Genomic DNA, 144,179 nt, shown 5'->3' with positions numbered 1-144,179 from the left:
TAGCCCCACATCGTTCGCGAGAGTGTCCCGGCGAAAGTTTGGGGCGTGACATACCATGTTCGTAATGCAGTAATGTGCCTTCGGGCCTTGTCTCGATTCCGGCGGGCTTGGGCACAGGGATTTGTTAAGCACCGGGCCGAAGCCCGCCTCGTAGTCCCGGTGTGCAATTGGAGTCTCCACCCGCCCCGCCCGATGCAGATGGTGTACCCATGGACCACCTGCCCCGAGTCCATTTCCCGCCTCCTTGTCTCTCACTCGACGCGCGAGTAACCTGTAGGGTTTTAGGGTTTAAGTTGAAACGAAGTTCAAGGCTCTAGGGTTTATTCTTCTGCAACCTCCGTCCCTCTCTTCCCTGATTCAGGGGTTTTCTTCATCAACTCAATAATGAACTTCCGGTTTCAGAATCTACTCGGAGCTCCTTACAGAGGTGGAAATGCCATTATTTCCGGTAACTCTCATCTTATAACTCCAGTCGGAAACAGAATCGCCGTCACTGACTTAATTAAATCTGAAACTGTAACTCTTCCTTGCGAAAGTTCTTCAAATATTGCTAAAATCGCCGTTTCTCCCGACGGTAATTTCCTACTTACTGTCGATGATAACAATCGATGTCTTTTCATTAATCTTCGCCGCCGAGTCATTCTTCATCGTATTTCATTCAAAAAACCAATTTCTGCAATCAAGTTTAGTCCTGATGGTTCATTAATTGCTATCGGCGTTGGTAAATTACTTCAGATATGGCGGTCACCAGGTTTTCGTAAGGAGTTTTTCCCGTTTCAATTGATTCGAACTTTTTCTGATTGTAATGGAACTGTAACTGCGTTAGATTGGAGTCCTGATTCTAATTATGTACTTGCTGGATCAAAGGATCTTGCTGCTAGGGTTTTCTGTTTGAAAAAATTGAAAGGTTTGAATAAGCCTTTTATGTTTTTAGGGCACAGAGATAATATTCTAGGAGTGTTTTTCAGTACTGATAAAACAAATGGGGACATTTCTAGGGCTTATACAATCTCCCGTGATTGTTTGATTTGTAGCTGGGTATATAGTGGTAATGAAGGTGCACCTGACCATCTGGAAAAAGGGCAAATTTCGGATCCTCCTTCGCCTGGTACCCCAGAGCAGATGACTTTGGATGATGCTAATGAAAATTTAGATATCATTGTTAATCAAAGTAATAAGAAAAGGAAGAAACTTGAAGGTTATGAAGAAACTGAGTTCAATCTTCATAGAGGAAAATGGGAGTTGGTAAGGAAAGATAACTTCATGCAATCACCAGCTAAAGTAACTTCTTGTGATTACCATCGGGGGCTTGATTTAGTGGTCGTAGGGTTTTCTAGTGGTGTTTTTGGGTTATATCAAATGCCTGATTTTGTATGTCTTCATTTGCTTTCGATATCAAGGCAGAAGATTACAACTGCGGTTTTTAATGAGCTCGGAAACTGGTTGACGTTCGGGTGTGCGAAGCTTGGGCAGCTTCTTGTTTGGGAGTGGCGGACGGAGAGTTACATATTGAAACAGCAGGGGCATTATTTTGATGTGAACTGTGTCGCATATTCACCCGATTCACAGCTTTTGGCTACTGGAGCTGATGATAACAAAATCAAGGTGAAATTTATTCGACAATGTTAATTTCTAATTTTCGCATTTATCTTTATGGAAATGTATATGTTAGTGTTGCCCGTGCCAAATTTGTGGGAATTATAAGACTTGAGTTTTTAAGATTTCCATGGTAGACAACCCTTGTGGAGTTGACTAGAATACATTCCTTGCTATATAAGTAGAATGACAGTTCCCAAAGAGGTGAAAGATACTTTGATCTCTCTCGGGAGGGCTGATATCCGCGAAGGAGGCAAAAAGAATAGCAAATGTTATTCTTAGTGCCGTGATATGGAGCATTAAGATGCTAGAAGTAAAGATGGAACTTCCTTGCTATATAAGTAGAATGACAGTTCCCAAAGAGGTGAAAGATCTTTTGATCTCTCTGGGGAGGGCTTATATCCGAGGAGGCAAACAGAATAGCAAATGTTATTCTTTGTGCCGTGATACGGAGCATTAAGATGCTAGAAGTAACGATGTTTTCCGTTTCCAAAAAAAGAAATAAAGATGCTTTTGAGGGAGAAAGGGTTAACTGTGATTACATTGAGGTGGTGATTCTCACTCTTATGCTACTGTTGCGCAAAGAAGAAGAATTGGAGACATTCTCTTTAAGGATTTTACAATGGTTTAGAGGCTGTAATGCTTTAATTTTGTTTTCTGGGTGTGCTCCGGCCCTTGTAGGCTTGTACATTTTCTTATTATAATGTTAATATTTTCTCATGTTACAAACACTGAAACTTAATCCTGCAGAATCTAGAACGAGCCAGTGTTTAAACTTTGTTTATGTTTACTTTTCAACTAACGGTAAGCATGTGACTTGCTAGTGAAATGATAAGGCTGCAAATAGGCATCAATACCCGAAGTATTCTAAACTTGTCATAGGTTTAAGTTTTGGCCCGAGGCTCCTCAAATTCTGTATTATCTTCTCATTCAAGTTATTGTCTTAAGCAGAAGAGTTAATGTTTTTGCATTACAGGTATGGACAGTATCATCAGGGTTTTGCTATGTAACATTCTCCGAGCACACAAATGCGGTCACTGCGCTACATTTTATGGCTGGTAACAATTGTCTCCTAAGTGCATCTCTCGACGGTACTATCCGTGCATGGGACTTATTACGATATCGGAATTTTAGAACGTTTACCACTCCAACATCTAGGCAATTTGTATCTCTGGCAGCAGATCAAAGCGGTGAAGTAATCTGTGCTGGAACTGTAGATTCGTTTGAGGTAATTAATTTTCTCTCATGAGTTTGAGATTCTTTGATATGAATCATGTTTACTTAGTTTTCTGACTTTTGTTTTTGCATTTCTAGATTTTTGTTTGGTCTATGAAGACTGGCCGTTTGTTGGACATTCTGAGTGGTCACGAAGGGCCTGTTCATGCTCTGATGTTTTCTCCTACAAATGTAAGTTCTTGTATTCTTAAACCTCAGATCCATCTAGTCACAGATTTCTAGTTTCTGATGTATGACTTGTTCTTCCGCCTAGATTGTGAGTTTGTGACGAACATATTTGGGCTGAACATGACTTCTTATTTGTTGATGGAACACATGTTATCTGTTAGACTCTGAATTTAACCTCATGGTAAAGTTTAATTTAATATTCATTTACAACATGCAGGCGGTTTTAGCTTCATCCTCTTGGGACAAATCTGTTCGCCTGTGGGATGTATTTGAAGGAAAAGGTGCAACTGAAACATTCACACATACACATGATGTTCTTACTGTGGTCTATCGTCCCGATGGAAAGCAATTAGCTTGCAGCACGTTAGATGGCCAAATTCATTTCTGGGATCCTATTGATGGGGTTTTAATGTACACAATTGAGGGCAGTAGAGACATTGCTGGTGGCCGTCTTATGACCGATCGAAGATCAGCCGCTAACTCAAGCTCGGGGAAGTATTTCACAAGCTTATGTTATTCTGCCGATGGGAGTTATGTTTTAGCCGGTGGAAGTAGCAAATATATTTGTATGTACGATGTCGCAGATCAGGTTGGTTTTGCCTTCTATACTTTAGCATAAACTTCGTACTATATATAGTTTGCTTCTTTAGTAGTTATTATAAGGTTATGGTTGATCAAGAATATAACTGAGTGATGGTAGTGCAATGAACTAGTTTGTCCACATTATCTCTCTTGCTTGCTCCTTCATATAAAAATGGCTCGGTATATGATTGTGATCAAGTCAGCTAATGGATTGAATTTTCATACAACACCAGGTGTTGCTGCGCAGATTTCAGATAACCCACAATCTCTCTCTGGATGGAGTACTTGACTTCTTAAACTCGAAGAGAATGACAGATGCTGGACCATTGGATTTAATTGATGACGACGACAGTGATGTAGAAGAAGGCCTCGACAAACAAACTAGATCAAAGTTGTCATACGATTTACCAGGATCTATCCCCAATAAAGGAAGGGCTGTTATAAGAACGAAGTCCTTGAAAATAGCACCAACTGGACGATGTTGGGCAGCTGCAACAACAGAGGGAGTTTTGGTCTACTCTATCGATGATTCCTTTGTTTTCGATCCCACAGATCTTGATATGGATGTCACCCCAGAGGTACCCATTTCTTCAGACCATTTTCAGAGACTCTTGATTCCCTTCTACTTGTCAGTGCATGTAGTGATAATATTTGTTTTCTAACTTGTGGGATACTTACCTTGTAAAAACAGGCAGTTAATACAGCTCTTAGCGAGGATCAATACGAACGGGCTTTATTGCTCAGTCTTCGTCTAAATGAAGATTCCTTTATTAAAAAGTGCATAATGTCTGTGAAACCAGCGGACATACCAGCTGCAGCTTCGTCGATCCCCTTACGATATTTACATAGGCTGGTTGATGCATTTGCGGACCTTCTTGAGAAATGCCCACATCTGGAGTTCATTCTGCGGTGGTGTCAGGTCTGTGTGTTGGGGATACGATTTTAATTTCTTTAAAGAGGTTCAGCTCTAGAACTCTCAAGATCAGAACTTATCTGTTTGATATCAATGTGTTTGTTTGTACTGCAGGAGTTATGTAAAGCTCACGGTCACTCGATTCAGCAGAATTCTAGAAGTCTGCTTCCGTCTTTAAGATCGTTGCAGAAGGCAATTACGGTATTGCATCAGGACCTGGCCGATACTTGTTCTTCAAACGAGTATTTACTTCGATATTTATGCTCCAGTGGCATCAAGAATTGACTGAAAATAATGAGGATTGTCTCAGCCACCACCAATTAAGTTATCCATGTACGGAGCTTATCTTTCTCTCTACTGTAGGACTCTCCTTCGACCAATCTGAACTTGAAATTCATCTGGAGTTCGCTTCTACTTCATTGAGCACCTCCGAAAGTTTTATGACATTTCTTACTGGCATGCGAACTGATCTAAAGGACGTCTTTGTGTGACGAAATGTTGTGAAATACCTTGATGACTTCGAAGATGGGCGATATGGTAACTAGTAATTATGGTCGTTGGAACTACATGTTCGTCCATCAGGAACAAATGCAGATTTCAGTACATTTCAGTTGTAGGTTCCGGGATTTTCCATCCCTGTTTTTCACATTTTAATCGTCTCTTCTGATCTTTTTTGATTATTCAATTCGTGTTTTCTACATTTAATCTGATGTTATAATATGTTTGATGTTTACTATAAACATATAGTTGAGAAAATCTGAGATAGCTGCTATTTTGATATTGGATTTTGTCAGTTTTTTATGCTAAAAATGAACAATCATTTGAACACATCTGCTCTTTCTTGCACATTGTGTCAAACAGATACAGGAAAATGAGTGACTGTCCCATAGCTAGAGTACTGTTGTTTCAAAACCTTCAAGGGTATCACTCTCATTTAACCCTAGGTCTATCTTGAATTTGATTGGTCTTAAAGAATTTGCAGCAATTGATGTGAACAGAGTTGAAGAAGATTTTTCCTTTTCATCTAATTATCACTCACCATCTGGTTAGTAATGGAAGGCTAGATGTAATGAATGTTCCGATTTTGGTCTAACTACAACATTAGGTAAATTTGGCCGAAGTTTCTCATAATTTTTTTGCTTTGGTGAAAAATGATCACTCAAATTTTTTTTCCAGTCATCAATTTCTCAGATATTTTCTTAATTCACAATTGGTTGCAAAAGAGTCGTAAAATGGTTGTAACTGGTTGCAAAAACTATTTTCATTGGTTGTATCACATTTGTGTTTTCAACAAAGCGAAATACAAATATTTGAGTTTTTCACCAAACAAAATATATGTGAATTTTTAACCAAACAAAATATAAATGTGTAGGTTTTAACCAAACAATATATAACTTGTCTTTTAAACTAAAAAAAGACTTGAAGTTGGGTCTTGGGTTGTTGAAGCCAAAACACAACATATGTTTTCATGTTTCAAAGAAGCAGGTGTGGGGTCGTCAATCGTGAAAGTTTTAGAACAAGTTGGTTTTTGTCAAAGGATTTTCCTACACTTGCAAGTTAGAGGATAGTCGGTCAATCAAGATGGGAGAAATTGACCCAAAAAGAAGGTATAGTGCAAAGAAGGTATTTCTTGTCATAGCTTCGTCCCTTGAATTACCATGAAGAGAAGACTAGAGATGAAAGCTAGATTGAAAGCATAGGACCTTAATGTTGTTGCAGGATGTATTGAGTGTCTTAATCATATTGAGGAAGATACTCCTACAGTGGCACTTCTCGACTTCGGTGTGGAAGGATTACTTCAGCTGCTTGGTTTTCAAAAACTGTCGACTGGGATAGGGGATGAAGAAGTGTGGTGGTGGCGAGAATGAAACTATTGGGTCTTCCAGGGTGTTGTTCCATACGTTGATTGTGATCGGGTACATTATTAATGAGGTTAGAATTAGAGCACATTGAAGGCCAAATTCAAGTTCTCGGCAGAAGGAGAGTGATGGAAGCATGAATTTCAACATTCCATTAGTTTGACCAGCATCCAAAGCTTAAGCTTATAAATGAAAAGGCTCCAGATGATGGGTGGACCTTAATCACTTTTGATGGGGCATATGACAAGTAATTCCAGTGGTTATGGGGCTATATTACGAAATAGTAGAGGTTCAGTGGTGGTTTGCTTGCCGGTGCGAGAAAGGTGGACCAAGATCCTCCATTATCTATGAGTTTGAACGTCTCATTGGAGACGCTCTAAGAAGGGCTAGAGTAGAGGTGGAGTTGTAGGGACAACCATCCCACCAGACCTGAGGGATATTGTGGAAACTGATTGTCCAGGATTGATGTAGAACCTTTATAGCTTTGGTCCCTTTAACCAGTTTACCAATGCAAAGAAGAAGAAAATTGACCCACAACATTGTTTCAGAGAGAAGTTATTCAATTGAGGGAAGAAGCAAGAAGGGATGTTTCCACTTTCAGGAAGTTTGAATGTGTTATACAATTTCTATATGAAAAACTACTATATACTACTATCATTGTTTCAGAATGGCCCTTAAAACTCCTTGTTCAGCTCTCTGCCAAACAAACCCACTCCAGCAAACGGGCCGGAGGCGATAAATCTTGATAAATTTTGCTACCCATTTTCCCATTTCACCTGTAAAAACAAGATCACCGAACAGGATCAAAGACCGGACACTACACGGTGACAAACGTATAACTATATAAGTCCTAAAAACTAAAATTCCTGGAAGGAAATGGGAATGAGAAAATGAGATCCTCACCACTAAAAATAACAGATTCAACCCAAGCCAGTGAAAAAGATCGGTATATGCATAAGGTGCAGTATAAATATTTTTAGGACTCTTCATCCGAGGTCGACCATCTTCGATTCAATTCCGATAACTGCCATGTCCCAGCTATTGGTATACCTTCTGCTGCACCATTTTCCTCATCTCCGACCATAGTGGAGGTGGCAGTGGTGGTGGTGGTGGCGGTGGCAGTAGTGGTGGTGGTGGCTGTGGTGGTGACATTAGATTCACTCTCTGCTCCGAGATTTTCTCCCCAAAGAGTTGTCACCATTGTTCTCCTTCGACTTCTAGGTCTAGAGGCACCAGACCGGGTACTGCTGCCGTTACTGCCACCAGATTCGTTTGAAGGAGTTCTGGAGCTAGATACCCTGAAAAAGATAAGGACACTATACTGGCTTGCACCACCCGGGATCACGAGATTGTTGTTTGCCCTTTCCTCTCCAAATGCTGACTGAATTGTGCTAAGTACGTCACCGAAGTCCCTTTCTCTCTCTAACCTTGTCCAATCATTTTGTCGTTGTGGGTCTGCCTCTGACGGCCTAACAAGTGGATGCTTTAGCCTGGCATGCTTCCTGAGTTCTGCATAGTTTCCATCAAAATCACAAGTTTCGGATGCACAGCTTCTTGCCTTGGCATTCATAAACCTTCGAGCAGGCTCCTCAATAATCCACCGATTAACCTGTCCCCGGCATAGTGGGCACGGAAGTTTCAGCTCAACTTGGCTCTCACAGGGTAGAGTAGGTCCAGGTGGAGTCCTCTCGTTACTGACTTCTTCTTCGTCAATATTTGTTGCTCCAGATAATACCAAATCAGAATCCGTGTTTTCTTGAGGAACATCTTGAGATAAAGTTGCTGAGGTTTCTCCATATACCTTGCGGAACTGATCGAGGCAATTTGAATGACGATAGCTGGTATCGCACATGTAAGGGCGGCAACCCTTTTCATGGGAAGAACATAAAAGTAGAACAGCATTATGAGGATGTTCCATACACACAGGACACCTAGCTTCTTCCCATTCTTTCACATCCTCCAAGGGTTGGGCACGTCTAGAACTGCAAGGATAAGGAGACGTCCTGGAGGAGAGAGAACGGTCTTTTATGTCCTTCGGCATCTCGGACGTTCAGAATTCAACCCACTCTCTTCAAATAACAAGACGGCCTCAGGACCTAGCACATCACAATTAGACAGAAATAAGAAAATGGCTTGTAAAAAAGGCATTAGAAAGCAAAAAAATGTTGAAACCTTTCTGAGGACCTAGCACATCACAATTAGACAGAAATAAGAAAATGGCTTGTAGAAAAGGCATTAGAAAGCAAAAAAAAAAATGTGAAACAAGGCTTCAACATTCAGGAAGTTTAGCACACAGTGAGTATAACCTAACAACAATAAAAATTGAAGTCACTGGGTTTCCTTGGACCTTCAAAAGGCTGATTTCCTCCATACTTGAGCTTTCGAGCTTTCCCCCAGACTGCCTGCCCAGCTTTTTCACAACTTCTACAATGGTCTACACAATTGGCTGCTATCTATCAACAGCTAGGGCCACACACTAACGAAATACCAAGTTCAAATGAACACTAGTCCTACGGCTCCTAAAATATCAAAATAGTTTCATCATTGGTTGTTCTTTTCTATACTTCTTAATCTACCAATCAAAAGTCCGCGCAGTAATGACCAACTAGAAAGAAATAGCATTCATATGATAATAAAACACGAGTGAAGACAATATTGTGTTCGAGATGGAAGCACTCGCAGTCTAGTCGAGGGAAACTCGAAGGAGCCAATTACGTCATTGCCATTTGCATTTGTATAATTATGCACATTAGGACGAGTACAAGAGATTTTTATCCACTCCAGACGAGAACCTTCAATATATGAAAGACAGCAGTGACAGAAGGTACATCAACTTCCGAACAAGTTGGACCATGTTTCAGACTCTTTTTTTCTCCAAAATACTGTACTTAGTTACCCACACTCAATGGGAGAAGGATTTTACAGGTAATCTCTAGATTAAAAAGCTTCATGCATTTTACGATAACTCAATCTTCGTTCTACCAATAGAGTTTCACAGGGAGGATGATTCTAAATAGAGTAAGCAAACTAAATTATCAAGACTAACTTTGCCGAATCTCCATGAATATTAAGATGAACATTACTGATGCATTCATACTGAATTCTTCGTTATGACGGAAAAGTGAATGCTTATAGTCCAACAAAACAAAGAAAATGCATGTTTTGGAATCAAATCGAAGTAACCGACTAAAGAAATACCCATTTGAAATCACTAAAATTCCAAAGGTTTAGACAACCCATGTCCAAGAACTCAAAGAGAATAATTATGAATTTCATCCTTCATATAATTTCTAACTCTAGAAGTAAGCTAAATTGAACAGGAAAAAAAAAGGAGATTCATTTGTAATATGGACTGAACTCTAATATAATTTAAGACCTCAAGGAATAAATTCAACAAGACTTGACCCATGAAACTCCTTAAAGTTAACACCTTGATTTTTCAAGAAGAAAAAACAAAACAATCCCTAATTACCCCAATTTTAAGTAATTTCTCCACAGCCCATAACACAAAACCCTAAAACTAATTCAAAGTACCACAAAACACATCAAGAATCAATCAAGAACAATAAATTAAACCTAAAATTTGATAGATCTAAATCAAATTGATTATTGGGGGTTTTATTTCAAGAGAATTACCAAAACAAAATCTGATCGGTTTTTGATAATATCGGCTTCGATTCGAACCAGCTGAGTAGAGAGAGAGATCAAAGAATCTTTCAACTTTCAAGTCGGTATGCTAGAGAGAGAGAAAGAGAAGAGAGCAAGATGGAGAAACAATCCTCTTTTTCTAGGGTTCCTTCAGAGATAGAGAGAGAAGGTTAGGCATTTTATACTTTTTAGGCGCGGTGATTAAAAGCCACCTTGGCTGACGTGGACTTAAATTGCATTATTACATTTCGCGGCTATATTTTGGTGTTTCTCTAAGTAGGACGGCGAAATTACGAACGAAGAGATCATAGCATCATCTAACGGCTGCAAATGACTAGTATTTAGATCCACGGGTTATTGTTATTCTAGTCCAAACGAGTGATCTAGATACATTTGGGAGTACAGATTATAATACAATTTGAAGTAGGATAGTTATTCCCTGCATGATACCGACACCTGAACATGATATGTTGACATACCCTTAGATTGGGGCCACAACGTGGTGGGACCGCAACAAATAATTAGGTTATTATTAGCCGTTTAAACTTCAAATATAAGCTATTGGATCCAACGGTTAGGAAGAGAGTTATTGGAATTAGAGTAAAAGTCACGTGGGTAATATAAATTAGAGATTTGGTCTGAATTTTATAGTTTTTGTGTATTAGTCCAAGAAATATCAATCTTCTTTGATCAGTACTATTCTTTCACTCTGAAAAATTTGTTTAATGTCTATTTAGTTAGTGGAACGATTATTAGGGCATCTGTAGACTCGCAAAGTCATTGGATACATTAAGTCAGTGTCTTTTATATCGGGTCAGATTTAATTTACTCCAAATTTCAACTGATACTAGTTAGAATACAGTACTAGTGGTGGGTGGGTGCCTCTGATTTCTAAGTCTATTTTGATCCTAATATAAATTAAGTTTCAGTTAATAGCAAATTTTTCGTTATAGTTCTAAAATGATTATTGGCCAGACTAATACGAGTTAGATTCATACTTAGATAACTAAGAAAAAAAAACAGATATATACAACATTCTGCATTTTACCAAGTCACAAATCAGGATGTTAAAATAAAGCACATTTTAACCAAGGCAAAAGAGTACAACAACTGCTACCAAAAATTGTGAAGGCTCTCATATATGAGTCAAAATTTTCCATGAATATTTAGATTTGATGATTCTGAGAAATGATTTTCATTCAATTAATCACTCATATCATCATCACTTTCATCATCGAAGTCGCTGACACTTCCATCAATTACTCCCTCCTGTGGTTCTTCGTTATCATCATCGTCCATAACATCATCTTCAGATTCTTCATCACTTTCATCCTTATCTTCATAAATTGCTGGTGTAATCTTGCTTATCTCACCATCTTCATCCTCTGTTATCTGTTCATGAAGAAGCAAAGTTAAGTCAGTACTTAGAAGCCAAAAGATCTGCAAGGTTTTGTTTGAAGGAAAAGCTTCATCAACTCACATCTGTGAAGAGGTAGTCCAAGCAACTAGACAACTGAAGAGCCGGCCGAAAAGTTGAAACTCTAGATTCAATAAGCTGTAGAGGAAAAGGTAATAAACAATCTGAAGGTTTAGTCCATGATCTCGATTCAGTTTCAATTTCTTTTAGATAAGGGATGCGGGAAAAGTGGATAATTGCTTAAGTTGTTAATGGGTAGTCCTCTTTCGACAATCCAACAAACAAAATTGAAATCTTTTTCATTTCGATGTATAGACTTCAGAATCTGGATTGTCAACTAACAGAAATCCTTATTTTTATTTTCTATTTGCTTCTTTTAAAAGCATTGTTTCTAAATAATGAAGTAAATTAACCTAAAGATACTGACCTGATATATAGAGTTAAGAGCAAGTAAGGAAGACTCTTGCGATATTATACCACTTGCATGTTGGAGAAGTAAACTTCTTAGCCATGGAAGAGCACAGGCAAGTACAGCACCCCTGCGATAAAGCAAATCCACCAGATACACATCAAGCTGAACCTTCCCAAACAAAACGATAGAGACCATTTGATCCGCGATTTGTTGGTCTAAACCCACAAGAAACTTATAGGAAAAAAAGGTTGTATTTGAAGTATTTCTTTCAAAGTGGTCCATAACAAATCAACAACAATTCTAGCTCGCATACCCACTACATGTATCTGACCTTTCTAACATTATAATCTATTTTAGATTAAAAGAGTTTTTAGTTTTACCTTGACTGCATTATAGATACCAGGGAGTCCAAAAGTTTCAGAACATCTGATGGATTCAATAGCGAGGTTGTATTTGAAATAACCTGCAATCAAGAAAGCATAAAACTATCAAATAAATTTATGTGCCTACCCACGGATTACTGTAAACACAGATTGAACAGATTGGGGGATTTGTGTGTATATTATCAATTCACATTGCAAACCTTTTCATCTTGGGTATACAAGCAGGTCAATAATTGAGCACGATCATCAGCATGTAATGCTTGCTTGAGTAAAACATGAACTGAATCTGCACTTGGTGGCTTTGGGCCAGGTGCATAATCCTCTTCAAGACTCTTGGTTTTATCATCGTCAACTAAATTTAAACTTGCAAGTTTCTCTCCCATGGTTGGTTCATTCAAATCATCTTCCACATGCAGCTCATCTTTAGCCTCTACATGATCTAAGAGTAGTAAACATTAAACAACAAGGTTAGTTTTAAATTTCTGGTCTGAAACACAGACTAAACTAGCTATCTATAGATAAATCAGTCGTTAAACCAAACCAACTAAATCCTGAGTCAGATATCTGGTGCTACCGCCTACTGTGTTATGAAAATGTCGTCACATCCATATGGACCTCATAAGAGTAACAAATGTAAAATAGTGACCTGATTTCTGAAGCACCTTTCGTGGATTAAAATTGCTACTAAAATACTTAGCATCAAGTCAGTGACAACAACTATCTTGCAGATAGACTCTACAATTGATCTTGCATATTTGCCTGCCGACAAATTCTAGCCCATAATAATTTTATTATAACAACACGAATCATAAAGGTACTTGACCAACTTAAGATGGATAAAAGTGCCTAGCATAAGCTAATTCGTTGTTTAACTATAGAGCATCGATGCTTTACTTCATATTTTATTGTCATCAACTAAAACTTCTCACGTTATCAACCAAAATTTCAGTGTATTATTGACCAAAAGTTTTCCAATTCTCAAGGTGAGCATTGGAAAATAAAAAGTGTGGATTAACTGATCAATGTGATCATAGTTCTTAGCTTACTACCAATTCAGATTAAGTAAGAAGAAAAAGCATAAAATTCAGATACCAAAACTATCCATTACCTTTATCTTTTGTGGCCAAAGAAGCTGCGAGATCTAAATCAGATGCTGATCTCTTCTTCTTCATCTTTTTCTTTATACTCGAAGGGACTTCAGGTTCTATGTCTGACTTTTTTATACCCATCGGATAAAATTCACCTACGAACAAAATGAAAGTATTAGAAAAAAATGATAACGTACTATGTGTTTGTACAAATTTACATATCAAGAGAACAAAAATCCTGTAGAGTGTAGAGTGAAAACTGCTGAACATCTATGCTGTAGAAATTGGTATTCATGCTAGTCAGCCAATTCAATAGAAATTGGTATTCAAGCTAGTCCGCCAATTCGGTGGGTAGTAAAAAATGGACCGCCGTGTCAGTCGGCTACTAGCGTCTAGCTTGACTCGGTCATGTCGGCTGATTCGCTCCCTAGTTGCCGGCCAACACAATTATCAAACAACTAGGTCTCATGTCGCTAGGCGCATCACTCGAGTGACGCCTAGGCCAGCGATTTTTATTTCATAACTAGGGATTAAATCGGGAACCAGTCGGATTCCGTGATGTTGATAAGCTAAAAGTGGAACTTCCAACCAAATTGGTTCTGTGATATACTTTTTGTTCTTTATAAATCACTCTGTTTCAAACAATCTCTCTCTATCAATCTTATGGAACAAGTGCGAAAGACGAGGAATTCTATTTATGGAGAGAGAAACCCAATCTCTAAGAGAGAGAGAGAGATTGGCTGCTATCTGTCAACAACTATAGCCATACTCTAATGAAGTACCAAGTTCAAATGAACACTATTCCTAAGACCTATGTTGTATTAAGCAAGAGGTGAGACGACAAGGCTGTCGCCTCGCCTTAGCTCGCCTTGGCGCGCTTAGGCGAGCGCTTCAGGTTTGGTCCTACATTTGAGGGTTACCTAAAAAACATATATAAACAGAAAAAATAGTAGCTATTAGAAGAAATTTCGGTTGAAGAAGCAAAAAAAAAAAAGAGTTGAAGTAGAAGCAAAAAAGAAAAAGAAGAAGAAGAAGTAGAAGCAAAAAAGAAGAAGAAGAAGGATAAGATAGGAAAAATCAGTAGCTATAATCTATATTCATTAGAAAATACAAAGGAGTTTCAATTGAAGAAGAAGAACCAAAAAAAGAACAGAGTTAGAGAGAGAAACCCTCAAATATGTAGTGAAAAGAAGAACAAGAAAAAACAAAAGAGAGAGAGAGAGAGAGAGATCGAAACAGAAAGAGAGGAAGAGAAGAAGAAGATAGAATAAACAGAGAGAGAAAGACTGTACCTTAACTGCAAAAGAGCTTCAACAATGGTGGATGAAGAAGAGAGAAAGACTCTTCCCTCTTTTGGTCGACTAGGGCAGACTAAGCCAAGGTTTTGGGCCTAAACTTTGGGCTTCACCCAAAAAAAGAACAAAAATTCTGAGGGCAACCACTGGTCGCCTCAGCTCGACTTCCTACTTCCCCTAGTCGACCTGAAGCGATTGACTAAGCTAGTCGATACCAGGGGAAACAAGGGGAAGCAATATTGAGGCGAGCCGATGCCTCGATGGGTTCAAGAACCTTGCGCCTTGGTCGCCTAAGAGCGCGCCTTTAACAACATAGCCTAAGACTCCTAAAATATACAAATAGTTTCATCATTGATTGTTCTTTTCTATGCTTGTTAATCTGCCAATCAAGATGAAGTCCGCACAGTAATGAACAACTAGAAAGAAATAGCATTTGTATGATAATAAAACACTGAATGAAGACAATTTTGTTCAAGATGGAAATGCTCGCAGTCTAGTCTAGGGAAACTCGAAGGAGCCAATTACGTCATTCAAAATTATGTAGTAGTTTACCATCTGCATTGTATAATTATATACATTAGGACGAGTAAAAGAGATTTTTATCCAGTCCAGATGAGAATCTTCAATCTATGAATGGGATCAGCGAAAGAAGGTATATCAACTTCCTAACAAGTTGGACTACGTTTTAGACAATTTTTCCAATTATACTGTATTTAGTTACACACAATCAATGGGAGAAGGATTTTACAGGTAGTCTCTGGAGTAGACTCTAGATGAAAAAACTTCATGCATTTGATGATAACTCAATCTTTGTTTAATATAGTTTAACACGAGGGATGGCTCTAAATAGAGCAAGTAAATTAAATTATCAATACTAAATTTGCCGAATCTCAATGAATATTAAGATGAACATTACTGATGAATTCATACTAAAGTCTTTATTGTGAAGGAAAAGTGAATGATTGTAGTCCAACAAAACAAAGAAACTGCACGTTTTGGAATCAAATCGAAGTAACCAACTAAGGAAATACCCATTTGAAATCCCTCAAATTTCAAAGGTTTAGACAACCCATGTCCAAGAACTTAAAGAAAATAATTAAGAATTTCATTCTTCATGTAGTCTCCAACTCTAGAAGTAAGCTAAATTAAACAGGAAAAAAGGAGATTCATTTGGAATATAGACTGAACTGTAACATAATTTAAAACCTTAAGGAATAAATTCAACAAGACTTGCCCCATGAAACTCATTAAAATTAAGTTAACATCTTAATTTTTGAAGAAGAAAAAACAACCTACCCCTAATTACCTCAATTTAAGTAATTCCTCTACAATCCATAACACAAAACCCTAAAACTAAGTCAAAGTACCACAAAACACATCAAGAATGAACAATAACTTAAAACCTAAATTTTGACGTATCTAAATCAAAATGATTATTGGGGTTTTCATTTCAAGAGAATTACCAAAAAAAAAATGTGATAGGTTTTTGATATATCAGGTTCGGTTCGAACCAGCTGAGTAGGGAGAGAGAGAGAGAGATAAAAAATCTTTCAACTTTGAAGTCGGTATTCGACAGAGAGAGAGAGAGAGAGAGAAAGAGAAGAGAGCAAGAAGAGATTACCAGATTATTCGGCTGTGGAGAAGAGAGGCGTTGGCTGGAAGGGGGAGAATTCGTTAATGTAAGAGTAAAACCCTAAACCTCCTGGTGCTCTTAGAAGAGTGGGTAGTTGAAAAAAGAAAAAAAGGGGGAGAATGTCTTTTGACCAAAATTTCCAAATTTTACCCCTTTATAGAAGAGTGGGTAATTGAAAAAAAGGAAAAAAAAAAAAAAAAGATTTTTGAGTCAACAGTCCAAAATCTGAGGGGTAAACCCAAAAAAAATCCACTCTTGTCCAAAAATTAGTTGCAAGTCCAAATGTCAGTTTTTTTTTATTCCCCTCTTGCCCTTGGACGGGACATGCTGACGTTTCCTGAAAAAAAAACTGACTGGTAAATAAAATAATTTGCTGAAGTTTCCTGAAAAAAAAAATGACTGGTAAATAAAATAATTTACCAGTACACAAAAAATTCAAAGTTTCAAAATTTTTTGAAAATTTCAAATTTTCAAATTCCTGCCCAGCAAACCATCTCTTCCAGGTAAATAAAATAATTTCCCGTACTCAAAAAATTCTAATTTTCAAATTTTTTTGAAATTTTCAAACGAAATTTTTTTTTTGAAATTTTCAAACGAAATTTCAAATTCCCGGCCAAAATTTCAAATTTTTTTGAAAATTTTAAATTCCCGCCCAGCAAAAGTGTCTAGTACAGAAAAAAATTTACAGGAAATAAAATAATTTCCCGGTCACAAAATCTTTTTTTCTAAGTTTTGAAATTTTCAAACGAAATTTCAAATTCCCGCCCAAATTTTCAAATTTTTTTACGAAATTTCAAATTCCCGCCTAGCAAAAATGTCTAGTACAGAAAAAAATTTTCAGTAAATAAAATAATTTCCCGAAAAAAATTTCGTTTCCCGGGAATTTTTCGGTGGCAGTTTTGTAAATTTCTGAACAGTACAGATTTTGATGGACGGGTTGTCAGATTCTTTTTCAGAAAAAAAATCATTTCCCGAGAAATTTCGACGGCAATTTGGTAATTTTCAATGGCAATTTTGTAATTTTCGATGGCATGAACGGTAAATACTTTATTTTCTAAGTGGGCCCTTTACGTAATTTTGACCCCCACAATTAAACATTGGACCTCCCTTTCATTTTTAGGCAACTTTGGGTGGGATTTTCATTTTGGGCCCCTTTTTGGACCAATGGCCCAATCCATTAAAAAAAAAAAAGGGTTTATACCGCCTCGCCTTTTATTGAGCCACACCTCACTCCTGGTGCTTTTACGAGCTAGGCATGATTGAGGGTCTCAGAGTGAGCCTAATCAGAGTGAGCCTAATCTATGTTACTTTTGAACAACATGGACTCGGACTATTACGAGACCCACCATTAATGCCAATAGTGAAGGCGGGCATGAGAAAGAAAATATTGTGCCAGAATGGAGTGCCTACTTAAATTAAGGAGCAAGTGTGGTAGAAATAGTCAATGAGAGATCACCATATTGATTCAAACTAAAGAAACAATACTCCTGTTCAAAAAGGATTTTCCTTTGATCTCCAACCTAATTTCACATGCCAATTGTCAATAAAAGAAGGAATATATATGAACTATAAATACCCATCCAGTGTGACCAGTTAGGATCATCAAAACCTAAAACAAAATCAAATTGTTCAAGTCTCCTGTGGTGTAACTTTTGTGATCTTAGAGAGAGAGAAAGAAGAAAAAAAGAAATGGAAGGTGGTCATGGTCAGCAAATGAGACACAAGGCTGGGGAAGCTGTTGGTCAAGCTAAGGTGAGGGAATGTATAAGATTTTACTAAATATTATTCACTACTTATGCAAGAAATGAAACTTTTTATTTTATTTATTTAACATATAGATGAAGAAGAATGAGTTGGCCGACCAGGCTTCTCATGTTGCTCAGACAACTAAAGATAAAGCATCTCAAACTGCCAAATCTGCCAAAGAATCCTCCCAAGAGGCCAAAGATCAAGCTTCAGGTTTCCTTCAACAGGTAATACGACATTTCATTGAATCCGGAGGGAGTATATGGGCAGACAAAATGTCAAGTGAGATGATAAATCCACATATCCTCGAGGGGATTCAGTCGAGATAGTGACAGATATTTTATTTCATATTTCTAATTTTTAGACATATGACATTTGATGTAAAGAATACTATACATGTCAAACGACGTATGACATAAAATATATAAAAGAAGCAACCCCCTAAAAACAATTAGCAATCAAATGATAGTCTAGCTAATGATTTGTAGACTGGGGAGCAAGTGATGAACATGGCACAAGGAGCTGCAGATGCAGTGAAGAACACTCTGGGCATGAACAATGATAACAACAACAACAACAACAACAACACTAAGATGTGATCCATTTAATGTGTGTTTGTCTTTTATGTTTTTCACTTCAAGTTTTGTGCAACCTCCTAAGTCATAGATATGATTGTTTTGTAAGAAGAGAGATTGATGACTATTAGACATTCTTCTCTCATCTAAAGTGATCTGAGTTTCAAATCATCAATGATGTTTTTGTTTTGAATGTAACTTTCTTATATATATAATTGATAAACTTGATGAAAAGTCAAAAATTTCATAAAAATAGAGGGACTAAAATATAATTTATTCTTCTCCTTTTTGAATAAAACCAAATTTCTTCCAGTGGTAGGTAGAGAGGATTCTGTAGAATGATCTTTTGCCCACTTCTATTATCCCATGCTTCTCGATCTTTGAGTTATGAACACAGATTTTTTAAAACTACCAAGAAAATCAGAAATGGTTTAGTTTTGATAATTCAATAATAGACATTGAATCTAGATACAATGACAAACTGTTTTTTTTTTCTCTGAGGAAGATTTTGTACTGGGTTGGGGTATTTGATTGACAAATTTATGAATCGTCAGGAAAAACTATATCTGCAAAAACAGAAATTTCTTGAAATTTTGTTGTATCAATAGATTTTATTTTGAATATTGACGATCATTACAAAGGCATTGATACATTGATACAATGTGATAAGCACGATAACTGCCGAAATACTACTGGCGCAAAGCGCAACGAAATTAAATGACCTAAAGCGTACAAAAACTACTTTATTTATACCCAAGTTCAATATCTTGAGGACCCACTACACTTCTTTTTATGGGTGCGGCCCATGAGCCTTACCCGTCTTTTTTTTTTTTTTGTTGAAACGAGCCTTACTTGTCTTCGGGTTGGTCTTGGGCCGATGTCAAGAGGTGAAGCTTTTGGCTCACACTTATAAAGTGACACCTCTTCTTGCATTGGACTTGGAAGACTATCTTCTCCTCAACAATTGACCAGAAAGACTCCTACAAATTTGAGGGTCGATACCATTGATATGTGTAACATATGGGTTTTACCTCTCCCTGAGTAGTCTTTTGTTTGTTATTTTAGTTTCGTTTTGCTTATTTCTCTAAGTAGAAAGAAAAGACTTTTTGGAAATAGCGGGTTGCCTTGGTCCAACCAAGAAAGACATGGGATGGGAGGATTTTCAATTTGACACAGACCCCGATATGGTAATTTTAGTGTGGCCGATTTACCCTCTTTTACTATCAATTCACTATAGCACCTGCTTTTCTAGCTGGTTGTCTGCTATTTCCAATTGTGATTTCTATGTTATGTATGGTTGTGTAAGGGCATAGCAGTAGATTCTTCTTTTCGCTTAATCAAAATTCCCTCTAGAAAATGATGGCTCGTGAAATGAGGTTTTCCCTCTTACAACGAATGTGGGTCTTACGTTCCTACCCTTAAAATGACGAAAAAAATCATTATATTAAGAATTATATCAGTATTCAGATAGATATTTGACTGAGTGTTTTATATGTCTATATAAACCATAAATTCTTCTCGTTTTGAAATTTAAAATTTGTAAACAATACACATGAGTTGAAATTTGATTTTTGAACACGAAAGACCCATGATAGGAGGCAAGGGCGGATCTATGGGGGTGCGGCCGCACCCCCTCGATCCCCCTGAAAAAAAAAAATTAGTAGTAAATTTTTTTTTATCGGTAGGTATATATAGTTATATATCTAATGATGTACAAAGATAACATGAAGATGGTTTTGGCGTAGTGGTTAGGACATGGGTACATTTCATCTCGATAGTAAGGTCATGAGTACGAGACCATCGTTACGCATTTTAAAATTTCTTTATATATATATGGCTAGCGCTTTGGGGAAAGCGAAATAGTTTTCGGGGTGTGAAATTTTAAAAGGAATATGTGAAATTTTAGAAATTTTTCGGGGAAACAAATTTTAAGGGGAAATCGAACATTGCTTCTTCCTCTTCTTCTTCTTCATCATCTTCAACTCCGACCACCATTTCCGGCCACAACCACCACCATTTTCTTCCTCTTCCCATTATCCCTCTCTATCTCTGCCCCTCTCTCTCTCTCTGTAACACCTCAAATACAAACTCTAACCCTCAATACCAATCTCTCTCTCTCTTAGTTTAACCTAATAAAAAAAACAGTCAAATTCTGAAGAAGAATTTGAACTTTTTAGTTTTATGTTTAACCTAATAAAAAAACTGAATGATCATATGACAAACATTTACTTCTCCTCACTAAGGATATTGGAAGGAGCAACCCATAGAAATCTAAATCAAAGAACACTACAACTACATCAATGCTTTTGAAGAGAGAGATAGAGAGAAAGATGGAAAGCTCTAAGCTTGCTTCCCATGGGAGATCAACAGATTCCATGAAAAGCTCATTACCATCTGCAGAGAACTAACAGAAAAGAGAAGCAAAAGCCATAGCTAAGAAATATACCCATTTTCTTGTAAACCATTAAATCTCTCAAAACCCATTTTTATAAAAGTAAACATCTAATATCACATGAACAAAAAAAAAATCATGAAACAAAAGTTGAAGATAAAGTGGTTATAGACTATGTTCATACTAACCTTCTTTCCCTCACCTTCATCTTGTTTAAAACTAACACTATTATTTCAACTTAATCTCAAAATTAGAGATGGTGGTGGTCGGATTTTGGTGAAGACGGTGGTAGTCGGATTTTGGTGATGATGGTGGTGACCGGATTTTGGTGATGATGGTGGTGGCCGGATTTTGGTGATGATGGTGGTGGCCGGATTCCGACAACCCTTGCCCGAATGGAGAAGAAATGGTCAAAAAATTTGCTTTCCCCTTAACATTTAGAAAATATAATGTTGACCAGTTTTTGACAAAGTCTTCACACCCAAGGAATGAAACTTCGGTTTCGGTGGAAACTTCGGTGAGTCCAAAAGTAGAAACGTTTCGGTCTATGTAGAAACTTTACAAATTTGTGGAAATGTTAGTAGCCCTATTAACGTCTCTTTAATATGAAAGGTTAGTATCTTAGAAGCCTAATATGCATTAAAGTAGTTAATTTAGAGGCTAAATGTAATTATTCACCTCTGATAAACCTAAAACACTTATGTTAGGGGCTAATCTGCAATAAAGTAGTTAGTTTAGGGGGTAAATTGAGATAATTTAGGGGCTCAATTAAATTATTCACCTCTAAAAACACTTACTTTAGGGGCTAATTTGCAACAAAATAGTTAGTTTATGGGGCAAATCTAATTGTTTTTAACCTATTCTATTAGATTGGGGGGCTATATTCACTTAAGAAAATGTTTAGTGGTTAAGTAAAAAGATGATTTTAAGTATACATCAGGTTCTTTAAGGCACCCCTCAAAATAGTTTCTGGCACCCCTTCAAGACATTGGGACTGTGAAAGAACGGGTGCCAGATAACTTTTGAGGGGTGCTTTTAACTTTATAACTTTTTAAAACCCAAAACCCTAATTTTTTTTTTCCAACAGTCGCGCCTCTCTCTCCTTCTTCTTCTTCTACGAAACCCTAATCTCTTTCTTTTCTTCTTCACCCTGAACCCACCCATAAAATCTGAAACATGAAGCTATTAAGAAGAAATCAAGAAGATTTGATGAAGAAATAAAGAAGAAAACGATGAAGAAAGCGATATTTCGTGAGATTTCGGTCAAAATCTTACACGAAAAGTTTGTAAGTGTGTTTTTGTTTCCATGATCTGAAAAACCGAAAAATTTCGGTCATTTCGACCGAAATTTTTCGACATTTGATTCCTTGTTCACACCGGAAACTATTTTGATTTCCCCAAAGTGCTGGCCATATATATATATGTGTCCTTAACTGTATATCACACCGTGCGTGTATATAGATGACAAAAACTAGAGGATGGCCTAGTGGTACCATGGTGTGGTTTTGTGGATGCATGACCTTGACGTTGTGGGTTCAAATCCAACTTCACACATTTTTAGTTTTATTTTTGAAATTATTAAATTTAATCATCCTAAGATTTTCATTTCTGATATTTCTTTCATAGTCAGGGCCCCCACGCCCCGAATTAAGCTTTTACTTTAATTTAAGATTTTCTCTGGGATTTTTCTCGTTAAAATAAAATTACATGGGATCGAACCCCACCACCCTATCCTTCTACGATTTCTTGACCAAGTTTTTTCGGGATGTTTACAAACACTTCTCTTTAGTGTCAAAAACGTCTCATTCGTTCACAAGCTTCCTCTCAAAGGGAGGTGCCATCAATCACCACTACTAACTATCTCTTCACTCCTATTTCGTAGTTCTTTCTATTCCTCTATTCTTTCTCAGTGTTCTCTTCTTTCCCCCAAAGTCTTTATTTATTCCTAACCCGGGATACATACTACATAGGTCGACTATTTATTTTACTTCTTTCTTTTGTTGTTGCAAATATTTTATCTCTTTCTTAGATGTGCTTAGGGTTAATTTCTTTTTGACCCCTAAACATGATCAACTCATCAAACTGGTCGCCGAAAGATAGCCTTTTTTTTGTGAGATTTTATGGTGACGCGTAACTTGAATTCCAAATTTATCCTACTTTTATATTTTTTTCTTCGGATTTTGTGTTTTATCTTTATGTTAGAGAGAGAAAACCTCATATATTCATATTTTTTCATTTTCTTCTTACCAATATCTTCAGCATTTCAAAACACATCTCTATTTTGGGGAAACAATACTTTTTTTGTCCCCAAAACCAACTGGTTTGAGAAAATCGTATTCGAGGTAATCAATGCTTGTTCTGTAATCATGAGGAAGAAACAACATATTATCTTCTTCTATGTGATGTTAACTTTCTAATAAATGCATTGATTATACAAAAAGGGGTTTATTTGGGTGTTTAGCATAAACTAGGGGGCCACGCAGGAAATTAGTGACAAATAGGGACCCAAATGAGGGAATGATATTTTTTGGTTAATTTTATTTTGGCATTCTAAAGATGTCCAACTCACTGAAATAACCCCTTAAAGATGACCAATTTTCAATATGACCCCCTTTTTTTTATTTTTATTTTGTCAGTCAACTAATTGTCATCTTTAACCGTTGACTCTACTTTACATTTCTACCCTTATTTTCAAAATTATTTCCTTTGTTCTGACCTCACTGCACCGGAGATCGGTCACCAACAAATGGTCGGACGAACCCATGCCGTTGACCCTTTATAAAGAAAATGACTAATTCCATAATTTGCCTTCTTCTTCTATTATTCTCTCTTTCTATCCAACTAGATCTGGGATTCGCTCTTGGTGTCTGGAATTTGGTTGAACCAAATCTTCTTCCCTTTTTCTCTCTTTCTATCTGATCCAGATCTGGGATTCGCTCTTGGTGTCTGGAATTTGGTTGAACCAAATCTTCTTCTGGAATACGGTTCAACCGAATCTATAAAGACTTCAGACCAAAATCCAAATCTAGGAAAGTACCGATCTTCAACCTGAGCAAGAATGTTTCAAGGATATATCCACATTTTTTAATAAAATCCTGGAAAGTGACGACCTTCAATCTAGAATATTCAACCAAATCCTGTAGATTGACGATCTTCAACCTAATTTAGTTGATTTAGAATGTTTTATAGATATGCCGAGAAATTTTTCCTGAGCAAGAAACCAAAATAAGGTCAATAATGATCTTCGAAAGTTTCAAAATAGAATAACAAGTTTAGGCAAAAAGTTCCACTAATTCATTTGATTGTCATTTGCGTCAGGAGATCCAGGTAAGTAGAAGGTTGAAGAAGTCACAAATTGTTGGGTTTGTCATTAACAAGTTTTGGCAAAGTTCTAACAATTCGTTCAATTCAACCTAGAAGTGACAGATGTTAGCCAATATGAAAGAGAAAGAAATTGTTGGACACACATAATCTTACGAATATGGAGAATTTATGATTATCCTCCCAAACCAGATCATATGCATCTTTTCTATCTAGTACGGAGAATAACATAAAAAAATTAGAGAGGGAAATAGTTCGATCATTTATTTATAGGTTTTTACCGGTGAAGAATGAAGTTTTAGTTGAAATGCAAGTTAGGAAAAAATGTCGGCTCTCGATCTCGAAGACGATAGTAACACTATTTCTTCAACTCTTTCTTCTTTCTGCTTCTTGTTTGAATGATTTTTTCCTAGGATGTGGTTTGAATTTATGAGAGAGAGGAAGAGAGGGAGAGAGAGATCCCCAAAATTTTCGAAAAGAGAGAGAGAGAGAAAAAAAAGAAGACGAAAAAAATATTTGTGGTGATGGTTGCTGGCGAAGCGCCTTTCGTTCGTCATTGGCGACCGTTTTCCGACAGAGAAAAAAATGATAAATAGGGTTAAATATCCGAAAAGATGGTTAAATAGGTCAAGACTAGTCAGCTGTTAAAATTGACTGAAATTTACTAACGAAAAGTTCAAAAGGGGGGTTATATTAGAAGTTGGTCATCTTTATGGGTCAATTTTAGTGAATTGGTCATCTTTAGGAGGGGAAAATTGAACTAACTCTTTCCTTTTCATGTTATACCTATAATTGCTTCTCTTCGGGTTACCTAAAAAGAGGAAATCTCTTCGGTTTGTTTTGAGAGAGAATTACTGAAACCCCCGTATGTTTAAATGCTATTTACATAAATCCCCACCTTTATTTTATAATTACGAAAACCCCCATGTTCTGCTAGATTTAACGGGATTACGCCGTTAGTAAAGTGGATTTATGTAAAAGTCCATTGGTCAAACAACCCCATGTTTCTTAGGCCAAATAGTTGGGGCGCCTTCGAGCAAAAACGCATAGGCGCTTATAACCACGACCCTCTTCTCCATTCGACCAGCAGCTTCAAATCTATAGGAAACCAGGGAGTTCCAAATTGATTTTTCCCCAACCTCCATGTTGAACCCCCCAAATCAATGGTGAATGCAACTCTCTCTCTAACGATTTGGAGCTAGGGTTTCTGTCTGTCTCTCTCTCCAACGATAGAAAGTCAGGAAGTCAACAAGGTGTACTGTCTCTCTCTAAGGATTTTGAGCCAGGGTTTCTCCAGGTACTCTCTCTCTCTCGCTTGTACTCCATTCAAACTACTAGGTTATGTCTGAAATTGATGTAATTACGAGCTAGGGTTTATAGAACTTAAAAACCTTCTGTTGTCATCAAACCTTATAGTGGCAAAGGCGTTGGTAAATTTCATTCACTTCTTTTACTTCCTATTTTAATCTTATTATTCAATTGCTCAAATTCATAGTAATCTTGTTCTCTCTATGAGTCTCTATCTATACTTGCTTTAAACACTAGGAACACAATAGTCACTCGAAAATATAGACACATGTTATAAGGTAGCATAAGAAACCCAAAAATAGATGATAGGAAAAAAAGCAATATATCACACAGTAGCACAAGAGTTACTTGTTTCGGTTGTAAAACCTTACTCCAAGGTAAACAATGGTCAGATGAATGTATGAACCATAAGATTATATAGGATTCTCAAGAGCTTTTTTATCGAAATCCTAACACTCTGTGCCTCTAGTTTGTATCTCTAAAACCATAAAACTGAAGTTTCCCCTATATAGTACTGTTCTTAGTGTTCTAATTGGTTGTTGGTCTGTTTTTGTGCCACACTGATGACTACGTGCCCGATCGTATAAGCTATGTTGTCCCTGTTACGGGCTGTTAGTATGTTCATGGTCAGTTGTCTGTTCCTTTCTCCATGGGCTATATTGATTTCTTTGTAATTGAGCATTACGTTCCTTACGAATATGCTGGAATGTTTATGCTCCAGACAATAATAAAATGGAAGAAACTTATAGCTCTCTTTGCTTAACTTATATTTTAGAGAGTGTCATTTACTTAGATGAGTCAATAATGCTAATGCTTTAGGTTATAAGCAAGAACCATATTCTTTTTGAATAAGAACACACATAAACATAAGAACTAAAAGTACTAGAAACATAAAATGAAAATTACAAATACTAGAAACATAACAACTACAATAGACATGACACGTCATTAAGACCAAAATTTAAGTTTTTGTGCAACTCCTTCGCATATAGCATCTAACGTGATACTTAATTTTGATTTGCTTTTCTTTGCTATAACATGGGACAACCAAAGAAATTTTTCACATTCTAAACATTTCAAAAATGGGATGCCATCGTTGGGAACTTTTTGTGAAATCAACAACTTCATCTTACCTTCACATCCGTTTTTATTACATGGATAGAAATTTTTCACCAACAAAATTAGGTTTGCCGGATACCATCACTTTCCTAATTCCATTGCAATTGCGCTTGTGCATCTTGAATACATCCATGAACAATCAAGCACTGAATGTCCGTATTAATCGCGAAGTTGACAAATAACCTAAACATCGTGAAATTGAAAAATCATAATCATATACTAGAGTAAAAAAACTACCTCTTGTTGTGATCTTGCATTTTGATACACATTTGACGAACTTGAAGAAGCCATTAAGTAAATGCCAAGTTATAGTTGTTGATGGTATGGATGAAGTTTATAGGGTGGTTTCATGGGTTTAAGTAGGAAAAGTAAGGCTAAAAAAGGAGCAAAAAACGGTTAAAAAACGGCCATAATTTGCTGTTATCTTGACCCTTCATTTTGATCTTGTCCCTTCATTTCGAAAACCTAGTGTAAAATGTAAATCTGTTAGTAAAGGTGGTGTAAAATGTAAATCTCTTAGTAAAGGTGGTGTAAAACGTAGGGGGGGCAAGAAAGTAATATTTAAAATATTAAAGTTAAATCAGACGGACACATGGGGGTTTTAGTAATTATAAAATAAAAGTGGGGATTTATGTAAAGAGCATTTAAAAATCCGGGGGTTTCAGTAATTCTCCCTTGTTTTGATGATCAATTGCAGTATACGTGAAAGCTTAGTTGCAACTCATCAAAATTTTCATCTTGGATGAGTGATCATGGCATCATCAACTAGACACGTTTTGTTTTTATCTTCACTCGGCTGCTAATTCTGAAGAACTCGCCCAAACCCTAACAAGGTATTTTCTTATCTCATCAATCCACTTTGAAAGGTTGAATATTCAAATCCAATAATACAATATGGCCTAACCCTAGGAGGAACAATTGCTAAATACTATTGAACTAAAGTTGAAGACCTTAAATTAATGGGGAGGGAAAGAGAGAACTTTTTTTTTTCTTTTTAGGAAATGACGGGCCAATATTGAGGAGAGAGAAGCTCTGACACAGGCGACTTTTCCGGCGACCACCGGGCACACCCAAACCTAAAGATCGCAGCCAAACCGCTCCATCGCTAACGCCATTGCACTGAATACTCATTCAGGTATAGCGCCGACCGGTTTTGCTGAGTGCATCAATAGGATACTGTGTGTCGGGTTTCTAGTCGGAGAAGGGTGGGTTGTAGGTAAGTTCCGGTAGCAACTCCTACCCTCGAGATCGCAGGAAACCAAGTCACCGCTACTGCCATTGCACGGAACGTTGGTTCCGGTATAGCGCCGCTTGGTGACCTGAGTTGCATCAAGAGGGGGTACCGTCTCACCGGTCTTAGTTGCAGACCACCATGAACGGAAAAACTATTAAAATAGAACAGAAGCGTTATCTTCTCTCTCGCTCTAGGAATGGCAGGTGTAGTATTTCGGAGTTAGGTTTCTTTAGGGAATGGTGTATTGATCTTCCGTCCCCTGGGGTGGTAAGTTTATACACCTTCCTTTTGGGTTTGGCTAGAGACAGAGATATGAAGGTTCTTGATAGAAAGATGTCTCGGTTTAGAGATGGGTCGTCTCTGTGGCTGTGGGAGAGTATGGTGAACCAGAGAGGTGAATTCATCTGGGCTCATAAAGTAGGTGAGGGCAATAATAGTAAGAAATCGGTTTGTATCCCAAGAGGGACTGCAACCGGCGGGTGGAGGGCTATGGCGGCGGAACTAAAGTGGCTGGTGGAACCTAATACTCAGGCCAAGAGGGTAGATCAAATAGGCCTAGGGAAGAGGGTCTCTCCATCTATTCCATTCTCTAGGATTCACATGGGGAATAAGGAAATATCCAATCCAGTTGTCACAGGTAATAGATTTGAGGTATTAGGGACTACCGAGGCGGCAGCTCAACAGATGACGGCATCATCACTCGGTGAGGTCAGGCGTGCTCCAACGGGCAGGAATTTGAAAAGACCTGAGAGGTCAGATGTCTATAAAGCGCACAGCCTGAGGAGAGGTAAGTACCATATTCCTTCTACTACTGTTTCTCCTCCCTCTGAGCTTAAACCCTCATCTGCTTCTACTCTCCCTCCCTCCTCCTCTAATCCCCTTATGGCGTCGTCTGAAATACACCTGGTTGACTGGTCTAAGACTATGGTTTGCTCGGTTGAGTGCCCTGAAAGTTCGTGGAAAGATGTTCAAGTGGTGGTTAAGAACATCGTTGGGTCGTCGGACTTTGTCGTACGCCCGTTCTCTGATACAGACGCTATCATTTGGTCCAAATCCTCCTTGGAGGTTCTTAAGGAAGTGAGGTCGGTGTTACACCCATTTGCTAGGGGGTCTATCTATTTCCGACCATGGTCACCGGACTGCAACTCGGTTAAAATCACTCAACTTCTGGTGGAGGTCCGTATGTACGGAATTCCGTTCAATCTCTGGAATGGAAGTATCTTTTCGGACTTGGTGGCAGATCTAGGAGAAGTGGTGGAGATAGGGGAAGATACCCTGTTTCTCAAGAATCTCAAATACGCTTCAGTTAATGTGGAAGTCAAGAACGGGGGTAAACTGGCCGAACGGAAAGTATTACTGGTGGACGGAGTTGGTTACAACATTGACTTTAAGTCGATCACAATTGCTGAAAAGCACGAGAGTCTTAGATCCCATAGGGATACGGTGGCCCTAACGGAGGTTTTACCTCAGGCGACTGAAAGTCCGGTCATGGAGAAGGAGGTTGGTAGCGACAGGAACTGTCCTGAAGGACGGCTGGTTGGTGAAAGTGGCAGTGTTAGTGGGGGACTAGCAGACACGCAGGCGGGTACGGATGCAGAGGAGTTGTTTCCACCCCTCATCCGGGATCCTAGAAAAGGTAAGGGGGTAATTACCCGTTTGGACCCAGAAGAGATTTCAAATAAATTGGCGGGAATGAAGGAAATGATAGGAATTGAGATTCGTCAAGAGATGGTCAAGGCCATGACGGACTTGATAAATAGTGCCAATAAGTGGGCTAAGGGTATTACTTATGTCAGAAAAAGAAAGGGTGCGAACCGCTCGCCACCTAAGTTCAAGGAAGGTCCCAAAAAGAAGGTGGTGCGGAAACCTTCTGGCATCAAGATAGGCAGCAAGAGTGCGGAGGGTAATACTGAGAGCCCGGAAGGTATGTCGGCTAAGAAGTTTGTGAATATGAATGAGGATGAACGTATGGCACACCTTCTCCAAACAGGAGCTGGACTGGGTTTCTCAGGAGCTGAAGAGTATGAGAGGATGATTAACATCCTTAAGGCGGAAAAGATTGAGCTGGGTGGTACAAGTACAGAGGTTCTTGCAGGGGAGGAAGAAGCCATGATTATTGAACCACTATCGGTCATTGCTCCTCCACCGAGCCAGGTGCAAGAATGCAGAGAAATAGTGCCATATGTGGGGAAGATAGTACAGGTTGAAGCTGAGGGTTCGAAGGGTAAGAAAGGAAAAAAGAAGAAGGCTAGAAGTGAGGGGAAGAAGACACACAAGGGTCTGGAGGTTAAGAAAAAGAAGTTCAAGGTCAAGAAAAGTGCAGGGGCAGGGGATGATGTAGATAAATGCCCTTAAACATTCTTAGTTGGAATGTTAGGGGGCTTGGCAAGCCAGGAAAGAAGTTAGCTGTTCGTAACTTAGTTAGGAAATATAATATTTCAGTTTTATGTATTCAGGAGACGAAAGTTAGTGACTTTCCTCCTTCTTTGTTTCGTAGTTTATGGGGCTCTGATTCATGTGGGTGGGATGGGGTTCCTTCTGAGGGGGCCTCAGGAGGCATTTTGTGTCTCTGGGACTCACTTGCAGTTAATGTGTGTGATGTACTTAAAGGCAAATATAGCTTATCTATTTTGTTCAAGAACCTTAATGACAATTTTGAATGGGTATTTACTGGTGTGTATGGACCCTGTGTGAATTCCTTGAGGATAGATATGTGGAATGAGTTAGATCTAGTGGCAGCAAAGTGGGATAAACCCTGGTGCCTAGGGGGAGACTTTAACGTTATCAGATTCATTCATGAGAAAAGAGGTAACTGCACTGTCACACCTGCTATGAGGGATTTTGGGGAGTGGATTGATAGGAATAGCCTGTTGGATTTACCTAAGCAAGGAATAGAGTTCACTTGGTCGAATAATCAAGATGACCCAGTGATGTGTGTCTTAGATAGATTCCTTATAAATGGGTTGTGGGAGGACAAATTTCCTGAGGTAGAGCAGATTGTACTACCCAGGCCAACATCAGATCACAATCCAATTCTTCTTAGAACCGAGCCGGAGCATTCGAACCCCCCTCCCTTTCGGTTGGAAGAGATATGGATGCTAGACAAGGACTTTAAGAGTAACATTGCCACCTGGTGGGCGGAGGCCCCTGTAGGAAGCACAGCTGGGCACACTTTATGGGTAAAGTTTCAGTTCCTAAAGGAAAAGTTAAAGATTTGGTCGAGGGAGAAATTCAAATGCTTTTCCAAGAACTTCAACGATCTCCAGAAAGAAATTCAAGAGCTGGATGATCAGGAAGTTTCTCGGAATCTGTCCCAACAAGAATTAATATCCAAAAAATGCTTGAGAGCTGAAATGGATAAATTATTAAGTCTTGAGGAAATTAGCATGCGACAGAAGTCGAGAACTCAGTGGCTGGAGGCAGGAGATAGAAACACTGCTTATTTCCACAAAATCATTAAATGCAGAAGGAGGCAAAACCGGATTGGCGTTATCATGAAGGATGATGTGGTAATTTCTGATGAAGGTGAGATTAGCAAGGAGGCCATCTCATATTTCAGTAATTTGTATGAAGAACCTCGTCTGTGGAGACCAGGGATAAATAATATGCACCTTCCTTCCTTGTCTGGTATAGAGGCTGAGTCTCTAGAAGCTGATATAACAGAGGAGGAAGTGTCGAATGCTATTAAGGAGATGGCTAAAGATAAGGCACCAGGGCCGGATGGTTTTCCCATATCCTTTTTCGTCAGGGTATGGGATATCATCAAGCCTCTGTTTATGGATATGATTGCTGAATTCTCGGAAGGGGCCCAGTTCCATTGGAGGCTCAACCATACCTTCATAGTTCTGATTCCTAAGACTCAAAATAGCTCTAGATTCCAGGAGTTCAGACCCATTAGCCTAGTTGGGGGAGCATACAAGATTGTTGCTAAGGTATTGGCTATGAGGCTGGCAGGTGTTATAGGAAGTCTAATTTCTCCCTTCCAAGGGGCTTTTGTGAGTGGTAGACAGATCTTAGACGGAGTTCTTATAGCTAATGAACTAATTGATTCTAGGAGGAAAGGGAGGACTAAAGGTTTAGTTGTGAAAGCAGACTTAGAAAAGGCCTACGACAGGATCAGTTGGGACTTCTTGTATCAGGCTATGGAGAGGATGGGTTTCGGTTATAAATGGAGAAGCTGGATATACTCGTGCATATCTACAGCCTCATTTTCAGTTCTGATTAATGGAAGACCGTCGGAGGTGTTCCAAAGTTCCAGAGGCATCAGACAGGGGGACCCCCTCTCTCCACTAATATTCCTATTGGTTGCAGAAGTCTTGAGCAACTGTCTTCAAGAGGCAGGAAAAAGGAACTGGATTAAAGGATTCAGAGCGGATGAAAATGGCGATGAGATCAACCATCTTCAGTTTGCAGATGACACATTATTTTTCATTGAAGAGGATGCCAACCAGCTGAGGAGACTGAGGGACATACTAATTTGGTACGAGCTAGCGTCGGGCCTTAAGGTTAATATGCACAAGTCCTTCATCTATAGTGCTACCAAGGTAGATGAGGATAATATGAGCCAGGACATGATTAAGGAGTTTGGTTGTCAGGTGGGCTCCCTCCCCACCACCTACCTGGGACTCCCTTTGGGTGAAAGTTATAAATCCAAAAAGTTGTGGGATCCTATAATAGAGAGGATTAACAAAAGGCTAGCTGCCTGGAAGGGTCAATTATTATCTAAAGGGGGGAAAATAACTTTGTTGAAATCAATCCTCCAGGCTCTACCCACATACTACTTATCCCTCTTTTCTATACCAAAAGGAGTGCTGAAGATCATTGATAGCAAAATGTGCTCCTTTCTATGGAACAAAACTAATGGTGTTAAGAGTATGCACTGGATCAACTGGAACCAGGTTCGCACTAGCAGAAGTAAGGGAGGCATGGGAGTGAAAAATTTAAAATATATGAACCAAGCACTCCTCACTAAATGGCTTTGGAGGATGGACAAGGAGAGAAACCAGTTGTGGCAGAAGGTTATACATAGTAAGTATGGTGGGAGTTGTGACCTTTGGATTAGAAAATGCAAGAGCACATCCTTTGGATGTGGAGTTTGGAAAGGAATAGTGGCACACCTGAAGGACTATCATGCTATCACTAAATGGGTCCTGGGGGATGGAAGAAATATCAAATTTTGGACGGACAAATGGATTGGGTCGAATAGCTTAAGTATAAGCTTCCCGGATATCTTTCGAGTGGCAGTCAGGCCTATAGCTTCTGTGGCAGAGATGTATAATATTGAAAGCCAATCCTGGGACATTATACTCAGGAGAAACCTTAATGATTGGGAGCTGCAGCAATATGTCCACCTGTTGCAAATCCTTCAGGAAGCAAATTTCTCAGATGAGCCGGATTCTAGAGTTTGGAGCAATGGGGAGAGTGACCCTATGACAGTTGCTAATTGTTATAGAAGGTTGGACATAGATGGTAACATCCTAGAGCCTTGCGTATCCAAATCTGCCTGGATCAAGGCAATCCCACCAAGAGTGGGTTTTTTCATTTGGGCCATTTTAGTACAGAAAGTCCCAACTGTGGATGCGTTGAAAAGAAGGGGCTTCCAAGTTCCTAACAGATGCATCCTGTGCAAGGAAGAGGAGGAATCGGCTAACCACCTGTTCCTCCATTGTAGGGTGGCAGCTGGTATCTGGAACTATTTTGCTAGTTTGTTGAAAACTCATTGGTGTCACCCGAACTCCATTCATAAGATGATAACTCAGTGGGATGGTTTGGCTAAAAGGAAGCACAGAAAGGAGGTTTGGCAGCTTATCCCAGCTGCTATTGTTTGGAGTATTTGGCATGACAGGAATAGTAAAATCTTTAAGGAAAAGAATCTGAATTCTTTGGTTGACATTGAAGATGTCAAGGGTATCATCTATTCCTGGATTAGGAGAATTGATAAGTTTAAGAATGTTACATACTTGGATGTAGTAGTTAATTGGGAGGCTTGGATGTTGTGAAAGTTCACCTATAGTCTCCCTCCCCTATGTACATAGCTATTTTATTTTAATAATATATTCATTCTAACTTTTCAAAAAAAAGACCTTAAATTAATATGCAACCTTAGAAGAGAAAAGCAATGGAGGGTAAAAGTCAATTTCTTCAAAAAAGGAACAAGACTAAGATTCAAGGATATATTCCTGAGGAGCAAATTTTGAATTTTCTGTCAAGACTACCAGTGAAGGTTCTGATTAGATTCAGCTGTGTTTGTAAGCTGTGGTTCAGCCTCATTCACCATGACCATAAAACCCCAAACCACTACTTATCCTCTTCCCACTTCATTTTTCTCTAAACAATCCACTTCTCATCTTCAAGTTTTTCATAGAAAAACATTGTAGTAGGATATTTTTTCCTTGGGAACCCAATTTCTATCCCACTGTCTACTTAGATAAACACAGTAAATTATGTCACACTACCCATAAGAAACACACTCTCCAAAAATGATGTCAAAATATCACAAGTACTTATTCAAGGAAAAAAATTGGTTATTATAATGGTTTGTTTTGTTTCATTATGGTAAAACATGAAATCATTGAGGTTTGTAACCCTAGCAGACATCAAATACTAGATATCTCCACTCCACAAAAATGGTAGTAGTGTACTAGTGTCACAAGAGTATGTAAAACAAGAAGGAAATTTGATGGTTCAGTAACTACTATTTACTAACATGCTTTTAGCGCAAGGGAATACTCAAACCCTTGTATCCAACGCAAGGAAAAATTCAAATTATTATCTTGGTTATAAAATTCTGATTTAATGGCATCTATTTTTATTTAATATACTCTTGTTATCTTCTGTTTGAATGGGTTGTGGGTTGATTTACAAACTAGATCGTTTTAATGTATCAGATTGAACATCTAATTTTGTTTTAGTAATTCTGTTTCATTTGTTAATTTAGGACTGATTATGTTCTCTATGTTATAAATTCTACTACATATCTTGTCATGGGAGTGATTAGGTTAAGACTGTTTATGGTTGATTTTAGACCTCAACTGTATTACTTGGGTTGCATTGTTATCTATTGGTATAGATGATTCTTGTTTCCAGAAGATGGAAGTCTGAGTTAGATAACTTACTGAATTACAGTAAGCATCAAGTGTTAATTTGGGCCTGTTTTGTGTTTCGAGTTACATGTGGGTATGATTTCTTAAGTTCATGAAAGTGTGCATTATCTTATAATCTTATTAAGTTGAACCTAGTATCTATGTTCCTCTTAGGACTGAATTTCGGTAGAATTAATTTTGGACTAGGTGTTTCTTTACTATTTGGTGCATTATGCTGTAGTTCTTAAGCACCAAACTGCATGACCTGATTAATTTTTGGGCTTCACTGAACTATGCTTAGAACTTTAGTTATGATGGGTTCCAAGTTGCTGAATCACGTTCATGATTATAACAGCAATGATATGGCTAAACATAATTTGGTATTGTCGTTAATATATGATTCCATTATTCTATAGCTGGTTGCGGTATTTCAGTATTTCTAAGATGTTCTTACGAAGAAATTTTCTGCGAAGTTTATGGAGTGACACGAGTTCCTAAACCCATAGTACACACCACTGAGGCTGAAAAAATTAGTTTGAGAACCTGTTGACCAAGTTATTTGTGGTTGAGTGTTGGTTTCCTGTGTGTGAGATGAGTGAAAGGTCACAGTGTACCTAACTTGTGGGTTACCTACTGGCTATAAAAAGGGGATTTGTGTTACACATGAATGCCCATTACATGTTTGGCAACTTGAATAAGGCCCTTCCAGACTATAACATCTGATAGGCATAAATCTTGTAAATTACATGATCCGTTGGATACAAGGGTTTGAGTATTCCCTTGCGCTAAAAGTATGTTAGTTAATAGTAGTTAGTAGTTACTGAACCATCAAACTTCTTTCTTGTTTTACATACTCTTGTGACACTACTACCATTCTTTGAAGTAAGTCATTTATTTTATTAAAAAAAAAAAGAACTTAAGATTTTCTCCCGATAGCAAAATAATTGGAGAGAGAGTTATAAAGAGACCAAAATATATTAGAACACTAGTTTGTCACAGTTATCCATAGAACCATCTAAGATTATCCGGATCAAAGTAAGAGCTTTCTGTAGTACAGGAGTATGTCGCCGAGAAGTTTTATTGCTGACGATTCGTGGAAAAAAACAGTTCTTTACTGTTACCAAGCTTTAGAAACACCGCTTACACCTTTTCTGGTGGTCAATTTGATCATAATGGAGAAGTAATACGTTATGTAGTTATGTACTTATATTTGCATGAACATATGAGTTTTGTGTTCAAATACCTGAGGTAGTTTATTGAAACTCTACTAATTTATCATTGAATAGATGGTATTGTACATTTGTTTATGTTTATTGTTCTTCAATTTAATTACTGTCTTCTTTTCCTGTTCCGGTCTTTGTTAATAAGTACTGTGCGATTTATTAGCTTAGATGGCGCTGCAAGAAAGTCTAGCTAAATTCAAGCAGCAACAAGAAAAGTGTCAGTCAACCCTCACCAGTCTCTCATCACGACCAGGGTCATCAAAGGTCTCTCACTCTCATAAGGCTGTCCCAGCTGCAACTTCATCTTCCATTGCTGCCAGGGCTCCTGCAGTCAAATTTTCAAATGATACTGAGAGGCTTCAACACATAAATAGCATAAGGAAGTCTCCAGTTGGTGCTCAGATAAAGCGTGTTATTGCCCTCCTGCTAGAGGTACTAGTCCATTCTTTATATTAGTAGACATTAAATTGTTTCTGATTGCTAATTGTTGAGAATCATTCCTGCATTTCTATCATTCATTATGAGAAGTTTTAACTACTCAATCGAAGGCATTTTAGCTTTAACTTGTGCTTAGTGGTTGCAGAAACTCCGACACTTTCTTGAGAAACTTGTCTTGTAGCTTCAAATTATATATTGTGGTCTGGTTATATATTCTCACGTGCAGACTATAGACTTCAATATAAAATTTAATTTGTATGTTGAAATTTTTCTCCAGACAAGACAAGCCTTTACCGCAGAGCAAATAAACGAAGCTTGTTATGTGGATGCCAATGCCAACAAAGCCGTCTTTGACAGTTTGAGGAATAACCTCAAAGTGCATTATGATGGGAAGCGCTTCTCTTACAAGGTAAACGTTACTTTTTTTTCATTAGTGAATAAATTCTCTGACAAACCGAAAGAAGTAGGTTGTAATATTGCGGAAGACTAAAGGGGTTTTTCTGTGTGGGACAGAGGAAGAGTGTTTAATGCGAGTTTCTGTTTTAGAATTTGCCTTGCAGATGTGACTGACTACCAACTTTTTCGTTTTCTGCAGCCCAAACATGATTTGAAGGACAAGAATGAACTGCTTATCTTGATTCGAAAGTTTCCAGAAGGTATTGGGATCGTTGATCTTAAGGATGCATACCCAACTGTGATGGAAGATTTGCAGGTGTGTTTGCTTTGCTTTTCATCCATTCTAGCAGTTTCCTGTGTGTGCCTAGATACGAGTAGGCCCTCTAGGGGCGTTGCTTCCTTTATGTGCAAGGTAGATATAAGTCTACATCCTCCAGGAAGGTATTCATGAACTGTTCACACCTATCATTTAAGTTTAACTTATAAAGAAGAGAAAAGGGAAACAAAATAGCAACTCGGAAACCATACCTGTATCAATGTTCATATCACCGTAACTTGTGATACATTTGAATCTTCTGTACTGGATATGCCAAAAGTGAGAAACACTTGGATGTGAAAACTGAAGATATCTGCTAATGTCTTCTAGTTTTGGCATTGTATTGTCATCATATGTAGGCATTGAAAGCTGCTGGCCAAGTCTGGCTGCTGTCCAATTTTGACTCTCAAGAAGATGTCGCATATCCTAACGATCCGAGAGTACCAATGAAGGTAGATGATGATCTAAAGTTGTTGTTTCGAGGGATTGAGCTGGCCCGCGACATGATAGATATTGAGAGGGATCTACAGAAGAACGGCATGAAACCTGCAACCAACACCGCACAGAGGAGAGCCATGGCTCAGGTTCATGGCGTTAACCCAAAGCAGAAAGGCAAGAAGAAAACGCGGGAAATCAGCAAGAGGACCAAGCTTACAAATGCCCATCTTCCGGAGCTCTTCAGGAATCTCAACGTGCCCGATATGTAAAATTCTGTACTGTTCCTCGAAGGTGCATGGAGATCAGTAGAAGGATAACTGTGACATACTCATCCTTCTACTGTTCCACCTTAAAATTGATATAGAATATCAACAACTCTTCACAAATTTATCCATGTACTTCACTATTTGCTGTTTTGAAGCTTTAGCTTTGGTATCCTGAAGAACGAACCAGCTTTATGCTGTATCTGAACTCGCCCTCGTCAGAAATAACAACCCTATTTTAGTAATATACCATGTGATTCTTTTAAATGCCATCTTCTAGTCGTGATTTCTGTACATTGATCACTATTTTGTTTCGATGGAGTTGGTGTTTGTTCTTCTTCTCAATTTTGTTTTATCTGTACTTTGATAACTACTTTAATCTGAGTTCATATATGAATGTACTTCTCTAACAAAATCGGATCTTTAAACAGTTCTCTCGAATCCAGAAACAGTTTTTCTCAAATCCAGTTTGTTTTTTTAGTTGATAACATTTGCAGTAGAATTTTGATGAAGATTTCAGAACAATAAAAACACGCCGCTTTGAAGAACAAAGAACACAACCGAAAGCTGATAACTACATATAAATTGCACATAACTAATGCCCAAGTTCAACAATCTCTATTTCCCTTATTACATAAACAAATATACCAAGTTTGATAACCACAACAACAACAAATGTGATATTTAAGCAGAACTACTAATAAAGTTAGACCTGCAAAGATGCATTAAGCATTAGGCTTTGTGTCATTTTTAGTATCCGATGATAGAGAAACTACTGTCTGTCCTCAGTGTCTTCAGCTTTAACTTTCATTAGTATGGTGGTTTTCTTCGACGTTTTCTACTGGTGCTGGTGTTGGTGCAGTCTCTGATGGTGAAGTTTCGTAGGATTCACCTGTTGGTGGTGCATTAGTTATCTTGACGATTCCAACTTTAACATATTTGCTCATAAACTTGTATTCCCAATCTTGTAAGGCGTCAAGCTCAAATAGGCCAAGACCAGAGATATCGCCTGTTAAATCCTTTTCTTCGAAGGACATCTTAGCAAGAGCTCTACTTGCATCCTTACCTGTTAACACAGCGTATGGGCCACCGGGTCCGTAAAACATCCTGCAATAGATGATAACAACAAAAGAACTTCAGCATAACTCGATTAGAAACCTTTGAACATGATTTGAGAACAACCACTTTCCTGTAAATTTGATCCAAGTCTCTCTGTGACATGGTACTAACTCAAATATTATAAATGAGCAAGTAGATGTGTGAATATTGAAGAACACGGAAATATATTCTGATCAACGATTAATCCCTTGATAGAGATACAAAACTGAAACCCAAGTTAAACTTTAAGCTATGTTCGGCGCGCGGGAAAGGAATGCAATTACTAGCAATAACCGTAATGTGATTCACAATAATCACAATACTTTATTGTTTGGCTTGGTCAGGAACAACGGGATCTCTTCAGTTATTCCCCTTCTCAGGGAGAACCTATTGTGCTAGGAATATGATCCCTGATACATTCCTTCGTATCAGAAACAATTATGGAATGTGGCTTATGGTAATCGCGTTATATTCACGCGTCCCTAACATGGCTAAATGGCGGTTTGATAAGTAGTTCATGTTAGGGTGTAAAATAATTCTCCCACGATAATACTCTAATCACTTTTTCGACAATGATCCATTATAGACCGTTTTATTTAATATGTATATATAGCATGTACTAGTACCCCTGGCAGGAGGTATATACTTCATTAAGACATGCCCACTCAAAAACAACATTTATACTGCATAAACAAGTATTTCATTGCTTTAAGAGTAAAAAAAGAAACTGTTTAGAGTGGAGAAGCGAAAGAAGAAGAAACTCTAATCGAATTTTACAAAATTCACATAATTGAACGACTACTTTGGTGGGAGATCATTTTCGTGAAGCAGCGAAAGCCAGACCATAAGTCACGGTGAATCATCTTCTTCAAAATATTGAACTGGAATTTGTTTGGGAGACTGAAGAGTCGAAACGCGCTCGAACTCAAGATTTTGATATCTAATTTTCACTTGGTCCCAATTTCTCAATCTCTTTACCCAATTGCAATTCTTGAATGGACATGATCACATGACACACTCTTTTAGTTCCCAACGTTCATACCCTGACTTTTCCTGTAATTCTTCAGTCCACGGATTAATACTTTGGCTCAAAGTAAGGTTTGAAAGAAATACAATTGAAGCAGCAAGCACAGACGGCAAATATCGGAGACAGTCGTAATCCATCAACACAACTTCCCCAAATACTCGTATAATAATTTCAATTTCAAGTTGGAGTTTTTGGATTCCGACGAATTTCTATTGTCAACTTCGTGTAGGTGGTCAGATAACCCATTTCGAAATTGAGAAATTTTAGAATCAATATTTTCCATTTCTGATATTTCTTTCACAGTCAGGCTCCCACGGCCCCGAATTAAGCATCTACTTTAATCTGAGATTGTATGGGATTTTTCTCGTTAAAATAAAAGTACATGGGTTCGAACCCCACCGGCCACCACCCTATCCTTTTACGATTTTTTGACTAATTCTTTTTGGGAAGTTTACAAGCACTTCTCTTTAGTGTCAAAAGCGTCTCCTTCCTTCACAAACTTCCTCAAGGGGAGGTGCCACCAATCACCACTACTAAGGCCAAACGAATTTTAGATTGACATATTTTATCCTTCTTTGATTTTTTTTTTTTTGTTGAGAAATCCCTCTTTGATTTGGTGCAAAGAATTTGACCAAGTTTTGGTAAAGACATGGTTTTACAACGAGTGCTCTATGTTTCTGAACCCTCTGCAACTCTCTCTAACTTCCCCTCTAACTATTTTTCTCTCTGTTACTATCTCTCCTTTTTTTTTTGTTGAAATATTACTATCTCTCCTTAATTCTCAAAACTGAAAATACCATGGATAATATATTATAATTCTAAAATAGACACACTAAAACCCCTTCAAATGAACTCACTATGTTAAGTTTGTAACCATTTAACTCAAAACTAATCGACAATGAATGGAGAAGACCTAGACATTATATTATTAGTCGGTAAGTACTCCTTTATTCATGTGAGACTATTCTCACACGCCTCTACACGTGAAACGTTCTTCGAGTCTGCTACATGTTTTTTTTCTTTTTGAGTAATGTGTAGTACGTGTGGCTTTTAAGCTTATCATGTGTGGGCCTAACTCTGATATCATGTGAAGTTTGTGACCATCTAACTAAAAATCAATTGACAATGAGTGGAGATGACCTAGAAATTATATTCTTAGTTGCTAGATACCCCTTTTTCTCACACACTAAAACCCCCTAAAACGAATACACAGAAGTTTGTGTTCCTTGTAGTGCTGAATTGCAAAAAAAAGTAGAGAGAGAACGATCATTAGAGAAAAAGAGATTTCATATTGTCCGAGAGAGTTTTGTGATATCAACCAAAGAAATTTGGAAGAAATTGCTCTGACAAGATTTTCGGATAAAAGGTGAAGTGTGTGTACAAGTAATGTGCCAATTGTAAAACTAGTTTGGAGTGTGAACTGCGTCCCAGCTTAGCTTAAATGTAGTAGCGTGGCCGAGATTTTCGGGGCCCTTCTTATGATGTGAGAACTAAAAAAAATTTATGTGATATAATAGATGAATATTTAAATAATTTGTCTGAAGATTTTTTTTCATAAAATATCATGAAATACATATGTTTATGTAAAAAAATACTACTATCTCTATTGTAACATACCTTTCAAACTTTATAAACTAGATTATATAACTCGAAAACAAATGATCTCACTATTTGAAAGATGCGAGTTTTATAAATTAAAACAAATACTTACACAAATTAAGCATGACGCAAAATTAGATGCAACAAATAGAAAACAATATGAAAAAAAAATCATCATAAAAACATAGAAAGTATATATACTAGAGAAAGAAGATGTGAAAACCTATTACATATTAGAGTGAGAAAAAGAGAGGTAATAGTAAAAATTAGTGAGTGGAGCGGCCTCTAGAATATATATGAAGAGGGTTATGAAATCATAAAACTGGGCCTCTTATTTACTAAATGGAGGCGCCTAAACTTTATAGAGGTATGGCTGGCTATAGAATCTGAAATTTAATAAAACTCAAATGATATAAAAGTCAATTGTAAAACTAGTTTGGAGTGTGAACTGCGTCCCAGCTTAGCTTAAATGCAGTAGCGTGGCCGAGATTTTCGAGGCCCTTCTTATGATGTGAGAACTCAAAAAAATTTATGTGATATAATAGATGAATATTTAAATAATTTGTTAGAAGATTTTTTTCATAAAATATCATGAAATACATATGTTTATGTAAAAAAAATACTACTATCTCTATTGTAACATACCTTTCAAACTTTATAAACTAGATTATATAACTCGAAAACAAATTATCTCACTATTTGAAAGATGCGAGTTTTATAAATTAAAACAAATACTTACACAAATTAAGCATGACGCAAAATTAGATGCAACAAATAGAAAACAATATGAAAAAAAAATCATCATAAAAACATAGAAAGTATATATACTAGAGTAAGAAGATGTGAAAACCTATTACATATTAGAGTGAGAAAAAGAGAGGTAATAATAAAAAATTAGAGAGTGGAGCGGCCTCTAGAATATATATGAAGAGGGCTATGAAATCATAAAACTGTACCTCTCACGCATAGGATAAACAACGGACCAACTGAGCTACGAACAATATTGTAGAATAAATTGGCTCGTCACCTAAAAGTTGGTTCTTTAGCATAACAAAAAATGGGACCCTTGGATAGAAGGGGGCCCGGTGCCGCCGCACCAGTTGCACCCCCTCACCCACGCCTCTGCTTTAATGTCTATTAATATTGCGAGGTACAAAAGACTATGACCTTAGCCTAAAATTTACGAGAAACGCTAAAAAACAAGAAAAATTAGATAGTGAAAGAGAAATCTTATTATTGTTTGTCGTGATACGTACTTTATTAAATCAGATCCATTGAAAGTTTGAACTACCACAAACCGCATAAATTTCTATCTTTTTTTTGTTGCATAAATTTCTACCTAGAGCATGCATTTTTTTTAGAGTTACTTTTGATTTTTGAGAACTTATTAGCACTTAGCAAGGTGAGATACCAAACATGTTCTTTTGTGGAATTGTGGGATCCCTACCCTAGTATCCTTAGGATCGCACATATCTCGAGAAATCTTTTTTATTTCAATTTGTAATTCTTGGATTCTACATTATAATCTTGGGAGGACTAAATCCACCTGATCCACTCAATCTCACGTGCAAACATACAAAGTATCTGGGAATTCCATTTTTAGATTTAAATAAATAATTTTATATTTATAATTATTAAACTAAAAAGTACATAAATTAGTACTAATTAAATTGGTTTAATTTAATTAATTGAGTAAATGATGAAACTATTGGCTTCACATGAAAACCAGAAGCAAGAAATCCATCAAACTCTGTGTACTGTATTACCACTAGATACTGGTTACTGTTTTCCCACAGAATATTGTTCACTTTAAGCCGTTGATTTCAGATACTTCTACACGTGTTATCATACGGATAATCCATGTAGATTACCACAAAAAAGCACCTGACTGGTACCCATGGTTTTCTTGTAAACCACCTCTGTTCAAGTTTGTAAGCATTTGGCCCTCCAAATTTGTAAGTGGAGATGTATTTTTACAAAAATGCCCCTTTATTTATAGGCCCCCATAGAAGGGAGAAACCATATACTCTCCCTATTTTGGATATTGGACATAGGTTAAATTAGTACCCAAATTGGAAAATATAAGGTTACAATTTCTATTACATACCTAGATATAGATGATTAGTACTTGATACGCAAATGCTACCCACATTTTTAATATGTTTCCGTAATAATTCATTATAGTATAGAGCTGCAACCGCACAAGAATCAGAACTAAATTTTTTAATAGTATGTATAAATGTATAGGGTCTATGCTAAAGTGAGAAATGAAAAGGGTATTTTCGGTATATATTTAAAATATTTACATAGTGGGCAGGTTAAAACCAGTGGGGGCAAGTGAATGACAATACTCCAGGGGGTCCAACCGACCTCAACGGTTACCCAAAGATATAAAAAAACAACCAACTCCTCCCTGACGTTACAAATCCAAAACTAGCAAAAACCATCAAACTCATCACATCCAAACAACACTCACACACAGAATCTCTCTCTCTCTCTAAAAACCAAGTTTATAAATACACCACCCTATCCATCATATATTTCCATCAACCTTTCCTTGCTTTCCCAACTCAATTCAACTACAAATATCCCCATATTCCATAGCTCTACTTTCCAAGTCTCTAACTTCTCTCTATACATTGATATAGCAAAAAATGGCAAAAAATGTAGCTCAATCTCCACTTGAGATCAATTCTTTTGATCACAGACTTGCCATGGCCAAGAGATGCTCTCATGGTAATCACTCTCTCTAGATTTCTTTCATTCAATTTTACTTTCTTTATATAATAAAAAAATTTGTGCTACAATACCAACACTAGTGCAACAGATCCCATCAGAACTCCGAAATTGAGCGTATTTGGACGAGTGCAGTACTAGACTGAGTGATCTTTTGAGAAGTAGTCCTCTTATTACAGTACCCCTTCAATTAAAAAGTTGTATCACAAAAAAATTAATGGTGTTTTTGTTGTTTGTTGAACAGAGGGTGTTGTTGCAGGAGCTAAAGCTGCTGTTGTTGCTAGCATTGCTGCTGCTATTCCCACTGTAAGTTATTATTATTATTTTTTTGGCTCATCAACATTTTTGTTATCCAAAACGGGTTAATCCTGGAACCAATTAATAAAAGAACCGGAACCAAATCTAATTGATTGAATATTGAATTACAGTTTGCTAGTGTGAGGAAGTTTCGATGGGCTAAAGCTAATCTAAATCCAACTGCTCAAGCTCTGATTATCTCCACTGCTGCCGGAGCTGCCTACTTCATAGTAGCTGACAAGACTGTTTTGGCATCTGCAAGGAAGAATTCGTTCAAGTATGGTGGTGGTGAAGGCTCCATTAATGAAGCATGATTAATTATGAGATTAAGAAGTTTGATTATGCTCCTAAATGAGTTTAGGGTTCTTTTATGTTTTATTTGATGATTAAAAGAGAACTAGTAATGTTGTAGTATTAAAAGCCTTTTTTAAAGGTAAGCTTAGGCCTGTAAGCCCCATGAATGTACATAAATAAATAAAGTTGAAGTCTTTTGGTCATATAAAACTAATTTTGTGACTAGCTAGCCAGCTCTTTTGTTGAGAAGTAATTAGTAATTTATAGAAAAATAATTATCTATGTTTTAAGTATGTTTTTAATTACATAAGAATTATGTTACTCAAGGGTCAAGAGTTGTGTCAATCAAGACTTGAGAGTTTAGAAAATCAAAAGTTGGAAGTTTGCAAGTCTAAGAGTCTAGGAGTTATTGTAATAGTTATGTCTATCATCTATGATCTATATAAATAGATGTCTTTGTAATGAGAAGATATCAAGCAAAAATAAAAAACAACATTCAACAATAGCATCTATTTCAATACAATTTAAGTTTAGCAATTATCTTCTTGTTAATCTTCTTGTAAGAACAAGTAAAGCACCCAACAGTTTTCTCTTTTGGGGTATATATATATTGTTCAACTGTTACTGTACCACCACCCCCACCACCTGGAACCACCACTTTGTTCAAGTTTTAATCTACGACCACCTGAGACACCAATGGTGGCGTTGGGTAGTAATTAAGGGCAATAGTAATGAAGATGAAAACAAAAAATAAAACATAGGGTATTTGGTTGCGTCTATAGACACCCTCACTTTTAGCACCCCCACAGATTGGATCAGTCTTAAGTAGGGTTGGGAATTCGGTTTGAAAACCTCACTTTTAGCACCCCCACAGATTGGATCAGTCCTAAGTAGGGTTGCGAATTCGGTATGAAAACCCGAATTCGCCCACGTCCGCAAAGGACCGCGACCGCCCGTGACTGAATCAGGCATGACCTGTCCGACCGAGAAGGATCTAGCGGACGGTCACAGACAAAATGGCTGACAGACCGACCAACTGCCCGACCATATACCTGCCCGTTTATTACGAACCAAACGGTTTGCAGTGATAGGGGTGGGAATTGGGCGAGCTCAGTCGGGCTCGATCTCTTGTTTCTCGGGCACGGGCGGATCATACTCGAGAGTGAAATGTCCGATCGAGATATCAGGCATTTCGTGCCAGAAAAATATAGGCCCGCGGCCCGGTTCTGCCCGAGAGCCCGCTCGGGCTCTAACGGGCTCGGACAGACGAGTCGCGGGCCTTTTGAGCCGAACCAGGTGAGTGCAAAGATACCTCACTAGCTGAGTCATTGGGCTACGTCCAAAGATACCTTGACCTGTATTCCGAACTCCTCTCTTATATAACTCATTCTTCCTTCTCCCGCCTTCTCCTTCTTCAGTGTGGGACTAAAAAATCACACAACTCTCTCAGGGCCGTGGCTGATAATTTAGGGGCCCAGTGCCAAACTTTTACTTTGGCCCTTTTATACAAAAAAAAGAAGTAAGCGAAGTAAAAGAAATACGTTACACGTAAAGTAACAACCACAAATTTTAAAAGAATTTATCTGTAAAAAGTCATATTAAATCATTATGACATTGTTCTCTAATTGACCTAACATTCTTCGAAATTAAATTTCTCTCTTGGGAAGACATTTACATAAAATTTGGGTTTTAACGTTGCCATCTCATGCAATCCGAAATTAAAATCTAGAAAGATAAATGTGATAAAGAATAATGAGATTTGCAAATTAGGTGTGTGTGTGTATATATATGTATTTGAGTATTAAAATTAAAATACTTAAATAAAGCCAATAAATAAGATTAGAGCAGGAGGGTTGGCAGTTGGCTGTTAGGAAAAAAAGAGCAAAAAAGGACCCCAAGGCATCACGAACATATCTTGAAAATCTTACCAACGTGGCTGTCATGCTTTTTGCAATACCCCTAACTCGTTATGTTTTAGAGTAATTAAAGAAGCTCAATAGCTCATCAGTCATCACCAATGGGCCCCTTGCTGTGAGGGGCCCAGTGCGGGAGCACGACCCGCACTGGGCCTTCCACGGGGCTGAACTCTTTACTTAGTTCTTTATACTTCCTAGAATCCTAGTAATAGTAGTAGTAAACAATCTAGACAGAGAGAGGAAAAATGAGATCATGTGATGGAATTCTCGAAACAAAAAGCAGAGAAATCGAATATATGACTTTTAGTAGGATGTTTGAATTATTGGTCATTAAGAGATGCTGAAAGGGTTCATGGGCGGATTCTGAAATCTGGGTTTTATGAGGAATCCGTTTTATGTGGTAAGCTTATTAATTTTTATTTTAGTTTTGGCGATTAAATGACTTAATCAAGGTGTTTGATGATATGTCTTAAATAAGTTTATCTTCTCGGAATAATGTGATTTCCATGTTGCTTACTAGAAAATTGTATTCCAGGGTATTAGATTTATTTTCAAGAATGATATCGAAAAATGTAGGCCCCATTAACGCTACTTTCGCTAGTATTCTTAAAGCATGTGGTGGTGATAATTTTGATTTCCAATATGTGAAACAGATACACTCTAAGTTAATTCGTTATGGTTTCGCTAATGATTCAATGGTTTGTAAGCCTTTGATCGACTTGTATTCGAAAAACGGGTTCGTTAAGTCAACTAGATCAGTCTTCGAAGAATTTGGTTCACGGGATAGTGTTTCTTGAGTTGCTATGATGTCAGGGTTCTCTCAAAATGGCCATGAAGAAGAAGCTATATCAATCTTTTTTGTCAAATGCTGGAAACCAAACCCAGTTGAATTTGATTCAGTTTTTAATCGAAGTCGACATACATTTGCACATTTTCTTTTGGCAGTCCTGATATTATTCCTATCTTATTCCACTAAAAGAGTGTAGTTCCGTTCTCGTAGAATGCAATGAAAATGATATGTTTTAAGTATTGTAATTTTACTTGTACCATGTGATCAAAAAGAGTAGTTTGTCTTCGACTTTTAGACTTCGAGAAAAAAATTGCACTGTTTTAAGAATGGAAGATGTAAGAAAGTTCAGTACAAATCAAAGAATTTGCCTAAGTAACTTATCCATACCACATTTGGTACTAAAAAGATGGTAAGAAAGTTCTTTTTGAGTGGAAGATGTTAATTAATTCATTTCTAACCTCTTACTAATATTTACAGGAATGGATCTCCTATGGAAAGATTTAGACGAGAATATTACTAGCCTTTATGTTAGGATCCTATGGTTCATATGAAAAGCGAGATGCGAAAAATATTTTACTTCACAGGATCAAACACCTATGCAAATTATTAACCGTATCATAGGAGATGCAACTACCTCGGAGACCAAAAACACAATCAAAATCACAACAAGTTAGATACCATGGAAACCGCCAGTAACCCCGTTCATCAAAATTAATGTTGACGCCTCCTTCGCCTCTTTGACATAACCAGCAGGAATTGGATGTATTATGCACGATGACCAGACAGAATTCATTGCAACGTTAGCGGACACGATCAGAGGGCAGAATGCAGAAGAATGCGAATGTTGTGCAATTATTGGCGCAAAGAATTGGGCGAAAGATCTCAAGATTCAATACCTTCACATTGAGAGTAACAACCAAAACCTGATCCGTCATCTATTTCACAAGCAAACATCGATCCAATGGCAGTCTGAGAAACACATGGACACCATCGACAATCTCAAAATCAACTTCGACATCATCATGTTCTCCTACACCCCGAGACTGAGCAACAACCAGGCGGGCAAATTAGCAAAATGGGGAAGGCAAAACCAACAAAGGCGTACCTGGCACTCCGTCGAAGACCTCGCCAACTATTTTAGCTTGTAGTTCTTTTCTATTTTTCATCTCCTTCAACAAAAAAAAGAAAAAACTTCCTTCTTTTGTTCTCACCTATATGGGACTAAAAAAAGAAGCAAAATATTTTCTTGGCCGATCCCTCTTGAGTATTGACTGCCCATGTGGCATGGTCAATGACTATTGACCGTGTCACATGGTCTCTATGATCAAATTAGATACTTACATATTTTCTTTTTGAGGTAATTAAGCACAAAAAGTTTTAACTCTATACCCCGTGATATATATTTTTTTATTTTATTTTTGTGCTACAATCGCCGTGTCCCATGAGTCAACCAGCACTGTCACACCACCATATCCCGTAACACATTCAACACCACCATTATAACTCTATCACCATTGTCACTCTGATCGGACCCCATGACTTAACAACTACTATAACTAACACTATACCTCCACCAACATTACCACGACCATATGTCCAATGACTCAACCACCAAGACCACCACCATCATACCCCATACATCGACCACCACTACCTCCATACCCTCGTCGTCTCAACCACTACCACCACAACTATCCCCCATACCATATTATATATTCAACTATCACCACCTCCTATGTACGATCATAAGCTCCATATGTCAACCACTGCCGCCACAACTATTTGGCATGCCCTATTATTCAACAATCACTGCCACCATCACCACCACCTCCTTACCACCATCACCTCCATACCTCAACCACTACCACTAAAATCATTCTCCACACCGTATTATTCAAGGACCTCTACCGCCACCACCCCATCCTACTCCCCACTACCACCGCCACTACAAACCACTATCATACATGAATGCATGTTTGTATATTTGTATACATATATTTAAAGATAAGGGAGCAAGAGGAGATGTTTTTTTTGTTGAAACAAGAAGGGGAGATGTTATGTATGTGCAAAGGCGGAGCCAGAATTTAGAGTAGGGACGGGCTGAAAGATGGTGTCAAAGAAAGCTACCTATTATATTAAGAATAAAAGAGTGTAAATCGATTTCTTTTTTGTATTTAGTAAAAATCAACAAAATGGTCATAATTCTAATGAGATTGCGAAATCATTTAAACTAAACAAACTAAGACCTTAGACAGCTATAACTGTCAGGACTCTAGTAAACTTTGTAAATTCGATTTAAGAAAAGTTGATGTACAGAACAAGCTTTTCGAAAATGTCGTTTTAGCATAAATAAATTTGATGTAAATTGTGTTTGATGTGGGCAAAAAAGAAGAATCTGCTAAAAGAGGTTCAAGTTAGCTTAAGATTCCTTCAACAAAAAAAGAAGGTTAGCTTAAGATAAAATTTATAGTTAAAGAGAATGTATATAATATATAAATATTCAAAAACACCCTCAAATGAAATACACTAGTAAGTTTTTATTCAAAAAACAAAATGGGGAGGGGTGAAGTTAAACATTATAGACGCTCTGAAAGGAAGAAATTCAGAACACCATTGGACAACGTAGGTTCCAATAGACCAATTAATGAACAGTCGAAAACATTTTCACGAGTTGAATTTTAACCTCATAGGAAGAAATGCAAACAATAGAACGGATAGATTAGTTAAATTAACTAGGAAAACAGGTAAATCTATCCATGTGGATGAGAGACATCCTGATGATCATCAAGTTGTAATGAACATTAATGTTATTGAATAGATTGATGATTACCTCATAAAATAAAATAAAATAAAATTAAACTGGACACCACCACTTTGAGCAATCATCAGTGTACCACTTGGCCAAATCTAATCAAACTGCAGGTTTCCACTAATATCTCTACCTCTGGCCTCTTTGTATGTGTAACATTTTTGCTTTACAAAATAAGACTTTTGAATGCCAAAATACATAGTTTTCACCAACTCTTTAGTTCCACATTGATGGTGTCAAAGAGATAAAAAAGCAAGGGGAGATGTTATATATATATATACTAGGCATAACCCCCGCACTACGTGCGGGGGCAATGCCCCTTATGAAATTCAAATATTGGGGAAATGAAATTGAGATACGTAGAACTGGTTACAATTTTTATTTATCTAACACATTGTATGTAACTATGGATACAATACATTATATCATAAATGAGTTGAGAACTATTCGTTTTTGTGTTCCAACAATAAAAATATCATCTTGTCGAAACAAAGTTGTATATGTGATGTACATGATAAAACAAATACAAATTAGACAGTAAAGTAAGAATATCTATAGTTTATAATGAAATTCGAATCTCAAACGTAAACTCCAACCTCCGTATGCTTGAGAAATCCCCTAAATTTGTTTTTCTTCGATATATTTGAAACTACAAAGTTGAAAAAAGTAAATAATAAGAATAAAATACAAACATTTGCTTTACATTCACCTGTAGACATAATAAAATTGTGTTATAAGTTATGATCAGTCACAGTATTCTCCTTAGTTGTCTTCACACAAACAATTACTTGCAAGGAAAGTAAATAATTGTTAGGAGGTGCAGAAGGGTGGAAGAATGGAGAAGAAATTTAGCAGAATATACTTCAATGAAGAGGAAGGGCATACGTAACATGTTGTTAAGCAGCAATTAGTACAACCATGGGCGTTCCGAATTTGGAAAGATTACACGTTGCAGACTTAGGTACAACTTGAAACTCAAACACCACAATATTAACTTAAAGATATGCATCAATCTGCCATTAGCACGCCATAAATCGCCGAGGATGAGAGGCACACTTTCAAGTTATAGCAGCCATCCTGAAATTGTTCAACAAAGCTCATAATGATAGGTTTTAGAGTGAGAAACAATAAATCTGCGGAGATTTGTGCCCCCAATAGACATGTACAGGTATTTTCAAGCAAACTTGTCAACATCACCTCGTTCACAATAAGAACTAAAGACAGAAAAACCATTGAAAATAATTGGATTCACATTGCGTAATCCTGTTTACTTGGCCAACACCATCCTCACAAACTCCTCATAGTTTACTTGGCCATCCCCATCCACATATATTTCTCTGATCATCTCGCCCACTTCTTCATCAGTCAATTTCTCCCAGATTTGTCATCACATGCCTTAGCTGCTCCATGTTGGTATAAAAAACAAATACAATTTATTATGATAGGATATCTTCCAATGGTCGGAAAATATTTTGATAACTTAGTGTCTTCTGTAATACATATTATAAGTTTTGATGTAAGAGCTCTTTGCTCGATTGGTGCACTCTTTACACCATTGTCAATATATTATAGACCTTTAAGAAAAAAATGCAAAACCACAATGTACACAAAGTATGAAGAACCCAATTTTGTATTGTTTTTGTAATAATAAAATGAACAAATAACGATCATACAAATATATAAATGAATCAATAGGGCCTATCTCTGCAGCTGAAATGACACCATTACGATCCTTGTCAAAAACCTTGAAAGCTTCCTTGAGTTCTTCTTCGGAATCAGTATCCTTCAAGAGTAGAAATAGAAATTTTAACCATGTCAACATAATTATTCTGAAATTTTTAAATTTAATTGAAGAAAGAAAACGTGTATTACTTCTTCCAAACATTCATGATCTTAAATTTCAAATACACAAATAAATCAAGTGAAACAAATATAACAAAACATTAAGATATAATATTTTCATGAAGAAAGAAAAAGAGGCGAAATTTAATGGGTAACAACTATACCTATATGGGTTTAGAATCACTATTATGGTGTTCCGTGACAAAATGTTATAGATGAAATTTTTTTTTGGATTTGAATGAAAGAAACACCATTCGGACGCTAACCGATTAATATGTAGGGTTTGTAAAGACTTTGCGACCTTAAAAGTGGAGTCAAACTCCATATGGTTGAGATATTAGTTGGAAATATATTTTCTCCAATAATCAAAATTCAAAACTACAGAATTGGTAAATTAAATAATAATAATGAAATACATATCTATCCCTAGAAAAAGTTACATAAAATAAATTTTCAAGTGGATTTTGGAAGAAATCTATTCTAGCGACATGTAGACTGTAATGAGAACAAACAATCCAAGTGACGTTTCCATATCTAATGTTCTAGAAGAAGGTATTTAAAAAAAATCCATTACCAATTATAAAATGCATGGAGTAGTTCACTTAGCGTTAAAGTGACCTGTAGATATAAAGAAATTGCGTTATAAGTTATAGATTGCCCACAACACTCTGTTTAGTTGTGGTTCGTAACGTGAATAATTAGAGTATCAAGAAGGATAAATGTCAATGATTGTCAGATGATGCATAATTGTGGGAAAAGACGAAGAAATTTAGTAGACTACACTTTAACGGATAGAAGGTTATATGTAGCATCCCAATAAGGCGTAGCACCGGACGTGACCAGTTTCGAAAGATAGACATTACAGTTGAACATGTGTTATGTCTTGACGGAAACAATAAAAAATTTTAATTACAGTAATAGAGACCAAAAAAGTACTTAAATATACTAAAGATTCCATGTCTTGTGTAATAAAATACCTAATGACTTGTGTAGTTGAATAGTACTTTTGTTGTCCTATTGAGTTTGAAACGAAAACGCTTTAGTTATGTTCTTTACTTATGGTGATTGTAAACATCCATACAAATGCGTATGAAATTAAATTTAAGCGACAACCCAAAGAGACCAATGTGGCTATAAGACGACCTTGTTAACTATAGCTGAACTAAAATTAGGAGTTGCATTGATGGATTTATTGAGTAATTTGAAACTTGAACATAACAAGACTAAACTAAATATATGGATAAAAGAACCCTTTGCTGCACCAAATGTTTCAACTTGATTTTATGGCACCATGATAACCTACATTAAATTTAAGCGACAACTCAATCAGACCAATGTAGCTATAAGACGACCTTCTTAACTGTAACTGAACAAAAATAAGGAGTTGCATTGACGGAATTGTTGAATAATTTTAAACTTAAACATAACAAGACTAAACTAAATATATGGATAAAAGAACATTCACGATGTTCGTGGTAACCTACAATTTTTTTAAAATGAAAACAATTAAAGAGGTAAAAAAATAATATAACAGATAAGTAAAGTTAGTGTGTCGTACAGAAAATTAATGATTCAACCTTTGTGTGAAGCCAAGCAACTACAATAAGAACATTCACGATGTTCGTTAGTACGTTCCGATCAGGAGGAAGATATACATATCTAAAATGGGAAGGATGTTAATGAGGACTGAGGAGAACATGAAACTAACTTTTATGACAAACCAAATAATTTATTTCACTATTAGATGACTGGATCAAGAAATGAGGATGTCTTCACAATTTTACAATGAAAACTCATTACCAAAGAAAGGAGAAGGAAGTAACATACTCAAGATGAGGAAGAAATGTGTATTCCACGACAATCTTGTAGCTATAGGTTCACTAACAGGAAGAGACCCCATATTGACTCCCCTACTTTGGTTTCCAGTAAAGCCGACATCTTTGGTCAACTATGCAGGTAGACAACTCGAGTCCTTCACAACTTGTGCTTCATTTTGTTGATCCTTATTATCTGTTGATATTGGCTTAGTTGCTGAATAAAATTTGACTAATTTGCTTAATGTCAGGTTGGTACGTAATTTAGGGGGAAGACTTCTTTCCCTACTAAGTTACCAAAGAAATGGAAAACTAAAGAGAAATTTCTTCTCTTTTCCTAACCGTAAAAGTTAATCAAACAAAAATTAAAGGTAATAAGAGCAAAACATATATGTACTTGTTTAGTTGTCTTTTGCTTCATAAGTCAAGTTTTCATCTTTGAAATCCACAAATGCAATGTTCCTTAGCCTCAACATAACAATAAAGACCGGTCAAGCGGATGAATATTGAATGCAAAGTCCCACCTAAATAACCCAACCAGTAAATATATAATTTGCAGGCATGTATGGAAGGTTACCAATTTATAGTTCATGGATCTTATAGGAACAAAGGTAGGATTTCATTTTTTATTTATTTTTCATGCTCCTCTTTGCATTAATATGCTGGCGGTTTACTACAATAATCAGGACATCGGTATTCAGAATGACCACCAATATCAATTAGAAGCAAAATCGAACATCCATGTGAAAAATTAATATATTTGAACATGATTTACTCAAAACGGCTTACAAGAACAATCTAATTGATAAACAAAAATTTATAGACTAATTCGAACTATGAGGTTGTTATGGGAGGAGAGCGATACCTTCCTCCAGAGCAAAGACAGACAAAGGAAGCACCGTAGTGATCAGAAAAGAGTCGAGAGAGTTTCTCGTGATCAGGAGATACCGAAAAAAGGGTCCCTCCTAATAGTGAATCTTCTTCTTGTCCTCATGTCTACATTGGTGTTGTCTGCATCTGATGATGAAATTAATTCATTTGCTACCGCTGCAATGGAAGAAATACATCCAGGAGAGAAATCAATAATAAGCAGTTGATTAAAGTTAACAAAAGAAAGTCATACCAAATGAGAACGTGAAGAGATTGTTGTCCATTGCCATATATTATCCGAAATGAAATTTGATTGAAAACGTCGAAATTTTGTTCAAGTAGTTGTCCTGTTACACCATCAATGACTTCACATAAGAATAAATAATCTCGTAAGCAATTGATATAACTGGAACATAAGAAATTTAGGCAACAACAATCTGCGAGTATCAAACCTACAACCTCTTTTAGTTAGAATCGGTTGCACGCCCATTAGAGTACAACCCATTTGCTATATAAAGAAGCTTTGAATCGGTAACAATCAATTTTCTAATGTAGATCTGAGAGGATGAAGGATAAACTGTGTAAATTATAGCCAAGATACAGTTATAGAATAGTTCTATATTCAAACAAAGTTGTTCCATGGAGGAATTTGACCAGGTAGGTAGTTTGCACCTTATTGGAAATGTTGATTACGGTACATATCAAATAAAACACGGAACACTGTAGGAGCAAAGGTAACCAGGAAGCAAAATTTATGAAAATAAAATTCAATTGGTTGAGTCATTTCCCCAAACAAGTTGTGTCATAAATAAAAAAAACTATGGACAAGTGGAGGATGAAAGTATTCACTCAATCTCGTCCAATACTCGGTACTTCTTAACAAATAAAAAAAAAAGTAGATAAAGATGTCATAAAATCTAAGACAGTGAGAGAGTGAGACATTGAGAGAGGAAGGTGAGATATTGCGGAGAATTTTAAGTATGAAATAATTACAAAAAAATTGAGAGTGGGGGATGAAGAGGTAAGGAAGGAGGATTAGATGAAAGGGATAAATGGGAAAGTGAAAAAAATAGAGGATTTGAGAGACAGGGATGGACATTGACAGAGAGGAATGAGAGATATGACAAAGAATTTGAGAGTGCATATTCAATGAAGCGCTTGCACGAGAGGGGAGGGATTTTGGTGTTTGAGATTCACTGGGCGCGGTTAGGAGTTGATAAGGCGAGGAAGACAAACATGGAAGAATAGTTGTCTGTGTGGCTACCCAAGTTTTTGTTGTTGAGAGAGAAAAATGAATTTCTGAGAGAGAAGAAGGAAAATGTCATGTTTGGTATGCGAATGAGGTAATTGAAGGGACAACGAAGAGGTAATTGAAGGGACAATCAAGTGTAGATGGACAACAACAAAATGAATGGATTGTTTTGAATGAATAGTGTTTGTCCTAGTCACATGTATGTGTGGTCACCAAGTTACCCGGAGGAGCTTTCATTTTGTCCTAGAACTGGGTAGAGTTAATTCAACTGAACAGAGAGAAGTTCAAAAGATGAATCGACCCATAGGAGAGGAACATACCGTGAAAGATGGGCGAAAGCTTTTGGTTATTAATGTGCGATTCAATTAAAAGGTCTGGACTAAACGATAAATAAATCATATCAAATTTGACATCTGTTTGAACCATGAAAGAGGAAAGTTGCCTTTTTTTTTTAGGAAAGGAAAGTTGTCCTTTTAAAATGTCTATGTGGCTATCAAATTATGTCTTAAGCATGACCCCCCGTCCTACTGGCGGGGTAATGCCCTTTAAACAACGCGAAAAAGTAGACATGATATTCGATTATTTTTTTTAATTAGTATCCTGATACCCTCTAAAGATAGGTGTAGTTGTCTAGAGGTATAAGATTTGTCGTTAGTTATTTAAAAGTTTTGAAATTACAAAACTTTTTTGATTTTGATGTTTAAATCTATTTACAATTTTTTTTAAAAAATATTTCTAGTTTTCTTTTATAGATAGCTAACTGCCCCCATATTATAGGTTTAAGTCCAATTTAATACAATCAATCTAGACCCATTTAAAAAAAAAAATCAAACTCCAACTTAGGTGTAGTAGACATATGTTTAAGTTTTTTTAAAGTATGTCTTACAAAAGACATGAAAATTAGAATTGTACGATTCTAGCCACATAATATTCAGCAAACAAAAATTCGCTATGACATAGAAGGCATCTCCATCAATTCATAAAGGGGTGCTATTATAAAAATTGTAACTTCACTTTCCCTCTTTTCTTGTTTGTTGGATTATCAAACCAACTCCATATCACAACAATTCAAAGTGAGAACAAGAAAATATTAACAAAATTAAATTGTGAGATAAATTGATAAATACGTAACATGTTCTACCTTGTTATTAGAAACGGAACCAAAAATTTTGTTTGGAGTACAAACACGAAAAAATTTGTCAAAGTATAAGTTCTGGTATGAAATATAATTTTCATATATATTTTTCATTTTGATTTAAGAGGAAATGACTCAATATTAAAAGCAGAATACAAGAGTGAACATGAAGGTACGAGAAGATACGAAAATGAGTCTCCACCAAGGCAATAAACCTAATCTTTCAATTATATAATCAGTAAAAGGAAGAAGGCAACTGTTGCACCAATCAGTTATACCCGCTTACTTCTTTTTTTTGTTGAGATTATATCCGCTTACTTGATTATCAATCTTGTATGAGCGTACCAGTATATGATACCACAAAATCACTTATTGCTCTTACTGTTCATTTAGATATTTCATCATCCTAATAGAAAAAAATCCAATAAGAATACTAAAGAACAAATACCCATCATCATTATTGATAGTTTGAAACTTTTCATCACTGAATGAAACATATGAGCATAACATTAATAAAATACTTGATCTGTATCAATTCTCCTTCCATGAATATATCAACTGTTGCTTCGACGTATGGGGAAATGGTTCTTTCTTATATATGGGAAAAATAATTTGGTTCATGAAAATGCTACGGAATTAGTAATTAGAATTGACTAATACTAAATTGATATTTTATGGACATAACATTTAACATAATTGTTCATCTTCCTAAATTTTTCTTTGAGAGGCTTAATAGGTTCAAGAAGCTACAATTAATTTAATAATCACCTATTAATCACTACTGAGATTTGTTCATCTTCCTAAATCGTTCTTTGAGAAGTTTAATAACTTCTGGAACATCAACTAATTTATTAGTTAGCTATTAAAATTTATTAAGATATATTTTGAATAAAATCAATACAATTGTTGATCTTCCTCAATGGCTCTTTGGGAAGCTTAATAGGTTCATGAATTTGAAACTAATTTAGTAATTAACTACTAATTATTAATGAGTGGAAGACTGATCTAAAGGTTAAGATTATAGATGAAAGAGAAGGGAGGACTATGATTTGTCATAATCTTTGTCCTAGTCAGCAAATCATATGTTTTGGTATGCCTAGTCACATTGTCCTAGTCACCATCTAAGAGCATTCATTTTGTCCTAGTCACAAGTATCTGTTTTGTATAATAGATATATATACTATATAACCTCTTCCTCTTTGATAATCAAATCAAGGCTTCAAAGTTACATTCATTAGTACAACATTGATGGTTTTAAAAACAAAGAAGCAAGGAAAAAAGTATAACTTCTCCCTCTTCACTTTTCAAATCAAGACGTTCAAATGCCAAAAAATTTCAATCTTTAGTACCACATTGATGGTCTTAAAGATAAAGAAGCAAGAAAAGAGGTTATAAATAACCCCTTCTTTTGCTTCTCAAAGTAAGGCTTTTAAAGGCCAAAATTATTTACTCATAACCGTTGGATCATAAAAACCTACGCGGGTGATCGGGCGGTTAAGAGTCGGGTAACAAACGGTAGGCCATATCGGGCGGGCGGGTCGGGGTTGAATTTCGAGCGGTCTGTATGGGCCGGTACTCGGGTAAGATCCCCAACCCGAATACCGTTCACGCCCGCCCGAAATATCAGGTCGGGTATACCCGAGCCAGATCTACTTCAGTCTCCGGTTCGTCTCGGATTCGGCGGTTAGGGTTGGGTTTCAGATTTCCGGACCGTTTTCCCGACCCTAGTCCACACCATTGACCGGAAGAAGATTGACCATTAGATTTTGTAGAGTATTATTAAAGCCGTTGGTTTACGTTTCTCAAACGGCTGGAATCCCTAAAAATTCCTGAAATTCCGAACCCTAAGATCTAACTTCTAAGTACTCTACAACCCTAATCATTCAACCCTAAGAATCAGTTGGTTTACGTTTTTGGGTTTAAGTCTTGAAGACTCCGTTGAAGATCCAACCCTATTCAGGCTCAACTCTCAATAAATCAAAGGTACGAATCTACGAACTAATCATCTGAATATTTCATTCATTTTCTCTGTTGTAAATAATTTTTTTGTTAGAATAATATTTCATTCATTTTTTGTCAGTTTACTTCAGTTTTAGGCGTTAGGGTTTACTTATACTTTGTTTCTAAAAATTTTAGAAATAATAGTGTTTACAGATTCTTTAAATGATTTTTTTTTTTTACTTATTCTCTGTTTCGAAAAATCTAGAAATCATTTTTTGTTTCTAAGATCTACAAATAATAGTGTTTACTGATTCTTTAAATCATTTTTCGTTTCTAATATCTAGAAATAATAGTATATTAGTATTTAATGATTCATTATTTTCTCTGTTTACTGATTCATTCTTCTTCTTCTTCATCTTACACAGGCTGTGATAACTTTGCATCATAAGATCTACAAGATCTAAAGGTAAAACTCATAACTTTGTTACTATGTTTTCTGATATTGTGTAATCTTTTATTATATTCTGTTTTTTAATTCATTTATTTATTATTTCACGACACAACACAACAGCACAACTCATTTCATTTGAATTTTGCAACCACCTCTCTATGTGAGTATATTTTTGTATCAATTTGCTAGCAACTTTCATGTTTGGTATGTTTTGTGTGTATGTTGTTGTTGTGTATTGTTTGAAAGAATGTGATGGCTTTTGAATGAATTAACTATGTGCGCCGATCCTGTTTTATGCAACATATTGATTTTAACTCTTAACATGCCCATATGATGATCTATGTTCGCATGTATTCTGGCTTGTGAAGGCCTTCTCGATCTCAGAACTCGATATGATTCATTGCAATGTTCTACTGGCACTTCCTCAAGTCGAATCGCTTCCCGTTTATGATGGTTGATTTAGATTTGGAAACATGGTCTGTTAAAGCATAAAATCGAATCTACGGTTTTAATTTTCAATTCTTGAGATCATAGGATTTGTTTGGCTAATTTTTTGTTTTGATTGATTAATTCTAGATGTTTGGATATTATGATTGAATGTTTAATTAATATTTTGTATTGATTTATAATTTTGTGCATTGATTCCTCTTTTGATACCTAGGGTTTGTTTAATAAAAAATAATTTTGTTTGAAAACTTTGAATTTGTTAAATATGGAATCAATTTATTTTTAGGAGTTTTGATTCATTAGGATTTAGAGGTATAGGTATCAGTGATAATGCAAAAGTTAAGTTATCTAGGTAAATCTGACTTCTTTTGATTCTTTAAGTGGATGAAGTGGTGGTATTTGATACTTTAGGTGGATGATTTTTACTTCTTTTGATCCTTTTGGAAACACTTGCCTATGGTTGATATTGTTTTTTTAATATTTAGATCTTCTTTTGATTTTTTTAGAAACACTTGCTTATGCAAAAGGTTTATTTCCCAAATAGGCCCCAACTTTGTGATCGGGTTCCTGCCTAACCCCCTACTTTATCAAAAATACCCAGATGACCCCCTTTTTAAGATTCCGTTATAACATCGTTAACTAGTCATCATTTCTCTCGCCACCTCATCGTCTTCACCGATGAAGGTCACCGGGCGACCAATTTTCCGACCGACGACGTTTAAACATAAAAAAAAAATCAAAATTTTTTCTCTCTCGTCCCTCTCCCTTAATTTTTTTTATTTCCTCTCTCTGTCTCTAGATTAGATCTAGAGAGAGAAAGGTCAGTTCATCACGATGAACTCAAACAATGTTTAGAATAATAAAATCCTTGCTAGGACCTTACTTTATACATCATCATATCTCAAGTTCAAGCAAACACAGCTCATATTAGACAATGAGACTCTAAAAAATCATCAAACCTCAAGTTCAGAAAACCTAGTTTATAATACACAATAGCCACAAGTCAAGCAATAAGAGATACAATTCCGACAAAACCTTACTCACTGAACTCAATTACTAGGAATACTTTCACCATCCCCAAAAAATCTACCTCCTGAACTCAATTGATTAAAAGGCTAGACAGTAAAAGAACTTCAAACAGTTTAGCAATAAAAAAACCCTAATTTCAACCTCAATTAAACAGAAGCTGGCATCCATGTAAGAAACCCTAACAATTTCAAACCCTAATTTCAACCTCAATTAAATAGAGTTATCATCATTGATCGCTTCATCAACAACCAATCAATTCGCAGCTTTCTTACGTTCCAATATAGCAGTTTTGAAATCTCTCTTTGTTCCTTTCTGTAATACAAAACAACAATCAAAATCCCTAAAATTCCCAAAAGAAATCACCATGAAACTACTCACTATCAGCAAAAAGATCAAAGAACATAGATATATATATATATATATATATATATAGAGGAATCTTACGGATCAGATGATTCAACTTGGTTAATCATCTTCGATGAGAGAGAGAAAGTAAAGAGCGAGTAAAAACCCTTGGTAGTCTTTTAGAGAGAGAGAGAGAGGGAGATGGTTCGTTCGACGAGAAAAAGATAGTATTAGATCTGCTGTTCTTGATCTATATTTATAATTTTAAAATACCAAACCCCGTCCTTATTTTGTGATGAACAGACCTCTCTCTAGATCTGTTCTAGAGAGAGGAAAGAAAAAAAATTTAGAGAGAGATTTTTTTTTAACGTTTGAAGGTTGCCGGCCGGAAAAATGGCCGGTCGACGACCTTCGCCGGTGAAGACGATGAGGTGGCGAGAAGATGAGGTGGCAGAGAGAGGTCATGAGATGGAAGAGAAAAAAATGATGACTAGTTAACGGTGTTATAACGAAATCTTAAAAAGGGGGCCATCTGGGTATTTTTGATAAAATAGGGGGCTAGGCAGGAAACCGGTCACAAAGTTGGGGGCTATCTTTGAGTGAGAATAATAGAAACTCCCCACAAGTCTTAACTAGGTTTTGAAAATTTATTATAATATTTACTTTATATATTGCTTAAATTACATGGGATAAATCTTGATGGCAAACTGCTTCCAGGCAGGGACGGAAGCAGAACTAAAAACGAAGGGGGGCCAATGTAAATACGAACTCAGTTGTTTTATTTGACAATTTATTCAAATTTTACATTTATACTAAGAGACGTTGTTTATATATATTTTTTGAAATAAGAGTAGTACCACCAATTAAAATAATTATGATTTTGTTTAACCTCATTTTACTTTCATCACTCAAGAATGTCTTCTAAATAAAAAAAAATTGAGATTAAATTTTTTGCTTAACGAGTCACGATTTTCTTTTATTGTCCAACTAATGTGAATGATTGATCTATTTCTCAAACTTAAATTTCTCGATGATAAATACGAGGTTTTCAACAAAAAAAAATACGAGGTTTTCAACAAAAAATATAATTATCGTTTTTTAAATTCAAAAGTTTCATATTACCAATATATAACATTTCCAAGCACTCCTAGTAAAGCCATAAAAACTAAGAGTGTAATTTAAAATTTATGCTATCTCTTGGGTTTGAACCGGGGTCACTACCGTCATAAGCAATCATTCCAACCAAAGAGCGAATGGAAACTGAATGTTATTGTCTCCTTACTTTATGGTTAATACTTAGTCTTAGTAAATTAGGAATATAATGCAACTTACTACGGCTAGGCCGAGGGGGGCCATGGCCCCCTCGGGGCCTAGCTGTAGTTCCGCCCCTGCTTCCAGGGAGACTCGATCCCACAACTTCATGGGCTTAAGAGGGGTGTCCAACCGTTGCACCAAAGAATGGTGGACAATTTAGGAGCGGAGTTTGTGGGACAGGAGCTTTGAAATGAACATTGGGCTGGTTTAGGTGCCTTAATAAATAATCGATTCTATAAGCGCTAATGTTTAATTACACAGGAGCTTATATTTGGGCTGGTGGGGGATACGTGGGTTCTCCCGTGGTCATCACAATCACGATCTCCCACTATGACTAAACAACCACAACTACCCTCTCCACCGCAATTACTAAACCTACACCATTACTATGACCATACCTCCACTTCCACAAGCACCACTACCATTACTATATCCCCACCACTACAACCACCCCACCATCATTGTACTACCGCCACCACCACTATCGTCATACCACATTCAATGTTACCACCATCACACAACCACCACTGTCGACAGACCACATCCACATTCAATATTATCACCATCACTCGACCACTCTATCAAAAAGAAAAAATAAGAAAAATCTTGGTTTGTTTCATTTTTTATTTCCGACTTTTTTCTGTTTAAAACAGAAAAGGAAACCAACTAAGTTACTAATTTTCAGAATCCAATGTGATCAATGGAATGAACACAATTAGATCTTCGACTCTTCTCCCTGCAACCTTGATACGATGTATCCTTCCTTTTGTGATCATTTTTTATGCAGGGGCACCCGGCGTGGAGGCTTTTTCCATGACTAAACCGGGCCATGGGCCATCCGGCCATGGAGAGTAGCCTTAGGAAGTCCCAATTTTAGTATGATTATTAGAGAATTTAGGTTTAGGAAATTATGTTATTTTAGTATGTCCAATAATTGGAAAGGTCCAGATTTTAGTCTAGTTATTTAGGAAGTTGCAGTATTTTATTTATTTAGGAAAGTCTAATTCAAGTCTATCTAGGAAAGTCCAGAATCCTATAAAAGGATATCTAGTTTGTCCATTATTCCCATGTTGAAGAGAAAACCCAATCAAGTTTAATCGAGTTTACAGTTATTTAGAGTTATTTAATCGTTATTTTATCGTTCTTCGTATTAGTTTATTTTATTCTTAAATTCCGCTGCGTTCTACATCATGTGGTATTCAGAGCCACCAAAGTTTTTGGCTAATGATTCTGGAAATTTTTTTCCAGACCAGTTACATCAGTATCAATCGTATTATATTCGTCAAGAGATAACGAATCAATGCTCATGTTCTTCATGTTTATATGCGAATAACGACTCGTACAATTATCATTGGAATCCGGGAGAAATCGAACGAGAAACCCCTCCACAACCATATTCATCATCACCGTCACCACCCCCACCATTGTCTTATACAGCTCCACATCCATATTCTTCTTCTACACCACCTCCGTACTCTTATTATTCACAACCGTTTTCACCACCTCTACCTTCATACACTTATTATTCACCACAATCACCACCACCACCGCAACCTTCGTACTCTTATTTTACACCGGCACCGTATTCACCACCTCTTATACAACCGTATTCACCTCCACCACCAACACAATCATCTTCTCTTTCCTATTCACCACCACAACAACCACAACCGTCTTTTTTCGAAACAGTTCCATCGCTAATACCCGATTTAGTTAAGGTTCAACATGTGGTGAACGACATCAAAACAATAATACGTTAACCATATTCATCGTCTATTTTATCTTTCAATAAGAAAGAAGAAAGAGAAGAACACAAAGAAGTTGAAGAAGACGCTCAAAACGATGTTCAAGTCGACGAAGAAGAAGAACAAGAAGAAAAAGAAGCGTACGAAGAAGTTGAAGCTATAGGTATTTACGCAATTACTTCATCACAAACTACGAAAGGTGAATTATTTTTGGTTGATTTTAACACTAAGTTGAAAAACAAAAACATCACTACCCGTATCAAAGTGGACACAAATTCTAGGGTCTTCAAAAACATTACTTATAATAATCCGAACCCTAGAACTACTCTTCAAACACTTCTTAAATCTTCTCATGCATTGAAGAGTAGTAATAAAAAGGTGTTCTCCACTAGTGACATTCGGAGATTTGGAATCGTTAATGTTCATGAAAATATCCTCAAATCCGTCGCCGAAGTTGGATTAGTCGCAGAAGTTTTCAACAAATCGAAACTCAATGAACTTGCCGGCGATTATGCAATCGGTCATGCCACCACCAGTTCTTCTATGCTAAAAAACGTTCAACCCCTTATTGCCGGTTGAAGGAGTTGAAGGAGATGTCCTTCGACCAAGGTGACAATGCGAACAATTTGTCGGATAGGACAATTGATGTGAAAGATCATCAAATCCGATTGATTTAGGGATCGTAGAGTTGTAGCTAGAGACCAACTACGATCGTCGAATTACGAAGTAATTCGCGGCTAACTTCGATCGGATCCTACAACGGGTTACACATAAGAGTGACAAATTGATCTAGGATATGACTAGTGGGAGTGAGATATAATCATGGGAGTGTCCCATAAACATATCTCATAGGCCTAAAAAGGAATTAGGCAAAGATAGTACAAAAAGGCCAAAAACAGGGTTTTTGGGCCTTAGCCGATTCGGGCACTTCTAGGGCTCGGATTGGGCTGATTTTTAGAGGGACGTTTCCTTATGTTATGAACATTAAATCTGACAATTTTGGCTGGGTTTGGACGTCATCTCCTTAGGGAATTGAGAAAATACCAATAGTTGCTATTTTCGACTATTTCCCTAAATCTTATTCTAAAGGGTGTTTTAGGAAACCTAAAAGGAGGTGGATTCTTATTAGGGTTCTATATAAACACTCTTAGGGCAGAGAATAAGGTGTGGAATTTCTCTCTAAGCTTTCTTACTCTACCACATCAAGTAGAGAGGAGAAAGTGAGCTAATTCCCATCACTATCAATCTAGTCAAAGAAGAAGGTGTTCTTCTATCCAACCACCATTGGTGTGTGATGAGACGTGAAAATGTCTCATTTGAATCTCTTAACTCCGGTTAGTTAGTCCAGTTCGAGCTGTTACTCTGATTATTTGCTTGATTTTCTTTCTCAGGTGTCTTTTACGGAGTTCAGGGTGAAAAACGGATAAAAGTCGGAGAAATGCAGACTAGGGGTATTTTGGTCATTTTGTGATTCTGATCTCATGATCAGTATTAGTGCTCGGATGGAAAGTAGAGTCTAAGACGAACCCGTAGGCGAAAACGGAAGTCAAATCGGAGTCCGGATGAATAAATTAGAGGAAGTCAAAGTTCGGGTCAAATTTGGTATACTAAAAGTCAAGAGGGACACGTGGCATGCATCCGGCAAGAAATCGAATGAACCAGGGAAGACGCGGGCTACTGTCGGTCACGTCCAGAGGTACACCAAGCTGTTCGCGTGACCCGGCCCAACCCGACTCGATGACGTCAGCTGACGTCATCATCTTCTTCATCCTTTTATAACCGAGAGCTGTTTTGAAACGGAGATATTTTGAATTTTCAAAATTGAAACAGAAATGGAAAGAAGATAAGAGGCTGAAGAAGGAAAGTGAATTAGAAGAAGGAAAGTGAATTAGAAGAAGGAAACAAATCGAAAAAGGAAAGAATATATTTTAGAGAGATAAAGCTCTCTGCTATAAGAAACAGGGGGGAGGACCATTAATCGTTTTATCTCGGTTGGGGTCAAAGATCAACTCCTCTCAAGCTCAAAAGGACAGTAAAATCAGAGAGAGAGTGAGAGGAAAACATCACGGTTTTAGGGAGAGTTGATAGGACAGTAGAGAGAGAAACGGGTTTGAAGAAGAAATTAGCTCACGGGTTAGAGAGAGAGATCATCATCTCGGTTTTGTTATTCGATTCTTCTTTTCTTTTTTTTGTTTTCTAATTCTTAGTGAGAAAGAGGTTGAAAACAGAGAGAGAGAGAGAGGTTGTAGAGAGAGAGAGAGAGACAGAACCACCATTAATGAATATTGGAGTTTAAAGAAATTTGTTTTCGATTTGTTTCTTTTGATTCTTTTATTATTTTTCTTTGTGAGAGAGAAGGATTATACAGAGAGATTAAGAATAGAGAGAGAAAACAGAAAGTTTAGAGAGAGAAAGAGAATTGGAGAAGGTGAGAAAACAGGTGAGAGAATTATTTTCTCACAGGGAAAATATTTCCGGGAAGACGAGAAAATCGTTTTCCCGGAGGGTGCGTTTGGCAGAAACAGTGGAAAATCAGTAGGAAATCCTTTCCCTAAGGTTCTGTTTGGCTGCGCAGAAGGAAAAAAAAAAGCGAAAAAAGGTGTTTTCTCTCCGATTCTTTACTTTATTTTCCAATTCTTTTTACATAATGCCTATGAGTAACTAATTTTTCTATCTAGGGTTTTAGGATGAAACCCATACTTGAACCTTTAGAGACATATTTTTATTTTGTTAATTTTCTTGATTGTGATTTAAAGTTGAAATTGTTTAAATTAGTAGAATTGATTTTCTTTTCATTGTTTATACTTTTAAATTTGATATATCATGCTTAGATTAGATTCTTTGATGGTATATGCTTATTGATTGATAAACAATAGTTTAGAGATTTGTTTTTTTCGAAATAAACAATTACATTGTTATAGATTATTGCTTTTAAACGAAAACATCTTCCGGAATTAAGATAGTTCATTATCTGAAATTCCGAGTTATAAAAAGAAAGAGAATTGATTATTTAACTATTTGTTCTAAAGATGATTTTATGTGGTAGATTCCGAAACCCCTAGACTTCTCCCCCCATTTGAGTTCATCTTTTTATTTGTTTTAATATTTTATATATTTTAATTTATTACCAAAACCTCATAAAAATCAAAAACCGTCTTACTTCCAAGTCTTAGAATAGGTTTCACTTAGTCTCTGAGGAACGAACCGGACTTACCGGAAATTATTACAACTTGACACCCGTGCACTTGCGGGTGTAGACCTATTTAGGGTAACTTTTTAGGCCCATCAAGTTTTTGGCGCCGCTGCCGGGGACTAGTTTTAAATTTGTTCTAATCTTGGAAAGTTTTTATTTTTGGTAAGTTTTTATTTTTGGCCACTTTGACTTGCTTCTCTATTTTTGGTGTTTAGGGCATAAAGGAGCGAAAGAGAAGGCGCAAACAAGGAGGAGGAGTCGAAAAGAAGAAATTTACATTTATTTTTTTTATTTTATTTTTGGTGAGAGAGAGACTTTAGACTTTCTTAATTTTTTTTTTTTTTTTTTTGGATTAAAGTTTTGACCCTAAATTAGAGGGCTTTTAAATTGTAACCGAAAAATCAAACGAAGCCTCGGGTTCGGACACTTAAGGGAAGAGTGGCCCGGGTCGTCTACAAAGGTCATCGCCCGTCTTGAACGGGAGGTAAATTTCTTGAACACCCACGAATCTCCTGTCAGTGGGTATTGGTGTGAATTCGTGTGCCTAATTGCTTTGATCGAACTGTTTAGTGTAATCATTCTAGTAAGGGCACTAACCCAGTTACAAGATAAGAAACGGATTTCATCACCGTTCTCTTGCCCACATAGGTAACAACATTCACGAACCCAAACCTTACTTAAAAAGCTAAAATATTATTTAGACATCAGCCCCTAAGGTATCGAGCTCATAAGACCCTTCAAAAACAACTCGGGAAATTGACTCTTATCTAGGCATTCTCAGAGGAAAGTTTGTAAACAATTCTTGTCAAAAAGGCCGCCTCGAGAAGAGGAAACGTTTGCCGAAGGAAGACGGCTATCACAACGTTCATCGTTGGTTGTCTTCCTGGAGAATTGTTTACCGACTACTCTGATCGAGTAACCTTTATAACAGTCAAAGTTCAAGTGTTGTGGCGAAGTAGGAGCTGTCTAGCTTTTTAGGTGAATCTGACAAACCCACTCATTGCTAGATTTTGTCTAGGTTGCTTGGTGGAGTCAGCCTGATTGTGTTTGCTTTCCTATAGGATCTTCGTAGGGTTTCCCGGTTTTCGATTAAAAAAAAAAAAAAAAAAAAAAAAAAAAAAAAAATTGATGAGAAATGGATAGATCGTGGTCCCAACATAATGGCAGAAGGGACGAGAGTTCTTCAAACCTACCATGGTGGTACTTAGCAAATGGGCAGAATAGTAGTAGTCATCCTAGAGACAATGTGCATAATGATGGTCGTAGGGATTATTATCAACCTCAAGAAGGTTATGAACCATATTATAGATATCCTGACAGATCATCTTACATGCATTATAGTAGAGAGTCTTATGCTCCAAATGTGTCCCAACCTCAATGGGAAAACATTGAAACTAATGACTCTTACATGCATTATAACGAAGAATTTTATGCTTCACACGTATCTCAACCTCAATGGGATAACGGTGAAACTATTAATCCTTCATCTCCAGCATCATCTTCGTTGGCTGAAGAAATGAGTATGTTAAAGAAGGTTCATGAAGAGACTATGAGTGACCTAAGGAGGATTTGTGGAGAGTCTTCTGCTCCACACGTGTCTCAACCTCAATGGGATAACGGTGAAAAAGTTGACTCTCCATCTTTAGAATCATATTCGTTGGCTGAAACTATGAGTATGTTAAAGAAGGTTCATGAAGAGACTATGAGTGACCTAAGGAGGATTTGTGGAGAGTCTTCTGCTCCACACGTGTCTCAACCTCAATGGGATAACGGTGAAAAAGTTGACTCTCCATCTTTAGAATCATATTCGTTGGCCGAAACTGTTAGTGATTTTCAAAAGAGTACTTTCGAGTTTTGTCAGACTTTAGAAGAAAAGAATGACAATACCTATAGAACTCTAAAAGAAATAACAACTAGTATTATAGAAGAAGATCACCATGAGAATGTAGAGTACGGTCCACAATGTCCTGTGTACTATGATGACGAGGATACAATTTTAGAGGAGTACAGTTCTCCCGACAACATCGTTATTGAGACTAAAGTCTCAGAAACGATGGAGCCCGATGTTGAGATATCCTCTCATTGTATCGAACTTGAAATCCATTCAGACCATAATGAAGAGTTCACTAGAGTTGAAGATGATTTGAAGTCGTTTGACTCAACTGAGGATGATGAATCATGGTTGACCAATTTGCTAAATGAGAGGATTGACTCGCCTGATTTAGGCGAAGATTTAGAATTCTTTAGGGACACAGATGATAACATGATAAAAGAAATTATAGAAGGACTATCTAACTCAACTTCTAGGGATTGTGAGTCTGATAGTAGGGTTTCTCCATTGAAGGAACCCGAAGTACCTGTTTTAGAGAACCCTAGTTTAAGTCCGAGTGTCATTGATAGTCCTCTAGATTACTTTGCATTTTGTCCCTCAAAACCATGTGTAGATTTTGAAGTACTCACTCCCTCTATCAATCATCCATGTGAAGACCCTTTCTATCCGGTTTGTACACTCTCTGGTGCAGTACCAAACTTAACGACCTTATTGTCGTCTAAGTTTGGGGATTGCCCTTCCTTTTTGATAGTCTCACCTACACTATCACCAATTTATTTAAGTGTGAGACTATCGTTTACTGAAAAATTTGTGTTTTGGGTGGACCCACAGAAGTATCGATTATTGGTTTACAGTTAGTTACGCTTATGTAATCCAGTAGGTATAATCTTTTCCATTTTTCGAATCATCTGTTTCGTCTGGCTGAAGACGTTAAACTTAGCGCTTTCTGGGAGGCAACCCACGCATAGGACCTTGGAATCAGGTAATATCTTTCCCTCATCCTGTTATTTTTTTTTTTTTTTTTTTTTGATGAATAGTCTTCAGAACATTGAGGACAATGTTCGGTTTAAGTTTGGGGATAGGGGATTGAAATTTTTGCTAAGTCCTTATTTCAAAAATTCAAAAGGGTTCAAAATTTTTCAAAATTTTAATTTTTGGATTGAAAATGTGAGTCTAGTTGTTTTTGCTTGTTAATAGTTATAGAGTCTAGTTCGTCAGACTATCCGTTTGCTAAAGGTTTTTCCATGAATTTCGAGTCTTGAAGTTGTCTGTGCACTAGCCATGTGAGTGTTAGATAGGTGAAGAGTGGATTTTTCTGAGAGAACCTGATTAATCATTAGCGGAGACTTAACCGATGTGAGATTCTGAGCCTTTCTTGTTGCTTTGAGTGATCTCTTCTGAGCTAATTCCGAGTAGAATGAAGAGCTACTCAACCTCGCAATATTCATTAGAGCTCAGTTGATCTCTTGAGTTCAAACTTTACAACCACTAGGGATGTCATCAGGAAGTAAACCTTTCTCTTGTAGTCTGGAAACTTGAAAACAGTGTCAACTAGAGGAAGATATGAACCTCATCATTTAGAACCCTGAGAATAAGGCATGAAGCAAAATGGAGAGAATTATTGCCAGGGAAAGTGTTAAGAAAGAAGTATTTGTATTTTGAGTATAGTACTAGTGTACTGAAAAAAAAAAAAAAAAAAAAAAAAAGAAAAAAAAAAATAGAAATAGAAAAAAAAAAGAAAAAAAAAAGAAAAAGAAAATAGAAATAGAAAAAGAAAAAGAAAGAAAAAAATGTTTGTTTAGTTTAAGTGTTTATCCTTGAAGTAATTCTAGAAGATTTGAAGACGTCGAGTTCTCAGGAGTTCTAGTTCATCCTTAGTCTATCGACCTCTAGGAAGCATTGTTAGAAAGTTGATCAGGTGAGAAGAGTTGGTTAGCTTCCCCATTCCGTATTAGTGGTTGTTTCCTTTCTATGAGATCAGTCGTTCACCAAACTTTTAGTCCATCTTTTGTAATGTGTTGAGTTTCTGTCACACTCATACTCACACATTGAGTGAACCATTTCTGAGTGACTTAAATTTTTGAGTGTATGACCGTGAGGCAGTAGTCGAGGCGAAATGTATTGAGAAGGTAATCGAGGTTTTGTCTGCTTGGAACCGAAATGATACTCATATTGGCTGGTCACGTGCGCTTCGAGTCTTGATTACTAGTGAAGATTTTTAGCATTTGTATGGTTCGGTCGACTTAGATTTCATTTTTATTAACTTTCGAAAATCTACCAGATGAACATTTTTAATCCACATCATATTTAGACCCTTCTGCATTTTTGAAATTTTTGAATTTTGTGGGTATATTCACTGCAAACCCTCACGAGACAAAACTCGTCCTTTAGGGTAACCTAGAGGTTTAACGGCTTGTTGCACGTGCTAAGTGCAATCGTGATTCCCTACGAAAGTGGTGAACTGGGCTTGGTTTTATTTTTCTGTTTTGCTCGAGGACTAGCAAAATCTAAGTTTGGGGATGTTTGATGAGACGTGAAAATGTCTCATTTGAATCTCTTAACTCCGGTTAGTTAGTCCAGTTCGAGCTGTTACTCTGATTATTTGCTTGATTTTCTTTCTCAGGTGTCTTTTACGGAGTTCAGGGTGAAAAACGGATAAAAGTCGGAGAAATGCAGACTAGGGGTATTTTGGTCATTTTGTGATTCTGATCTCATGATCAGTATTAGTGCTCGGATGGAAAGTAGAGTCTAAGACGAACCCGTAGGCGAAAACGGAAGTCAAATCGGAGTCCGGATGAATAAATTAGAGGAAGTCAAAGTTCGGGTCAAATTTGGTATACTAAAAGTCAAGAGGGACACGTGGCATGCATCCGGCAAGAAATCGAATGAACCAGGGAAGACGCGGGCTACTGTCGGTCACGTCCAGAGGTACACCAAGCTGTTCGCGTGACCCGGCCCAACCCGACTCGATGACGTCAGCTGACGTCATCATCTTCTTCATCCTTTTATAACCGAGAGCTGTTTTGAAACGGAGATATTTTGAATTTTCAAAATTGAAACAGAAATGGAAAGAAGATAAGAGGCTGAAGAAGGAAAGTGAATTAGAAGAAGGAAAGTGAATTAGAAGAAGGAAACAAATCGAAAAAGGAAAGAATATATTTTAGAGAGATAAAGCTCTCGGCTATAAGAAACAGGGGGGAGGACCATTAATCGTTTTATCTCGGTTGGGGTCAAAGATCAACTCCTCTCAAGCTCAAAAGGACAGTAAAATCAGAGAGAGAGTGAGAGGAAAACATCACGGTTTTAGGGAGAGTTGATAGGACAGTAGAGAGAGAAACGGGTTTGAAGAAGAAATTAGCTCACGGGTTAGAGAGAGAGATCATCATCTCGGTTTTGTTATTCGATTCTTCTTTTCTTTTTTTTGTTTTCTAATTCTTAGTGAGAAAGAGGTTGAAAACAGAGAGAGAGAGAGAGGTTGTAGAGAGAGAGAGAGAGACAGAACCACCATTAATGAATATTGGAGTTTAAAGAAATTTGTTTTCGATTTGTTTCTTTTGATTCTTTTATTATTTTTCTTTGTGAGAGAGAAGGATTATACAGAGAGATTAAGAATAGAGAGAGAAAACAGAAAGTTTAGAGAGAGAAAGAGAATTGGAGAAGGTGAGAAAACAGGTGAGAGAATTATTTTCTCACAGGGAAAATATTTCCGGGAAGACGAGAAAATCGTTTTCCCGGAGGGTGCGTTTGGCAGAAACAGTGGAAAATCAGTAGGAAATCCTTTCCCTAAGGTTCTGTTTGGCTGCGCAGAAGGAAAAAAAAAAGCGAAAAAAGGTGTTTTCTCTCCGATTCTTTACTTTATTTTCCAATTCTTTTTACATAATGCCTATGAGTAACTAATTTTTCTATCTAGGGTTTTAGGATGAAACCCATACTTGAACCTTTAGAGACATATTTTTATTTTGTTAATTTTCTTGATTGTGATTTAAAGTTGAAATTGTTTAAATTAGTAGAATTGATTTTCTTTTCATTGTTTATACTTTTAAATTTGATATATCATGCTTAGATTAGATTCTTTGATGGTATATGCTTATTGATTGATAAACAATAGTTTAGAGATTTGTTTTTTTCGAAATAAACAATTACATTGTTATAGATTATTGCTTTTAAACGAAAACATCTTCCGGAATTAAGATAGTTCATTATCTGAAATTCCGAGTTATAAAAAGAAAGAGAATTGATTATTTAACTATTTGTTCTAAAGATGATTTTATGTGGTAGATTCCGAAACCCCTAGACTTCTCCCCCCATTTGAGTTCATCTTTTTATTTGTTTTAATATTTTATATATTTTAATTTATTACCAAAACCTCATAAAAATCAAAAACCGTCTTACTTCCAAGTCTTAGAATAGGTTTCACTTAGTCTCTGAGGAACGAACCGGACTTACCGGAAATTATTACAACTTGACACCCGTGCACTTGCGGGTGTAGACCTATTTAGGGTAACTTTTTAGGCCCATCAGTGTGCTAGCTATACAACAAGGTGGGAGATCAAATTGATTGCTCGTGTCCCAAGTAGAGGAGCTACACTTGAAGCTCTTGGTCTTCTTCAATCAATTCAACTAGTTCGAGGGAAAAGCGATTAAGGTAATCTACTATCTCCATTAGATTAATTACTAGTTTTGCATGTGATCCTGGGAATACTAGTGTAGACATTAGATGTCTTATTTCCGCTATAAACACTAGTAGAAGGGTGTAAATCCCTACAGTGGCGTCAGAGCCTCTTGCAATTAACTAGTTTTTGCTAAGAATCGAACTAGTTCATATTAGATATGATTGATAGTTTGATAAATTAAGTTTATAAAAGTGTTTTTAAAAATTATTTAAACTCACAATTTGATATTATTGAATGGGATTCAATGAATTTCAAATTGAGAATCAAATTGTTAAAAAGTATTTTAAAAGTCTCAATTTGATTGAATTTCAAACTAATCCATGCTTGATTAAATTGATAGTTATGTTTAAAAAGATTTTAAACATAAAATTTGATTAATTTTGAATTGGATTCAAAGATTTTTCAAATTGATTTCAAAATTGTTCTTTGGAAAATTTCAAAAACCTAGATTTTGATCCAAAATTGGTTTGATTAAGAGTTGTTTTTAAGTTTTGGAAACTTTTGAAAAACAAAATTTGGAATTTAGAAGTGTTCTAAAAGAAGTGTTTTGAGTTTTAGGAAACTCTCAAAACAAAATTTGGAAAATTTTAAAAGTTTCTACAAGTTTTGTAAAATTTTAGAAGTGTTCTAAAAGATTTCAAAATTTAGAAAGAATTTTAAAATTGGAAGTTAGCAAATAAGATTTGCACAACAAAATTTTTTTTGGAAACTAGGGTTTTGGAAACCCTAGTGTCCGGCCAGGAAGCTTCCTAAATTGGTTTTCCAAAATAGAAAACTGAGAAGGATGGAAACATTCATGTTTCCCGAAACGAGACAAGAAGAATAAGATTCTTCCAATCAAGTTATGTCCACAAGCATGCTTCAGAAATCTATCGACGGATTAAAAGCACGCAAGAGTTAGAATCTTCGATTCAAAAAGGCAATCAAAGAAGTTTGATTCCTGAGGAATGAAGAAAATCTTGAATCACGAGTTTCAAGAAGGAAAGTGGGAGTAAACAAACCTTCCGGGTCCGTATGCAGAGTACATACAAAAGATTGAGTACGACATAAGGTGTTGTATAACAGTAACGAACTGACTCAATAAAGGACCACACACAAAAGGATAAAATGCCATTTTGGGCATCTGAAGATCTATAAGCATAGATCAAAAGGATGATAGGATTAGAGAGACTCAGTACGCTGAGATGCTTGAGATCCGAAACAGAAAATCTAAGACTCGGAAAGTCTAAAAGATTTCGACCCAAAAACTCATGACAGAGGGCGTTGCAAAACTCGGAGTCTGAAAAGACACCGATGAGCTAGCACGCATGAGAGAGACATTTATGTTCGAAAACATAAAGTCAATCATGTTGGACATGATTAGCATTTAAACATCCGAATTCGGATTGAAAACCGAAACACTACTTAGTACATCCTAGAAGGCTAAAGGATGAAGTAGTACAAAAATTGAACATGTCATCGTAGCAAACTTTCAGACATGGAAAGAAAGTAGGCTAAAAGTGTTTAAGCCGGAAACTGTTGCAAATACTACACAAAGAATTAAAAGCCTTAACTCTAGTAAAAGTTACTAGATATTATCAAGGTTGAAGTTAGCAATCTTCAAATTAATTGATAATAAGCAAAGTTTAAAACCGACTACCACGGTAGTCAAACTAAACTGTCACCTAAGACATAGTATGAGATTCATACACAGTCCAAGGCATGAGGTATAATTTTAAACCTCGACAAGTAAAATTGAGTGGGTAAAAGGAGTTTTACGGAAGAGGCTCAGACTTACAACTCTCGTTATCAGAAATAATAAGAGTTATTTCACCAGTCGTCTAAATTTGGTTTAGTATTTAAACGACAGTCCATCGATAATAAAACGTTCCGAATAGGTTTGTCAGATACGTGATCTGATGAATGAAACCCTATTAAGTGAACTTGGAATATTTATTATCAAAAACCCTGGTCCAGGTCATTGCATGGACAACAATGACTCACGAAGACTAGCACGGGAGTCGATGGGATAGCGCAGTTTCATGGGCTATAGGAATAGTATATTCTATTCGACTACGTGGGTGTGTAAAAGGTTTATACACTGGATAACCCTCAAATGAGAAGTACATCACTCGTGATGAACGTCAATACTTCTCATAAAGACAATTGGAGAGATTCCTCAAAACATGAGTGCTCCACTCATCTTATGAAAGGAATGTCCGACTTTGGTTCCGTCAAACGCCGCACCGTAAAAGGAGGTTATAAAGACGGATACTGGGAAGGACAGGTTAGACATGAAGTTAAGTGGGAGCGCAAGAATGGATTGTGTCACCCTAATCACATTAGGTACAAAGTGTCTCAAGGCCACTTGATGAGTAGCAACTGAAAATGCGTGGCCGCGCTCAAACGGATTAAAAGTTAATCATTTGTCTTTTACAGTTGTACTCGGATATCAAGAAAGTCTGAATGAGGTGACGTATCAGATGGGATACTAAATTGACACGGGAATCGAGGCATTGCACTTGTTCTAAGTCCAAGTGGGAGTCTGAAGGAGTTGAAGGAGATGTCCTTCGACCAAGGTGACAATGCGAACAATTTGTCGGATAGGACAATTGATGTGGAAGATCATCAAATCCGATTGATTTAGGGATCGTAGAGTTGTAGCTAGAGACCAACTACGATCGTCGAATTACGAAGTAATTCGCGGCTAACTTCGATCGGATCCTACAACGGGTTACACATAAGAGTGACAAATTGATCTAGGATATGACTAGTGGGAGTGAGATATAATCATGGGAGTGTCCCATAAACATATCTCATAGGCCTAAAAAGGAATTAGGCAAAGATAGTACAAAAAGGCCAAAAACAGGGTTTTTGGGCCTTAGCCGATTCGGGCACTTCTAGGGCTCGGATTGGGCTGATTTTTGGAGGGACGTTTCCTTATGTTATGAACATTAAATCTGCCAATTTTGGCTGGGTTTGGACGTAATCTCCTTAGGTAATTGAGAAAATACCAATAGTTGCTATTTTTGACTATTTCCCTAAATCTTATTCTAAAGGGTGTTTTAGGAAACCTAAAAGGAGGTGGATTCTTATTAGGGTTCTATATAAACACTCTTAGGGCAGAGAATAAGGTGTGGAATTTCTCTCTAAGCTTTCTTACTCTACCACATCAAGTAGAGAGGAGAAAGTGAGCTAATTCCCATTACTATCAATCTAGTCAAAGAAGAAGGTGTTCTTCTATCCAACCACCATTGGTGTGCTAGCTATACAACAAGGTGGGAGATCAAATTGATTGCTCGTGTCCAAAGTAGAGGAGCTACACTTGAAGCTCTTGGTCTTCTTCAATCAATTCAACTAGTTCGAGGGAAAAGCGATTAAGGTAATCTACTATCTCCATTAGATTAATTACTAGTTTTGCATGTGATCCTGGGAATACTAGTGTAGACATTAGATGTCTTATTTCCGCTATAAACACTAGTAGAAGGGTGTAAATCCCTACAGTGGCGTCAGAGCCTCTTGCAATTAACTAGTTTTTGCTAAGAATCGAACTAGTTCATATTAGATATGATTGATAGTTTGATAAATTAAGTTTATAAAAGTATTTTAAAAGTGTTTTTAAAAATTATTTACACTCACAATTTGATATTATTGAATGGGATTCAATGAATTTCAAATTGAGAATCAAATTGTTAAAAAGTATTTTAAAAGTCTCAATTTGATTGAATTTCAAACTAATCCATGCTTGATTAAATTGATAGTTATGTTTAAAAAGATTTTAAACATAAAATTTGATTAATTTTGAATTGGATTCAAAGATTTTTCAAATTGATTTCAAAATTGTTCTTTGGAAAATTTCAAAAACCTAGATTTTGATCCAAAATTGGTTTGATTAAGAGTTGTTTTTAAGTTTTGGAAACTTTTGAAAAACAAAATTTGGAATTTAGAAGTGTTCTAAAAGAAGTGTTTTGAGTTTTAGGAAACTCTCAAAACAAAATTTGGAAAATTTTAAAAGTTTCTACAAGTTTTGTAAAATTTTAGAAGTGTTCTAAAAGATTTCAAAATTTAGAAAGAATTTTAAAATTGGAAGTTAGCAAATAAGATTTGCACAACAAAAATTTTTTTGGAAACTAGGGTTTTGGAAACCCTAGTGTCCGGCCAGGAAGCTGCTGGTCGCGTCCACTGGACGCGTCCAGAGCAGCTGCTGAGACACGTCCAGGAGACGCGTCCAGTAGCTGCAACCAGATTGCCACTGGTCGCGTCTAGGACGCGTCCAGAGCAGCTGGGACGCGTCTTAGAGACGCGTCCAGGTCGAGTCTAGGACTCGACCACCAACTGTAATGGAAGCATCTGGACGCGTCTCTGAGACGCGTCTAGAGCAGCTCGGAAGCGTCTAGGACGCGACCAGAAGCTGCACTGGTAGCTTCCTGGACGCGTCTGAGACGCGTCCAGAGCTCTCGACCAGACGCGTCTGGGAGGTTCTGGGTGTCTCGGACTAGTCCGAGACACCTAGTGCTGGTCCGGTCCAACACCAGACACGTCTAGGACGCGTCTGGTACATGGACTAGCGTCCTGGATCCGGCCAGGACGAGACCAGGCCTTGATAGGCCTCGGTCAGGACATGCCAGCCCTATGGGCCGTGCCATGGACTAGCGTCCTGGCTCCGGCCAGGACGAGACCAGGCCTTGATAGGCCTCGGTCAGGACATGCCAGCCCTATGGGCCGTGCTATGTCCGGACCTTGTCCAAGCCCTTTTGTGGGCTTGGGTCGGGACTTGTCTAGGACTTGTTCCGGGCTTTTTCGAGGCTTTTCGGACCACAAAAAGGGACCATCATTCGAGTGGGAGTTTTTGCCAAAATTTCTTCCGATTCCAACCAAATAATTCCAAAATCAATCCGGGCCATCCAAGGGCCCAAAACGGATTTCTCTTTAAATTGATTTATGAAATCATTAAGAATCGAACCAATATTTTTTCCGAAATTGACCCGGGCTTTCTCGAGCCCAAAACGGAGTTTTTCTTAAAAGTTGATTTTAGAAATCATAAAAGATAAAATCTGAACGCACCATTAGTTGAATTCTTCGAATTTAGACTTAAGGTCCGTAATGTGACGTGTGATGTCAACAAAAGTATCTCCCAAGATAATCATGCATATATAATTCTTAGCCTTGATATATTATATGATTGCATGTGATGAGAATGCGGAAACTAGTATGGCCATAGATTTATTTCTTTATTCTTGTTTTAAGCACGGATGGGTGCATGCTTTGTAATTAATTTTAATTTCAAGTTTATACGATCTGCGAATCGTTAGAGTCTTGTAATTAGAGTTTAAGGGTCTATAAGTCCATTGAAGAAACTCGAGGATGAAATTCAAAGTCGAGTGGGAGAAATCAATGGAGGTTCAAAGATGGCGATCTAAGACGAACCAAAAGGCGAAACAAGAAGAAAACCAAAGGAGATTAGATCTTCTAGGTTAGGGGCCATACTAGGATCCATATCTGCTTGATTTACTTTCTCGCGCGCATTTACTTACTTTTTACGCTTTATGTCGTGGGTGTTAGTTAGGCTAAATAGTTCACTATAACAAACGCCAGACTAGCGTAAAAGTCCCCAAAACGTAATCTTGAGTAATCGCCTATCCAGATTAAGACACTCGTTGCGCCCTTGTTCGAGGAAGGTGGGTCGGCCTTCGCAGAGTACCTCCTCTACCTTGGGACAATGCGGGTAGGTCTATAGAAGAGGCCTACACGTCTAAATGGTTCTACTCAACGAGATCAGCAAGAGAGTCTTGGATACTCGAGGCAAAAGGATAGATTAGTCATTCATTAATGAAATCTATCAACCAAGAGTCATAAGGTATGATCAGTGAAGTAGTTCACTCACCCGGAGCGACGGAGTCAAAGGGTAGGGCCTTCGTCCGCTTTACTCCGAAGAACTGGGGTCTTGGAATCACTTATTCAATCAGGGACGATTTTTATTGAATAATGTGGGAAAACTAAGTTTTTCAAAAACGATAACGAGTTTTAAAACTTTGCCATTTCTTTATATAGTTTTAAGATGACACAAACGATTTCAACATTGAATCACACCTAAGGGAGGTGCTGATCCACTTCCTAGAATGGAAGAATGAATCCGAGAATAGTTCTCAGATTCAAAAGGAAGGTCACTAGAATACCCAATCCCAATGTTGACTCATACAAGAGAAGGTCAAAAGCCATTTGCAAGCAATCGTATAAAATTCTCTTTGGAAGAGTAATGAATGCTAGCATAACCATTAAGACAAACTAAGGAAGAAATTCCTACAGAAGTCATAAATGGAGAGGTACGAGACCTCCAAGGCAATCTGAAAATCATCCTAAGGGAAGACAACAGAATACATCTATCACCCAATTCAATATCGATTGAACAAAGATTGATAAAGACCTTAGATGAGTCACTCAGGTTGTTACAAACAAACTGAGCAGAACATACGGGAATATCCAGTCTAAGAAAGGTTCTTGAGATTTGGTACAAAGAATCTAAGAAAGAGATCTTGAGATTCAAAAGGGCAAAAAGATCAGTCAAGTGAGACAAACATTTGATCAAAGAAAAACAGTTGCCGAGTACATGATCAAGAGTATTCCTCATTACTGTGAATGTTTCTAAAACAATGGCTAGACCATTTAAAAGGAAACTACCTTTAGCACCTGGAGGACAAAAGGAATGGAATTATGAATTCCGATTCCGTATCCTTGCTAACAAAGTTAAAAACAAGTATCGTAAAATTCCTTCATCAGGTATTTAAGACCAGATGAGCGGCTCAGTGGGAGCTTAAGGGAATTACATACTTGACTAAAAGAAGTAAAGATCCAAGAGGGAGCAGAAGCAGTAATGCTAGGGATGCTGAAAGGGATCAAAGTCTTCTTTTAGGCACTGATCTAGCTTAGAACTTAATAGTGATTATTTTGTTCTTCTGGAAACATATGATGTTTTAAACCAGTGGTAAATTTAACTGAAGGTTAACATTGATAATGGCTAAAATCAAGAGATTCAAACTCATTAAACTTCAGCATTGTCAATTAGGTCTTAAGGACTGAATTGACAAAGTCACCCTTTTCAAAAGGCATAGAGACTGGTAATCTATTAGGACTCATACAGTGTTATGCAGACCTATAAGTTTACTTGCAGAAGTTAACGAGAGAAACTTCAAATATGTACTCTGACAACTTCATGAAGTATGGAAACGTACAAATCATAAAGTATAAGTCGGAATGTTTGAAAGGTTCAAACAAAGTACAAACCGAAGTAAAAGAATCATTTTGACAAGAGAGTTTAAGTCATCCGATTAGATTGGAGTGATAAAAACTTGAGTCAAATACTAAATAACCATCAAAGGAGTTGAGAAAACGTTTCCCAACTCGCTCCATGGAACACATCTGAGGGATGGTGGATTCCGTGGGAGTAATCGAACATTGCTATGCATAATTCGACCAAAGATGGGTTTAAGCCAGTCTTCCGAATATTTTGGGACATATTCTATAAACGATTGTTTTCACACTTACCAAAGTCCGTCTAACAGCTAAGCTTGTAAAAGCATTACAAAATTAGCTAAAGTCTGACGCAATTTCTTTAGAAGAAATTTGGGCTTTTTCCACAAGCAATCAAGAGAACAAAGTGTTTGTTGCTCATGATAGTATTCTCCTAATAATTAGCACACCTAGTAGTCTGGGAGAAAATCACTAATTATTACAAGAATAAGTGGGAGAAAAGTACAAGTCGATTTAATTCGATCATGAGAAAAATCATGGAGGGACATGAAGAACAATCATGAAACTTGTACAAGACGATTAAATTCGACCAAGAGCAACAAACTGCGACTCCTTGGAAAAGGAAAGGTTAAAGATATGATCTTGTAAACCCACCGCACAAAAGCGAATGTCATTCGCAGGAGAACTCTCAAAGCGAGTGAAAGTGTCTCTAAAGGTATATCTCAAAGTAGTTGAGATAAACTCCAAGTTGTTGTTCAAAAAGCCCTGAAAGGTCAAAATAAAATCTCAAAGACACAGAAAATAAAGGTTATTTCTGAAGAGATAAAAGACCTGCGCAGAAACGGAAACTGACTCTAGATTTTGGCTAGAAGCCAAAATCAAAATAGAAAACTGAGAAGGATGGAAACATTCATGTTTCCCGAAACGAGACAAGAAGAATAAGATTCTTCCAATCAAGTTATGTCCACAAGCATGCTTCAGAAATCTATCGACGGATTAAAAGCACGCAAGAGTTAGAATCTTCGATTCAAAAAGGCAATCAAAGAAGTTTGATTCCTGAGGAATGAAGAAAATCTTGAATCACGAGTTTCAAGAAGGAAAGTGGGAGTAAACAAACCTTCCGGGTCCGTATGCAGAGTACATACAAAAGATTGAGTACGACATAAGGTGTTGTATAACAGTAACGAACTGACTCAATAAAGGACCACACACAAAAGGATAAAATGCCATTTTGGGCATCTGAAGATCTATAAGCATAGATCAAAAGGATGATAGGATTAGAGAGACTCAGTACGCTGAGATGCTTGAGATCCGAAACAGAAAATCTAAGACTCGGAAAGTCTAAAAGATTTCGACCCAAAAACTCATGACAGAGGGCGTTGCAAAACTCGGAGTCTGAAAAGACACCGATGAGCTAGCACGCATGAGAGAGACATTTATGTTCGAAAACATAAAGTCAATCATGTTGGACATGATTAGCATTTAAACATCCGAATTCGGATTGAAAACCGAAACACTACTTAGTACATCCTAGAAGGCTAAAGGATGAAGTAGTACAAAAATTGAACATGTCATCGTAGCAAACTTTCAGACATGGAAAGAAAGTAGGCTAAAAGTGTTTAAGCCGGAAACTGTTGCAAATACTACACAAAGAATTAAAAGCCTTAACTCTAGTAAAAGTTACTAGATATTATCAAGGTTGAAGTTAGCAATCTTCAAATTAATTGATAATAAGCAAAGTTTAAAACCGACTACCACGGTAGTCAAACTAAACTGTCACCTAAGACATAGTATGAGATTCATACACAGTCCAAGGCATGAGGTATAATTTTAAACCTCGACAAGTAAAATTGAGTGGGTAAAAGGAGTTTTACGGAAGAGGCTCAGACTTACAACTCTCGTTATCAGAAATAATAAGAGTTATTTCACCAGTCGTCTAAATTTGGTTTAGTATTTAAACGACAGTCCATCGATAATAAAACGTTCCGAATAGGTTTGTCAGATACGTGATCTGATGAATGAAACCCTATTAAGTGAACTTGGAATATTTATTATCAAAAACCCTGGTCCAGGTCATTGCATGGACAACAATGACTCACGAAGACTAGCACGGGAGTCGATGGGATAGCGCAGTTTCATGGGCTATAGGAATAGTATATTCTATTCGACTACGTGGGTGTGTAAAAGGTTTATACACTGGATAACCCTCAAATGAGAAGTACATCACTCGTGATGAACGTCAATACTTCTCATAAAGACAATTGGAGAGATTCCTCAAAACATGAGTGCTCCACTCATCTTATGAAAGGAATGTCCGACTTTGGTTCCGTCAAACGCCGCACCGTAAAAGGAGGTTATAAAGACGGATACTGGGAAGGACAGGTTAGACATGAAGTTAAGTGGGAGCGCAAGAATGGATTGTGTCACCCTAATCACATTAGGTACAAAGTGTCTCAAGGCCACTTGATGAGTAGCAACTGAAAATGCGTGGCCGCGCTCAAACGGATTAAAAGTTAATCATTTGTCTTTTACAATTGTACTCGGATATCAAGAAAGTCTGAATGAGGTGACGTATCAGATGGGATACTAAATTGACACGGGAATCGAGGCATTGCACTTGTTCTAAGTCCAAGTGGGAGTCTGAAGGAGTTGAAGGAGATGTCCTTCGACCAAGGTGACAATGCGAACAATTTGTCGGATAGGACAATTGATGTGGAAGATCATCAAATCCGATTGATTTAGGGATCGTAGAGTTGTAGCTAGAGACCAACTACGATCGTCGAATTACGAAGTAATTCGCGGCTAACTTCGATCGGATCCTACAACGGGTTACACATAAGAGTGACAAATTGATCTAGGATATGACTAGTGGGAGTGAGATATAATCATGGGAGTGTCCCATAAACATATCTCATAGGCCTAAAAAGGAATTAGGCAAAGATAGTACAAAAAGGCCAAAAACAGGGTTTTTGGGCCTTAGCCGATTCGGGCACTTCTAGGGCTCGGATTGGGCTGATTTTTGGAGGGACGTTTCCTTATGTTATGAACATTAAATCTGCCAATTTTGGCTGGGTTTGGACGTCATCTCCTTAGGGAATTGAGAAAATACCAATAATTGCTATTTTCGACTATTTCCCTAAATCTTATTCTAAAGGGTGTTTTAGGAAACCTAAAAGGAGGTGGATTCTTATTAGGGTTCTATATAAACACTCTTAGGGCAGAGAATAAGGTGTGGAATTTCTCTCTAAGCTTTCTTACTCTACCACATCAAGTAGAGAGGAGAAAGTGAGCTAATTCCCATTACTATCAATCTAGTCAAAGAAGAAGGTGTTCTTCTATCCAACCACCATTGGTGTGCTAGCTATACAACAAGGTGGGAGATCAAATTGATTGCTCGTGTCCCAAGTAGAGGAGCTACACTTGAAGCTCTTGGTCTTCTTCAATCAATTCAACTAGTTCGAGGGAAAAGCGATTAAGGTAATCTACTATCTCCATTAGATTAATTACTAGTTTTGCATGTGATCCTGGGAATACTAGTGTAGACATTAGATGTCTTATTTCCGCTATAAACACTAGTAGAAGGGTGTAAATCCCTACACCGGTTACCCATTAAGATCTGTTGGAGTTGCCCACAATGGTAATTTAGTCACTTATCCTAAACTCAGAGATATGCTTGAAGAAAATGGTTCATATTTTTATACTAGTTATAGTACTGAAGTTGTTTCCCTTTTAATAGCCATTTCAAAAGCTAGACCTTTTCTTATTAGGATTGTTAGTGCATGTGAACAACTTAAAGGAACTTACTCAATGGCTTTTCTTACTGAAGATAAATTCATTACAGTTCGTGATCTTCATGGTTTTCGACCATTAGTAATGGGTGGACGACGTACTGAAGCTTCTGTTTTTGCTTGTGAAACTTGTGCACTTGATCTTATTGAAGCAACATATGAGAGAGAAGTTCACCCAGGTGAGGTTATTGTTATTGATAATGATGGTATTCAAACTCTTTCCATACCTCACTTTCAACCAAAAACTTCCATCGTATTTGATCGATCTATTTATAAATCAAGGAGAGTATTCAGTGAGATTTTAGCAACAAAAACTCCTGTTGATTGTGACGTCGTTATTGTTGTAACTGATTTTGAGGTTCTTGCTGCTCTTGGGCATACATGAAAAGTTGGAGTTCCATTTGAACAAGGTTTAATTAGGTCACATTATGTTGGTATAACTTTTATAGAACCATCTCAGAGAATTAGGGATTTTGAAGTAAATTTGAAATTAGCCCTAGTTCAAGCTGTTTTGGAAGGGAAGAGAGTTGTGGTTAATGATTCAATTGTGAGAGGAACGACTTCTTCTAAGATTGTTAGGTTATTGAATGAATCAGGTGCAAAAGAAGTTCATATGAGAATTGTTAATCCATCCATGGTTGCTTGTTATTATGGAGTCGATACACCTACTTCGGAAGAGTTGATTTCAATTAAGTTAAGTGTTGAGGATATTAGGCAGTTTATCGGTTCCGATTCACTTGCTTTTGATAGTTGGAAGAGTTTGCTAACAAAAGATTCGTCTAAATTCTGTTATGCTTGCTTTACCCGAAAATATTCTGTTTCACCACCTAGCACAGAGATTAAAGCAAAGACGGTTGGGGATTTCGTCATGATGGTTTGGATGACGACACTTAAGGTTAATTTTCCCATAGAGGGGAATGTGGTGCTTATGATATTTTTCACAGACCTACAGGATGACGGGAGATGTAGAAAATTATTGGACCTATATTCTCTAAGATCGATTTTCCGAGGATCTTTGCAACGTTGGATTCGGTATGAAGTTGGTGTTTTGGTCCTTATTCTTCTTCGAAATTCCGGCAAATGTCGAACAAAGTGGGAATTACGGATCGCCATAACAGAGTTCACCGTTTGCTGATGCATTACGTTATTTTATTCATCAAACGGTTCGGGACGAACCTCTTGGGAGAAGGGGATGCTGATGCAGGGGCACCCGGCGTGGAGGCTTTTTCCATGACTAAACCGGGCCATGGGCCATCCGGCCATGGAGAGTAGCCTTAGGAAGTCCCAATTTTAGTATGATTATTAGAGAATTTAGGTTTAGGAAATTATGTTATTTTAGTATGTCCAATAATTGGAAAGGTCCAGATTTTAGTCTAGTTATATAGGAAGTTGCAGTATTTTATTTATTTAGGAAAGTCTAATTCAAGTCTATCTAGGAAAGTCCAGAATCCTATAAAAGGATATCTAGTTTGTCCATTATTCCCATGTTGAAGAGAAAACCCAATCAAGTTTAATCGAGTTTACAGTTATTTAGAGTTATTTAATCGTTATTTTATCGTTCTTCGTATTAGTTTATTTTATTCTTAAATTCCGCTGCGTTCTACATCAATTTTTCTTTTTGGCCCCTAGTTTGTGACCACCTTTCTTTTTGGCCCCCTATTTTTCGTTAATTCAAAAATAACTCCCTTTTATAAAATCGTTAGTTAACTTTGACTCTTCAATTTTTGGTTTCCCTAATTATCATTCATCTAAAATTAATTGCTTCTTTCTTCCTTGGTTCTTTTTTTTTCACTCTAAATTTCTCCTTCTTCTTGTTCTCAAAAAGATTCTTCTTCTTTCTCTAACTTTATTCTTTTTGTTTCCCGTCTGAATTTATTCTTGTGACAACAAAAAATCTCCAACTTCTTCTCTCTCTAAACTCTCTCGTTCTCTCTCCCTCTCTCTTATTAGAAACCTTTCATGTATCAGTGTCACTAGTAGGATTCGACAATATCATTTGGCTTAATAGATTCTCTTGGACAATATCATTTGGCTTAATAGATTCTTTCTTTCTAGAATGAGAGAGAGAAGCTACAATAATCACACAGTTATAATAATTGTTGATAATTTGGGGAAAGAAGCTTCACCTCCATAATTACTTTTAATCTTCAAACCAATCAATACAATATTATGAAAAATTGAAATATTTTTATGATTTAAATGAATCAGTATACAGAGAAAATACAACGATCGCACAGTATAATCATTGTCGATTATTTCAGAAGAGAATCATCACCTCCATTTCCTTCTAAATAGAAACAAAAAAAAACAAATTTTGAAAAGAGAAATAGAAGTTTAATTTGATGGATCAAAGTTCTGGCTTGATATAATTTTTTCTAGAGAGAGAATACAACAAACATACAGTATATTAATGTCGATCATCTATATAACAAAACAGAACGTGTTTTGCTGACTGGGACAAAATGAATGCTAGGTGACTAGGACAAAATTAATATTTCATGCTTACTAGGACAACTATTTGGAATTTGAAAAGAGGAGAGCTATTTCGAATATGAAAACTATTAACTTTAACCATCCATGATCCATTGAAACCATTTATCTTCATTTGTATCTCAAAATCAAACCCCTCATCTCCTATAGAAACTCTCACTTTTAATCTTCAAATGAAATTTAATGTCATCTTCATCTTCTTCTAAATCTATTTAAACATCACATCCACAACTAAGATTGCATATAAACACAACAAGTCTAACAACGGATATTCCCTTGAACTCTCATTGGCAAGTCTCTCAAATTTTGTACATTGAGTTGCAGGTCAGTGTTCCTTATTAATCAATGAAAATTATTTTTCCCTTATTAATCAGTGAATATGAAAAAATCCATGTTACTTGCATCAATTTTTTAACAAAGATGTTTGCCGTTAACTTTCCACCCAAACCATGTTGTCTCTTATACTCTTATAAAAGGGAACGAGAAACAATATTATTGTCTCTGCTTTACTATATAATTCAGGAATTGGAATCGGTAATGCTGATACAAAATCATTCAGATCATTTGATACAAAACATTATTAAGACGAAAACACATTCTAATCTCTTCTTCAATCTAATCCACAACGTCTCTGAAATCTTGTTTGTTATTTGATTCAAAATCATTCAGATCATTTTTTGGTAAAACAACCTACAAAGATAATTTATTTCTTCCAACCTTATTTAAAAAAATTATTGGATCGTAACATGAACCTTAATATCTTCCATGCGAGTTTTTATTAGTTAAATGGATCAACTCTTCTTCTGCTGATTTTCTTTAACATATACTTGAATATCATTTTAATGGTTAATACAGAGAGGGCAAATGGGGTGAGAGAATGGTATTCCAATAACTTTGTCTCACAAATAATTAGAGAAGAAGATATTGTATAAACACTCAGATAACTTCTTACAATACTTGATAATCTAAGAAGAAGTATAGTATAAACATGGTTATTTTTCTGTTTGTTTTAAAATCTATTTTAAGATATCTGTACCTACATTTTGTAATTGTCATTTGACCCGATCTTGATTCTTGTTTTCTACTTTTGGGTTTGTAATTAATATACATTCCTATATGAAATCATTGGTGCCGGAGGCACGGGTCATGCCTAGTATGGAAACAAATCATCTCTTCCAACAACTTTCTTTCAAAACATCAGCAATTTTCACTCTCAAATCTTCTTCAACTACCCTTTGAGATCTTGATCTGAACCCATAATTTTATTTCAAACCCACTATTACATAATGTATAAAAATTGCATCTTTTGAACTAACAATATATAAGGAATCAAAAGGCCTATATACCAGTTACTGATTCGTTCAATTTCTCAATGACTTAAACATTGAATTGAATAATAACATCACTTAGTTACTTCAATAAATCTAGTTCTTCAGCCTCCAAATACAGTTTTTTTAAAATCAAACAATAAGAAGAAAAACAATGAATTATTTGCAGCAGTAGAGAGAGAAAGTAGAGAGAGACTGAGCAGGGTAGGGTGTTTATACATGCAGAAATGACTGAACTGTGTTCCAGAAGGTGCGTGCGTGGCTCTTCTACTTTGGTATACCAGAATATCTTACCAGGAAAAGTATACTTTTTAATTTGATCTTCTTCCTTTGGATCTCATCTTCATTTTTCTATGTCTTTCTTGCATTGGAAACCTAATTTGTCCACTTCTAGAATAATTCAAACTCAATGTGTTCATTAATTTCCTTGGCGGTGATTAAGATAATGATAGCTCTTGCTGAAGAACTATTTAGAGAAAGAAATCTACAAATTAAAATTCTAAAGATAGAGAAAATGAAATGGTACAGTGGGTTATAGACAGAGAAAGTTATGGAAAAGGAAATTGTGTATTTAGAAGTGCATGCTGACACGCACGGGTATTCTTGGAAGAAATTTAATGACTTTAACGGTGTGCAGACGGAGTTAAAAAAAAAAGTTATTTTTTAATTTACGAAAAATAGAGGGCCAAAAAAGAAACTGGTCACAAAATAGGGAGTCAAAAAGAAAATAACTCAGAGTTTGTGTAATTATGCAATGTCCAGAGTAATTTATAGGGGTGAAATTAGTGGTACGGGAGCTTTGAAATGAACATTGGGATGGTTCAGGGGCCTTAATAAATTAGCGATTCTATAGGCACTCCATTAATGTTTATGTACACAGAGAGCTTTTATTTGGGCAGGTGGGGGTACGCGGTGTCACAGCCCACTCATTTTGACCCATTTTTGAGCACCAGGCAGCAGCCTATTTGGGCCGGACAGCAACTATTCAAGCTTACAACAGCAGCCCCAAACAGCATCCAGACTTAGCCAAACAGCAAGAATGGGCCAGGCAGCTTTGTGCATAGTTGGATGCCTCATTTTGTGCACTCTTTGGCCCAGCCCAAGGAGTTTTCTAGAGATTGGCAAGGAGATATTTCCTAGAGATACTTGGAGCCCAAGTAATCTAGAGATTTCCATCACCATTAGATGTGTTACATGTGGGTAAATCCTAGCCATCCATTGTATATAGGAACTAGTATAAATAGGGGATCACCCCTCATTTGTAAGGCATCCAAGCAAGGATTCAAGAAGTGTTAGAGAGAGATTGAGTGACTACGGAGTTGTGCATAAAAGCTTTCTTGTAACCTTTAAGTTTCATCAACAAAGATCATCTTCTCTCAAGTTTGTGCTTACTTTGATAGCTTCCTTTTCTTGGAGTCATAGTGTTGGAACTTGCCTAATAAGTCAAGGTTACTTAGGCATCTTAGTGGAGAAGGCTTAGACTTGTGCTAAGACAAGTGCCGCACGGTGATAAAGTATAGGCCGAAACTTTACTCCGTGACAGTTGGTATCAGAGCCACGTCGGAACTATGTCGAGTGAAATTGAGAATGTTCCACAGGAGGGACGTCCAAAAGCCAAGAGGGCTGCCCGAGAGAAGTCAAGAGATAGGGAAGCTTCCATGGAGGCAAGGTTGATTGCAGCTGAAGAGAAACTAGACATGCTGCTGGAACGTATAGAGAAGCAAGAGGAATTTGCTAATGACGTTACCGGCATCTTATCACGCCAACAAGATGCATTCGATGGAATGGAGAAGTCGGTTGAGGCGACATTGGATGTGATGAAAAGGGAGATGGCCAGCAAGCTTAGAGCATCGGAGAAGATGCTTGCCGAGTTCGAGGACTTCAAGACTCGATACTTATTGATGGAGAAAGCCGTGGCCAATAGTGGGAGTAGCTCGGCTCAAGTAGGAGCTAGGGTCAAGGTGCCAGACCCTATGAGCTTTAGTGGAGCAAGGAGTGCCAAGGAAGTTGACAACTTCCTATGGAACATGGAGAGGTACTTCAAGGCCCTCCATCTTGAAGACGAGGATGCTATGGTGGATGCAACCGCCATGTACCTCGTGGAGGATGCAATGCTGTGGTGGCGACGCAAAACCGTGGAAGTCGAGAGAGGGCTATGTCGGATCGATACATGGGAGGACTTCAAGAAGGAGTTCAAGGCGCAGTTCTTCCCGGAGAACGTAGAGTTCCGAGCAAGAGATAAGCTCATGACCCTCAAGCATACAGGTACCATCACTGATTATGTGAAACAATTTAACACCCTTATGCTTGATATTCCAGATATGCACGAGAAGGATAGGCTGTACCACTTCCTTCATGGCCTCAATCCCTGGGCAGCAACCGAACTACGAAGGAGAGGTGTCGAAGATCTGCCCACAGTCTTGTGTACGGTAGAGAAGCTAGAAGACTACTCGTACAGCAGGCCGGAACAGTTCAAACCAAAGAGTAGTCAGAGCAAAAGTGGGGGAGAGAGGCCACCAATGAAGGAGTCAAGGAAGGATGCACCCAAGGAAAACCAGAGAGGTCCCAAAGAATGGAAGGCACGATGGAAGAACGGAGGAGATCGCCCCAGAAAATGCTTCATCTGCACGGGAGATCACTATGCATACGAATGTCCTAACCGGACCAAAGTCAATGCCATGTTCACAAAGGAGGCGGAGCCGCATCTCGAAGAGGAAGAAGAGGATGAGCCACAGATGGGAGCACTCAGCTTGAATGCTCTAAAGGGGACAGAAGCTGCCAAGCCAAAGAAGAGAAGGTCCCTCATGTACGTGAGCATATCATTAAACGGGAAGGAGGCTAAAGCCATGGTTGATTGCGGAGCCACAGACAATTTCATCAGGCCGGAAGAAGCAAAGAGGCTCGGACTTAAGTTCGAAGAAGACCGGAGTAAGATGAAGTCAGTGAATGCCCCACCTAAGGCCGTACACGGCATAGCACGGAGCGTACCCCTAAAGATTGGCACATGGGGTGGCGTAGTGGACTTCATGGTAGCTGAGATGGACGACTTCAAAATCGTGTTGGGACTAGAGTTCATGGAAGCCGCCTGAGCTGCAGTAATTCCATATCTCAATGTGGTGAGCATCAACGATGAAAAGAGTCCGTGCATGGTCCAAGCTACTAGAAGTGCCTCAAAGCAAGGTACTCTTTCCGCTATTCAACTTAGTAGGGGGCTTGCAAAAGGGGAAGAGACCTTCCTGGCTACCTTGAAGGAGGAAGATGAAGGGACTGATGCCTTAGTCCCACTCGAGGTTGATGTTGTCCTTACAGAGTACAAGGACGTCATGCCCGCTGAGTTACCAAAGCAATTACCACCTAGGAGGGAGGTGGATCATGAGATTAAGCTGGAACCCGGGGCCAAACCACCTGCATTGGCACCATACAGAATGGCCCCACCTGAGTTGGCAGAGTTAAGGAAGCAACTCAAGGAGCTCTTAGACGCAGGGTTCATTCAGCCGTCAAAGTCACCTTATGGAGCACCGGTCCTGTTCCAGAAGAAGCATGATGGAAGCCTTCGTCTCTGCATAGACTATAGGGCTTTAAACAAGGTGACAGTAAAGAATAAATATCCCATCCAACGAGTGGAAGACTTGTTCGATCAACTGGGAGGCGTCAAGGTCTTTTCCAAACTTAACTTGAGATCGGGATACTATCAAGTCAGGATAGCCGAAGGAGATGAACCAAAGACTACGTGCGTCACCAGGTACGGAGCTTATGAATTCCTTGTGATGCCTTTTGGCCTAACAAATGCTCCAGCTACATTTTGCACTTTAATGAACAAGGTATTCCACCCATACTTAGACAAGTTCGTAGTAGTATATCTCGATGACATTGTTATATATAGCCGGACTATGGAGGAGCACATCGACCACCTACGAATTGTCTTCCGAGTCTTAAGGGAGAACTCTCTCTTTGTCAAAAGGGAGAAGTGCTCATTTGCTTCTACCAAGGTGTCCTTTCTTGGACATTGGATTGGGGATGGGAAGATTTGGATGGATGGCAAGAAGGTGCAGGCCATCCAAGGTTGGGAGGAGCCAACCAAAGTAACTCAGCTTAGGTCCTTCTTGGGCCTTGTGAACTACTACAGGAGATTCATTGAAGGGTATTCAAAAAGGGCCGCCCCTTTGACGGATCTTCTAAAGAAGAACCATGCTTGGTCATGGACGGACGAGTGCCAAGCAGCCTTTGATGATCTCAAGCATGCAATAATAAAGGAGCCTGTTCTTAAGTTGCCAAACCATTTGCTGCCATATGAGGTACATACTGATGCTTCTGACTTTGCCATAGGAGGTGTTCTTATGCAGGAAGGCCATCCCATTGCCTATGAAAGCCGGAAGCTCAATGACACGGAGAGGCGGTACACAGTGCAAGAGAAGGAAATGACTGCCGTAGTGCATTGTCTAAGGACTTGGAGGCACTATCTATTGGGGACTTCCTTCACCATCTACACTGATAATGTGGCAACAAGCTACTTCCAAACTCAGAAGAAGCTAAGTCCCAAGCAAGCAAGATGGCAGGATTTCTTGGCCGAGTTTGATATGAAGATGGAGTACAAGCCCGGACGCACCAACAATGTAGCTGATGCACTAAGCAGAAAAGCCGAACTTGCATCCATGGAGTTCCATGCAGCAGTTAGTAAGCCAGACTCTACCATCTTGGAGCGAATTAGAGAGGGTCTTCAACAAGATCCCCATGCTAAAGGACTTATACAGGCATCCTTAGAGAGGAAGACCAAGAAATTCATGATGTATAATGGTCTTCTCTTCACCAGGAGGAACCAACTTTATGTGCCAATGGTTGGTGATCTCCGGAGAGCACTCATAAGGGAGTGCCATGATAGCAAGTGGGCTGGACACCCTGGCCAAAGGAGAACCATGGCCTTGCTCGAGCTTAAATATTATTGGCCCAGGATGAAGGATGACATAGATGCATATGTGAGAACCTGCCTTATATGTCAACAAGATAAGGTGGAACAGAAGAAGGCGGCGGGACTGTTGGAGCCACTTCCCATTGCTGAAAAACCATGGGCAAGTGTTTCTTTGGATTTCATATCTGCCTTACCAAAAGTTGATGGTTTGGGTTCCATTCTAGTGGTGGTGGACAGATTCACAAAATATGCAACTTTCATAGCTGCCCCAGTTGATTGCACAGCAGAACAGGCAGCACGGTTATTTGTCAAGCATGTCGTGAAGTATTGGGGTGTCCCAGCCAACATAGTAAGCGACCGAGACCCAAGGTTCACCGGGAAGTTTTGGACCGAGATATTCAGGCTACTTGGGTCGGAGTTGAGCTTTTCTACGAGCTTCCATCCTCAAACCGATGGCCAGACGGAACGGGTCAATGCATTGTTGGAGTTATACTTAAGGCATTTTGTGACCGCCAACCAAAGGAATTGGGTGGAGCTCTTGGACATCGCCCAGTTTAGCTATAACTTGCAGAAGAGTGAATCCACTGGGCATAGTCCTTTCGAGTTGGCTATAGGCCAACAGCCACTTACTCCTCATACTGTTGCAGGTGGGTATGGAGGAGCTAGCCCGGCAGCTTATCGAGTCGCCAAAGGATGGCAAGAGGAACTCGACGTTGCAAGGTCATACTTAGAGAAGGCAGCCAAGAAGATGAAGAAATGGGCCGATCAAAAGAGGCGTCCTCTGGAGTTCCAGGATGGAGACTTAGTAATGCTCAAGTTCAATCAAAATCAGTTCAAGTCCCTCAGAAAGGTACACAAGGGGTTGATAAGGAGGTATGAGGGACCATTCCCTATACTAAAGAAAGTCGGGAAGGCGTCTTATAAGTTGGAACTTCCAGCACATCTCAAAATCCATCCCGTCTTTCATGTGAGCTGCCTAAAGCCTTATCATGTAGATCCAGAAGATGCAACCAGAGGCCAAAGCAGCAGAGCACCTGTCACCATGACTACCTCGTTTGACAAAGAGGTAGAAAGCATTGAGTCTCATAGGCGGATTTCCAGAGCCGGGCGCATCTACAAGGAGTACTTAGTACGATGGAAGGGGCTACCCGATAGTGAAGCAAGCTGGGAGCATGAAGACGCCCTATGGCAACACAAGGACCTTATTGGCAAGTACCACGAGGATATCGCGACGAGGACGTCCGCGGCTTAAGTGGGGGAGAATGTCACAGCCCACTCATTTTGACCCATTTTTGAGCACCAGGCAGCAGCCTATTTGGGCCGGACAGCAACTATTCAAGCTTACAACAGCAGCCCCAAACAGCATCCAGACTTAGCCAAACAGCAAGAATGGGCCAGGCAGCTTTGTGCATAGTTGGATGCCTCATTTTGTGCACTCTTTGGCCCAGCCCAAGGAGTTTTCTAGAGATTGGCAAGGAGATATTTCCTAGAGATACTTGGAGCCCAAGTAATCTAGAGATTTCCATCACCATTAGATGTGTTACATGTGGGTAAATCCTAGCCATCCATTGTATATAGGAACTAGTATAAATAGGGGATCACCCCTCATTTGTAAGGCATCCAAGCAAGGATTCAAGAAGTGTTAGAGAGAGATTGAGTGACTTGGGAGTTGTGCCTAAAAGCTTTCTTGTAACCTTTAAGTTTCATCAACAAAGATCATCTTCTCTCAAGTTTGTGCTTACTTTGATAGCTTCCTTTTCTTGGAGTCATAGTGTTGGAACTTGCCTAATAAGTCAAGGTTACTTAGGCATCTTAGTGGAGAAGGCTTAGCCTTGTGCTAAGACAAGTGCCGCACGGTGATAAAGTATAGGCCGAAACTTTACTCCGTGACAGCGGGCTCGCCCGTGGTCACCACAACCACCACCTCCCACTATGACTATAGAACCACAACTACCCTCACCACCACAATTACTAAACCAACACCATTACTACGACCATACCTCCACTTCCACAAGCACCACCGCCATTACTATATCCCCAGTGTAAGAAATGAAGAACAGATAGAGAGAGAAGTTGTTGTTTCTTATTATTTGATCAAGGAGTGAGTAGCTCCTTTTATAGACAAGTACAAAGAGAGAAAATGAAAACAGTAAGGCCATGTTTGGCACGCGGGAATGAAATGTCATTCCCGGGAATCACATTCTCGTAATGCGATTCCCGAGAATCAGATTATTTTGGTTTAATGTTTGGTTCGACCAGGAATAGGAATTCCATTCCCGATGGATTCCTAACTTGTTGTTTGGTTTGTGTAGGAATAGGAATGTACTTTTTTACGAAAGTCCGGTTATATCCTTTTACTTAAAAAATTATAAGTCAACTTTGTTATATATTTTAATCAGTATTCTCTATTCAAAGTTATAGATATGAAATAGTAACGTAATACACTAATTTAAGTTGTATTTAAAGATTTATTTAAAATAAATAAGGTCTCGACTAATTTTTTTTAAACGTTATGAAATCAATTTTTAATGAACAAGGAGCAAGAGAGAAGAAATAAAACTAGAGATATGAAGAGAGAGATGGAGAGTTACGTTCGAGCGAGAGAGTGGGTGGGAGAGAGAGAGAGATAGAGTGTGTTGCTATGGTGGTGGTTGAAACCCTAGGTTTTTAATTTTTTAATAAAAATATTATGAGAATGACGATTTTAATATTAGTCATTCTAATATTTTATCAAGGATTGTTTTGTCCGGAAATATTAAATCAAATCATTCCCGGGAATGGGAATCACAAACCCACCCCCTCCCTAGGTTTGCTATTACTCCATTTAGGGGGAATCCCATTCCTCCGGGAATAGGATTCCCCCTGCATTCCCGTGAGCCAAACATAGTCGGGAATGTGATTCCCAGGAATCACATTCCATTCCCACGCGATTCCCGCGTGCCAAACATGGCCTAATAGAGAAAAGAGAAAGTTTGTTCTCCAAGTAACAAACTTTACCACTCATCATAACTGAAAACTGAAAACCATGAAAAGACCATTATAACCCTGGTCATGTTATTCTGACACTCACAATCAGCTTTCTTCTCTCTAATTCAATCTACACTTCTATCTCTAATACTCCCCCTCAAGCTGAGGAAGGGGAAAACTTAATCATATTGTTGATAAGAGATAGAAACAGAGGATTAGATAGACCCTTAGTGAACACATCAACAATTCGGTGATGTGAAGGAACAAAGTCCAGCTGAAGCACCCCAGATGACACCAAGTCTCTAACAAAATGGTAGTCAATCTCCACATGCTTAGCTCGAGCATGGAACACTGGATTGGTAGCCAAGTGACGAGCCCCAAGATTATCACATTTCAGCACAAATGGCTTTTTAACAAAGATGCCCAATTCAGTCAGAACATAGGAAAGCCATAATAACTCAGAAGAAGCAACAACTAGAGCCTTGTATTCTGCCTCTGTGCTAGATCGAGCCACAGTAGGTTGTTTCTTAGAACACCAAGCTACCAATGTATGACCAAGAAACATACAATAGCCACATGTAGGTCTTTTCAAATCAGAGCAACCAACCCAATCTGAATCACTGTAAGCAGTAAGAGAAGTGATATCACCTGACTTAATCGAAATACCAGAACCAAGAGAACCTTTTATATATCTGAAGATTCTTTTAACCATCTGAAGATGAACAACTCTTGGTTCCTTAAAAACTGAGCCACATAGTTTACCCCAAGGGCTATATCTGGTCTTGTCATGGTTAACTACTGAAGACCACCAACAAGACTTCTATAATGGGTAGGATCTTCTAAAAGAACACCATCAACCTGAGAGAGCCTCTTTCCAAAAGGAATTGGAGTAGCAATAGGTTTTGATTCAAGAAGCTGAGCTTTCTGAAGTAACTCTAAAGTATACTTATTTTGAGTAAGTAACAACTCAGATGAGGAAACATTGGTAACTTTAATTCCCAGAAAATAATGTAAGTCTCCCAAATCTTTCATGGAAAACTCACTGTGGAGTGAATGTATCAATGACTTTATCAAGTCAGTAGATGAGCCAGTAAGGATTATGTCATCTACATAGAGAAGCAATACCAATGTAGCACCTGCGGTCTGAAACACAAACATTGAATGGTCTATTGCGCTCTTCTGAAAGCCAAAGTCCAACAAAAAGGAAGCAAACCTTGTGTACCAGGCTCTTGGGGCCTGCTTAAGACAATATAAGGATTTATGAAGATGACAAACCCAATCCTTCTTGAATACATTAGTAAATCCAGGAGGTTGTACCATAAAAACATCCTCATTTAATACACCATGCAAGAATGCATTTGATAAATCCAACTGTTTGATAGACAATTGATTTATCACAGCAATGGTAAGAACAACTCTAATGGTACAAGACTTCACAACTAGGGTGAAGGTTTCAGAATAGTCAAGACCATCAAGCTGATGAAACCCCTTGGCAACAAGTTGAGCCTTGTATCTTTCTATAGTACCATCTGACTTGAGTTTTGTCTTAAAAACCCATTTGCAGCCCAAGATATTCAGAAACTCCTTCTTAGGAACCAAAGATCAGGTATTATTATGTTGTAAAGCTTCAATCTCCTCCTTCATTGCTTGCATCCATTCAGGATACTTTGAAGCCTGAGTAAAGCAAGTGGGATCTGAAGGCAGCTCAAGTAAAGCCAGATAACACTGAGGCAAAGGATGACACACAAAATAATATGTGACAAAATCTGATAAATTTATAGGCTTTAGAGCACAAGTCTTTGATCTAGTTGTCATAGATTGCACAGGAGCAATATTTATGAAAGAAGAATAAGGGGTAACAGTATTACATTCACCTGTTTGATGTACTGAATTTAAAAAGGATGAAGAGGGAGGAGCCTGAGGCAGAGTTTGAGGAATAGGTTTATATGGTGTAAGTGACTTAGAAGTGACAAATGGTAAAACCACCTGTGTTGATTCAGAAGTAGACTGTATAGGATGAAGAGAAACATGTTGCTCAGCAAAAAGGAAGGACTCCTCATCAAGAATCACATGTCTTGAAATATAAATTCTAGAACTGTGAGGATCAAGACAATTGTACCCTTTGTGAGTTAAGCTATAACCCCAAAAACACACATTTCACAAATTTGGGGGATAGTTTATCTTGTGTAGTTGATGCTAAATGAGGATAGCAAGTGCGGCGAAATACGTTTAAAAAAGAGTAATCAGGAGGATGGGAGAAAAGTACCTCATAAGGAGAATTTTGATCAAGAACCTTTGAAGGTAGCCTATTGATAACATAAGTAGCTGCCTCAAAGGCATCAAACCAATATGATTTTGGAAGAGATGCTTGAAATGAAAAAGTATTACCCACCTCAGTAATCTGTATGTTCTTTCTCTCAGTAGTACCATTCTGCTGAGGTGTATAAGGACAGGAACATCTCAACAAAATACCATTCTCATCCAAATATTTCTTGAACTCACCCTTTGAAAGTTCAGGTGCTCCATCACTCTGAAAAATCTTAATAGAGGTAGAGAGAAGTTTTTCATATGCAGTTTTAAACTTTTTAAAGCAATCCGCACTATCTGATCTTTGCCTCATAGGATAAATCCAGAAACACTTGCTAAAGTCATCAACAAATAAAATATAATATCTTGCTCCATTAACTGTTTCTACAGGAGCTGAACCCCAAACATCACAGTGAATCATCTCAAGTGGAAAGGAGGAACTGCTAGTGGATTGAGAGAAAAGCTGACACTTACTTTTGCCTAATTGACAAGAGTGACAAACCTTAACAAAATCTGTTGAGTCTAATTGAATAAGACTTTTGGAGTTTAGTTTCTCTAATACACCTCTAGCAGTGTGGCCAAGTCTGTTATGCCATAAGGAGGGAGAAGCTGTCAAAACAACACTGAGTCCCAATGGAACATCTTCAGAGTGGCACTCAATAGGATAGAGATTATTTATCATTGAACCTTCTGTAAGAACATCACTAGATAATAGATCTTTGATGCTATAGCCCCATGGAAATAACTCAACAGAACAATCATTGTCCTTTGTGAATTTTGCAATAAATAATAGATTCTTCTTTAACTGAGGAACTATTAATATATTGTGTAAATCAAATTCATGATCCGAGGCATTTAATTTTGTATTACCAGTACACACAATAGGTATTGAAGAACCACTGCCAACCATAACCGACTCATGACCAAAATAAGGAGAGGTTTGAGTCAGTACCTGAGGATCATTTGTCATATGGCTAGAAGCTCCTGAGTCAGCAAGCCAGATTTTTGAAGATGCAATAGTGGTAATAGCTATATGACACTCTTCAATAGCAACATTACATTCCTCTTGAGATGATTCTGCATTATCTTCTCCACTCAGAGGTGAAGGATTATTGTTATCTTCAATATGAAGACCAGCAAAGCTTTGAGAATTCAGAGGTATTGAAGGTGTATATCTGAATCTGCACTTGCTTTCTAAATGACCCCACTTATGACAAATACCACAAGGAATTGAAGTGAAATCAAAGTTTACTGCCTTCTTATTCATAAGTGGATGCCTAGACTGTTGTTGTTGATGATGTGATATAGTTTGTCTGGTGTTGAACCTCATTCTGATTTTTAAGACTTTTCGTCTGCACAGAATCAGAGTTCACTGTTTTGTGTTTCCGATTTGATTTTGATTGGTGTGAACCATGTCTAAATGATTTTTGATTTCGTGTTGAACTTTAATTTACATAATAAGATGTTTGTTCAACAGTTTCTTGAGAAAGAAGCCATTGTTCATGATGAAGTAGCTTCGATCTTAATTCAGGAAAATGAATACGATCCGTTCTATTATCAATAGCTATACCATATTGACTGAACTTCTTGCCTAATCCAGCTAAAATGATACGAATCATTTCTTTCTTAGAAACTTTATCATTAACAGAAGCTAAGGAATCAGCTAATGATTTGATTCTTCGAAGATAATCATTAATAGAAGCATTACCTCTCTGAATATTTTGAATTTGTCTGCGAAGAAAATCTTGTTTTGCTTCAAACTCCTCAGCATAAACCCCATTCAAATAGCTCCAGATCTTGTTCGAAGTTGGAAGACCTAGAACATCAGCTGAAATTGAGTCTGAGAAAGTTGCTTTTAGACAAGATTTAATATAATGATCATATTTTCGCCAAGTTTGAAAAACTGGATTGTTGATCTCTTTTCCTTCTGAATCGATATTGGAAGTTTCAGGTTGTAAAATCGATCCATCAACATATCCGATTAGACCATTACTAATCAAAATTTATTCGAATTGATCACGCCAAACCAGAAAGTTATTCTCATCGAGTTTGATTGAGATGAAATTAGTGATATTGAATGTTAAAGGTTGCAAAGATAATGAAGACGACGCCATGAACTCGATTATTTCTCTCTCTAAGTTTTAGGTGCGGAAGCAAATTGAAAACCTAGAAGCTCTGTTACCATGTAAGAAATGAAGAACAGATAGAGAGAGAAGATGTTATTTCTTATTATTTGATCAAGGAGTGAGTAGCTCCTTTTATGGACAAGTATAGAGAGAGAAAATGAAAACAGTTATAGAGATAGAGAAAGTTTGTTCTCCAAGTAACAAACTTTCCCACTCATCATAACAGAAAACAGAAAACTATGAAAAGACTATTATAACCCTGGTCATGTTATTCTTACACTCTCAATACACTCAGCTCTCTTCTCTCTAATTCAATCTACACTTCTATCTCTAACACCCAACACTACAACCACCCCACCATCTACACGACCACCACTATCGTCAGACCACATTCAATATTATCACCATCATACCATCACCACTATCGGCAGAAGACATCCACATTGAATATTATCACTATCACACCACCACTCTATTAAAAAGAAAAAACAAGAATTGGTTTCTTTCATTTTTTATTTCGGATTGTTTCTGTTTAAAACAAAAAAAAGAAACCAACTAAGCTACTAACTTGCAGAATCCAAAGTAATCAATGGAATGAACTCAATTAGATCTCCGACTCTTCTCACTACAACTTTGATACGATGTATCATTGTTGTTGGAAAATTGTTGTTACTACTAATTTGAAATGAAAACAGAAATATGATGTTGTTATACACGAAACTTCAAAGCTCGATTATATTGATTCTTTTAGACAGTAATTCGCCCCCTTCTGGTATAAACCACGAGTACACAACGGGTCAGGAATTATGTCTTCAGGATATGATGAAGTCTTAGCAACTATCTTGGTTCAAAGTATGCATGCCTTGACCAAAATCGTGAACACTCTAATGCCAAAATAATGGACTCCGAAAATCAAAATGACTTGATAATATAAAGTTTTTTCTCTGTTAATAACAAAAGAATAGGAAAAAACAAGAGCGAGAGAGAGAGAAATTCGTTGGATGTGTTACTGTATTAGGAGGGGTTGATGCCACTTGATTTATAGTATACCAAAAGATTCATATGCATGGGATGTAACCGTTTAGAATGGGTATTATGCCCATTCATCAGGCCTTACTGTGGGGCGGTGGAAGCCAGAGAGGGAAATGGTGCATCCATTCATTTCCCATGCATCAACTTCCCTCCATCTTTTCAATTTTAAATAAAATTATCCAACAATCGCATCACACAAGACTTACTTCGTCTTTGAATTTGGTGAGACCGAGAATGCAAATTCAACTAAAAAAGGAAACCGATTCCTCTCCTGCTTATCTGTTATAGGGCGAGTGAGCGCTCACTTCCTTACTTCCGAAGGTGGAACCTCTATCACGATTCAGCATCCGACCCCGACGAGCTAGACGAGGGAATCCACTAAGCTACTTACTCGCAGAATCAAATGTAATCAATGAAATTAACACAATTAGATCTTCGATTCTTCTCCCTACAACCTTGATACGATATATCATCGCATCACACAAGACTTACTTCATCTTTCGAATTTGGTGAGAGCAGAGAATGCACCTTCAACTATGAATCCAATCGTACCCACAATTTGGATTCCTTTACTGACTACGAAATGATGAAGGCATCCGTGGGGACAAATAAAAAGAAAGAAAAAATGATTAATAAAATTTGCTGGCTATGGGGTTCGAACCCATGCGCACTTATGTGCAGAAGATCTTAAGTCTTCCCCCTTAACCACTCGGGCAAACCAGCTCCTTGTTAATTCTTCTCAACTTTCGTCATTTGTTTAATTTATAAAACCAAAACATACTGCATTTTTGGACAGTCAACTAACCATCTGCTACCATCCAATAACCTAAGTTTAACAAAAAAAAAAAAAAATTCACAAAATTCATAACACTTTAGTTTAATACTTGGGAAGTCCTTCCAAAGATACCTTTAGCTTGTATTAGAAATTTTGGTAGTGTTGTCATATTCAATGATCTTGGGTTTGAGCTCAATTACCACTGTAGTCTTGTACTCTCTTTTTCTTGGGAGGGTCCAAATTCACCATATGTATTTGATTAATGGGATGAATATCTTTTTTATCATGTTTAGTTGATAGTTTAACTTTTTTTACTTTTATAGTCTAATAACTAAGTTGATATAGTATAGACGTAGCAGATGAGATACCAAGAAGGAACAAATCTCGCTTCTTTATCCTCTCTTGCAAATCTCTTTATTTCTCTTTGATAGTTTAACTTTTATAGTCTAACAACTCAGTTGTTATAGAGTATAGTATGTGTGTAGCAGATAAAAAATATTAACGACTCACAAATCTCGTTTCTACTTTATTTCTTAAGTTGTCACTTGTAACATATGCCTCTTTAAACTCTAGAGATTGTGTGACATGACACAAATCACAACTCTAACTTTTGATATAGCTCAAGGAGAAAGTGAGAATTTAACCTTTCTAGTTCCCACTATGTTACCAACCATAGGTATTTATTTATCGAATAAAAAATTCTCTTTTTATATCAAAAATTGATCTTCCTATACGATTCTTTTCACCTTGACTACTTGAGTGACAAAAAGCCTAAATGTGAAGTCACTCTCCTTCCCTTAATTTCTGAATAGTACTCTGTTGAAATACAATCATAACAAATAAGAAAATTTTTGCATGGAAAGATGTCATGCTTATTATATAGAAACAGTCATGTTATTTCAATCTTTTGTTTATTACTTGGCGAATAAAAAATATTTCTTTATTAGGTCTCATATTTTGTCAGCTACGACTCTGTTGATACCTCTCTGTAGTGGCAGGTGGTTGGCAATGTAGGAGGTGCGGTTCCACGAGACGCCCACAACATTAAAAGACCCAATTATAAATTTTGGTATTGACTAAGAAGGTTGGTTAAGATTGTGTGTAAGCTATACAGCCTACACTCATTTGTAGCTTACCCAAAATTAGCATATATAAATCTTATTCTTAGTACTGAATGAGGTTTGAAACAACCAACTAAACACAGGTGACATAGTTAAGTTGGGTATGGACTTAAAACTTAAGCCATACATATGGGTATACAAGTAAGTTATGTCCGTTGTAACAGAAAAAAAAGTAAGTTATGTCCTATTCGGCTATTTACAGTGCCTTGGGTACATTTGTACCTCGCGGGGACCTAGTGTGAAAAGGTCAGGAGTGTTTGAGGCGTTAGGTCGCTTTAGCGGTGCGTTGATGAACATATCTTAATTTTTTTGACATGACTGCTAAAAGTCAACCCCGGGTAGTCGACACGTCGATGAGAGACCAGGTAAGAATGAGAAGTGCCACAGCTTGCATCTTTGTTTTGCTTTCTAGTTGGAAACATGTAATTCCATTTCGAACAGCAGCTGTTGTATTGCTAATCAGTTTCAATACATAACATTTTGTTGTTCTCACGTTATTTTTGTTATATATTTACCCTTGTTCATCTTTTACTAAGATATCAATATGTAGAGTAAATACTTTGTTATCCATAACATTGTAATGGATGTGATTGTTCGATGTGTGAATTTCTTAAAAGTCTCGCAAACTCATACAAGGTGTTGCTTATTTGGTTTGACTCATCTTTTCTAAATCTCCCTCTTATACAAGCTATTCTTGTTTTAGGAGGGTCTGACAATTGTAGAACATAAGACTCAAGATATCATCCAAGAAACTCGAAAGCTTCATGTCAAGAGAAAGGGGAGCAATGCCGAGGGGCTGAACCACGGAAATCCCGCGAATGTATCTAACCTGCAGCAGCAAATGTAGATGAAGATGCACACAGACCGAGAAATCCCGAGACGTAAGGTAAACATGTAATGTATCTAATCCGCTGCATGTTAATGTTTTGCATAATTATGATTATTTTAAATCAAGTGGATTAGAATAGAAAGAGAGCAAAAAAAAAGATAAAATTGGATGAATTTTGGCAGCCAAAGAGAGAAAATAAGTATAAATATTACGGTAAACATGAGACTAAAAGTAAATATCATATATTTTGTTAGCATTCTTCTTTGGTGCATACAGAAAGTTCCAGTAAGGGGATCGAATAAGCAGTCAAGAACCATAATACATGTAAACAAAATAGTTGCTTAAGAGTTCCTTTTTTTCTTTCTTTTGCCGAAAAAGATCGCTTTCTACCTTCACCACCTCGACTAAGGAAGCTCTCATGTGCTTTGTTAAGGATAAGTAATTATTCTCGGTTATAACCTAGTTAGATTAGCTTAATCAAGATTAGTTAGTAAAGTTGTTATGAAACTGTTAGAGTTAGTTAAGAAGGGTTTTAGAGTTAGTTAAGAAAAGAGTTAGTTATAACTAACTCTTTCTCTCTCTCTCTCTACTTTCTGTTTCTCTTTCTGTTTCTTTCTCTCTCTTAATCTCTATTTAAACTCAAGAGTTGAATTGTAATGGTCAATGTTAATTGAATGAAATCAAAATCAATTCTCTCTTCTTCTTCTTTTCTAATATGGTAACAGAGCCTTCAACTTTTTCGATCTTCTCGATCAAATCAGGTTTAATTTTCTAATCTTTCTTCTTCTTTTCCTTGTTTTAATTGTTCCTTTTTCTAATTGTTCCTTTTTCTTCTTTCAATCAACGAAATTTTCTCTTTTTTTCTCCATTAATGGCTACTGGTTCTTCTTCTTCTTCTCCAAATTTTTCTTCTTCTTCTTCCTTTGTTACTCTTCCATCTCCTTCTACTGTCAATCAATATGTTTCGAATAAGCTAACATCCACAAACTACATATTTTGGAAATCTCAATTCCTTCCTCTACTGCGTTCTTATGATGTTCTTAGCATTGTGGATGGCACATCTCCTTGCCCTACCAAATTCATTCGTTCTCATGATTCAGATCTTCCATTACTTAATCCTGAATATACTAATTGGATTAAGCAAGATCAAATGATCCTAAGCTGGCTTCTTGCCTCTCTCACTGAAGAAACTCACAGTCAAGTGCTTGATCTATCCAGTTCTCATGAGGTCTGGTCTGAACTAGAAAAATCTTACTCCTCTCACTCAAAAGCTAGAGTTTCAAACCTCAAACATGATCTTCAATCTTTAAAGAAAGGTTCTGATTCCATTCAAACCTATTTTAACAAAGCCAAATCTCTTGCTTTACAACTACGACAAGCTTCTAAACCTATCTCTGATGATGATCTCTGTGATACAATTCTCAGAGGTCTATCTTCTGATTATGGCCCCTTTCGTGCTGCTTTCTCTCTTCAATCACAAAATTACTCTATTAATGATCTTCTCGGTCTTCTCCTTATTGAAGAAAACAGATTACAACATGAGGCTTCTCTTTATCTTGCTAATTCCTCTATTAATTTCACTCAAAATTCTTCTTCTAGAGGTTTTCATCGAGCTCCTTCTTATTTTCGAGGAAGAGGAAGATCTGATGTGAGATTTCATGGTAGAAATATGATTAGAGGTCGATCACCTAATAATTCTTCTCCAGTTATATGCCAAATTTGTGGCAAATCAGGTCATTATGCCTTCTACTGTTACAATAAGAATAACTCAGCATTTCAACCTAAATCTTCTTCTTCTTCTGATCATCAAACCTTTCTTACTGAATTTGATGATTCTCATTCTTACTTTCCTGATTACTCATCAGCCTATTATCATTCTTATCCCTACTCTGATGCTGATCAATCTTATGTTCCCTCTCACTTTGATTCTCCCTCTTCTACTGATTATGAGACTTATTTCCCAGAGATTCATAACACATATACTTCTGCTCCACCACCTTCTTCATCTTCTTCCTCCACCACTTGGAATCCAGATTCTGGTGCTACTCATCATGTCACTTCTGAACTAGCAAATTTGAGTATTCAATCAGAATTCAAAGGTCAAGGTCAAGTAAAGATTGGCAATGGCTCAGGTTTGTCTATTTCTCATACTGGTTCAACTTATGCATCTTTTGATTCTAATCCTTTTTTACTTAAGGACATTCTTCATGTTCCTTCTATTACTAAGAATCTTCTATCTGTTCATAAGTTTGCTAAAGACAATAATTGCTATTTTCAATTCTTTCCCTATCATTTTAACATCAAGGATCTTCAAACTAACAAGGAGCTTGTCCAAGGGCCATGTGAGGATGGTCTTTACAAAGTTCAGCTTCATACTCCTTCATCTGATGTTAATGGTGCTGTCTATGCTTCCTCATTGGCTCCTGATTGGCATTCTCGACTTGGTCATCCAGCTTTCAGAACAATGAAACATGTAATTCAATCAAATAAACTTCATTTTACTTCTCTTCTTCCATTTGTTTGTAATTCTTGTCAAATGGCCAAAAGCCATTCTCTGTTTCATCCATCAAGTGTATCTTCTGTAAATGCTCCTTTAGACTTAATACACTCTGATGTTTGGGGACCTGCTTCCACTCCTTCCTTTAATGGATACAAATACTATGTTACCTTTCTAGACACATTCACTAGATACACTTGGATTTTTCCCCTTCTTAATAAGTCTGATGTGTTTTCAACTTTCCTTCTCTTCAAATCTCATGTTGAAACTCTATTTTCCCTCAAAATAAAATGTCTACAATCTGATTGGGGTGGTGAATTTTGAAATGTGTCCAAGTTTCTTGAGGCAAATGGTATTGGTCATAGAATTTCATGTCCTCATGATCATGCACAGAATGGTATGGTGGAAAGAAAGCATAGACACATAGTAGAAACTGGTCTAGCTTTGTTAGCTCATGCTAACTTACCTATTTCTTTTTGGGATTTTGCATTTGAGACTGCTGTCTATCTCATAAACAGATTGCCTACTCCAGTACTTCATGACATCTCTCCTCTTGAAGCTTTATTTCACACAAAACCAGACTACAACTATCTCAAAATCTTTGGATGTGGCTGCTATCCTTGCCTTCGACCCTATAATAAACACAAATTAGACTTTAGAAGTTCTTGTCACATTTTCCTTGGGTATAGTCCTAAGCATAAGGGTTATAGATGTCTTAATCCTATCAATCATCATATTGTCATCTCCTCTAATGTGGTGTTTGATGAATCCCTTTTTCCCTATCAATCACTTATCACTCCTTCTCAATCTTTCTCACCTTCCACCTCAATTCCATTCTCCCCTCCTCTTATTCCATTCTCTTCTCTTATTCCATCTTCTCCTCCTATTCCATCCTCTCCTCCTATCACATCTTCTCCTCCTATCACATCTTCTCCTCTTATTCCACCTTCTCCTCCTATCACATCTTCTCCTCCTATTCCATCCTCTTCTCATATTCCATCTTCTATTTCTCCTGTTTTGAACTCTCATCCTATGATAACCAGGGCCAAAGATGGTATTCGAAAACCAAAAGCTTATACTGTTTCTCTTCCACCCAATGACATTACTCCAACTACATATCTCCAAGCTTCTAAAGATCCCAAATGGAGATCAGCCATGTCTGAGGAGATCAATGCTCTAATTCAGAATGGTACTTGGGAACTTATTCCCTCTTCTTCTACTATGAATGTTATTGGCTGTAAATGGGTATTTAGAATCAAGAAAAATGCTGATGGTTCTATTTCTAGATACAAAGCTCGATTAGTTGCTAAGGGCTTCAATCAAGTTGAGGGTATAGATTATGAGGAGACATTCAGTCCAGTCATCAAACCTGTCTCTATTAGAATTATACTTTCTTTGGCTGTCTCAAAAGGGTGGGTTCTTAGACAACTTGATATCAAAAATGCCTTTCTTAATGGCTTTCTCAAGGAAGAGGTTTATATGAGCCAACCTCCTGGTTTCATTGATTCAGATAAACCCACTCATGTCTGCAAGCTACAAAGATCACTCTATGGTCTCAAACAAGCTCCTCGAGCTTGGTTTGAGAGATTAAGCTCTTATCTTCTAAGTCAAGGTTTCATGGCTTCTCAAACTGATACCTCTTTGTTTTATAGCATCTCTTCTACTTCTGTTCTTTATATTCTCATCTATGTTGATGATATCATCATCACTGGGAGTGACTCTTCTTTGGTTCAATCTACTATTTCTTCTCTCTCTCAAGAATTTGCTATCTCTGATTTAGGTTCTCTCAATTTCTTTCTTGGAATTGAGGTGACACCTAATTCAGATGGTCTTCTTCTCTCTCAAAAGCAATATATCTCCAACCTTCTTCTCAAAACAAAGATGAATGATGCTAAGTCTGTCTCCACTCCAATGGCTCCTTCCACAATTCTAAAGTTGGATGAGGGTGATCCTTTAAGTGACTCAGACATCACTGTATATAGAAGCACAGTGGGTGCCTTACAGTATACTACTATTACCAGACCGGATATTTCGTATGCTGTCAACAAAGTTTGTCAATTTCTTAAACAACCTACTCAAGATCATTGGAGTGCAGTTAAACGTATATTAAGATATCTCAAGAACACCATTGACTATTGTTTTACCATTCATAAGTCATCTCTTACTCTTAATGGTTTCTCGGATTGCAACCTCCAAGCCTTTTCAGATGCTGATTGGGCAGGATGTCCAGATGATAGAAAGTCCACTGGTGGCATTCTCATTTTCATGGGCTCTAATTTGATTTCATGGTGTTCTAAGAAGCAGGGAACAGTTGCTCGTTCTAGCACTGAGGCTGAGTATAAGGCAATTGCAGATGCTACCTCTGAGCTTCTTTGGATTCAATCCCTTTTTGATGAATTAACAATTCAATCAAGTTCTTCCCCAATACTTTGGTGTGACAATCTAGGGGCTACTTATCTCACAGCCAATCCAATATTTCATAGTCGCATGAAGCATGTTGAAATAGCTTATCATTTTGTGCGTGACATGGTGAAGAATCATAAGCTTCAGGTGCGACACATCTCTACCCATGATCAGCTTGCTGACATCCTCACCAAGCCTCTCTCCATTACTCGATTTGCTGCCCTAAGATCCAAACTCAACATCTCTCCACCCATGTTGAGTTTGCAGGGGGATGTTAAGGATAAGTAATTATTCTCGGTTATAACCTAGTTAGATTAGCTTAATCAAGATTAGTTAGTAAAGTTGTTATGAAACTGTTAGAGTTAGTTAAGAAGGGTTTTAGAGTTAGTTAAGAAAAGAGTTAGTTATAACTAACTCTTTCTCTCTCTCTCTCTACTTTCTGTTTCTCTTTCTGTTTCTTTCTCTCTCTTAATCTCTATTTAAACTCAAGAGTTGAATTGTAATGGTCAATGTTAATTGAATGAAATCAAAATCAATTCTCTCTTCTTCTTCTTTTCTAATATGCTTGTGCCTGTAGCTTTCACCATAGTAGTTAGGCTCCACCTGATGAAGGATCGGCTCCATTTGCCATCAATTGTAGTGTTGTCTGCTGACTCTGTTTGGCAGTTGACGACTCCACAAGACTGCCTTTGGCGATCTTTCTGGAATCTCTGACTTGTGAAGATTCTAACTCATCTTCAAGTTCTTCGAGCTCTGGGAAACCGCCATTTGGAGATACAATTCCATTGGCACGGTGGTACCAATACCAGACACGACATCTTCTCCACCATTTAGAGGCGGGGTAGTACTCTCCAAAGGATTAACAGGATATGTCGCATTCCCATTCCGAGTATTACAATCTTCCTCCATAGCTCCTTCTGGCAGAATGAGACTTCCAGAATCACCAATAGAACCCTCATCACTAGCCCCGTGAGTTATAGATACAGACTTCACGTTTCTCTGGTTTGCAGCGTTATCATCATCATCATCTAGCATCCATTTCCTTCCCCTTTCTAATCTAACTCCTGAAGTGCTAGCTACTTTACGAGAACGAAGTTGAACTCCACGTGGGAAGACAAACATGGGAATGTTCCTGCGTCTTACATGAGATACACGAGTTTCCATTCCAGGCAACAAAAGATGTTGTTCTATTTGACCACTCTTAACCTTGCTAGGCTGTTATACGAAGAAGCACCCACTCTCAAGGAAGATGGGTCGGATTTTGAGAATGTGGCTGCAGTAGATGCTTGGAAACATTCTGATTTCCTTTGCAAAAATTACATTCTCAATGGTCTCGATAATTCCTTATACAACGTTTATAGTCCGATTAAAACGGCAAAAGAATTATGGGAATCATTAGAGAATAAGTATAAGTCTGAAACTGCCGGAGTGAAAAAATTCATCATAGGAAGGTTCTTGGATTTCAAGATGACAGACCTGAAAACTGTCATTAGCCAAGTTCAAGAATTCCAATTAATTTTACAAGAATTAAAGGCAGAAAAATTGGTGATTACTGCATCATTTCAAGTGGGAGCAATTATTGAAAAATTGCCACCATCTTGGAAAGATTTTAAAAATTACCTTAAGCATAAACGCAAGGAAATGGACTTGGAGGACTTGATTTTAAAATTGAGAGTTGAAGAAGATAGTCGTCTTGCCGAGAAAAAGAATGAGAAGCCTTCTGAAATCTCAAAAGTGAATGTGGTTGAAGGGGGGCTGAAAAAGAAAAGGAAATTTTCCGATAAAGAATTGTTGGCAATTTGAACCATTGCCTTGATTGAATTAAAATTAAAAGAGACACATCCCTAGGATCATGTCTCTCCATATAGATGTCTCTCCATATAGTCACAATCATCTCTATATATACATAATCTAGATTTCATTATAGGATATAGAAAAATCAATTAGTTTTCTGAGTTTAGAGTTTGCATTAGAAGTCTAAGAAGTTAAGAGAGTTCTCTACTTATTTGGTTCGAAGTTTCTTGAAGAAAGAAGTGCTGCGCTTCAAGAAGGTAAGACTGTTTTATCCTGGGAGACGATTCGTATATACAACCCGGCTTAGCACCATTGCGGGACGAATAACGTCTTAAGGAGAGAGTATCCAATACTCGACTCGGTCATAAAATTATACTTTATATTGTTGTTAGTCTGTTGCATAATTTGTCGAACGGAATCATTATCGAATTTTGTATTCGAGAAGGACAATTAAACTAATTAGTCCAACAATCTTAAGACGTTATTCGTGTGTCGGATTTCGCTTGTCAAATTTATTTGATCTGATGAGTATTCTAACCCTTCCTGTAAATTCAACCCTCACAAGTAGAAGCAGAAAATTAACCTCCACTAATAACAATACATAGATTGGGTACAGTTACTTGTCATCTGTTCTTCGTTGTTATAGAACTTAAACCCCGAAAACCTATGTCCATTGGACGTGAGTGACTATTACATGAAAAGAAAACTTAATGCACTTCTCTGTTATTCTTGACCATATCCTTTTAATTAGATGGTTTTGCCCACTTGTATATGGTAGTATCAAATAGATTTACAAGATAACTTGGATACAATCACATCATCTTTCCTTTTAAATTTATTCATAATATCTTCTGGAGTATGAAGCAACTATAATGTATGTCATTTTATCATCATCCATGTCTTGAGTTTAATATACATATTAAACTGAGTTTGGTTTCGTTAATGTTTATTGATGCTTCATTTTTTCTGTAATTAAAAGATTGAATGTTATTATTTATCACAAAGAAGTGGTTCTTTTTAACATCAATTCAAACTACCTATACATCCAAATGAGTAGTGTACTTGTTGGAGAAATTAGTTCGAGTTACGCCATTGATGCCCAATGGTTATCTTATTCAACTTAATGGGGTTATGCCAACTATACTAATGCATGAGGCGGTGACTTTTTATTCCATTCGAAGTGAGTAAACAATAGCACTGTTTGGTAACAAAGTGATTACCAAAGTTACTGTCCAATTCAATGATTCATATTACATTCGGTTCCTTTCTCCATTAGTAGTCCAGATGAATACCATGTGCCCCTGGTTCCAATTTCCATGAACCTTTAGTTGTCACTTTCATGTTAACTTATCTATCCCATAAGAAACAATTAGGCCTGTGTGGTGGCCACAATTTATCGATTTCTTTTATAATGTTAGAAGTAGTATGTATACTAGACTTTCTCACGAAGGTTCTGTGATAATTTAGCTTCTTCATTAACTATGTTTGAATCTATAGAGTCGTCAAATATATAATGTGTTGTGATTAAGTGCTTTTTATGTATACAATTAATTTTGATTAATTATTTTGGATTGAAACGAATATGATAGATACATAACAGTGTATTGAAATGCAATTACTATATTACTTTTACGAGATTCTAATTTAAATTGTGTATGTAAGTAGACAAATGGCAAGTAATATCGGAACCAACATTCCCGTCAAGCCAACTCATGGTTTTCATAGAGAAAGACCTGAGAAGTTTATCGGCGTTGATTTTTCTGGCAAAGAAAAATATCAAGCGAATTCTAAGAAGTTCAGAAAGACTTGTTATAACTGTAACAAGAAAGGACATCTTGTCAAAGATTGTCGCTCCAAAATTTGGAAGAAAAATGACAGGGAAAAGACGGAAGACAAAGTGATAGATAGTTTGTCTGGTGGTGTTAAAGAGATTAACTTGTGTGCCGTTATTTCTGAGCCAAACTTGGTTAATCATCCAAGAGAATGGTGGGTAGATACTGGTGCTACTCATCATATGTGTTCAGATAAAGGAGTATTTTCATCTTATACGAAGGTGGAAAATGCCGAACCTTTAGTTATGGGAAATTCGACAACCTTGAAAGTTGAAGGCAATGGGACAGTTATACTGAAAGTCACATCTGAGAAGGAAGTAACTCTGAAAAATGTTCTTCATGTACCCAGCATCCAAAAGAATTTAGTTTCTGGTTCTTTATTAAGTAAGAATGACTTGAAGCTTGTATTTGAATCGGGTAATTTTGTTCTTACTACAAATGGGATGTACGTGGGAAAGGGTATTTAAGTGAAGGTCTATTCAAGATGAATGTAATGACTGTTATTCCTAAGATCAATAAAATTAATAATTCTGCTTATATTATTGATTCTTGTATTAAGTGGCATGAGAGGTTAGGACATGTTAATTAAGATTCTTTAAGAAGATTAATTAACATGGACCTTATACCTAAATTCGACTTAAATCCCAATCATAAATGTGAAGTTTGTGTCGAATCTAAAATGACTAAGTCGTCTTTCCGTTCGGTTGAAAGAGACACAGAACCGTTAGAACTGATACATAGTGATATATGTGACTTAAAAACGGTTCAAACAAGAGGCGAGAAAAAGTACTTCATCACGTTTATAGATGATAGTACTAGATATTGTCATGTTTACTTGTTAAGAAGTAAAGATGAAGCCGTAGAAAAATTTAAAATATATAAGAGTGAAGTTGAGAATCAACTCGATAAAAAGATCAAAACTTTACGAAGTAATAGAGGTGGTGAATATGAATCACCATTTGCTGACATTTGTGCTGAAAGTGGTATTATCCGTCAAACAACGGCTCCTTATTCGCCTCAGCAAAATGGAGTCGCTGAAAGGAAAAATCGAACTTTAAAAGAAATGATAAATGCATTACTTATAAGTTCCGGATTACCTCAAAATTTGTGGGGGGAAATTTTGCTTTCAGCAAACTATATTTTGAACAAATTGCCTCATAAGAAAAAGGATAAAACTCCTTATGAGTTATGGAAAGGAAAAAAGCCTTCTTATAAATACTTCAAAGTGTGGGGGTGTTTAGCAAAAGTGGCGATTACTACACCAAAGAAGGTCAAAATTGGACAAAAAACTATCGATTGTATTTTCATAGGATATGCACATAATAGTAGTGCATACAGATTTCTCATACATAAGTCTGAAATTCAAGACTTACATGTTAATACGGTAATCGAATCAAGAAATGCTACATTTTTTGAGGACATATTTCCATGTAAATTAGACGATGAGAAAAGTTCTCAAAAGAGGAAATTTGAGAATATTAGTAACAATGAAAATACAAACCAAAATGATAAAGAGAATGTGGTTCAAGAACCACAAGCAGGAGAAAGTAAAGAGGAACCCCGAAGAGGCAAGAGACAAAAAAAAAATTGCCAAAACATACGGTCCTGATTTCCTCACATATTTGTTAGAACAAGAACCACAAACATACAAAGAAGCAATGTCTTCTCCTGAATCTCAATTTTGGAAAGAGGCCGTAAATAGCGAAATTGAGTCTATCCTTCAGAATCATACATGGGAGTTAGTAGATCTTCCACCAAGATGTAAACTATTGGGTTATAAATGAATTTTTAAGAAAAAAAAAATTAAAAATGGATGGTTCTATTGACAAGTACGAAGCAAGACTTGTCGCAAAAGGATTTAAACAAAAAGAAGGATTAGACTATTTTGATACGTATTCTTCTGTTACGAGAATCACATCAATTCGGGTGCTAATTGCTATAGCAGCTCTATAAAATTTAGAGATACATCAAATGGATGTTAAAACAGTTTTCTTGAATGGCGAATTAGAAGAAGAAATTTATATGGAACAACCAGAAGGGTTTATAGTATCTGGTCAAGAAAAGAAAGTTTGTAAATTAGTAAGGTCATTGTATGGGCTAAAACAAGCACCAAAACAGTGGCACGAAAAATTCGACAAAGCCATGCTGTCAAATGATTTTAGTATTAACGAGTGTGATAAATGTGTCTACACTAAATCTACTACCAACGGAGTTATAATTCTATGTTTGTTTGTAGACGACATGTTAATAATGGGTAGCAATTTAGATATGATCAAATCTACGAAGAAAATGCTATCAAAAGTATTTGATATGAAAGATTTAGGTCAAGCAGACTTAATTCTTCGAATCAAGATATGTCGAACTTCTAATGGAATAGTTTTATCTCAATCACATTATATTGAGAAAATTTTAGAGAAATTCAACAAAAATGATAATCAAGTTGTAAAAACTCCAATAGACCTTAGTCTACATCTAACTAAGAATACGGGTCATAGTACTAACCAATTAGAATATTCTCGGATAATTGGTAGTTTGATGTATCTAATGAATTGTACACTACCTGATATTGCATACTCAGTATGTAAATTGAGTAGGTTTACGAGCAATCCAAATACAAGTCATTGGAGTGCTCTGATAAGAGCTCTTAGATATTTAAGATATACTAAGGAGTATGGGTTACATTTTACCAAATACCCTGCAGTTCTTGAAGGGTATACTGATGCAAATTGGATTTCAGATACAAACGATTCTAAATCCACAAGCGGTTATGTTTTTACTATAGGTGGTGCATCCGTTTCATGGAAGTCCTCAAAACAAACTTGCATAGCAAGATCAACCATGGAGTCAGAGTTTATTGCTTTAGACAAAGCTGGAGAAGAAGCTGAATGGCTTCGTAATTTTCTAGAGGATATTCCAATTTGGCCAAAACCGGTGTCTGCTATTAAAATACATTGCGATAGTAAATCGGCAATTGGCAAGGCACATAATAAAATGTATAACGGAAAATCTCGACACATACGTCGAAGACACAATACCGTTAAACATTTGCTCTCAAGTGGAATTATAACAATTGATTATATAAAATCAAAGGATAACCTTGCGGATCAGTTTACAAAGGGGTTATCGAAAGAGCAAATGTACAAGTTATCAAGGGGAATGGACTTAAAGCCTAAAGTAAATGAGTAGATCGCAATAGAAACCCAACCTAGTTGACTGGAGATCCCAAGATCTAGGTTCAAAAGGGACAACATAAATGTGAAATACTCGCCAGTAACACTGAAAGAGTCATTCTCTTTCCCATTCCTAAGTATCAGTGTTGCCTGTCAGGTGATAGGATAAGCGATGCTTTTAATGATGCCTATATTCTTGTGTAAACAAGTGGGGTACGTCAGGGTACTCTTCATAGGACATCACCTATGTGAGTGTAGAACTGATGCCGGTTCTATGAGAATGTCTTAAGGCGGAATTCTCTAAAGCACTCATGAATCCAGGAGATGTCCAGGGCCGAAAAGGACACAACCAAAGAATCAAATATGTACGGAAGAAGTTGTGTGTTGGCTATTGTATCGGCTTACTGCGAAAATTGAATAGTTCAAGACATCATGTTCACTAATCAATTAGTAAGTTCGGTAGTCATACACTAAGGAAGGTTCAATGCCAAAAGCCACCTCTCCTGATGCAACAACTTCCATATGAACTCTCTTAGTTTGTATGCATTGTCAGTTTGCATAGTCTTCATGTAGAATAAATTTTAATTCATGTGGGGGATTGTTGGCAATTTGAACCATTGCCTTGATTGAATTAAAATTAAAAGAGACACATCCCTAGGATCATGTCTCTCCATATAGATGTCTCTCCATATAGTCACAATCATCTCTATATATACATAATCCAGATTTCATTATAGGATATAGAAAAATCAATTAGTTTTCTGAGTTTAGAGTTTGCATTAGAAGTCTAAGAAGTTAAGAGAGTTCTCTACTTATTTGGTTCGAAGTTTCTTGAAGAAAGAAGTGCTGCGCTTCAAGAAGGTAAGACTGTTTTATCCTGGGAGACGATTCGTATATACAACCCGGCTTAGCACCATTGCGGGACGAATAACGTCTTAAGGAGAGAGTATCCAATACTCGACTCGGTCATAAAATTATACTTTATATTGTTGTTAGTCTGTTGCATAATTTGTCGAACGGAATCATTATCGAATTTTGTATTCGAGAAGGACAATTAAACTAATTAGTCCAACAGCTTCCACATAGTGTACATGCCAACAACGATCGTGAGTTCCTCAACAGTAAATCTTATATCAAATTCTCCACCTTCCTGTACAGCTGAAACCCCTTGTCCCCTTCGTAAACCCATGAAGTAAGAACAATGGAATGGTTTGGATTTGTCTGGGAAGTCACCAGGATGTGGATGGCATTTAAGCATATTAGAGGTGGTCCTCTCAATCTTTAATGTAAGCTGGCGAAGTCTGGATTCGACCCATCCCTTCCAATTTCTCAAGTCATCTTCATTTTCTGCATTTAAATCAATCTGCAGATAGTTCTTATATGCATCAAAGAAAGGATAGGGTTCGAAGAGTGAGTTCTAGTCGGCCTTATTTATCTCCATTGCCTCACAAATATCATATCCTCTCTCGAACTCTTCCTTCATAACTCGCAATGTACTATTATAAACATGGTAGCTAGAGTTCATGCATGATAAGCAGGTGTTATAATAGGCATTGTATGCAACCTATCTCGTGGATTTCTTCTGGGGTCCCAAATAGGGAGTCCTAATGTTCCTTCTTCAATTGAGCACAACATAATTGGATTTGGCCATCGCCACTGAGTATAAACCCTAAAGAACCGAGAAACCAACATACTAGGTGATGCATTAGGATATAATTGGCATATACGAGCAACAACCAACACCCAGTTTATACTACCAAGAAACCCTGCGACATTAGAATAAACTCCTCGACGTTTCGCCCAAAACCTCATACATCTCAAGGTCGTTCGGAAACTCTTGACATTTGGTACCAAGCGCAGAATCTGGTCCGTAACTCTGCATCCATAGAGATTGCGATCTGTCTGCTCATCTACATTCGGCAATACGGAGTCTTGCGAAATATCCAAGTCTTCTGGAATAACCCACAACGAACAACCTGGCATAAAGAAGATCGATAGATACCCCACAAAATTTGAATTTCATGACAGGGACATGAGCGTCTGGCACAGGATGCAATTTTGACACTTCAGGCATCTCGGCTAGCATCTTGTACAGTTCTACAAAGAAATCTTCTTCTCTTGTTGCATGTCTAGGTCCTACACATAGTGTGTCTGTATCTGCGCCAGGGCCGTGTACCCTAAGGCAATAAGAACCAAAAGTGTATATCTTGGCATTGGCTTCTTGAACCAGTTGCTCACTAAACCCTTTATTTCGGCTCACCACTTTTACCCATGTCTTTACAATCTGATCTAGCCTAGCCAGCACTTCCTCCCTGGACACAGCCTCCTCTTGACCTTCATACAACCCAACATCTACCAAGAACTTCTCAAGTTCTTGGGTCTTGTTAACATCAATCTCAAAAGGACCAGCCAATGGAATCGGTTCCATCACTCCGATACGCTGCCCGTTAGTTAATCCAGTGTTCACCATAATGTAAATTTAGTTTATAGATTTTTTTTTTTTTATTGAACATTGATGATATATAGATTATTTCTTACTAGTACAACTTTCTCCCCATCGGTTCCCTAATTCCAAGAACAATGAATTCTTCAAAATAGAAAAGGCATCATCTTTTTCAACTCTTCAGTGATCATTGTTCTAATATTTAGTCAATTTGAGTTACAAATTAAACCCTAGAAACAGATCAGAATAAGCAGCACAACCAAGTCTACTAGATATAAAACAAGGGTGTAGACACTTGTTCCTCAGGGCACGAACAGTTGTATTAATCAAATCTGACGAAATTTTAACCTAATGTTTCTAGAGTCGCCCTATAGTATTGTTCTAGGCGCTATTCTTTTTGCTAATATTCAGTCACAAGAAAACTAGAAAGAAATTTTTGATAAAAAAACACAAAAATGGGCTCAAATCCTAAAATCCTATATATCAAGCCCAAATACAGATCTCCAAATATTTTTTTTTCTATCTATAGGCAATGCATTTTTCAGTTAATACCCTCTTTACCCTTAGAACAATTTGAATAGGACACTCCAAAGTCCTACTTGTCAAGTGTCAATGAAGATTCTCTTTCTTAAGTGTCAATATAGAGATACTCCAAACTTTTTTTTTGTCTCCATTCGAGATTTCTAGAATACCTCTGCTATGTCACTCTTCAATTCTTTCAACAAAAAAAATGTCACTCTTCAATTCAATAGATAAAAAGTAGTTAAAAAGCAAAGGTTTGTATTGGTTAGAAATTTAAAGTGACACTTAGAGAGTCTCAAGGAGACACTCCAATTTTAGAGTGTCTCACTTTAGAGTCTTTATATTAATTGTATTAGAGTGTATCTCTTGAGAGTCTTTATATTAATTGCCTCCACATCATCATGGAGTGTCAATTAGAGTGTCTCATTGAAGAAGATTGTTTGCCAAAATCTCTACAGATCCTAAGTGGCACTCTAAGTGTTAAAGTTTGAGTGCCCCACTGGAGATGCTCTTATATATATATATGTATACACACACCTAGGGGTAGGATTTTGGTTCGAGAACCCGGAACCCGCCCACGACCGTCCGATTCCGGAGAGTTCGTGACCGTCCGATGACCAGAATAGTCCGTACCCGCCCGACCGGAAGACCTTAAGAGGACGGATGCGAGCATAGGTCCTTGCCTGATGATCTGACCGGGTCTGCCCGCTTGTTTTGTCCGCCCGACTGAGACCCATCATGCATGTCCCTTTACCCTACCCGTATACTCGCCCGGTTATAAGATTGATTTTAAACTGTTGGATTTGTAGGGTTAATTACATTCTTTAGATTTGAAGGCTGGAAATTTAACCTACAAATAACTTTTCCAACTCTTTTCTTTTCCTTTCACTCTCTCAATCTCAGCCGCCCTCTTAATGTCTCTCTCCTTTGATGCCAATCAGTAAACCCTACAATCAGTAAACCCTAGAATTACTGAATCAGTAACCTCTCTCGCCTCTCCTTTGAACTCTAACGGTTTCCTCTGCTTATGTCGGCAACTCGATTACTCGAAGCTTCCTCTCTCCGTCGAAAGAAATAAAGAAGCCTTATCTTCATCTTCTCTTTGTCGAAGCTTTCTCTCTCTGAATCTCTATTTATAAGTATGTTTAAAGGCTTAACCCTAACTAACTTTCTCTATATTTCTCTCTGAATCAAAAGTTTTTTTGTGTTAAATTCGATTTTATCTTACTTTTCTCTTTCTTTGAACTTTCTGGCTATGTACTTTCTAGTTATCTATGAGATGAAACCATGACAACTCGAAATACTCGACTAACCCCAATACCACAATAAGTTCTTACTAATCTTTGATTTGTTCTTACTGATTTCTCTTATGTTAGGTTTTGTGTTACGTTTTCTAACTATTTTCATATTTTGCAGGTTAAGTGTTGAACCCACTATTTTCACAATAAGAGACAACCATATTATCCAGTTACAAACCCTAAACACTTGGTTTCTGTCTTTCGTGGTCTGGTTATGCTTTATCTTTCATCTAAGGATTGCAAGCTCTTTAAGTATGTCGGCAACATGTCTGATTTAGATTTTTGACCAAATGATGACAAATGTTGTAGCTTTATTGATATGTATTGTTGGGTTATGATACATACTAGTGTTCCAAGCGGAATCTCAGACATCTCATGTCTAAGACTATAGCTTTCCCAGGATCATCATGCATAAGCTAATATTTAACTAAGAGTTTAGGATTACCTTAATCACTAGTTTTCCCTCGAATGCGAAGACTAAGAGCTCCACGTGTTGCTCCTCTAATCAAGACACCGAATGATCTACTTTATTTCCCTCCTTGTAGCTAACTAGAACTCCAATGGTGGTTTGATAGAAAGAACACCTTCTTTTTTATTGACTAGTTAGATAGCTCGGGAATTAGCTCACTTTCTCTTCTCTACTTGATGTTGTAGAGTAAGAAAGCTTCTTGAGAAATTCCACACCTTATTCAAGTCCCAAAGAGACCTTTATAGAGTTATAAGTTAGAGTCCAACCCTAATTAGATTCCTAAAAAGTCTCTTTTGAATAAGATTAAGGAAATAGTCGAAAATGGAAACTAGTTTCTATTTTCTTGTTTCCTTAGTTGTGGCCGCCCCATGTACATGAAACTGTCCAGATCTGGCCGGCCCCTTATGGGCTACCTATTGCGTATGGCCGGCCCTCCTCTATGGCCCAAAACACCTTTTTGGTGCCCCGACCCGAAACCTCTTCTTTTGGGCCTTTTGTGCTATCTTTGCCTAAACTTCTTTTAGGCATATGAGACATGATTATGAGACTCTCATGATTATATGTCTCATTCCCACTAGTCATATCATCCGATCAAATAGACATTCTTCTGTGTAACCCGATGTAGGATCCGGTCGAAGTTAGTCGCGAATTACATTGTAATTCGACGATCGTAGTGATTTCTAGCTAAACACTACGACCCCTAAATCATCCGGACTTGATGGTCTTCTTCATCAATTGTCTTATCCGACAAATTGCTCTCATTGCATCTTTGGTCGAAGGACATCTCCTTCATGTATGTCGAATGGCTTGACAGTTTCATGATTTTATCTGATGGCTTTTGAGTTTTGAATGAATGATTGTAATCTAAATGTCTAATCCTATTCGAGTTTTGTATAAGTTATGAGGGTAAATTCTTGGATTAGCCTCATAGCTCGATATGATTCCTTATGCCATTTTCTTGGCAAGTTGAGTTGCTTCCAGTTTATGATGGCAGATCTAGAGTTACCAACTTGAAACTTTTAGGTTAATTTGGACTCTCCTTCATTTAACTCTCTTGGTTGCGTGATGATTAGTTAGAACCTGATGGTTAGAATTAAGTCAGAATTATGAAGGTATACTCGGGGATTATCTTCAGAGTAGGCAACATAATTGATTTAGTTTTTGGACCAAATGATGACAAATGTTCTAGCTTTATTTATATGTATGTTGATTGGTTATTTTGGTTGTTGTATTACTACAACTACAACAGTAGTAATTGTTGTAGGTCACGGACCTTGGAGCTCCACCAGCTTCTGGTCCAAGTACTGCAAATCTGGTTTCATTTGGACCGGGTGTTGGTACAAGTACCTCAGCAAATATTGTTATTCCAGTTATTGTGCATTCTTCTACTGTTGATACTACAGTTCAAGATGGCCCAAAGAAAGGAAAAAAGAAACCGAAAACATCTAATGTATGGGTTCATTGGGATCTTATTGATATTCCCGTTCCTAATGAACCTGACAGGAAAAAATAGATGGCTCGATACAAATATTGCGGAGACATTAAAGATCCCAAATCCGACAGTGGAACAACTCACTTTCACAGGCACAACGAGAGGTGTGCTTTGCTTCATAAGGTTGATTTAAATCAATCCACCTTATCCTCTGGCCAATTAGGCCTAATGACTACTTTTAAGTATAGCAATCTCGTGCTCGAGACAATATGATTAGGATAACTATAATGAATGAACTTGCATTCTCATTTGTTGAAGATAAATTTGTTGAATACACCATCAATGATAGTTTTTGTCCATCATATGTGAGGTTCTCTCGTGGTACCTTTAGAAATAGATTGCAAGTATTTTTCAAGGAAGAGAAAGAAGATTTGAAACAAATCTTAATGGGTTGTCTTGGTCGGGTTTCTTTGACTTCTGACATTTGGAAGTTTAATAAAAAACTATACTACATGTCCGTTACCAGACACTTCATAGATTCTAAGTGGAATTCGCAAAAAAGGATATTGGTGTACACTTAGATGGACAAAACCCACACTGGAAAGAACAACTGTCAACTTTTGATTGAGTTAGCCTCTGATTTGGGCATCATGGATAGGTTGTTTTGTCTCTCTTTGGATAATGCTAGTTCGAACTATGTTTCTGTTACTAAAATGAAGAGTCTTCTGCCAAATTTACCAATTCATGGTGACTTATTTCATGTGAGATCAAGGGCGGAGCTAGGATTCCATGTTAACCCGGACTAGCCTAAAATTACTAAGAGAGCAAAATTTTCATTTTCGATATATATGCACTAATAAGTAGTATTTCAAAAACAAAAAATTTCCCACGTACAAGATTTTCTTCGACTATTGTTCTCATATATATATAACTTTTCGATAAAAAACAAGTGATCCCAAAACTTCACATTAGAAGAAATAAGATTTACGTGAAAATTTCGTTATTAGTTTAAACAACAAAAACTTACGAAAAATGAGCAATCAAGAGTTTATAATGTATGTGACCATTGGTAATTTATGGACAAAGACATTATTAGAACATAGTATGGAACCTAAAGAAATGGGTAAAACTTGACGTCGCAACAAAAAAAGGGGGTCAAAATAGAATATAGTCCAGAAATAGGGGTCACAAATTGAGACCAAAAGGAAAAAATGCAAAACACAAGGGGCTAAAACCAAATTAAGTCAATAAAAAAGAAAGAACTTCAAAATGGGGGAGAAGGGTTCCGAACCGGTGACTTACAATGTGGGAGTTAGGGTTCAAACCACCCTGGCTACCATGGCCTTTTGTTAGAAAATTGCATTAGCCCTTACTACTCTGTGAATTCAGCCCCTGGCTGCAGCCAGGGGCTGCCTCCACATAGATCCGCCCTTGTGTGAGATGTTGTTGTCATATTCTGAATCTAGTGGTGCAAGATGGCTTGAAAGTTGCTGAATTTTCTCACATGTTACAACATTTAAAAAGTAACATGGAATTTATTCGGGTTAATGATACTCGTACGGATCAATTTAATGCAATTTGTGTTTCTAATGGTTTGAGAAAAAAGAAATTGCGACTTGATGTGAAGCATAGGTGGAATTCCACTTATTTGATGTTGAGTGGGATTCTACTTTATAAGCATGTTCTTACACTTTTTTTGTCTGATCGAAGAAGCCCTTTCCCTCTTACTGAGAATGATTGGATGTATGCCGAGTTATTATACAAGTTTTTGAAACCATTCTATGAGGCAACTAAGTTCTTCTCTGGTGTATCCTATGTTACTAGTTGTCATGTGCTTGAACATTTATTTGAAATTAGTGTTGTCTTTAAAGAGAATAGAAGAAACCCTCTATTCAGTGATATTGTTGCTTCTATGGAAGCAAAGTTTGTGAAATATTGGGAGGAAACACCTTCTTTGTTTGGTATTGCATGTGTACTTGATCCGAGGATAAAACTAGGGTTGAACTTGTATTGGGTGCGCTTCAGGATTGTTTTACTACATCTGCTTATAGTCTTAAGTGTACTCCGACTCAAATGGGTCAAATTATGGGCCAACTTGAACGTCTTTTTGTGGAGTACACGATGGCTATGCAGTCCTCAAGTGCTTGTTCATCTACTGCATCTAGTTCTCAAGCAACTCTTATTGTACCTCCTTCTGGTCGTGGTATATTTTGAGAGAGTATTAACAGAGGTAACCCTGAATTATAACCATATTAGTTTTTGGGTTTTTCTAATTTAACCTAGTCAATTGGCTCAAACTAAGTTTGCCCTCGTTTTTTAATATTTGTTTGAGATGAGTAAAGCTAGAGAACAATACAACCTAAGGTGGTTGGTATTTACAGAGCATAAAAAGTTCTTTACAGAGCAAATTTGTTTTACTTTTCTCTGTTTGCAAATATACTTTTACTATTTAAAGATCAAATAAGGGTTAAAGTGAAATTTCTTCAAGGACCAAACTGAAATTAAAGAATATACTTGTTTTTATGTCTTCTTTCATCTTCAAATCCTACAACCACAATCCACAGTCATCAAAAACCATCTCCGCAATCATCCACCACAAATGCTATTAATAAAGAAAATTAACTTGATGAAGATTAGAAGTTTAATATTTCAAACAACTTCATTATTGGAGAGAGTTGAGATGAGTGATGCTAGAGAACAATACAATCTAAGGTGGTTGGTATTTACAGAGCATAAAAAGTTCTTTACAGAGCACTTTTTTTTAACTTTCTCTGTTTGTTTGCAAATATACTTTTACTATTTACAGATCAAATAAGGGTTAAAGTGAAATTTCTTCAAGGACCAAACTGAAATTAAAGAACATACTTGTTTTTATGTCTTCTTTCATCTTCAAATCCTACAACCACAATCCACAATCATCAACAACCATCTCCGCAATCATCCACCACAAATGCTATTAATAAAGAAAATTAACTTGATGAAGATTAGAGGTTTAATATTTCAAACAACTTCGTTATTGGAGATAGTTGAAGCTCAAAGATCCTCATTAATGGAGGAGGTTAACAATCTTTAGCTTTAAGAATCATATGACTTGTAGATAAAATATTCTAAGTGAAACATGTATATAGAGGTAAGATTAAAAAAAATTGACGATTCTTACAAAGAAAACTTCGATCTATAAGGTAAAATCAAATTTTTTTCGTTTTTGCCTCCAACCCAAAATTTCGGCCAATTGGTGCTTTAAACGATGAAGTTTTTCGCCCACATTTTTATCCAAAAAATTTCAGTGAAAGCTACCGCTTTTTCTTTATACAATTTTTTAGATAGTTAGATTTTGAATTCTAGAAAAAATATGAAGCACTAACAACTCATATGTAAACAGCATACAAATACTTGTACTTGTTACATGTCAAAACACAAGGAATTGTCTCAAAATTGCTAACAGTAATCGTCACACAAGAACTTATAAAACCTATTCAATCTAAAAAAAAGAACACTAGGAACCCAACGATTTTGCATTGGGATCTTATACAAAAACTTTTGATTTTAATAATGTTTAATTATTAGTTTTAAGTTTAGAGTTTTATCATATGGATTATTTTCCAGGGACTTTACTTTAAATTTAAGCCTTTACTTTTAAATACAAAATAATTTTAAGATATAATAAATAGATCTCTGTAAATACTAAAAGTACGCTACCTAAATAGATTTGTAAATAGTTGTATGGATGCCTTAAACAGATCCCTGAAATTATACTAAATTAACAATGGTATTGCCTTATGTTAGGATTGACAATTGAACTCCGTAAGACTAGGAGAGAGTTTTTTTAGGAGAGAGAGGCTCCCAGATGACGTCAGCCCTATTCTCCTTTCCACTCTCTTTGCCGATCAAATCCAAGCTTTAGAACCCTAATCTCTATACTTCCGAGCAGCTAGCTTCCTTGAGAATCACTCAAAATCTTCCTGGGAATTCAAACAACATTTAGTAAGGCAAAGGATAATCACGATCGCAGTCGGATTGATTATATCTCTACCCAATCGTCGCCGGCGCTACTCCCACCCACCTCATTATTGCTTGCATGCAGGCGTGCTGCCCTCAAGAAGGTACCACGCTCGTTGGTGGAGCATCACCTCGAGGTTCATTCAATGCAGGTGAAGTAATTCACTCGAGCAATTATCACTCACGCCACAGTTTGAATTCCAAGGTAAGTCATTCGAAAACCCCTTCGTATTCTCAGTCTTAATTGCTTTCCCTCTCTATTTCTGCGTTTGGTAGCCTATTCTTTTGTCATTTCAGTTTTCGATTGAGGTCCTTGAGTCTTCTCTTTCTTCTCTTCTTCTCTGAGTCTTTCTGTCTCTCGAGATGTCACTCGTCTTGTCCGACGAGTAGACGAGACAGGTGGTAGGAACCGGCCAATACATGAGCATGCATGGTGATCATTCCCTATTTTGGATTCTCTGCTTCTCGACCCTTTTAATACCCCTCATCACTCCTCTCCCCTCCACAAACACCAACCCACAACTCTTCTGTTCATATCCTTCTTCTTCTTCTCCCTACAGACCCTCCGCTACCCACTCATCCCTTACCCTAATGGCCACCCACTTCGCTATCTCCCCCCGAGGTCATCTTTCTCTTAGGTACCAAAAACCATCAGTCAACCATGAACTACAAGAAACACAGGAGGGTTGGGTTGCTCGGTGGTGCTGTCCGGAAAGCACCTCACTTGCTCAATTTAGGAGGATGCTTTTCCCCCTCTCGGTGTTCTTCCGAGACTGTTTCTATTCTCAGGTGGAGGGGCCGGTCAATACTTTCCTCATTAAACCTAAAAGCCTGTTCGTCCTAAACACACTTAATGCAGGTCGTCCCTGGATTCTTAGAGGAAGACTACTTGTGCTCAAACAAGTGGAAATCCCTCTCGAGGAGGCGGTGGATGATCTATTTTTTGAACCCATGTGGTGTACTCTCTACAAACTCCCTTTGGCCATACAAAATAAGGAAGATTTGGATGTGATTTTTGAGAGGATGGGCAAAATTATCGAGATCAAACCTCGTAGTTTAGGTTTCATTAACAATAAAGTCATCAAAGTTCACTTCCTCTATGATGTGAGAACCCCACTGCTGGCGGTCATCAACTTCCTGTTTGCCGATAGGGAATGTTCCATTAATATCAGTTATCAAAAATTCCCGGGGGCGATCTGCCAAACCTGTCGAATCATTGAACACCCTATCGGTCCTTGCCCTGAACTAGCTCCTGTCCCTCACTCAGACGAAGGAGATGACTCAAGTTACGAGCCCATGGAGGACGACGAAGTGGAACCACAAATTTTCAGGGAGGAAGAACCAATTTTAAGAGCACCCCCACCATCTCCTGTTAGAGGCACCCATCTTATTAGCCTGAGGATCAACTCCAGGGGCAAGAGAGTCAGACCCGGCTCATCCCACCTGTCCATCAGCTCATCCGACGAATCCACCCAATCCCCTAGGCTTCGGGCCCGGTTGGTGGAAGATGCAGAATCCCGAAGTCTCCTTGCTGAATCCAACGTGCTGTACCAATCCCTTGATCTGACCACTGCTCATGAGGCGGACGGCGCCTCAATACCACCTGTCTAGTCTTGTTCTTGTTCTTGTTTTGCTTGTTTGTAGTCTTGTTTGTTTTTAGTTCTTTGCTTTTGTTGGTTGTTTTTTGTTCCCTGGTACACCCGCAAGAGTTGGTTTTGTCCACTTGGGTGGTTGTGTGGCGGCTCGGTCCCCACCTTTTTGCTACTCTTGCTAAGTGTACCGGGCTTGGGTGGTCCCCTGTTCGGGGTGTGTTCGGCGAGGGCGCCTTTAGTTAGTTGCGGGCCCTCTCTTTTTGTTGTTGGCTGTTTTGGGCCGTTTCTAGTAGTTTCTGTTTAGTTTTCAGTGCTGGTGTCTTTAGTTTTCTGCTTCTCTGTTTTGGGCCTGTGCGCGCGTTGGGATGGCTTCTGCAAGCTTGACCCTAGGACGTGACCCGGATTTAGCCTCAACCAATTTCCCGAACCCGAGCCCTCTGGCCATTATGGCCTGGAACGTCCGGGGGTGTGGAAGCTTCCTCAACAGGAAACATCTTTGGACGTTACTTAAAGAGCACAATCCAGATGTTATTTTTCTTTCAGAAACTAAATGCATGAACATGAACATCGACAAACTGCTCAATCTCCACAAAACTTACAAAAAGGTTACGGTTGAACAGATTAACAAAGCGGGTGGTCTTGCTCTTTTCTGGAAGTCAGATATTGACCTTACGGTGCTTCAGACCTCTCAAAACATGATCCATGTGTCTTTAAACTTGGAAGATCAGAATGAACATCTATTGCTCACGGGTTTTTATGGGTGTCCCTATAACAAAGACAAACTCAAACCTTGGGAAGCCCTTCAGAATGTCTCTTTGGATCAACACTCTCCTTGGTTAGTGATCGGTGATCTGAATACCATCATGTATCCCTCCGATAAAAGCGGCCCCCCCAAACCTATCCCTCTCATGGCCAGGAAAATAGTATCAAGCATTCACGAGATGGGTCTTCACGACTTAGGGTTCAGCGGCCATCAATTCACTTGGTCCAATCGGCAATTCCACGGCACCCTGATTCAAGAGCGTCTTGATAGAGCGCTTGCAAATTTGGAGTGGCTCTCCACATATCCGTCTTCACGCATCACACACCTTCCGGGGGTGGGATCCGATCACCTTCCTATATTACTTTCCACCCATCCCCCATCTCAACTGAGTGCCAAGCCCTTCAAATTTCTTAGAACATGGATGTCCCATCCAGACTGCCAAAATTTCATCATGGAAAACTGGAACCCGACCAACTACTTGATCCAACAAAAGCTCAACCATCTCGCCATCAAACTGGCTCAATGGAATAAAAACGTCTTTGGGCACATTGAGAAGAAAATCAAGCAACTTACTACCCTCCTTCAGTCCTCGACCACCCCAGAGTCTTTCCTTCAATTCACTGCTCAGCTGGAGGAGGCCTATAACCTTCAGGAAAGCATCTGGAAGGAAAAATCCAGAGTGGCACACATCCAGCTGGGAGACAGAAACACAAAATTCTTTCATGCCAAAGCAATCACCAGAAATCGGAAAAATCACATTTCTTCCATCAAAAGAGAAGACAACTCCTGGTGCTCGGATATCCCGGAAATTTCCAATCTCTTCACATCCAACATTAAAAACATCTCCACCACCTCATCACCGACCACCACTAACATTATCAAATCTCTGTTCATCACACAAATATCCGTCTCGCAAAACAATTTCCTCATTCAGGCCCCTAACGAGGAGGAAATCCGAGCATCCACTTTCTCTCTTAAGCCTGAGGCCGCACCAGGGCCGGATGGCTTCCCCCCTTCTTCTACCAAACCAACTGGGATACAGTCAAGTCAGATGTCCTCCAGATGATCAAAACCTTTTTCCTTACCGCCACTCTCCCCCCCTCCACCAACCATACTCATATTTGCCTCATCCCGAAAACCAAAGCTCCACAATCCACAGCCAACTTCAGACCCATCAGCCTTCTCAACACAACATATAAAATCATTACCAAAATCCTAGCTAACCGTCTGAAAACCACACTTCCGGACATCATCTCCCCCTTTCAGGCCGCTTATGTCCCAGGGCGACAAATCACGGACAACATTATCATTAGTCAGGAAATAACCCACTCATTCAAAAATAAACGTGGTGCGAAAGGTTTCTTTGGCTTAAAATTGGACATGTCTAAAGCTTTCGATCAGGTGGAATGGCACTATCTGGAGGACATAATGGTTAACTTGGGGTATGACACGATGTGGATTCGTATGATTCATGCCTGTATTTCTTCTTCCTCGATGGCGGTTCTGATTAATGGTAGACCGGGCCCGTCTTTCAATGTGACCAGAGGTTTACGGCAAGGCGACCCTCTCTCGCCCTTCCTGTTCGCCTTAGCCATGGAAGGCCTGAGTCGTCTGCTTGACTCCCCGGACAGTCCCCACAAATTTATTGGTTTCTCCACCCCGAGGTCCACCTTCACAATCAATCACCTGCTGTTTGCTGACGACTGCATCATCTTTGGTAGGAATACCCTGGACAACATCACCAACCTTATCAACATCCTTTCAGTTTTTGGGTCGGAATCGGGTCAAATCATCAACTACAACAAATCTACTATCTTCTTCTCTAAAAACACCCACCCCAAATTTAAACGTATCATTACCAAATCACTCAAAGTCCATCAAGCTTCAAATTTAGACAAGTACCTGGGCACACAACTGTTCATAGGGGCCAAGAAACAACAGACGTTTGAGCCGTTGTTGGCTCAAATTCAGAATAAACTGTCGAAGTGGCAAACAAACCTCCTCTCCCAAGCAGGCCGTACAGTAGTCATCTCGTCTATTACCGCGGCGGTTCCCCGATATCAGATGCAATGCTTTGCCATTCCCAAAGGCATCAGCAAACGCATAGAGACCATTCAACGGTCATTCTGGTGGGGAAAAACAAAAACCATTCACACAATCAACTGGAATGCAATTTGTCGTCCTCGCAAATTCGGAGGTCTAGGTCTCAGAATGCCTGCTCTTGACAATGAAGCATTCTTAGGTAAACTGGGCTGGCGCCTTCTCAAATCCCCTCAAGCGCCCTGGGCACAACTCCTAAAAGCTAAATACTTCCCAAAATCGGCAAAACCACTCTCCCCAAAACAAAACCATTCTTGGGTCTGGAAATCCTTGGCAGAACCTATTGGCAAAATCTCGTCACTTATATTCTGGGATGTTAATAAAGGCAACAAAATCAATATTTGGCAGGATTTCTGGATTCCTAACCACACGCCGCCTCTACCGAACCACAATAACTGTCCGCTGATCACGGTGGACCAATTAATCGATAATAACACTTGGCAGACGGATCTTCTCCAAAGATACTTTGATGACGAAACACGTAACGCAATTCTTAGCATAAACCTTCATCCGACAGCGGACGATGAACAGGTATGGACTCTCACTGATTCTGGTCAATTCACTATAAAATCAATGTACAGATATTTGAGAACGGGTACAAGTATACCCGAAACAATGGAATGGGCCTTCATTTGGAACATTAGAACTATACCCAGAATCAAACTTTTCCTTTGGAAATGCTGCACCAACAGTCTCCCGGTCAAAGACAAAATAGGGCCTTTCATTAGCAACAATTTCGGCTGCTCCTTCTGCAACGAACGGGAAACAGCAACCCATGTACTTCTTCAGTGCAACTTAGCCAGGGCAATTTGGTTCCATTACAACATAAGAACTGACGGAATTGGCTCGGTGACTGAGTGGATCACGAGTTGGTCCACTCTGGATGACGATACGACGGAGAACCTCGCAAAAATCATGTGGTTAATCTGGAAAGCAAGATGCGAGACATGTTTCGGAAAGAAAGCTATCAATCCTATGCACCTTATTCAACAGATTCAAGGTTATGTCACACACCTACCAGAGCAAAAGATTGCTAAAAGTAACGTAGTCAAGCCACAATGGCTGCCACCTCCACCACCTTTCCTCAAAATTAATGTTGACGCCTCTTTCAATACTTTCTCAGCCCCAGCAGGTATCGGAAACATTATCCACGATGCAAAAGGCAATTTCATGATGGCTAGAGCAGACAGCATCAGGGGACAGACAGCGGAAGAATGTGAAAGTGTAGCTATCCTGAACGCTGTCAAATGGGCGGAGGAGCTTCACCTTAACCACATCATTATCGAAAGCGACAACAAAAATTTGATCACAAAGATCCAGGACGGCAGTAACGCCATCAACTGGCAGTCAATACACAACATAGAACAGATCCGGGCTCGCCTTAACCATTTCGAGCAAATTCAGTTTCAGTTTGGCCCGAGGAAAACGAATGTCCTGGCAGACGCTCTAGCGAAGTGGGGTAGGAAGCACAAGGTCAGCAGAACGTGGCGATCCCTGGTCAATATGAAATGTGATCTGAATTTGTAATTCCTTTTGTCTTGGTTTTCCTTTCAACAAAAAAAAAAAAAAATAGATTTGTAAATACCAACGACCTTACAGATAAAGTTAATACATTTAAACACATATTTGGGCAACCATGTGAATATTCAAAGAAGAGTAATACTGGTCAACAAAAATACCTAGGCAAGTTGTGGAAGGAAACCGAGGTGACTTACTATAATTGACGTCCCGTGTATTTTTTTTTTTTTGAGTAAAACCAGATTTTTCATTCATAGAAAGTATTTCAATCCAATACATTACATGGTTTGAGAGTTTTGACTTTTTTGAGTACAACATGGATTTTCTAAAGTAAATTAGAACAAGAAACTTACAAAAGTAAAGACAATATGAAAGAAAAATAGTACAATATTGCAAAAATAAAAGACCTTAAAGGTCACAAATAAAAAGTTATCACGAATGAGAAGACCTTAAAGATTGTAAATGTTATTATACTTAACTAAGAAGGACGAACCAAGTAGAGACGAATGACGGTTGTATCAAGAACACCACCAAGTTTCTCGGAGGAGAAATGAATGTCACCGAAAACATTGACATTTGATTTTAAAGATGAAGATTGAGTTTTCATAACTTTTATCTTCTTGAGCGAATCTTCGTTTAAAAAAATCAATCAACGAATCTTCATTTAAAAATCAACTGTAAGACATCTTTAATTTGGTGAAATGGAAGAAAAATAACTTTATGAAGATCGAAGAACCACCATCATACCAACTACCTCATTCCCCCTTCTTCATTACTAAAAGATAAAGAAAGATGTAAAAGAACAAAAAAAGAACTAAATTAGTATTAAAATAGGGAGACTCTCGTTCACAGGAGTCTGCCGGAAATCGATGATTTCGTTTGGTACTCTCAGTGTATTTTTTTTTTGTTACAATCGTTCCAGTGTAATTGTGATCCATGTAACTACCCTTTCAACCAAAAAGAATGAAGATAAATAGGGTTATTTCCCAAATGGCCCCCAGCTTTGTGACCAGCTTCCTGCCTGGCCCCCTACTTTAACAAAAATTTCCATATGACCTTTTTTTCCGTTATCTTTAACTTTCCATTACTCTCTCCTCCATTTCATTTTCTCTCTCAACCACATCATTTGAGCACGCCACATCATCGTCTTCACCGGCATGGGTCGCCTGCCGGCCAAATTTCAGTCGGCGACCTTCAAAAACAAAAAAAAAAAATTTCCCTCTCTCTCTCTCTCTCTCTAAAAAAATTAAATAAATTTTCCCCTTTCTCTCTCTAGATCTGGTGTTTGAAGGTCTGTTCGACCGACGACCAGATCTAGAGAGAGAAAGGGAAAATATATATTTGGTTTTTAGAGAGAGAGAGGGAAATTTTTTTTTTATGTTTGAAGGTCGCCAACCGGAAATTTGGGCGACCGACGACCCCTGCCGGTGAAGGCGATGATGTGGCGTGCTCAAATGATGTGGCAGAGAAAGAAAATGAGATGGAGGAGAGAGAGTAACGGAAAGTTAAAGATAACGGAAAAAGGGAGCCAGATGGGTATTTTTACTAAAGTAGGGAGCCAGGCAGGAAGCTAGTCAGAAAGTTGGGGGCAGTTACAAATGTCATAACAAGGGATGTCGACTCACCATCCACCTCTCCCTTTCTATCTGTACTATTATTATCATCTCCCTTTGCCAACATTAATGGAGGAGGACGAAGAGAGATGCCCTTATTCTATCTCTCTAAAATAATCCACATACCTAAATCCCAAACCCTAAACCTAATTCTATCTAAAGCATCCTATTATTCAATTACATCAAAAACCAATACTATCATGTCTCTTACATTCAAATCTCACGCCTTTGCTGGTAACCCGTTAAGATCCAAAACAGCAGGTGAACCCACTTCTCCAAATTCATCACTACAAACCCTAAAAACCTTACTTTTGGAAAACACTCTTGCCGAAGGGTTTTCTCTGAAGAACTTGAAGGTTTTGCCTTTCGACAAAGGGAAGCCATTGGCTTGCTCTGAGAGTTCCCCAAACCCAATTTGGCATCTTGGGTGGATTGACTTGTCTGATTTTAAATTCTTTTTGGGTAAATCTGGTACTAATTTGAATGAGAATTCGTTTGTTTATCTGGGATCCGAATTGAAAGATGAAATTGATGTTGTTTATTGGGCAATTGATGTATCGGCTGAAAATGGGTTTGTTTCTGAATTGGGTAAGAAGAATTTCAATTTTGTTGAAATGAGAACCTTGATGGTTGCTACAGATTGGGGAAATAATCATGAAATGGGGGAATTAGCTATTGCTGGTCATGTGAGTGATGAGTTTAACTTGATTTTATTTTATGTTTGTAATTTCTTTATTTAGGTCTCGAGTCAGATTATAGACCTGGAATTCGAAAACGAAAAACGCTACCTTTGTCTAAGAAAATTTTAGTTCTCTTGTCATGTACATAGAAGTTTTGAACTCAATTTGCCCTACCTTTTGGTGTTGGATCAGGCTAGAGCTTTACTAGAATGGCACAATGTGTCACGTTTTTGTGGGACTTGTGGAGAAAGGACAGTCCCTATAGATGCTGGAAGACGAAAACAGTGCTCAAATCAACAGTGCAAGAAGAGAATTTATCCTCGTGTTGATCCTGTATACCCTAAGTTCCCTCGTCCTCAGCTTCTAGTTTTCGGTACTTCAAGTATTGCTTTGTTTAAATATTTTATGTAATAATGTCTTCAAACAGGTCGTGATTATGTTAGTCATTGATAGAGAAAATGACCGTGCACTTTTGAGCCGGCAGTCAAGATTCGTACCTCGAATGTGGAGCTGTCTTGCTGGATTTATCGAGGTATAAGTTTCTTAGTTAGGTAACTTCCTTATTTTTAGGGTTAATTGTTATGCTTGCTCTTATATCCAGTAGGATTTATGGAAATCAGCCAACTGAGGCACGAGCTACAATTTTCGACCATTGAATTTTCTTAGGCAGAGTAAATAGAAGCTTTCGTCATACGAAGTAATGTCATACTAGTTTATAGTAGCAGTATATATCTTTAGCATAGAATTAGTGGTGCTAAACTCTTTCATTTCTTAGCCAGGAGAAAGCTTGGAAGAGGCAGTGAGGAGAGAAACACTTGAAGAAACTGGGGTTGAAGTGGGCGAAGTTATATATCATAGTTCTCAACCTTGGCCAGGTATGAAATGTTCTCCCGTTTATACGCACAAGTGTTTTGGTTGACCTCGACTATGACAGTTTTAATGACATGTGAATAATGAATTCGTTATAGCAGTCAGATATGTAACGTGGCCATGTGGGTAGATGCTCTTTTAGGGAGATTAGATCATTAGAAGACCGTTATTAAGTTTGTTTACGATCTTTAAAGGAAAGTTAAGAAAGAAAAATAATATTAGAAGTCGACATCGCTTCTGCATTTACTTTCTTGAACTGATCTACTTCTTTCTAATTTGAAATGTTTGCAGTTGGACCTAATAGCATGCCGTGTCAATTGATGGTGGGTTTCTTCGCGTATGCTAAATCTGTTGAAATAACTGTGGACAAGACGGAATTGGAAGGTATTTTCTGCGATGTTTTAACACTCAATACTGACTATTTTCCTGCGCAAGTTGCATTAGTGGGTGTTCGTCTAGCGTTTTGCCCTTGACCCACCTATAAACGGGCAAAAACCATGTTGTAAACTCATTATTGTCTCTCATGTTGACATAATTTTAAACCAGTCTCGAGTAGAGAAATGTTTTTAGTTTCCCTAGAGTCTTACCATAGTTTGACTTAGAAACTGTTCTGACATTTTTCTGACCACGTACTTTTATGATATGGTTTTTTGAAAGTCTCGCTGGTTTAGAATTCAAACTTTGACACATCCAAAGCAGGCCTTGACCACACCATTTTCTTTTCATGTTAGATGCTCAATGGCATAGTAGAGAGGACGTCAAAAATGCGTTGACGTTTGCCGAATATGAAAAAGCACAAAAAACAGCAGCAGCAAAAGTGGAGCAAATGTGTAAAGGAGTCGAAAGGGGACAAAATTTCTCTTCGGATTTCAACGTGGAAAGCGGAGAACTTGCTCCCATGTTCATCCCTGGACCTTTTGCCATTGCTCATCACTTGATATCCTCATGGGTTAACCAGAGTAAGTTAGATAATGGATCTTCAAAAGTATTGTCTTTGAAACACCATAATACTTCGAAATTGTAAGTACTTTTATGTTGTGATTTTTCGTGCAGCTTCTTCTTCTTTAGATTCTTCACAATGTTCATGAGAAGACATTGTTGTTGTTGGCAGACAAACTGAAGGAACTCCTGTTTCTGGTCAAGTATATTGTATATCTAGATGCTTAATTTCATCTAAAACGAAAGAGAAGTTTGATTCTTTTGAAATAAACGACAATATAATTCATTCCTCAGATTAATTCTAAGAAGTTTATCAGACCCGAGATTGTTCTCGTTGTACTAGTTTTATTTTTTAGCCTAGTTCGATGTACCTGCGGTCGGTTCCTGGCCCTAACGGGCCGAAGTACTACTAGTAATGTAAGTAAGAACAAGACAGAAATTAGCCCCATTGAGCCAGATTATTGTAGTTGTTGATTTTCTACTTAACACCATAATTTAGGATTCTTCAGGAAGTTTTCGGTATTGAAGTATGTGCATTGAATAAACCTACTGTACTATAATCATTTGTTGTAGAGGAGACCAAGTTCAACAATGGAGTTTCAAAAATGGGTGCTTTGGGATACAGTGTAGTTTGGGGCATACTAGAGAGCAACCTAGTGATGTGTACAAAAAAGTGTGCATGTTTACTTGTCTACATTAGCGACTGGAATAAAGAGAAATTTCCGGAGAATAAAAAATTTCTAGAAAATTGTTCAGCCGAGATTGACATTTTTATATCTATTTGTTGTTTCATCTCTGGGGAATAAATTTTTGCTAGAAAATTGGTCAACTGAGATTGACTTTTTTTATTTCTATTTGTTACTATAGGGTCTCAAATTTTGGAGTTAACAAATAAATTTTTTTTTAGAAGATCCCGTAAAAGAATTTGGAATGAATTTTTGTAAACTTAAACAAAATATTTCTCTGAATCTATACTCTAAACTCCTTCCAAGTGTTCCTTTTTCTCTTCATTTTTTTCTCTAAAGTTTTGTTTTCTTCTAATCACTAAACCCTCAAAACACGGAGAACTAACCTAATATGTTTATAAGTGATGAAAAATATGTTTCAGAGCTTTCTAGGGTTTGGAATGTGTTTACCTCTCTTGGAGGGATTAATAAATGAAGAAATTTGGTTTGTACGTCCTATTGAAGATGTATCAGAGCTTCAAGAGATCCTGTTTGATGATTTCTAAGGTTTTGAATGTTTTTTCCCTCTTTATTTCTCTAGCTTTGTTTCTGATTTTAGAGAAATAGGGGTTGGAGATTTGAAGAAGTAAGAGAAGTGATGAAGAAGGAAGAATAAAAAGTTTGGTTAAAATTTATAGAGAAGCTCAGATGGATGAGTTTTTCTCTAGAGGGGAAGAAGAGAGAGAGAAAATGACTTAAAATAAAAAAATTAATTTTATAAATTGCAAATTTGTTCGGTATCTCCCATAAGAAAATGGGTAGGCATCCATCGCTTTTCCATTTATCAGGTTGGGCGGGTTGACTTCGAAACTCCATGTCTATGGGTTTTCATTTAACAGGTTGGGTGGGTTGACTTTGAGACTCCCTGACCATTTTGACTCTCGGGCTTAATCCGATGGTTATTCTAAAGAACCTAGTGTCTAAACCTGACAAATTGTCTGGGTTTATCGAGCATCAGACGGTCGAGTCTCAGACTTCCAATATCGAAGTACATTTAATAACCAAGAGTTTATTTTCAACGAAAAAAAAAACTAAGACTTTATTAATCTATTTTATACATCCTTTTACTAGGTCACCAGTCCATATGTTCTCACTTAGGTCAACACCGTCATACATCCTTTTACTGGACAAATACCAATAAGTCAGTCTTTGGTGGGATGCCGAGTAGCATTTTAAAACCCAAACCCAACCAGTTTATCTCATCGGGTCGGTTGAGTTGAACTTGCCTTCGGGTTCCGTGGGCTCTACAGGCTTCAGGGTGAAGTTATTGTCGCTGACCTGCATGGCTAGGTAGTTTTGACCTTTTAATGTACTCCTAGATAAGATATGCAGCTTGATTTTTCTGTGCCCGAACTTGTTCCTCAGTGTTGTAAGTCATCACTAAGGAGTTTTGTTGCTATGGAAGAGCAGTCGGTGTAAACGCTGCTGGCTTTGATCAAGGAAGCTTCCATGGACCTCATCTCTGCAAAGCAATGTGCCAATTCTTGTCTTAAACCATGGCAGAGCACTCAGGAGTTCTACTGCATTTAGTTTCAGAGTTCCAGTATTGTATTTCTGCACAAATTACAAACAAAAATTGATCTTCAAGATCTTTTTCACAAACAAATTGAAAGGAAAGGGAAAGTTCAAAATAGGGGATCAGGTAGATTAATAAATGCAAGACAAATCTTCAATGGTCGTAGTCTAAGATTTGGTACATGAAACGGTCTAGTCGAGCCAATTTTTGCGGTAGAACTCGGATTTCAAGAAGAGAAGGAGGAGAGAGGAAGATAGGAAGGAGAAGAGAAAAATGATGATGGTGGTCGGAGGTGGTGCTGAAACTGGTGGTCGAAGATGGGATGAAAATGAAAATGAAATTTTGTTGCGCCAAAAAATTTGGCAAATTCTCATTTTTTTTCTTTTAAATTTGTATCCCAATTTTTTCTTGTTTCCTTAAAGCGTAGCACAAATTAGCTACATTGATAACAATCAGTAAGTTAATATCGTGTTACAGAGGAGATCAATTTCAACAAGAGAGTTTAAAAGGCGGTTTTTACCTCGAAAACAACTTTAATTGGGGGAATATTAGAGGGCAACCTAGTTGTAGGCTTAAAAAGTCAACATGTTAGTTTTTTACTTCCTAATCTTTATCTTCACTTTTTTGTAACGACAATTTTTTTCTCTCCATGTCACCTTTCTCTTACTCTTCTGACTTTCTTTTTGTCGAAAGACAGTGAAAAAGAGTACGAGAAAAGAAGAGGAGAAAAAATGGTGGTGATGTTGGAATTTCTAGACCAATTATTAGTTATATTATTTATAAAATAAAAAATTAGTTTTATTATATTTGAATTGAATATAATGTCTAAAAACCATTTGGAGAGATACATCTTTTAGAGAAAGACTTTTATTGTGCCATTTCAATTTTCATAAATAAGAGTTGTAGTGGCAAAAAATCGTACTAGGCCAACTTCGCCTAAATCGTACAAGGTCGCACGAAAACCCCATGTCGCCTCAAATATCTTTAGGCGATCTCAGATTACGAAGAGTCTAAAGTCGAGGCGGCGTAATCGTACGGTCAAGTTACTCCAAGCGACAGATCGACGGCTAGAACGAGTCTCCCTTAGGGTCCGGGTGAAGGAGATGTCCTTTGACCAAAGATGCAATGCGAACAATTTGTCGGACAATTGATGAAGAAGATCATCAAGTCCGAATGATTTAGGGGTCGTAGTGTTTAGTTAGAAACCAACTGCGATCGTCGAATCGCGGAGCGATTCGAGGCTAACTTCGTCCGGATCCTACAACGGGTTACACCAAAGAGTGTCAACTTGATCGAAAGATATGACTAGACGGATGAGAGATATATGCATGGGTAAGACCCACAGATATGTCGAAAAGGCCTAAAAGAAGTTTAGGCAGGAATTGTACGAAAGGCCCGAATAAAGAGATTTTGGGCCGGGGCACTCGAGAGATATTTTGAACCCAAAAGAGGGGTCAGCCATGCTTGGCCGACTACCCTAATTGGGCCGTCCAGATTTTCCCTTTTGGGGCTTACTCTAGTCGGCCTAGAGGAAATTGGAAAATAGAAATAGGTTACTATTTTTGACTATTTCCTAAATCTTATTCAAAAGGGCTTTTAGGGAAACCTAATTAGGGTTATACTCTAACTTAGGGTTCTATATAATGTCTCTTGAGACTTGAATAAGGTGTAGAAAATTCTCAAGAAGCTTTCAATCTCTACAATATCAAGTAGAGAAAGAAAGAGAGATAATTCTCATTACTATCTATCTACTCAAAGAAGAAGTGTTCTTCAATCAAACCACCATCAGAGTTCTAGCTAACAACAAGGTGGGAGATCAAGGTGATTGGTCGGTGTCCGAAGTAGAGGAGTTACAATTGGAGCTCTTGATCTTTTCAAAAGCGATTGGAAAGGTTCGAGGAAAACTAGCGATTAAGGTAATCTCTAACTCTTAGTTCACTATTAGCTTATGCATGAGATCCTGGGGATACCAGTGTTAGACATATTATATGTCTGAGATTCAGCTACCAACACTAGGAGACCACATAACCCGAAAGTGGCGTCAGAGCCTCGACCCCAAGTATTTCGGATCTGATAGGCTTTACGAGTCCATCCGCCGCCTATAAATAGAAGGAGACTCAGACTCCAAAGGGCATCGAATATCAACTAGAACCCTACTGAGCAATCTTCCCTCTCCCACTTGGTATCTTCTAAGCAGTACTCTAGACGACGATAACCTACCTTCGAACTCTAGTAAACTTGATGCTCTTTCTAGAATCGCCAATCCACTTCACTTCTCCATTAGCCAGAATCTCCTATCGAGTCTACTGAACTCATTTCCTCTTTGCACTTACTATCTTCTAGTAAATCATTCCAGGCGACGATATTCTATCTTCAAGCTTCAACACACTTGAAGCTCTATTGGAATCTCTGATCGAGACGACCTCATGACATGCTCCAGGAAACGAACTTGATAAATAATCCCGTAGAGTCGAAGCTCCGACCACTTTACGAGTCGAGCCATCCGACCACTTTACATGTCGACTCATCCTCCGGAAATACAACACGTTGACACCCTCAACATTCCACCGTTTGATATTTATCTTATTTATAGTTTGCTGATCATTTGACCGTCGGAGTCCCCTTGGCCGACACCATCCCGGTGTACCCAAGACTTCACGGTTTCTACTTGTTTTTTGATTTCTTACATGTCCAACCAGAAATTCGTCCATCTCAAGGTCTAAAGCCCAAGTTGTTGGTGGCCCACCAATCGGCATTATGTTAATTGTGTGATTTTTCTACCGTCCACAGGAGTTGTTAGAAACTTATCTTCGTGTTTGTAGTGTTGGAGACTTCTCTGTCAAAATTGATATGTTCTAGTACTCCTAACACGAGATCTCCACAAATGACTTGGTATACTTTTACAAAGACATGTTATATATTGGGAAACAGAAATAATTTGTCTGGTAACCTCCAAATAATCTCGATCAAGAAGGAACAAATAATGTGTCAAAGACAATATATCTCAAACACGTTTTAAGTCTCTTATAACCATCCCATCCCTCTTTATTTTTGCTTTCGAAGCCAATTATAACAGGTGATGGTTAGAGGAGATGGTGGTCGGCGAAGTAGTAAAAATGAAGGTTAGGGGGTAAAAATCAATTACTTTTGGTTCTTGTACATGAAGACCTATTGGGTCAAATTTGATTGACCTTGTCGCAGGGCTCCAATTACTTATGGGTTATTTCCCAAATTACCCCTAACTTTGTGACCAGCTTCCTGCCTAGCCTAAGGCTGGGAAAAAAGTCCGCAAACTCGAAACCCGTCGCGAGTACCCGGGTCCGTTAGAGCCCGCGGGTACGCGAAACCTGAAGGTTGGTTTAGCCCGACCGATGCCATGAAATCAACGGGTCGGGTACGGGTTTTGAAGTGCTACCCGACATAACCCGCTTAATAATGTCATCTATTTATATGATAATACCTATGCACATCATATGTATGCTTGCTTGTATGTATTTATGAATGCATGTATAACATATATATAGATATATTTGTAAAGTATTTGAAGTGTATAATATAGATATATATATATATATACATATATTGTTGTCCAAGTGAGGAATGCCCTTGACACAACATTCTTAAGAGAAATTTAAATAAATTTTAGTTTCGCTAGAAATTCGGTACCGTCGGAATAGAAATATTTTGGTGATTTCGACCGAGATATTTTGAAACTGGTGAAAACCCGATACTCGACCGCCCGATACCCGAGAAACCCGAAAAGTTTGACGGACTTGGACGGATTTTGGACACTAGGATTTTTTAAATAATCCTCCCAATTAAACCCGAAAGTCCGACTGGACAGGGAGTTTCAAAGCCCGACCTGCCCGACCCGATGAATCCGACCGGCCCGACCCGGACCGATTCCCACCCCTAGCCTAGCCCCTAACTTTATGAAAAATTCTAAGATGACCCCTTTTTTCAGTTACCGTTGGAACACCGTTAACCAGTCATCATTCTCTCTCCTACATCTCATCACCTCTCTCTACCACCTCATCTTCTCGCCACCTCATCGTCTTCTCCGACAAGTGTCGCCGGCCGGCAAATTTTCTGCCCGGCGACCTTCAAACATTAAAAAAAAAATTCTCTCTCCTCATTCTTTCTTCATCATTTTGTTGGTTTTGATGTTAGATCAATACTACCCATTTCCAGTTGTCAAATGTTTTAATCCATTTCTTTGATTTAATCGATTTGGATTTTGATTTGAGATTTAGTTGGATTGTTTTGATTATTTTGAATATTCGTGAGGATTGAAATTTGTGATGTTCTGAAAATTGATTCCTCTGGATGACAGACACTTAAATGGAGAAGTTGAGAATAGAGTATTGTATTTGCCATTAAAGAGGTTGTGAAAATTCTGTTGCAAGGGTTGGGTGAGGATTATATTAGAGAAGGTCTCAAGATAACACCGCTTCGTGTGGTGGTGGTAGAAGAGGGAGGAAATTTAGTATTTTATTAGTCAATCTTTTAGAGAAGTTCATTGTTCCGGTAGAGGGAAGACCCCCGGATTCATGTCTTCGTTTCTAAATAAACGTTATTT

General features: G+C 37.6%; 7 protein-coding genes, 1 non-coding gene and 3 pseudogenes across 13 annotated transcripts; 6 read left to right on the top strand and 5 right to left on the bottom strand.

Annotated features, from left to right (window-relative positions):
• The first annotated feature begins 100 nt into the window (after positions 1-100).
• On the top strand, positions 101-5,275 carry PWP2 (periodic tryptophan protein 2). The gene is made up of 7 exons (XM_086672695.1): positions 101-1,605; positions 2,573-2,824; positions 2,911-3,003; positions 3,218-3,589; positions 3,816-4,160; positions 4,274-4,501; positions 4,610-5,275. The coding sequence occupies exons 1-7, from the start codon at positions 385-387 to the stop codon at positions 4,778-4,780; spliced, it is 2,682 nt and encodes an 893-aa protein (XP_086528821.1). The 5' UTR covers positions 101-384; the 3' UTR covers positions 4,781-5,275.
• Positions 5,276-6,896: 1,621 nt separating this feature from the next.
• LOC147550581 (uncharacterized) lies at positions 6,897-10,205 on the bottom strand. Its single transcript, XM_086672696.1, has 3 exons — positions 9,991-10,205; positions 7,258-8,450; positions 6,897-7,130 (listed from the first exon to the last, which is right to left on the bottom strand). The coding sequence occupies exon 2, from the start codon at positions 8,393-8,395 to the stop codon at positions 7,331-7,333; it is 1,065 nt and encodes a 354-aa protein (XP_086528822.1). The 5' UTR covers positions 8,396-8,450; positions 9,991-10,205; the 3' UTR covers positions 6,897-7,130; positions 7,258-7,330.
• Positions 10,206-11,009: 804 nt separating this feature from the next.
• On the bottom strand, positions 11,010-16,362 carry LOC147550580 (WD repeat protein). Of its 3 annotated transcripts, none has more exons than XM_086672692.1 (7): positions 14,922-16,362; positions 13,323-14,113; positions 12,415-12,653; positions 12,212-12,294; positions 11,847-11,958; positions 11,483-11,557; positions 11,010-11,394 (listed from the first exon to the last, which is right to left on the bottom strand). In XM_086672692.1, exons 2-7 carry the CDS (start codon positions 13,570-13,572, stop codon positions 11,206-11,208), a joined length of 948 nt encoding a protein of 315 aa, XP_086528818.1. In that variant the 5' UTR covers positions 13,573-14,113; positions 14,922-16,362; the 3' UTR covers positions 11,010-11,205. The 3 variants fall into 3 exon arrangements, with proteins under 3 accessions (XP_086528818.1, XP_086528817.1, XP_086528819.1); XM_086672691.1 differs by having other exon boundaries at positions 13,323-13,457; positions 16,219-16,362; XM_086672693.1 differs by lacking the exon at positions 14,922-16,362 and adding an exon at positions 14,595-14,777 and having other exon boundaries at positions 13,323-13,457.
• A 1,557-nt stretch (positions 16,363-17,919) lies between these two features.
• Positions 17,920-18,575, top strand: LOC147550579 (uncharacterized). The gene is made up of 3 exons (XM_086672694.1): positions 17,920-17,982; positions 18,069-18,203; positions 18,465-18,575. Exons 1-3 carry the CDS (start codon positions 17,920-17,922, stop codon positions 18,573-18,575), a joined length of 309 nt encoding a protein of 102 aa, XP_086528820.1.
• Positions 18,576-25,268: 6,693 nt separating this feature from the next.
• On the top strand, positions 25,269-38,348 carry LOC147550578 (uncharacterized). Of its 4 annotated transcripts, none has more exons than XM_086667549.1 (6): positions 25,269-25,561; positions 27,389-27,524; positions 36,394-36,662; positions 36,946-37,077; positions 37,264-37,380; positions 37,740-38,348. In XM_086667549.1, exons 3-6 carry the CDS (start codon positions 36,399-36,401, stop codon positions 38,085-38,087), a joined length of 861 nt encoding a protein of 286 aa, XP_086523675.1. In that variant the 5' UTR covers positions 25,269-25,561; positions 27,389-27,524; positions 36,394-36,398; the 3' UTR covers positions 38,088-38,348. The 4 variants fall into 4 exon arrangements, with proteins under 4 accessions (XP_086523675.1, XP_086523677.1, XP_086523676.1 ...); XM_086667550.1 differs by having other exon boundaries at positions 25,351-25,561; positions 36,399-36,662; XM_086667551.1 differs by lacking the exon at positions 27,389-27,524 and having other exon boundaries at positions 25,346-25,561.
• Positions 38,349-44,152: 5,804 nt separating this feature from the next.
• Positions 44,153-45,342, top strand: LOC147550577 (early nodulin-93-like). Its single transcript, XM_086672318.1, has 3 exons — positions 44,153-44,541; positions 44,786-44,847; positions 44,970-45,342. The coding sequence occupies exons 1-3, from the start codon at positions 44,460-44,462 to the stop codon at positions 45,150-45,152; spliced, it is 327 nt and encodes a 108-aa protein (XP_086528444.1). The 5' UTR covers positions 44,153-44,459; the 3' UTR covers positions 45,153-45,342.
• A 10,470-nt stretch (positions 45,343-55,812) lies between these two features.
• On the top strand, positions 55,813-88,449 carry LOC147550575 (amidophosphoribosyltransferase 1, chloroplastic-like; annotated as a pseudogene).
• LOC147550576 (small nucleolar RNA Z103) lies at positions 87,744-87,825 on the bottom strand (annotated as a pseudogene).
• Positions 88,450-103,340: 14,891 nt separating the features above from the next.
• On the bottom strand, positions 103,341-103,423 carry TRNAL-UAA (transfer RNA leucine (anticodon UAA)). Its single transcript has one exon. It is a non-coding gene; the product is annotated as a tRNA-Leu (tRNA).
• Positions 103,424-111,051: 7,628 nt separating this feature from the next.
• LOC147550573 (nuclear poly(A) polymerase 1-like) lies at positions 111,052-119,591 on the bottom strand (annotated as a pseudogene).
• A 15,276-nt stretch (positions 119,592-134,867) lies between these two features.
• On the top strand, positions 134,868-137,677 carry NUDX19 (nudix hydrolase homolog 19). Its single transcript, XM_086667886.1, has 7 exons — positions 134,868-135,556; positions 135,743-135,883; positions 135,978-136,082; positions 136,326-136,425; positions 136,712-136,804; positions 137,152-137,379; positions 137,474-137,677. Exons 1-7 carry the CDS (start codon positions 134,960-134,962, stop codon positions 137,506-137,508), a joined length of 1,299 nt encoding a protein of 432 aa, XP_086524012.1. The 5' UTR covers positions 134,868-134,959; the 3' UTR covers positions 137,509-137,677.
• Positions 137,678-144,179: the final 6,502 nt, after the last annotated feature.

The sequence above is a fragment of the Eschscholzia californica genome, unplaced genomic scaffold (assembly GCF_041429995.1).
Source record: "Eschscholzia californica isolate CP2 unplaced genomic scaffold, dmEscCali1.0.p SCAF_3, whole genome shotgun sequence".
NCBI lineage: Eukaryota > Viridiplantae > Streptophyta > Magnoliopsida > Ranunculales > Papaveraceae > Eschscholzia > Eschscholzia californica.
This window is presented reverse-complemented; position numbering and strand designations above follow the sequence as displayed.

Coding starts and splice junctions, on each gene's coding strand:
- LOC147550578 (XM_086667549.1), top strand. CDS start 36,399: ATGGCGCTGCAAGAAAGTCTAGCTAAATTCAAGCAGCAACAAGAAAAG. Junction 37,078..37,263: donor GGAAGCGCTTCTCTTACAAG/GTAAACGTTACT, acceptor CGTTTTCTGCAG/CCCAAACATGATTTGAAGGA. Junction 37,381..37,739: donor CTGTGATGGAAGATTTGCAG/GTGTGTTTGCTT, acceptor CATCATATGTAG/GCATTGAAAGCTGCTGGCCA.
- LOC147550580 (XM_086672692.1), bottom strand. CDS start 13,572: ATGTTCAGCAGTTTTCACTCTACACTCTACAGGATTTTTGTTCTCTTG. Junction 11,959..12,211: donor GTATCTATAATGCAGTCAAG/GTAAAACTAAAA, acceptor GCTTTATCGCAG/GGGTGCTGTACTTGCCTGTG. Junction 11,558..11,846: donor CTCTTAACTCTATATATCAG/GTCAGTATCTTT, acceptor TTTCCTCTACAG/CTTATTGAATCTAGAGTTTC.
- NUDX19 (XM_086667886.1), top strand. CDS start 134,960: ATGCCCTTATTCTATCTCTCTAAAATAATCCACATACCTAAATCCCAA. Junction 135,557..135,742: donor AATTAGCTATTGCTGGTCAT/GTGAGTGATGAG, acceptor GTGTTGGATCAG/GCTAGAGCTTTACTAGAATG. Junction 136,083..136,325: donor GTCTTGCTGGATTTATCGAG/GTATAAGTTTCT, acceptor TTCATTTCTTAG/CCAGGAGAAAGCTTGGAAGA.
- LOC147550581 (XM_086672696.1), bottom strand. CDS start 8,395: ATGCCGAAGGACATAAAAGACCGTTCTCTCTCCTCCAGGACGTCTCCT.
- LOC147550579 (XM_086672694.1), top strand. CDS start 17,920: ATGGAAGGTGGTCATGGTCAGCAAATGAGACACAAGGCTGGGGAAGCT. Junction 17,983..18,068: donor AAGCTGTTGGTCAAGCTAAG/GTGAGGGAATGT, acceptor TTTAACATATAG/ATGAAGAAGAATGAGTTGGC. Junction 18,204..18,464: donor CTTCAGGTTTCCTTCAACAG/GTAATACGACAT, acceptor AATGATTTGTAG/ACTGGGGAGCAAGTGATGAA.
- LOC147550577 (XM_086672318.1), top strand. CDS start 44,460: ATGGCAAAAAATGTAGCTCAATCTCCACTTGAGATCAATTCTTTTGAT. Junction 44,542..44,785: donor GGCCAAGAGATGCTCTCATG/GTAATCACTCTC, acceptor TTTGTTGAACAG/AGGGTGTTGTTGCAGGAGCT. Junction 44,848..44,969: donor TTGCTGCTGCTATTCCCACT/GTAAGTTATTAT, acceptor ATTGAATTACAG/TTTGCTAGTGTGAGGAAGTT.
- PWP2 (XM_086672695.1), top strand. CDS start 385: ATGAACTTCCGGTTTCAGAATCTACTCGGAGCTCCTTACAGAGGTGGA. Junction 3,590..3,815: donor TGTACGATGTCGCAGATCAG/GTTGGTTTTGCC, acceptor ATACAACACCAG/GTGTTGCTGCGCAGATTTCA. Junction 4,161..4,273: donor ATATGGATGTCACCCCAGAG/GTACCCATTTCT, acceptor TTGTAAAAACAG/GCAGTTAATACAGCTCTTAG.